Raw genomic sequence first — 144,179 nt, forward strand, 5'->3', positions numbered from 1 at the left:
TATACTTTATTGGATACTAAACATAAGAAGAATGTAACACACCCATACAAAGTACAACTACTTGTTCATAATTGATTGCTTCCTGGTTCAAAGCCAGGGTCCCTTTGGGAGACTAATTTTACGGAGCAGTTACTCAGTGTCTCGAATAGTAATATGAAGAATATGTTAGTGGTCCACTGATAGATTTGTTTTCACTACATAAATGACTTTACTCAAAGTTAGTTTGAGCAAATCATTTCATTGGGAGTTGTAAAGTATTATTTATTATTTTAATTATTATTATGATCATTTGATTATATGTGTAAGAAAATATTTTTTTTTTTGGGGTTCTTAAGCTTGATATCAATATAAAATGCATGTATTTCACGTTGGATTGGCTTTTTGGCATATGTTTTTCTGTATTCAGAGTTTAAGGTGGTGGGTGTGTGTTGAGACTGCTGCGCGATCCAAAATGTGTTATTGTAATTAAAATGAATGTTGCTGAAAGTTTTAATGGCATTGGTATAGCAAAGTATTTTATAATATTATAAATAGATTTTCTCCTGAATTTTTATATTATATACAGGTATGTCAAAAGACTTTACTTTTTTATTAAAACTCCAACTTGACAATAAAGCGATATATGCAGCCAGTTGTACCTCTGGGTTCTAGGGCAGTCCACCAAAAACACCTTTAAAACGGAATCACTGAAAATCTGGCACCAGTAAGATAGCTAAAAGATTTAGAAGATGAATCAACTAAGCAATGAGCAGGCTAATTCTACAACAATTACTGCCATGCAAACAATTGGAACATGCAGCTCTCTATGAATAATGCAGCCAGCCTTAGGGCCAATTAGTAGGTGTGCATCATCATTTAACATGGGCTGTCCCAGGTGAAAACTTAGACACCACCAACCTGATGTTGACAAAGGCTGAAGGGATAATGCCGTTTTTTCAAAGGGTCCGGTGTGGGCTAACTCTATAGGGATTTTGTTAATTTGCATCTGCTTGTTCCAGTTCCTTAGAACAGTGTATTATCTCATGTACAGTTCAGTACGTGGTCTATCCTTTTCCAGTGGATCTACATTGCCATATGGTCCACAGCAAATTCCCATCTTTCTTCTCCCATGGCACAATGTTGCATGCTGTATCCATTATATGCTGTGCCATGCCATATTCATGTGTACTCCCATAGCATCCTCACAGCAGTAGGTTACTGTGTTGACCTGCAATACCATTCCCTGTGCACAACTGAGCTGTGTCAACGATACCATGAAGTGATTGTCTAAACATGCGTGTCCATGCAGACAACTATAGAAAAAGGTCTCACTATGTTCAGCCTTAGTTTTGTCCAATAGTTTCTGTATAACTTGGGATAACTGCAAGTATGTTTCTTAATATAATCAGCTGCACACATGTTAACAATCACATCTATGGCAAAACTGCAACAACAACAAAAATGTGTGGGTCAATTGCTGTAAAGATTAGCAAAGAATAAAAAATGTAACAAAAAAGAATTTCCCTTATGTGAGCTGGTTACTCATTGAGATGCATTTAACAGTAGCTTATTTATTGTTTTGTATCTGAAAACAAACGTGGTTCAATTACACATTTCCCGTTTGTCCACTACACAACATGCACTAGATCCAACCACTGATGCCTTCTTCCCACTACATAATGTCCACTTCAAATGTTGCTATGTATAGAGGACTACTACCAATAACACAAATCCATACTTGCAGACACATGGTATATTCAGTGCATGCTGCCATAGGACCGGCTAACTATAACCGCTTGGGATAGATCTAAATTGGTGCTATCATTTGATAACATTTGATGCAGCAAGGGAGTCAATCCCTTCCTTCTGGTGTCCACTTCTTCTCATTGTAAGCCAGTTTGGTAAACCCCTCCTAATTGGCAAAGACTTTGTTCCAGCTGTAATCATAATCCATGGAGGAGATGCAGATATTAATTTGCCCTCCATGTGGGGCCCCGCTCTGCCGGCCATGTAATGCTATCAGCTTTGAAGAAATCTTGTCTGGTTAAGCTTTTTACAAACGTTCCCTTTGACGTCTCTCTTCTTGCTCAGATTTTTTTTTACGCTGATGATCCTTTTAAGAAAAAAACAACACATTGCAGTTGAGAGCTTGTAGCCTATCTATTCAGTTTACATGCCTCGGTTAGTGTCATCATCTGAAATGTGTTCAGCTCTTTTGATTTATGTTCAGTAATAAATTAGTAGGTTCATTTTACATTTTTCATTATGTGCTGTTTTGACTGTACTGCACATCAAATAGCAATGCCCTGATTCCCAGACAAATAGTTGTTTTACATTATAAATTGACAGATTTATATTCCTACAATTCTTGGGTTAATACATACACTCAACAAAAATATAAATGCAACACTTTTGTTTTTGCTCCCATTTTTTATGAGATGGACTTAAAGATCTAAAATTCATTCCAGATACACAATTGTACCATTTCTCTCAAACATTGTTCACAAATCTGTCTAAATGTGTGATAGTGAGCACTTCTGCTTTGCTGAGATAATCCATCCCACCTCACAGGTGTGCCACATCAAGATGCTGATCTGACATCATGATTAGTGCACAGGTGTGCCTTAGACTGTCCACAATAAAAGGCCACCCTGAAATGTGCAGTTTTGTCTCACAGCAAAATGCCACAGATGCCACAAGCATTGAGGGAGCGTGCAATTGGCATGCTGACAGCAGGAATGTCAACCAGATCTGTTGCTCGTGCATTGAATGTTCATTTCTCCACCATAAGCCGTCTCCAGCAACTTCGCACAGCCATTGAAGAGGAGTGGACCAACATTCCACAGGCCACAATTGACAATCTGATAAACTCTATGCGAAGAAGATGTGTTGCACTGCATGAGGCAAATGGTGGTCACACCAGATACTGACTGGTTCTGAGTCCCCAGACCCCCAATAAAGCAAAAAAATGCACATTTCAGAGTGGCCTTTTATTGTGGACAGTCTAAGGCACACCTGTGCACTAATCATGATGTCAGATCAGCATCTTGATGTGGCACACCTGTGAGGTGGGATGGATTATCTCAGCAAAGCAGAAGTGCTCACTATCACACATTTAGACAGATTTGTGAACAATGTTTGAGAGAAAGGGTACAATTGTGTATCTGGAATGAATTTTAGATCTTTAAGTCCATCTCATGAAAAATGGGAGCAAAAACAAAAGTGTTGCGTTTATATTTTTGTTGAGTGTAGTTGAATTTCAAACCCAGTATGACCCTCTGGGTAAGCAACATTAATTGTACTGCTTTTTTTCTCTCTTTTGTCTTTAGCTAACATTGACTTTTTTCCCCTCGCTCATGGCCCTAGATCTTACAGTGTATCTTATCCACGGAACCACTGCTAATGATGTGATTGTTTTTCTTCCTTGTTTATTTAGTGATGATGTTGAAACTGCATTAGCAGAGAATAGCATGAGCCCAACAGAGTTCTCCCTTCTCACATATGGTATTAGCAACCTCAACTATACCACAGAAGAACACTTGTTTTTATCTTCAAAGTTAATAGTGTATTTTGCTTAATAACTTGAGTCCCACTAATGAATATTTACAATTAAGAAAGTAGTAAAATGTTACTTTCTCAATTGTAAATATAAACCAGTATCAACGTTTGTCATTGAAAAGGTAACCAGAATGTCTGGTATCGTTATTGCAGGTTTGCAATCTGAACTCAGCAGGCACTGAGCTGCAACCAGTGCAACGAGTCCTGGGGTGATGCATTGTGCACACGTGGTGAGTGCTAGAGAAGGTTTTGCTCTTCACTAGGAATCCCTGATGAACTTTGACAGATTTCACCTATAAGGCAGATACCTTATCCCTGGCTAAAAAGCTACTTCCCAGTTTTCCTTTCATTTTGGCTGTATTGACTCGTATGCAGATGTACAGCGGTTTGGTGTTCTGTGTCCCTAATTGTAAGAGTCACACTGATTTACATGATTATTTCATTTATCTGATACAATCTCCTCCTTCAGCCAGCGTAACGAATATTATTGCAGGGACAATTGCCTCATTACAGTATGGAAACATATTAGTGGTGTTTTTTCTCAGTTACACTCATCCTATTTGAATTCACCGATTGTGACCTTTCAATTATTATTGGCAGATATTCTGTGAATAATGTTTTCTATAAAATGCATTTTTTATTTTTATTATAAATCAGGTTTATTGTGTCCACGCAGTTTATTGAGCTCTGTTGGCATTAGTGCCTGGGAACACACTCCGGTCAATTCTGTATTGTATACTTAACAGATTTGATAAATGGATATCAAATATTGTGGATTCAGCGAATTGCCCCGCTGTGCTCTGTGTGTGCAAACACACTCAACTGGGTAAGCATTATAGATCTTACTTATTAGCAACTTGACAGGTGAGAACAGTTCATGACTTATAGAAATATTGATTCAGGTTGTTAGTCGAATCAGCTTTATTCAAACTGCTGGGTCCATCTGACAATCCAATCCACTTTTACATGTGAAAAAGGAGGGAAAAGTTGTCTTGAAAACAATCATACAGGCCAGGGCGCTGTCTTTTATGAGGTTGTTCCTAAGCACCAAGCCATCATCATTTTATTGAAGCAGAGTGGCATGTCGGGGGGGTTTAAACATTACAGTACCTGTGAGGAACACAGGAATGTTCTCTTCCCTACAGTTTATGTTACTGTTGTATCACTGGTCTGCTGCTGCACAGTCTTGAAGGGAGCTTTAAGCCCCTGAAAGCATTGCCCTGTCATGTACAGGGTTTTTCCTGCATTCAAAAAATGTTGGCGCCCGCCAAAGGAATTTTAGCGCCCGCCAAAGGAAAATCCTCAGCGCCAAAGTGTTTTCTTTATTTTTTTATATAGCCTAGATAAATAAATAAAAATCTACTTAAAACGGCTCCAAATGTGTCTCCATTTCCGCGCCATTCCAGTCATATTACTTGCAATCTCAGTTGTAAAAAAAGAAATCAGGTCGGGGATAATCGTTATTAAACTATCATTGTTCCGCTCGCCGGGGCATGCAGGCTTATAAATGCAGCAAACCCTTTCAGCCGTGAGCTCCGCTCGGCCCCTCCCTCACCTGATAGTTTCGCTAACGGCTAGTCCAGAGAGTAGCTACGAGGGAGATGTTGCGCATTGCCGGGTGTTTTGAAAAACTTCTAGATGACGAGAATAAAAGGTAAAACTAATTGTGTTGTCTGAAAACACTTCAGGCTCACTACAAACTAAAATAATGTGCAAGATTTGTCACGCGCGGACACGCGAGTAACATGACATACGCGACCGAGAGACAGAGAGAGAGAAAGAAAAGTGATATACGACCTGAACTGCACCTTTAAACATCCCGACCAATTTGTTTATTCACTTTAAGTCGAGTCATAGTGGTCTATGACCAAGCAATCAATGAATAAAAACACAGGAAGTTTAAAGCTCCTTAACTCCTGCCACCACAACTGTCAACACTACAATGCAACTGCCTATCCAGTCAGCTCCATGACATAAATAAATCATGCCCTTACATTCAATGCTAGCAAAAGACGTGCCCTATCAACACCATTTACAACTGGTTATTTTTATTTTGACATATTTTTATTAAATTATTAAAAATATGTTTCACTTATTTAGCCTATTTCTATTCTCCCTGTTTTCAGTTCAATTAGGCCTTTGTTTAAAGTCCAAAGTCATGGTGTTTTTAGAAAAAAACCTTGTTAAAAGTAAAATAAATGCATAATGTTCTTAAATCAATGATTAACTGTCTTTAATAATTGTGATAACACAATGTGATTACTCAAAATAATCATGATTATGATTTTTTCATAATTGAGCAGCCCTACCTTCTTCCATGGTTTAGATCAATTAGAAACAATTAAAGTATTAAACAGTTAGGCCTAGTCATTATTAGTATTTTGACTTCATATCTACAGGTTGTTTATTGTGATTTCATTAGCGTCAGTGAGCTCCATGGTAACGCAGTGATTGACAGGCTGACTGATATGCTCTTGAGCTGGACAGAAACTCCCCTCTCCCAACCCAACACCCCTCTTAAAATACACAAACCGTTTGCCTTTACTGTCGCGACCCCAAAAAAAGTCGGTCGCGTACTGACCCCCCCCAAAGGCCCATTCTGAGCCAGGAAAAACCCTGCATGTATGATATTCACTGTCACACATGCACTGCATTGTCACCAGCTAGCCTACATTCTTGTGCTTGCGGTTTACATTTTATTTTCTAAAAAGGTTTGAGCTCCCTCTGAAAATCAAATCACAACTGTTTAAGGGCTGTGACAGTGTTTTGCTTTTATCCATTTTGGCCTAATTTTTTGAACCAGATTTATTTTTTTCGCCTCTCTACTGTCATGTGAATGCACCCACATGAAAAGTCCAAATTTAAAAATAACTCCATCTGGTGTATTATTTTTTAAATTAATATCTTTATGCTAATAAAAGGACTCCAGTACATTTTAGGATGTTAATGTGAAGTCAACTGAGAGAAAGCATTTTCAACATAGACCTTGGCAAAACCAGCAAGTGAGAGACCTTATTCCCTAGATTCCTGCCAAGTGTAACACTAAGGAAAAAAAATTATCAAGTCGCTTCACCTTGAATTTAGAGGAGGCACATATTTTTAGCTTTGATTAAACTGGAGTATCCAGGCAACTTGGGCTGTTTTTATTCTACAGTTGTACAGGTCTGTTCAGCAACTGCAAACACTATCCTATCCAGCCAAACTGTGTCACAGCGAGATGAAATCAACAGCATGAAATTGATATTTCTTCTGGCCTAACAAAGCGCAAAGTCTTATATTGATGTGGTGCTGTGTTCAAAATGGATCTACTGTACCCTCATTACATGTATGTGAGGTACAAACCAAAAGCTTGACAAATTATCACTGGGGTACATGATAATGATGAGGCTGAGTAGAAATAGTATTTGCCTCGCAGCCCTATGCATTGATCATTTGGCGGTGACGAGGCCTAATGATGGTAATAACGCTTGTGCCCACAGTCCCAAAACAGAGAGAAAAATGGTCCTCACTCATCAGATGCACCTGCAGGGCCGGCGGTAGCCAGGGGCCAGGGTGGGCCGTGCCCACCCAAATGTGGGCTGTGGCCACCCAATCAAAAAAATAAAAATAAAAAGTCCAGACCCACTATCGGACGGACTTGTTCATTCGCTGTCCAAGAAAATGTCAAATAAAATTCAGACAATTAATTAATAGTAAAGAATATACCATTACCATGCATTGCTTCTAATTGTATTATTGGGTGGGCAGGACAGCCTGCCTCCAAGTTACCCACCCGCTTAGTGGTCACTGGTCAGCAGAGCCGGCCCGAGGCATAAGCGAAATGAGCGGTTGCTTTGCTCGTTTTTTTTTAGTTTGTGTGTTTGATACCAACATCATATTGTGTAAATGTAAATTATCATACAATAAAAGAAATACAATGTTTTGGTAGATAGTTAATAGCTTAATAATTGAATCAGTTCATCTGGGAGGTAATCCGAGGTCAACTGATCACGTCACGTTCAAGTCCATGGCATGCACAGTGTGTATTGAGTTTATTTAAAAATATTTGAAAATGGGGCTGCCCTCAGTTGCCCATGTACTGTGTATAGTCTATAGCCTATTTCAGCCTCGTCTGTGGAAAAAAAGATAACTGGACAACAGAGTTCTTCTGCTTCGTTCCTCTCACTGCATTTAAATGAATTCATTATATTACAGAAAAATATGTCCCGTAAAAGAAAAAGAGCACCAATGGACATCGGAGCCAATAGTGGAAAGACTATACATCTATATAATGTGTATAGTATAAAGCTCTGGACTACCACCATCCAGGTTGCCCAGTCCCAAAGCTTTTCTTCAATTAGCTCAGGCTGCCTACAGTTAATACTGCGATTAAAAATAAAGATACATTATGTTGTATATAATGTATATTATAAGCTTTTTGGAGAAAAAAAACATGCAAGAATCACATCTCCCACACAGCAACACTCAAAGCTTATTTGCATATTGTGTTCTGCGCGCGCTCGCATGGTCGGTCTCTCTGCCCAGTGTGCCCACCTAAAATTTCTACAGGCCCACCCTAATCTAACTGTCTAGAACCAGGCCTGTGCACCTGCGCTTCCTGTACAGAGCATCATCTATGGTGGTTCCCAACGTTTTTTCGCCACTGACATATGAAACCAAGTACCCATTCATCAACACCACCCTCCATGTTCAAACCTGTAATGGTAATTAAAATAGATTTTTTTAACTGGATGCTATTGAACCCTCTCACTTTCTACCATTTATCCACCTAATCATTTACCCTAATTGCTTTCAGCTTACTATTGTGTCTAGTTATCCATTAGTTGTAGCTTCACCATCTTTTAATTGTTTTTAGCTTATATTTCAACAGTTTATTTGTATTACTTTATGCTAGCTATTCAGTGTTGTTGTTACTTTTAGCTTACTATTTCTATTTCAGCTAGTAGTCATTGCTAATTATTTGACCATTAAGCCTTTCAAACTCCTTTCAAAGTACAACTATTTTTCCATTAGCATTGCTTTAAGCTTCTGATCACTGATTTTTTTAACTGAATTCCTGCCTTTGTAAGTATTTTTGTTTTCTATATTCTCTACTTTAATACAGTGTTTTGGACGAAACAATAAAACTAATGATTCCTTTTGCTTCAATATGGCATGCTGGGAAAACCTTTTTCTCTTAAGTTATCTTACTGCAGAAATGATGAACATATACTGAATAGAATCATGATTTATTTCTATCAAAAACCACAATGGCTGCAGATAGAAACTATTTTAACATGTGGTTAACTTTAAGATAAAGAAGTTCATTGGTACTCTCAGTGCATGACAAGTCACGTAAACCATATGTGACAGGATTTACGTCTATTTTTAGTTAGCAACCATTTGGATTACACGCCTATAGAACTGTGCTCTCAATTCAACAATTACTGCAGTCGACTGGGTTAATTGAAGTCCAAAGTTTTTTGGGGATATTAGCTGTGCCTTGACATCCTGTGCAAAAAATTGTTTTGTTGTTGCGTAGAACACATATTTGTGAGGACTGGGGGGGGGGGGGGGGGTTTGGGACACAGGTGCGGACCAAGGGGTGTCTGAAAGTTATCCCCGGAGGGATAACCACTAAATCGCAAAGCGACTACAGGGAAGGGGAGAAAACAAACATGCACAAAGCTGTAAAGGGCCACACAGGCTACCTTTTAATAATACAAACTAAAGCGACAACAAAACCACCGCTGCCAAGCAGCTGAAGACATACACAAGTAAAGCAGTTGACTTTGCAACACTTAACACAGAGAGCACTCAGAGACAACCTCTCACTACCTCTGAAGGTGAGACAATGAGCAGCACAGAGCAGTGGGGTCTCAGGGCATATATAATCTCTTCACACCTGGGTTCAATCAGCCAATCAGTGCACACACACCTGATTGCAGTGAGGAAATCAGTCACCATTCTCACGGAGGCGAAAGATTCCGTGGACTCACAGGGCTGAAATCTACCGTTTCCTCACAATATTATCAACTTTATAATATTACTGTTTTAATAATCATGTCCTGAAGGTCATGAATGACAGCCAAACTATAAAAAATAATTGAAAAGGTTAATTGTGTGCGACTGACATCTTTCTTGGAAGAAAGTAGACTGACACTTATTATTTGACCACTTATTTTCTTTATTGTTAAACAGATCATACATCCTCAAAGTCATCCAGTCAAATTATTCAGCTCATTTCCATTGGAGGCATTTATAGCCTTTTAATTCTGTCAAATGTGATTACATTATTCAATGCATAATGAATGCGTGAGTTTTCCTTGGAAAGAACATCTGACTGTAGAATTGAAAACAAATGTTTGAAGACTGGGAAATGGCTGTACTGTCACCTTAGGCAAGCTATTTTTAATTTGCCAAACAAAAGCACTGCGCCTTGTATTCCCTTCCTACGTATTCTCTGTTTCAAGCCCAATCTGAGCCCCAGGGACCACTGAGCCGCTCATTTGCATGACAGGTATTGGTAAATCGGGTGCAGGATTTTAGACGGCAGCCTGCAGGCACTCGTTTAATGCTTGTTTGTCTTATTCTTATGGAAGGAGTTTGTTGGCACTTCTGGGAGTGCTGTCTGTCTGCTGACTTTTCACTGCAACACTAATCGGTGCTGGTGTTGCGATATGAATGGAGGGAAAAAAAAGACCTGATCAGAGATCCAATAAGAAACATTGTAGGTTTGGACTGACTAATGAGAATAATTAAATCTCTACCGTCTTTATCTTCACTGTTGTTTCCAGAGCAGATTATAAGAGTCTACCGGTATCTGGGCTGCCTTTCTCTAATGAGGACTTACCCTCTCTTTCAACTATTGCAAACTATAATGACTTTCAGTCGTGAAACTACAAGGCCTAGAGGAAATAACGTGTTTCCCAAAGATGTATTCATCCAGGACATTTAGAGCCTGTAAAAATGACACATACGCAAAGATGATCCACATGTTAGTGGAAGTGACTTGAATAGGTGTTAATATGTGTCGGAAAATTAGCATACCAATTTTCAAACTGACATTAGAGGACAAGGAAATGATATCGCTGATGGGGAACATAAAATCTTTAATGGATAACGATCCATAATTAGTTTAACCATACATCCGGATTGCAAAATATACAGAGAGAACAGAAGGGGAAGAGAGGAACAAAAGAAAGCTTGAAAACATAGATGCCTAATATGATATGTGCCAAAAACAATATTAATGATCTTGGAACTCAGCTGTGCGCAGTTTCCTGTTTACACAGACACACAGAATTTGTCAAGCGACACACGATTAGTTAAATTCGACACAGTCTGGGTCTTGGCCTGCCCTTGAGCTTGACATCTGTTGATAGGGAGAAGAAGACTGAAATTATGAAAAATAACATTTTGACTAATTGGCATTAACTGTGCCCGGTGTAATTGGCTAAATTTACAATTGAATTCGTAATGTGGCTATTAATAATGCATACAATAACCTGGATTCCCTCATATTTAATTTATGGACTTGACTTGACTTGGCAGGAAAATATTCAGATCCCAGCCGAAGAAAGTGTTGAATGACAAGAGGAATCAATGGATGGATGGATGGATGGATGCATTATTTATGACAACAAGGACTCAGTTAATAAAGATGACTGTAAATATCTTTACATCAATAACATGTCATGGCTCTCTGAGTCGTTAAGCAGAATGACAACGTGTATTGATTCTCATCAAATTACCGTTAAGTCCATCGATTAAAGTTGTCAACATGTTTCATAAATTATTTGACAGGAAGGCAATGGAATAAATTAAGCCTGGTCAATCATTCTAAGTGATAGAATATGTTTTACCAGAATGTATCTGAGCCATGCCTGTATGACTGCATACACGACCCAGAGGCCATCTCTCCATCAGGAACAATAGAGGAAACCTGTTTTTATTTAGTTCTCCATATCATCAGGTTATTTTCAGAGCGTGGTATTTCTTGGTAAAACGGAATTTGGCTCAAATGCATCACTGCCAGCATAAAGACGTATTAGACCTCCATTCAAACTGTTGCTCAGAAACAATCAATATCAAGCCGGCTCTTTTAAAGTGGTTTCACCTCAGAGGCATCACAAGCGCAGTGTTTTGAGCATAACAACTGCAGCCTCCTTTTTGATCAGTAACCTGTATCAAAATGTCCATTCATTTTGTTTGCTCATTCTGCAATGATCAGTGTTCCGCAGTTACACAGAAGACGTTGATTCACCAACAACCCCCCCCCCCCCTCGAAACACACACACACACACACACACAATTCGGCAAAAGGTTTGATCTTCCTCCGTACGGTGGCAATAAAAGGAGGCTTGAATCTGACAAAAGCACAATGAGAGCCTTTTAAGTACGACACAGCTGCTCCACATGTGCATGCTGCTCAAGTGGCCGTATAGCTTCAGCACCTCATTCACTGGCTTCCTTTTTGTCTCATCTTCCTGGTGTTTTTTATGCTGCAATCAATGGCGGACACAGCTATTTCCGAGCACATGCATTTTTAAAGAGAGGTACTTTAGTCTTTGTGTAATTTGCCATGCTGTTACCCCCTCGTTAAAAATACCAGGAACTCGGTAGTATGCAGCCAGTCGCTATGCAACATCCATAAAGTGCACTGTGTGTTTGCTGTGTTCATTCCTGGGTTTTATGTGACATATTATCATTGACGTGTTTTGTTGATGTGTGTAGGAGCTTATAAACTACAGCATCTCTTATGGTTACTGAGGGTGCGGTAAGTGTAAGCGCAGACGCAAGCACTCAGAATGAATGTATGAATGAATGTAACAGAGCATATGGGTTCAGTTTAATGTGGTTCTTATTAACATGTAGGTGGATTATTTAACATTGTATGTCTTCAATTAAGGACTGTACAAAAACATTGGTGTAGGGAGGGGGTGTACTGTACATTATACTGTGTTATCATTTAGTTTTGCCTTCCCTAAGACTTCCAGAAAAATAAAACATCGCATTATACCATAAAAGAATACATAGTACAACTCCTTGAACTGAAAAACAAAAATAGGAAAATTATAAAGAATACATTCAAAATGATGCACCCAAACACCAGAATTTAATATAGTCATGTAAGGTCCAATAAAATTTGACAAACATTATAAAATGATTTCCAAATATTCGTGCCAATCCGTGCCATCTGCAAAATAAGAGGAATAGGAATACATAGGAATTACATCTGGTTACTTTCCCGATGTGAGATGAGCTGTGGAGCTCACTATTCATCACAAATAAACCTATTAAAAGATTCTGAGTCACAAGATAAGCAGGTGTGTTTTGGAGCTAGAGACTGCTGGGGAGACTGTGTCCTCCAGACAGGTGTGCCAAACAGCTCACTGGTAAAATATAATTACCCAAGCTTATAATTGTCCACCGCTCACTGATGTGCAGGAGAGAGTATTGCAGCTGTGTGTGCTCCTACCCCAAGTAGGCTCTTGTTTTATGCATATTAATTCTAGTTACATGTGAAAAGTATATTGGTTGTTCATGTGTTTGTTAAACTGTTGAAAGACAGATTACATTGTGTGTGTGTGTGTGTGTGTGTGTGTGTGTGTGTGTGTGTGTGTGTGTGTGTGTGTGTGTGTGTGTGTGTGTGTGTGTGTGTGTGTGTGTGTGTGTGTGTGTGTGTGTGTGTGTGTGTGTGTGTGTGTTCAACCTTTCTCTTTTGACTGGACTGATTAGAAAGCTAAGAGCAAGATGTGATGCTCAACTTTCTAACAGATGAGTGGTTAGTTTGTGTCACTAAATCAAAAGACTTAATTTGATGTGGGACAGCCAAATGCTCCTTGGGATAATACTTAGTGTATCTGCTTGGTGTTACCAAGCAGACTTTCAGTCAGATAAATCAGGAATGTAAACCAGTCAAACCCAGGGTGGCATGCTATCATTTTAAATTAAATATTAAAAAGTAATGTAGCAAGTTGATGCCCATCACTTATTAATTTGGCTCTTGAGCAACATTTTGACATTTTCCTAAAATCACTTCTAAGCCGTTTGCCAGTCTTGGCTTCAGCATGACGCCATCTCCTTCTCTCCTATCTCTCTTCTGTCCTTTCTGCAGGAGTCTTGTGTTTAATCTGATATGGCTGCTGCACTTTGGAAGCCTAAATCACTGGACTCGGGCTTGTGGATCTTCCTCCTGCTCCTCAATCTCTTTCCTGAAGCCAGGTACAACAGCATACTGCATTTCACCTCTCATCCTTCCTCTTTTTGTATTTCCTGCAGTGATGTGTTTTGAATATTAACTGATGTATTAATTAGGCTCCCTGCCGCAGGAGACATTGTAATCTAACCCACCGTATTAGAAGAAAATGGTAATTTAAACTGAAAAAAACATATTTTTTTGTTGTTAGTGTGTGTGAGATGGTCTCAGCTGTGACCATCAGTTTGGCAAATGAAATAGCCAGAACTCCTTCATAGTGCGCAGGACTGCCTGGGAAAACCTTGAGTTTTGAATGATCGAGAAAAGCAGAGTATTTGTTTTTTTCTCCTTCATCCTCAGTAGATACTTTTGCACTCTAGTACATCCTGCGACTTTCAAATTTCAAATTTGACAAGGATTAAAATAGGACCCACGCCATCTTGTCCTAAATTGGGCCGATAGAAGAGCAAACATAAAGTGAGCTTACTGTGTCATCTAAATGTAGCTTGTGCTTCTACCCTGCTCCGGTCTAAATTTCACTGACTGGTGAATTAATTTGTATTGTGTAGCCCACCACAGCTGTGATTGTCCATTCACAGCATTTTCACTCCTGCATCCCGTGCATATTTTTTCACTTTTCATGTAAGAGTCTGCGAAAAAATTAATTAATAAAGAAGCTCCAGGATGTCTACGGGTCATTCTCATCACGATCCTTGTACTTTCAAAACGAATATATCGTGCAGTTTGCCATGTTAGCATTGTTGATAAGGTTGGATGCCAAGGTAGGGAGATGCGACGGAGTGTAAATCACTTTTAAGATTTTGCACGCTGGGAAAGGCTCACCGAACCTGGAAGAAAGCAGGCTGGGGAGAGAAATCAGAAAAGTGTTACAGGGATTAACCCAGTTTGCTTTGTCATTGTGCCACTTGGCTCCCCTTGCTTATAAGGAGCATACATCATTATTACATATATAAAATAGAAATGTGAGGCCAAGCTGCTGGCCAAACCTGAAAGTCTTAAACTTATTATACAAGAATATGTGCTTTGGCATTGCTGTAATACATGTTGTATGTTGTTCCCATAAACTTTTTTACTGAGATCTTGTTTGACCCCCCTGTCTACATTCAATAATCTTGTGTAGCCTACCTTTGATCTGGGGACTGTTTTTCAGGGTTTGGCTGGACCCTTTTGCTTTCCCCTAAAGCTAATTAGTGTGTTAGCTTCATTCATAGTTTGCTTCCACCTTTGTTGCAACAGTTTGAGTACGCCACATTCTGACAATGACCCCGTGGTGTTTGGCGTGAAAGCACCAATGACTTCAACCCCATCCGACACCTTTGGGATGAATTGAAACGCTGATCCCGAGTCAGGCCTTATCGCCCAACATCAGTTGTCGACCTCAGTAATGCTCTTTGTGCTGAATGGGAGCTCATCCCTGAAGCCAGTTCCCAAAATTGATTGTGCAAGAGGGGAATCTGTTGTAGCAGCAGATTAATGCCCATGGTTTTTGTAATGCAGTGGGGTGTCCAGGTGCCCACATCGGTCAGGATCAGAGGTTTTCCAACTTTGCAGGGGGGCACAGGAAAGCTTTAGGGGGAGCGCAAAGGGAGAGACGTTTTGGGACATTTTACATCATAATGACTCCTCTCTCTTTGAGTCATAACTCATAAGTGAAGTCTAAACACACATACATACTTTTAGGTTCAGTGTGTCGTACAACTTCCAAGGATATCATTATCTCTGCCTCATCCAAATCAAATCAGGTTTTGCTTTAGTAACAAAGTTATAAAGTGAAAGTTGTCCGTACTCCATGTTTTCCTTACAAACAGTAGCTGCTAATAGCTAATTCAGCATACTTTTTGAATGAGTCTATTTGTCAAAATGTAAACAAAATTGTATAAATACAAAATGGGGCTCAAGTTGTAATCAAGCTGAATCCATTATGTCTGCGGGGGGCCAAATGTTTCAGAAAAGGCCTGATTTGGATTAATTGGGGCTAAAAACCATAAAGACCAAGCTAAGATTCACACTAAGTATAGAAGCAAAGGTCTTAATGGTCATAATTGACAAACTACTGTCCCCTTCACCTTATTGGCTAAAAAATAACAAATAGTTAATAGATACTTCAAATATTCATAGTATTAGGTATGACCTTGGATTGATTATGCATCATGAGGACAGAAAACCAGATATAAGATTAAGATAAATGATTGGCATTATCATTTAGCATGTTAAAAACACAAACAAATGAAAAATCATTTAATGTAATGGGAGCATAAGGTTAATAAAGGAAAAGTATGACATTTTGACATATTCAGGGACAGAACATTTCCAGCAGGGCCCAAAAAGTCAATGCAATTCATTATGCATAGACCTAACATGGAATGACAGGGATTTTCACAAATGTTAATCTTTCTGCAATTACTTGGGACATGATGTTGTGCACATATGCAAAGCCCTTGCACAGCAGTCTTTACGTCACACATTTTATTCAGTTCAACCCGCACTAAAAGAGGCTTTACCTCAGTTACTTTGAGGAAGGATATTATTAGATGTTGCCTCTTGAGAAAATCCAAACGTGAACTAAAAGTGGAATTTCTCTCGAAATGTGCATCTGAGAGTGAAAGTGCATATTAATTGTCCATCAAATTCGAATTTAGAAATAATCCTCAGAACACCATTGCACACGTCCTCTCAGAATATCTGCATATGAGTAGAGCTGTCTCTCTGAGAGCTGCCACCCCCCTGATGCCCACTGATGCTATCTACAGGCTCCAAATCGGCTTTACGACAGTTGAGGCAGGAGTCTTTCCTAATGGATTAAGGTGTAACAGACAAATCCTCTATAGAAGGGTCCGTCACTTTGCACATCCAAAAGATTCTTAATTTCCTGCGCATAGAAAGTCAGGTGCTGATTAAGCCAATATTTCCATGAATCCATGTATAACATGAATGAGAAGGCTGTGTTCATTTCCATTCAGCAGTGGTCTTTCAATCCAGGGGCTCGGCTAACTTCTAACCCCCATCAACAGTCATCACTTAAACAAAATGGACAACAAGATGGCCTGAGTGTCCACACTTGTTATCTGTTGCACAGCTGCCAGCTAACGTGGCACATAATCAATAGCTTTAAGGATGAGAGTGCTATATACATTTTGCCTATGGATTGGCTCTGAAGTTGCTCAGCCTCAAATGGCTTTTTCACATGAATTATTCACAACATGGCAGAGTAGGATGATCACATTGAGATGCGACCTGGTCAACAGATAACATTATGTTTCGGTAGTGTTGTCAAGGTTAATGTGTCACAGGTCTAGATGAGGAGTAATGTATTCATTGCTGGGCCACTACACTGATTGAATGACCAGGCAAATAGTTTCTGTTTGGACTCAAAAGAAAAGAAAGTCAAATGTTTACTGGTCATTAATGTAAATTCAGAAATAATCAATGAATATGTGCTTCATGCTTTACTAGCCAACTAACAAACACTTATATATTTCCCATTTTTATTAAATAAAGACTATTTTTTTAACAGCATTAATTAATTGTATTAGTCAGCCTGGCGGGTATTGTATAATCGAGTATCAGTCAGTCTGTTGGCGTAGAGCAGCGAGACAGGTCAAGTGTCTGGAAGATTCAGCGATGATAGTGAAGCATTGCATGCAAACACAATCGGTGCAAAAGTTCAGTAAGTCAAAAGGGTACCATCAACTATCCCTGTAAGATATAATGGATGGTCGGGGTAATCAATTCAACCTTCACCTTTGTTTTCACCTATTAATAAGTATTGGAATAAAAGGGGTAACATTTTTTCTTTTTTAGGGCAGAGTGTCTGCTGAAACCCTATCAATATATTAAACCTGTGAGCGAAATAACTTATGGGAATGGTAGTAGCAGAAACCTTTACAATGAAAACATGTTTTTTGTTTTTAGGTTCAGTCTGTTCGCTTTTTCCAGTGTTGCCTATTATTTTAAAGTTATATTTATCTGTTTTTCTATGCTCCTGACAATATTCTATTTGAATTGTAACTGATGAGCCAAGTAACCAACATCGAAAAGCTTGATTTTTGAGAGAATGTGCTAGTAGTAAACAGCAATAATGCTTACTGTAACAGTTTGTCATCAGAAACTGTCTTTCCAACAACCCAAACTATTTTAAAACTGCATTTATCTGTGTCTTGTGCTTTTTGATTTCAGTCAAGTATTTATTGATACAGTAAGCATCTGAACAATGAAATTAAAAAGTGACCAATTAGTGGACAACCCTAGAAGGCATGAATAAAGCCAAAACTCAAAGGGATTTTTTCACAATGTGACTGCACAGCTGCACATTGATCTCAAGACCACTCAGTCCTGGAAATACACAAAGACTGAGGCGTCTGGTGACGGAAAAGAGCCTCAATATATATACATCAATGAAACTGTTCGATAAAAATGTATGTTTGCATCTTTAGCATTTTGTTTTTATGGCGTTTATTTGCTTTTTCAGTCTTATTTCCTTGTGGACTCCCATTCTTTTCCAATGTCTATGAAACCAAATTACTTCAGTACATCTCATTCCCTCGCCAACCAGCAACATCCACCCCCGACTTCTTCTGAAGTTGAATCTGTGTCTGAGGTAATACAATGGATAAACAGCCGATTCAGTACAGATTAAAATCCTTGCCTCTAACTGTGCCTTTGGAAATGTTACACAGACTCACTAAAAGTGTTTGAACAAAGGGTTTGTAATGGAAAGTGTAGGTGTACAATTAAACAAGGAAATAAATCTGTCTGATTTATAGGGGCATTTGGGTTTTAAATTTCACAGAGATATACATATAAATGACTGCATTGGCTGACTGCATGAACATATTCTGCTGCTCAAGGCTACATGGCTTGTTTTTTGGTCAAAATCTAGCAAGAAGATTCCTTCCCCGTCATGGACTAAAAACCAACCGACAGTTGACAGAAGTTATATCATAAAATGCAAAGACAGACACTATGCAGTAATAATGAAGACAGTCAAGACAATATCACACATACCGGCTGTATCACATATTTGAACGACTCAATAAATGCGTCAGACTTCTTTGGCAGTTTATCAAATAGCTTTTTTGGGGATCAGACTTATTCATTGTTTCTTATAGGGTTGATAGTTATTATTCTCTGGCCTGTGCTTCTTGAAATATTTTTTTTTGGCAGATTCAAGATAGACAGTTCTGATTAGTAAAATAAATTACAGAATCAAGAATTTTTTTTTCAAAATTATTTAATCAGATGAGGTCTTTAAGATAGTGGATCATTTTAAATTGACTGCTTGAAAGTGTATAGCTGTGGATCTGCTCACAGATTAAAAACCTACAGAGCCAATGGCGTTAAACTGGTAATAAGTGACTATTAATGACCTTCTGTTGGCTCTGTTAATATGTGTAGTTGTAGACACAGCTTATCCTTTCTATTAACAAATGTTTGGTCTGGTGCTCATGATCTGAAGTATTTATGCCGCTCACTTGCAGCTTGTTCTAACAGTGCTTAAAGAGGTAATTGTAGAACAAAGTCTGGAACAAGATGGACACATAGGCTTTACAACTATGCTTTGTGATAACGCCAGACAGTGTGGTTTGGAATAAACTGGAAATATGTGTCCAAGTAGTCAGATGGTGTCTTGCTTTTGCAATTCGGTCTTTGGACTACACTCAGTCTGGTTTTCACAAATGTGTTTTTGGCAGGTGGTCGGACCAAATGTAGAGTAAAGCTGTGTTTTGTTACAACTATGATACACAGACAAACACTTTAGAACGAGGACCTGTATTGATATTAAAATACTAAATTATAAGTGTGTTGAATGACAACACAGAGAGAATAGACAATTATTGCTCAACCTTTGTATCCAACCAGTTACAGCACAAATTGTTCCGTGTACTTCTATACTGAAAATAACTTGGAGCATTATTAACAATGGCTCTTCCTTTCCTATGCACTTAGCAGAAAAGGTAAGCATTATTTCAAGGCAAAATTTATCTATATACAAGGAACTTGTATTCAAACATACAGGGAGCTATTGTTCCCCAGACAGGTACCAGCAGTGTTGCTGTTAGGAGAACCTATGATAGCACTACCTATTCAGCTTGTGTTGTACCTGTAGCTATCACTTTCCATCGCAAATTGAGATTTGATTGTGCGCGACCGGGTTGTCATGTAGGTGTCTTTCTGAAAGTGGCAAGGCATTAAAGGGATGCTTCAGTATTTTTAAAGTGGGGTTGTATGGGGTACGGAGGCATAGTTAGTGTGTTAACAAATGGAGATGGGGACCAGCGCAGTCATTTCGACAGATTCATCGATAATGAAAATAATTAAGTCGCAGCCCCAATGTAGATACTGTACATGCACACATGCGTAGGTCACTTCAGCATCAAACGCTTATCCATTTGTCCCACCAATTATCAAATATGTTAAATATTTTCAAATATACCGATTTTCGGCAAACATTACAGACCACATTTTTAATAACTCATAAAACCAAGATTCCTTTGTGTAATATGTTTTCCCTTTTAACTTGGTCCAAGTCCTGTCATGTGACTGTGTGTAAGGAAGGTCATCTAAATGTACTTAGTATGCTGAATGGACTGCTGTGACTTACTGACTGACATGGGTAACCACATGAAGGCTTTAAAGGCAAAGGCTATTCTGACATCATCCCGCTGTGAACGAATTACGAAACATGTTATGCAAACTAGAAAATATCTACTACGAAAGGCTGGGTGTTTAACCTCCTATTTACTATGCATTGAGAAAACCACATCCCCTGTGCCCCTGTTCTATGGAGTGGGTAACTAATGGGTCGGAAATATAGTCACTTTCTGCTGCTGTAAGCATATAAAAGGAAGAAAAAGAAATTGAGTTGAAATGAGAATAGGAGATGAGGCAAGCGTGCATGTGTTACAGAAAGTTTAAACAATGAAAGAATAACAATGCTGTCAAGGATGCTAGCAATGAGAAAGAGGGGCACCAATAATATCAGCCTTTTGTTTCACTTAGGGCCACACTCTAAGGCATCCGCTGCCTAGCCAGATGGGGGATGCATATGTTGGCTGTAAAACCTGTAAGACACTGTTGTGTCCTTTACCTGTGGCTCCAGCGTCACTAAATCAAGGCAACATTGAGAGAAATATACGCACTCTACCTGGTTGGGAATCACATGGGCCCTCATTTATCAAACTTGCGTGGAAACTGGTGCAGATCCTGGCGCAAATACCTCCCTACGCCAGGTATCACGTGGGATTTATCAAACAGTCGTATCTTGCCAATCTCAGCGTACGCCAGGCCATTATTGATAAATGCGGCGGCTGAAAACAATCGTATCACGCCCCTATATTTTCTCAGTTTAGAGGCCTCGCCCAGAGGTTTTACGACATGGATATGCGCATTACGGCACAGAAGAGGAACTTCTCTGAAGTAGAAATTGACAAAATAACAGCGAAAGAAGAAAAAAAAAGAGTTTCATTTCGGAGCATTACAAGCGGCATCAAAGAACGACAGAAGGCAGCAGTTAGGAAGGAAATAACTCCTGCGGTCAACAGCGTTGGTGTTGACAACAAACAATCTCCAGCGCTCAAATGCTATAAAACAGCATATACAATTATATGTCGCCATTTCTTTACATAGATGAAGAAAAAGTGGTCTGACTCAAAAATCGCCACTAAAAAAAGCGTGTTGCTGTTCTGAAATGCAACCAACGTGCGGGCATAATATAAGTGGTAGAGGAGAAAAAGACGTACCAACTGTCCGATAATGGTCCCCATAAAATAAATACACGTCTGCAGAGATTTGAATGATTAAAATGTATTGGCCCTTTTAGATAGCACTACTCAAAAGGGGTTTAAAAACTAAAAATACCACATTTTGCATTTTACTGTATGACAGCATGCGCTTGGCACCATGGACATATAAAGAAAGCTTGGCAAGCGTGGTCAGCCCGGCCGTCAGCTGCACAAGCCGACCCGGCAACGATCAGCTGTGAGAGCGCCCACTGTCCTGCTGAGCTGCTCCACTAGCAGATCGGAAAAACGTGCCGGTTAACGGTGGAAATAAATCGCTCGCTTAAGCGATCAATGACACATTAAAAGAGGAACTAACATCTAAAAAGTGTGTCAAATAAATAAAATGTTAAGTTGAATGTTATGCCGTGTATTTTTTATCATAAAGAGCAGTGTAGGCCTACTACATATTTAATAGGCTACTTAGGCTAACATTTTGAATGAATGCAGCCCCCGTGCCTCAGTGTCCCCCCAGCTGCTCCAAGTCGAAGATAACTGCCCTTACGCAGTCCCATGCAGTGCTCCTAAGTGGCCGGTGTGCGCACTATTGAATCAGCTCTCCTACTCAGTTGCACACCATAAGCTGCACAATTTTAAGTGATTAATATCTTTATTTTGGTCTGAGCAAACACTGCATTTGTATTACCTTCTAATAATTGTCCAACAAAGTCATCGGCTACCCGGCACAGCCTGCACTGCGAGTCCATGCTGTTTACAAACTTGCGTACACGAGCTGAGAGCTGGCGTGGGATTTGAGCGTATCCTACGCTCACGTCCATATTGATAAATGCCGAGATTTGCGTGAAAATGTACGTACACCCATTTTTCTGGTCTACGCACGGTTGATAAATGAGGGCCATGGAGTGTAGTATTGCTTGTGTAGCCAGGATTCATGTGTTGGCTTGTTACAATAAACTCAGCACGAACCTATTTGATATATTGGACTCTGTTTGCCCGCCCCCCCCCCCGCCCCCCTAGGTGTAAATTGTAATGAGATTTGGAATAAAAAAAGGGGGGGGATGTCAGCCTCAAGAATCGCTCGAGTTTCTCTTGAACCTTTTGAGTCGTTTTAATCTGGCTTTCCTAAGGCTTTGTAGAAAATGATTCACAATATGAAGTCATTTGGTGGTCCTTTTCTATAATAAAGAAAAAACACATCTTTTAAAGCCATAAAGGTTTTACAGCCATAGAATAGCATGGAGTTCTATGGAGCATGCGTATAGTTCTAAATTATCTTTTCATTGCTGCCGATGCAGGTGAGTGGGCTTCCCTAATCCCTGCAGATATCAGTGCTGCATGTGACAACCGAGGGGCCTGGTTTACTTCCTGAAGCGCCTCTGAAAGTAGGTTGGTGTCACAAACGTTGATATCACACGTTTCAGATCATATCTTTATGTTAGATCAGTTCCCGCTGCTGTAGGGAGGGTGTTGTCTTACCCAGCGTATTTCAATTGTGCTGCTGTATATCTTTTGTCTTGCAAAATATACATCCCCCATCACATTACAAGATTTTTTTAAATAGATTAGCTTCTTTTAATAGAAAAACCAGTATAAACGTTGCTGTGGATCTCCACATTGAGCCTTGACTGCATTTTCAAATCTGATTAGGTTGAAATACTGTAATTGTTTGCAATGTTATGATGTGGATTACTAAAATTAGCTGATCCAGCCCACGTTTTATAAGAAATAACCAATCTCCTGTTTTTCTTTTTGTATATGCCGCCTTAAAGCCTTTGAGAAAACAGATCCACTTTTTTAGTTTTGCAGTGTGAACAGAATAAAGGGTATTTGCCCTTCCTCTGACCTTGGTCAGCAGAGCATTGAAATAAAGCTAGTTAAAGGCCAAGGACAATAAGAGAGGTGAAACACGTTAAAATCTGAGATCAAGTAAGGCAGAGGCTATTACAGGGATGGACTCGGGCTTTGAGACTGTGTGCGGGAGGAGCATGAATGTGTATTGAATGGAAAAGGGGAGCACCGTGCTACAAAGGATAGACCAGTGTTGTATAGCTAAAACAGTAATATGCACCAAATGATACAGTATATTTTAAGAAGAGCTCGACTTTTGAGTGAAATTATCTGTGTCATGATAGAATCATTTTAAATCACTGAGTCCTCAGTGGATGACAAATGTCATTATACACACACTATAGTGTAAACACACATTTCTGTAAACGTCACCAAATCAAGCTGCCATACAGAGCTGAGACTGCAGAAATTATGGAACCAACTTCCACAAAAAGTCACAGACAACATTTTGTGTTTCCAACACCATCAAGAACATGGTATTGAACCGCAGTGTTAGAAGATTTGTTGGTAGTACCAGCTGGAAATGAAAATTTCTCAATTGATTTTCCTGCTCTTGTTCCACTGTCTGAACAAACTGCCTGTTAAACATATACTCCAACTTTTGGCTGTTAAAGTGATCAATGGGCCAAGGAGGCCCAGAATAAGCCTCCACCTCTTGCATTAGCTGGAAGTCTTAAACAGATTCCTAAATTGAAGTCGTTTCATCAGTTCTGTGCTACAGGCAGGACACTGCAACTCTCTTGGTACTCTCTGAAATGTGTAACAGTTTCTTCCTATTAGTCAATATAATTGAGAAAAGTAGTCATCACAAAGAAGAAATTAACTTGGCATCTAGTGTAACCCAGGTTCATGCCTTACCCTATAAACCTGAACCATGAAATAAATGACAAATGACATTCTGACAAAATCAGAAGAATAAATATTAAATTGCAATTTGCACAATATATGAGTTTTAATTTGTGTCATACAAACAATAACATATCAAACGCATCATTGTTAACCCATTCAACAATGAGTTACTTTTAAAAACCTTTTTGAGTATTTAATACATGGAAAATACCAGTTTTAAGGGAGTATGACAACATTATACATACAGAATACAGGATTTGCATCCTCTATAATGAAGCTATCACGCAGCAATAAAAAAAACACCAATGGAACCAGTATGTTGGAAGAGGATTTCAGTAAGTTTGGCAACTTTTTTTTATCACAACCACTTTACTTTGCAATTTAGGCATATGTAAAAATAAAACACAGGTTATAAATATCTCAATTTCTACTCTAAATATACCTAATTTTGTAATTTCCACCTTTAATTGTTTTACTTCATTGATACAAACACTGTTTGCTGCTTTTTGATATGCATAATGTATGAAATGCATGAAGTGTCAGTTAAAATGTTGATGTTTTTATTACATTAACTTTTTAAACATTGGCAAAGATATCCATGAAAAAACACTTTTGGATCACTGCATGAAGTCATCCATCTTGGATGTCTGAATTGAAGGCTTTATGGAGACTGAATGATTATACGTGCAATGCATGTATTTGATTGTATACATCAGGTTTTTCTGGAAAAAAAAATATCACACTGATGATGGAGAGGTCTCAAAAATCATGTATCAAATATCATGTATCAAATATGATGCGCAGGGCGCTACCGGGTTAAGAAGTCTGCCAGGCATGGCCAACAAGGAAAAGGCCCAGGGTCTAATCCAGAACATGCTGGAGGGACTCCAGCCAAGCCGTCTGGAGGAAGCTACTGGGCAAAGATGGATGGATGGATTGAATTGTTCAGCTACAACTTTAAACTCCTGAACTGGATATTAAAGTTGGAAATTAGATTTTTAACAAAAATCCTTACTTTGAGCGTACTGCTACAAAGGGGGGACAAGAATGTGTACAAACTTCATGCCAATCCATCCAATAGCTACTGATTAAGATTTATAGCCATCAATGTCTGTCTCTCCACTGCTTTGTTGACATTTTCTTGAACAAAATCAAATCTTCTCTGTTGTTAAGATATGTTAAAACTACTCTGTGTATCTAAAAAACAGCAAACCACTTGAGAGGGTAGAAAAATGTACCTACCTGGGAAGTCTTGTGAGCACTGATAATGCAGCCAGCAAAGACATCGACGCAAAAGACGTCTTGGAAAAGCTCTTAGCGCTTTTGCCATACTTCGGCCTATCTGGAAGTCCAAGCAATACAGCCTACAGACTAAGATCCGACTGTATAACAGCAACGTAAAGGCAGTACTATTATATGGCTCGGAGTGCTGGCGAGTTGTTCAAAGCTAAATGTCTTTCACAACAACTGTCTTAGAAGAATTTGCCGCATTTTCTGGCCAGTGAAAATCTCCAACCAAGACCTATACAGATAAACCGGAGGAACCAGCGTGGTGGACGACATCAAACGTTGACGTCTGAAATGGCTTGGACATGTTCAAGAATGGACAGTCAGCGTATCCCCAAGGTTGCCTTGAGATGGACACCAACAGGAAAGAGAACACGTGAAAGACCAAAACACACTTGGAGGAGAACAATTACAGCTGAGCTGGCTGAAATTAACCTTACCTGGGGCGAGGCACAACATGTTGCGAAAAACAGAAACAAATGGAGACACATTGTATCGGCCTAATTTCCCACGGGGGAAGAAGAGGCATAAGTAAAGTAAGTAAGTATCTAATTTTTAATATCTAAAGTGCTTTCACATATTATTGCACAAGTTCCAGTTTCCACAAATTCTAAAATAAATTCTTAGGGAAGCTCCTCTTAAAAACCAGAACCAAAGTGGATGAAAGAAGTAACATGGGAAATGCTCAAGATCAACAAACATATACGTATGTGGCAGTTGTCCCTGGAGTAAGCCAAAGCTACTCTTTTAGGAGCTATTACATCCGCCTTAAGTTTCTCTCCTGGGAATATTATCTATTCAAAACAGGCTAGTGGAAGACACAAGAAAGAAAAAAAAATCACTCATATTTTAAAAGGCTTTGAATGCTACAAGGCATCCATTGGTAAGAGACAATATGCTGCATAATTCCCTGCTGCATAACATTATCAATATATTGTTGCTAGACTTGGAGAGAATGTGAGTGGGAGGATCTGGTGAGGAAGATAAGTTGTGCTGTAAAGGTTAACTCATGCATGAATTCAAGCTTGGAATTTACTATGTATTAATAAGAATGTGCTAATTAGACATCCCCACCTCCACGCCTCTCTCCTCCATTGTGGGATTTAGTTGACAGGAAGATGGAATTAAAATTGTGTTGCCACATATAATAGATAAACCAGTGCCCCCATAACCGCAGTCAAGAAAAGTCATCAGCTTCCAATATATCTTCTTCCACAAAGCTCCGAGCAGCCTCACTAATCCCTCCTTTGGATTTCAGTCACCCCCCAGCGCTCAGCAGCAAGACATTTCAGTGAGGTCGTCGTCTCGGCACTTTAGTGGTGGATGGAATATCAGGATTCTGGTCAGTCATCTGAGGCTCACCTGCACTCAAGAGGATGTGACATACACTTAAGAGAGAGACAATGTAGGTGGGCGAGGATGCTGAGACAATAACTAAAGGTTCTCACTTTGAATTCAAGACGCATCAGAAGCAACATACAAATGTTTTTCCGCGTTTTTCAGAGAGACTGATCGTTTCTTTCCATCTCTCACGTACTTTCATCAGATCTCAGTAACAGTAATGGTTCCAAGTTACATTTAAATAGTACACCCTTGCATTCCTATAACAGTCAGACTCAAGTTGAACAGTCTAAAAAGAAATGTCAGAAGGAGCAGAAGTTTTTATTCAGTCTTTCATTCAATGCATTTCAGGACTGGTGGTATGGGAGGTTTGAAACGACAGATGTGTCAACAAAATAAGGTATTGCATAAGGCCTGCCGTGATGCAGTCGCCACATTGTGAGGGCACTGTGCTGTAAAAAATGTCATTACACAGTGCCTTGTTAAATAAATGGTGTCTATAAAGACCTTAACCAAAGACATGAAATTCCTTCCTGCATGTACTTCATCCAAGCTGTCATCCCAGAACAGTATGCAGAATGCAGAAGAAGAAAGAAAATTTCTGACGGAGTGGAAAAATCGGGAGTATAACGCCACCATAACTGATTTGTGGTCAAGCAGGACAAACAAGCCGTACATGAGTGTCACTGGACGTTGCATAAACAAGGACCGTCAGTTACAGAGTTGCTGCCGGCAATGGTTTGCCCACACATAAAAAGATGTGTTTGTCCAACTGGTGTCTAAAAGGATAGGGCCAGACGTGCATCACCACTGATATTGGATCAAACGTTATCAAAGCTGTGGATCTAAATCCATGGACCAGGCTTCATTGTTTTGGCCCCAGGCTGTTTCCTGCAATAGGTAAGTCTCTTGTCTGTGTGTGGTGTGTGTGTGTGTGTGTGTGTGTGTGTGTGTGTGTGTGTGTGTGTGTGTGTGTGTGTGTGTGTGTGTGTGTGTGTGTGTGTGTGTGTGTGTGTGTGTGTGTGTGTGTGTGTGTGTGTGTGTGTGTGTGTGTGTGTGTGTGTGTGTGTGTGTGTGTGTGTGTGTGTTTTAGTAGTAGTAGTTATGGTTGCTTGCTGTCTTCAGTGTGGTTTTTGCCCTTTTGTCTATATGTTAGTATTGTTTGAAAGCACTTTGAGATGCATTGTTTGTATCATAAGTTCTTTACACATGTTTATCATATTGTAATGTATGAATATTATTATTACTATTAATATTAACAATAACCTGCCTTACGATTTACTTGTTTTGCTTAATGTTATTCATTGTTTGCTTTCTCTGAAGCACATTGTGCTTTACCAGTGAAGTTTATCATTATTATCTTTTAATTTATGTATTTTCTTTTCAGAAATGCTGTGCAATTGAAGAGTAAATTGGACAGTCGGGACTTTGTAAACTGTTGGCAATTTTTCACACATAAAGCTGCACTGAGTGAGGCAAACACTGAAATCTGCCAGACAACTCCTTGATTACAGAGTGTCATACAAGATAAGGTGTTCAAGGCAGAGGACGATTGAGAGGTTGTTGGAGCAGAACAAGGTCCAGTGTTAGGTTATGTGTGAAGACATGAAGACGGGTCACCTGGTAACCACTTCGCAGGACACAAAGGTCCTCGAGTCAATCAACAACGCCCTGCATCCTGTCCAGTAGTGGACAGATGCCCCCTCTAGTGAAGCATATGTAAGCAATGGCAAACCTAATCTCCTGAGAAACATCAGTTCTGGCTGAAAATGGACACAGACCATACATAAATAGATGAACAAAGCAACCTACACTCAACAAAAATATAAACGCAACACTTTTGTTTTTGCTCCCATTTTTCATGAGATGGACTTAAAGATCTAAAATTCATTCCAGATACACAATATTACCATTTCTCTCAAACATTGTTAGTGAGCACTTCTGCTTTGCTGAGATAATCCATCCCACCTCACAGGTGTGCCACATCAAGATGCTGATCTGACATCATGATTAGTGCACAGGTGCGCCTTAGACTGTCCACAATAAAAGGCCACTCTGAAATGTGATTTTTTTTGCTTTATTGGGGGTCTGGGGACTCAGAACCAGTCAGTATCTGGTGTGACCACCATTTGCCTCATGCAGTGCAACACATCTTCTTCGCATAGAGTTTATCAGATTGTCAATTGTGGCCTGTGGAATGTTGGTCCACTCCTCTTCAATGGCTGTGCGAAGTTGCTGGATATTAGTGGGAAGTGGTGCACGTATACGCCGGTCAAGCACATCCCAAACATGCTCAATGGGTGACATGTCCGGTGAGTATGCTGGCCATGCAAGAACTGGGACATTTTCAGCTTCCAAGAATTGTGTACAGATCCTTGCAACATGGGGCCGTGCATTATCTTGCTGAAACGTGAGGTGATATTCATGGATGTATGGCACAACAATGGGCCTCAGGATCTCATCACGGTATCTCTGTGCATTCAAAATGCCATCAATAAAATGCACCTGTGTTCTTCGTCCATAACAGATGCCTGCCCATACCATAACCCCACCACCACCATGGGCCACTTGATCCACAACATTGACATCAGCAAAGCGCTCACCCACACGACGCCACACACGCTGTCTGCCATCTGCCCTGAACAATGTAAACCGAGATTCATCCGTGAAGAGAACACCTCTCCAACGTGCCAGACGCCATCGAATGTGAGCATTTGCCCACTCAAGTCTGTTACGGCGACGAGCTGGAGTCAGGTCAAGACCCCGATGAGGACGACGAGCATGCAGTTGAGCTTCCCTGAGACGGTTTCTGACAGTTTGTGCAGAAATTGTTTGGTTATGCAAACCAATTGTTTCAGCAGCTGTCTCAGTGGCTGGTCTCAGACGATCTTGGAGGTGAACCTGCTGGATGTGGAGGTCCTGGGCTGGTGTGGTTACACGTGGTCTGCGGTTGTGAGGCCGGTTGGATGTACTGCCATATTCTCTGAAACGCCTTTGGAGACGGCTTATGGTGGAGAAATTAACATTCAATGCACGAGCAACAGATCTGGTTGACATTCCTGCTGTCAGCATGCCAATTGCACGCTCCCTCAATGCTTGTGGCATCTGTGGCATTTTGCTGTGAGACAAAACTGCACATTTCAGGGTGGCCTTTTATTGTGGACAGTCTAAGGCACACCTGTGCACTAATCATGATGTCAGATCAGCATCTTGATGTGGCACACCTGTGAGGTGGGATGGATTATCTCAGCAAAGCAGAAATGCTCACTATCACACATTTAGACAGATTTGTGAACAATGTTTGAGAGAAATGGTAATATTGTGTATCTGGAATGAATTTTAGATCTTTAAGTCCATCTCATGAAAAATGGGAGCAAAAACAAAAGTGTTGCGTTTATATTTTTGTTGAGTGTATTTACCACAAAATCAAACCAGGATCTAGTCCTGGGCAGGTGCTAGTTCTAGACCAACAGAGAGTTGGTGCCATTCTGTAACCAGTTTTCCTGGGCGAGAGCTGGTTGTTTAGCTGTGGAAACGCAAGAAACTGGCATGTTATTCGGGCACCAGCTCAGAACGCAGTCTAAAACTGCCTCAGTAAGCCTTTGGGCTTTTTTGTGTTTTTATCCCTGGCTTTTTATGTATTTTAATGTAACAGAGTGCTGTTCTTGTTTTTATATATGAAATGGTCGAATAAAATCAATCAGTGGTAAAGGATAACAGTGGTAACTGTGATGTTGCACAAACTGGAAATGCATGTTTCAGTTGAATGTACTATATTTAGATATTACATTTTGTATACGTTTATATGGCTTTTTTATGACAATATTTAGTGATCACTTTTTTTGATCGTCATCATCTCTGGTTTGTCAATTCATTACCTATATTGGATATCAGTTAATAAGATGCAGGACGATTTAGATCCTGCTCATTAGCAATAGCTATTTCAATGGAGGATTTAAAAAAAGAAAAGTTCCTATTTTTTCATTGGTTTTATTTTTTGTTATTATACATTTACTTAACTTGGAGTTACAGGTTTTGTGATAATTGTTCTATGTTTGATTGTTGTAATTTCTATGTCAAATATAAATAATAATAAATAAATTTTTTAAGCAATATATATATTTTATTTTCTGTCCTTGTGTTAGAATTTCAAGATGTTAATATTTTGAAGGTACTGTATATCATCCTTGTGTTAGAATTTAGATTTCTTAAGGTATCTCATTTGAGGCCTGTTTCAGGAAGCGGGTTTTGAGGCAACTCAGAGTATGTTTGCTCTGAGTTAGTGGAAACTCTGGGTTTTACGTTTCCGGAAGCAGGTTCAGCGCAACTCAGAGTCATTTTCTGCGGCAACATACGCTGGTTTGACCTACTCTGAGTTTGTTTTCACTTTGCGCTGCAGCTCCGACTGAAGTGTCACACCGCGTCCCTGTACAGTTTGAAGCTAAATCACTCCATAGAAATCTCCATCGGGATGTTTTTATTATTTCCTGATGATTTTAAGTTTGATCCATCATTTATCTGATCAGTAGCCTAGTTCTCAGCCCTCGTGTCGTTCATATAGGCAGCCACCTTACACACCGTGAACATGCTCTACTTTCAGATTAATGAACCTATTTGTGTTGCAGCTAATTTTTTTTTATTAACTGGAGTTTTCTAACATCTGTGCCACTGAACAGATTCTATCAAATAAAACTGCAGAAGCCAATTAGCTTACAATTCAGAATGATCCCTCTCTGTCTTGTGTGACTCCAACATTCTCCCTTCAATGGAAATTCCTGACATTGACATTAAGAAAGTAATACCATTCCATGGGAAATTTAAATCAGTAATAGCTACACCGTACAGAGTCGGAGTGCATACACCGGCTTAACCACAGTTTTTCACTCACCTTTTTCATCAACTTTTATTCTGACTTCTCTGTTGCCCCCCTCAGAGCTCTTTTCTTTAGCGTATAATTAAATGTGTTCTCCTGCTGTGCAAATTCTCTCAAACTGTCTCAGATATCCAACATCCTGGAGCTGTAGCATAAGATGGCTGACCTCATGAAACAGGTCATATCAGCCACTGAATGGAACACACGTTTTCACACTTGAACTATATAATTACTCCCACTCACTCAAGTCTATTTGCTATCATGCGCTCAACTCATGTGGCACCTTCTATCTCAGGCTGCCACCATAACAGTTCTAATTACTGCTCTCTTCCCTCCAGCCTCCCCTGTCAATCCACACCTCCCGGCTGGCACCAGGCACCCGTGTGCCCTGAGTGACCACCAGTACATTTCTTACCCGGCCAAGCCTTCAATCCTTCAATCCAACCTGTCAGACATGTTTCAGTGCACCAACCTTGGATCAGATCCAGGCCACTCACTCTCTGCCCACACACATTTGTTCCCAACAGACTACAAAGTCAGTCTTGCCTTGCCACATCGACTTTACAGTAAACCTCCGCAGCAGAAGCTAGACACTTTATCTGAACAGAGAGCAAACAGAGAACAACGAGAACAAAGATACAGACTCAAATAGAACAGGGTCTGTATTACCCCACCATCCCACCCTATATCCTGTACACTTATTAAATGGCGCATACGATGCAAACAAGATAATATTTTACAATTTCTAATATATTTTCTCTCTCTCTTTGAAAGAGAAAAGAGAACGAGTCCCCGTTACTTCAGCTGAAAAACGTTGCAAAATGGGCATGACCATAATTAATTAAAGAGAAGATTTCAACAGAACATGACCAATTAAGAAACTTTATTTTTGCATTTTAATCCAGAATGTCTCTACATCTGAGGGAATGCACTTCCATTCCCAAGTTAAAAGTCTGTTTGCACACACAGTATAACATTTTTCATACATTCCAGGACATAATGTTTAATATGTGTTTCTCTCAACTAATGATGCCATCAGAAAATCTGACTTTTTGTGCTGCGCTTCGTTTTTTTACTGCTACCATGAATGTGATATACTAACAGAATGGTAACTGTAAATGCCCATTTTAAGCTCTTAAATTATTAATAGTGACTCCAATGGAGTAACTGTATTTCATGTGAAAGGTAGGATTGTAAATGTCATTGCAGAGTTTTACTTAAAAAGTTTAGGGTTTAAATATTGGAATATTTGAAAAATCCATTTCTGCTTGTCTAAACAATGTGCACTTTTCTTTCAGTGCTACAGTAGTTCTGAGGTGTTGTTGGATGTGGCAGAGATTCTCTGTGTCAGAAAACACCAAGGCCTACGTTGTCATTTGTGGCAGACCTTTGTCTTTTATCAAGTGTTTCTGGCCCATGAGCAAACAGTCAATCCGCTTTTACTTTAGAAGAAGGTGCAGTGCAGTTATGAAACAAGACATTTAAGAAATGTTAAACGGTGAAAATACTATCAATCATAGACAATAAAACTGCATATTTTCATATATTTCTTGTAGCTCATTGTGCTGTCATTGTCAGTCAGTGTTAAAGACTTGACAGATTTGTCCAACGGTCTCTCAAGTCTGTTAGATTATATGGCTCGGCAACAGATTGACTATCGTATCTTAAAAATACTGGCTAGACTTCCTAGTGGTTTCACAATTCTAATAAACTAGTGCAGTAGTCATAATACACCCGCCAAGTGTGAAGTTAATTGGATGAACTGTTGGCGAGAAACTCAAATAAAACACACACACACACACACACACACACACACACGTCTTCCTCTAGAGTTAGATATGAAACTGAGCAGCTTATTATCTTTCATTTCTAATTAAAATGAATGTGTTATTAAAGTGTAAGGCATGTATTGTATATGTGTGATAGCACATAAATCGACAGGGAATGTTATTGTTATTTACTGACAACCAAAGGGGACTGCACACCCACACAGGTGTTTTCACTTTTTCCGATTCTAATTAAACCTCTGCACAGGCTGAAGTTTGATAGAGCTAAACTTCGTACACTATTAGGACTGTGTTAAAGAATTGATACAAGTGTTGTGGCAAAGTGAAAACAGGTAGCAGCAAGACCAACACAGATGACAAACTAAGAGCTTCCCCTTGTAAATAAAAATCTATCAATATTGTGATGTGTATCATATTGTGAAATGCTTGCCAATACCCAGCACTAACACTCATGTTTACAGCACACATGTTGACATGTCATAGCTGGCAATCAATATGAATAGCACTATTGATTAACAACATATTTACATGTAACTTAAGTGTCTCATTAAGCCTTTCAGTATCATGGAGCCAGCATTGTGCATTCTGGCTCCATGATACTGAAACTGGAACATATAATGGCATACAGTTGTATTGTATTATTCATGTTAGACGTTACACCTGTACTTACTGTAAATACTTGAAAACAGTCTATAGGATCCATAAAAAGCTGGAAGTTTTCCTGCCCGAGTGACTCAAAATCTTCCCGTACCTTTATACAACCACATGTGCTGCAGGATTGCAGTGAATCATTTCAAATAATTAATTGTGATAGAAAAACATTGTCAACTATCAATAATCACCACATTTACCAATGTTGTGTGCTGAGGCACCCATCACTCATTTCATGATCAAATACTCACAATTCACTTTTAACGAATCAAACTTCACCTTCACAGTACCCACAAAGAGTCATGCCTGTCAGGCAGCATGGCAGTTATTAAAGATTAAAATGATTAATATGCATAAACCATGAAAAACATATTTAATTAAATCAAATGTAGCCTTGCATTGAGATTAGAACATAAATACATAAAAGACACTGGAAATGCTTGTCTATTCATCTTCAGTTTATACCTACATTACTTTTACCTTTTGTGCTCCTGACACAACTTGTTCTGCTACAGGCAACATTCAGAAAAATATTCAACTATGTAAATTAGTAAAGCAGAATTTGTTCTCTTTAAATGTGTGTGTGCGTGTGTGTGTGTGTGTGTGTGTGTGTGTGTGTGTGTGTGCGCGCGCGCGTGTGTGTGCGTGTGCGTGTGTGTGTGTGCGCGCGCGCGTGTGTGTGTGTGTGTGTGTTTTCTGGAATATAATAACCGTGCTGTCCTTTTTTCTCTCACTGGGTATTTATATGTGTGTGTTAAGACAGTGTGAATAATGAAGGGGACTGGGGAAGTCAAACAAGCGGATGGCATGAATATAAAGTCTGTGTGTTTTAACCAAAATGATGTCATATTCAGAGGGAATGGCCCATTTCTTTGTCCTCATCAGGGATTTTTAAACAGCTGGCTGATACTGGAAGATGTTTGCATGTGTGTCTATGTCTGTGCATGCGTTGGAGAGGGAGTGTGTGTGCACACAGATGTTACACACCCACAAGTACTTTGTTTTTCTGAAGTGGATATTTAAGTGTTGCCTAAATTGTTAGAACGGTTTCTCTGGGACTGAAGGTTTCTCATTAATTTTTGAGTTTCCACTGGGGCTGTTGGAGAGGCCACAGAGGCTTTTTGTTTTATATATAATTAATGTTAAGTGAGATATTACCTATTGCAGCTAAACCCAGCTAAACTTTCATCTGTGTATTTGGTGGTTTCGGTGCATGATTACATTTTTTTTTCTTTTCATATATCAGTGTGTATAATTTCATATATTTTTTGCAGAGCCTAATTATACAGTTAGGTACACATCTGACAACCAGAATATATCAAACTCTACCTCACTCAATGAGGTGCAAATCGTGAGCTTGGTGTTGAAAGGCTCAGTGTCAGTGGAGTGCACTTTGCAGATAATAAGCTGCAAATATCTGACATCTTCTCACTAATCATTGTATTTTCATTTAAAAGTGAAATATTTATAGATTGAAACTTAACAAAATGTTATGAACAAACATAACCAATGTTGTAATATATTTTTGGGTTGTGTACTAAAACACATTACAAATGTTTCCATCAATTTTCCAAATCAGATAAATAATTAATTTTAATAAAGTAACACACCATATTGTTCACACCTCTACTTCCTGAAAATTCCGGCAAAACCTTGGTGAAACATGGTGAGGATGGGGTATAATGGAGGGAGGGAGTCAATCCACAACCGTGCAAATTGTGAGTTGATCTTGTGCAGCAAACGGCACAAGTAGTTTACCACATAACAGCAGGACACACCAAAGTTTGTTACTGTGCTGAGGAATTATAACAGTAAATTATCCCCCCTATTTATACATTACTGCATTAAACATTTAAAACTAATCAGCTTTTAAAAATAATGCCTGTTGTCTGGTTTTGTTAACCCATTTTTTATTTCTGTGGCCGCTTCATGAAAGCTATGTTTTGTTTTTTGTTTTTATTGTGAAGCAGCTGAAATAAATGTCTTGTTTGCATTACCAGTAACATAATACAGTTTAGAAACATTGTAAAGAGTGAACACTAATCAGTGAGTCCGATATCAATTATTCAAAAAATCGCTGACAATAAAAACTATTAAAAAGAGCAGTAATGAATGATGATAAATGCATTGAATGGCTGTTATAGAGAAAAATGGCCACCATAAAGTAGCAAGTAGGCTAAGAGGTATAAGATTTAATGAAAATCTGAAATAGTGAACTCAAAGAAATCCAGTTTAAAAAAAACTCCACATCAAGGTCAAGTGATAGTCAAAGACACAAATATGATTGATTTGATTTGAATTTCAATTTATAAATTTATAAATGGATGGTAAATCCTTCAGTATCGCTGGCCTTTGCAAGTAAGCAACTGCAAAAAAAACGCTAAATGTTATCAATGCTACTGGAAAAGAAGAATGGCATCTTAGTTACTGGAGTGGCTTCATTCAAAACTCTATAATGTATTACTGGCACAAGTTGCTCTCCCTTCCTCTTCCTTGAAATTAAAACATATTATTTTCTTTCTTTCTTTTGTGCTTCATAAATCTTGACGGCCTGGTTTATTATATTGTGTGCCCCGCTGAAACATGAGGGAGCAGTGATGCCTAATTGATATTTATTTATTGCCCACATATGCCCACGTGATAGCCACTTAGCTAGGCTGAAGTCATTGGCCCAAATGCCTCAAATTGATGATGTATTTGATGTTCAAAGCATGCTAGAATGTCATTTTTAACTCCCAAACTGATAATTGCAGTTGCACACATTTTCAGTAGTGACCTTCACCCTGTTAGTGTTTAAATGGATGAGGATGTTTTATGTGGATATGTTATTAATGGACAGATACCGCTATATAATAAATATAATACAGAAAAGCATTTCCTTTTAAGCAACATACAGGGACAATTTCAGGTTGCTCTTGCTCTAAAAGCACCAACTCTTTTCCACCGTTATCGAGCAGCACAATGCTGTATCTATGCTAGTGCATCAGGACATGGACTGGTTGTTGAGTGGGATTACTTGGATATTATAGGTCAGCTCCTCAGGGGGTTTAAGTTTAATCAAAGACGGTACTCATTAACTCATCAGTGTTCCATCTATAGTGGCCTTTTTATCTCACCATAATATTATTCTGCAGGGAATTGTGGGCCATGTAAATAAATAACTACTGGCTGATAGCGTATGATGTATTCTCGAACAAAATGCTTGAGATTTTTTCCTTTCTGGGAAAGAATTAATTATCATAAATCTGCTGTTTTTGAAAATAAAGAGGTTCCTCAACTAAACATTATTATCCAAATATTGAATGAAGCCTGAGGCTGACATGAGACATGAGCTCACATTTACTATATTTAATTATATTGAATATATATTGTATCAAATGTATTTAAATGTATTTGTTAACCTTCCTTTGGAACATGTTAAAAATGTGAAATAGGTATTTGTCAGATTGTTTATTTACACTAAAAACTAGTATCTGTAATGTAATAATTCATTAATAATTCATGCATCCATGTGTGTGTCAAAACATTAAAACACTTATTTTCTTTAACTGTACAAAGATAGATTGACTCTGCAATAGCTGACACAAACAACAAACAAAAAACTGTTTTTTTACACCACTGCACACTGACAGCATGCCAGCTCAGTGCTTCAGCGGAACAATACATCACTGTTTATTTTTTATTTTTTACAGTTTATATGTTTCCTTCATCCTGCAGGGCAGTAGTTGGACACAGAGAGCCGTTGCCTGACGATAGTAGAGACAATATCACTATCTTCACCAGAATCCTTGACAGGCTGCTGGATGGATATGACAACAGGCTACGTCCTGGGCTGGGAGGTAAGTAACTCTATGTGGAAGATAAATCACGGACTCGTACAGAGAAAAAGATTTCAGATTGCTGCCTGGCTCACTGTTAACGCTCTTGGAAAAATCCATATGGACTGTTGGGAACAGTGCATCAGTCACTACAAGTGTTGATGCACGCTTTATTTTGCATACATGCTGCAGTTAACAATATAAACACAGAGCATTTAGTGCTCAATGTAGACGCCGTGTAGTATAATCATTCACAAGGCTTGTATTGACCTAACTGATCACTAGGCATTTCTGCAGCTGATTAAATTGAGGGAATACATAATAATTCCTCATTTGGATCAATGAATTGCTTTCATAAGGAAAACATACTCATGCAGCAGCTAATTCTTGATGAACTAGTAAATTTGAAAACAGGATTACTTAGGATTACTAAATTTTTTTTAGTCTTTGCTAAATTCTTTATTTCTAGTGGCAGTTTTTGGACCTCAGTCACTAATTCACTTTCCATAAAACTGTTTACTGCAAGTGGACATTATGGGAGATGGTAACTCATACAGACGGCCCACCGACCTGAGGATCATGATGAAGTCAGGTCCCTTTGTGCAGAAAATCTGCTTTCCCTTGCGTGGGAGTCTTTGTTCAATCATGTCCAAATGGCAAATAAGCACATATGTCAGTAGAAATCCCTCTAATTGATGCCATTTCATCCAAATATTCGCCCCCGAAGGACAACAAACTGCATAACAGCAGGCCCACATGCTCAAGCAGGCTTTGCCATTTCTCAGCCAGCCAGCTGGAATGGTCATTTCTGCTCTACTGCTTGCTGCTGAGGCCACAAGCATGGCTACCAGGCAGGAGACCCACCAGGCCAGATGACCTGGCCTTCGATGGCAGCAACCAGCGAGTGGCAGCAGGCACAATACTTTAATGACGTATTCTGCCTCTGTGCGGCGGAGGTTCAAATCTATAGGCCAAGGAACCATGCTGGGTTTACAGTCGAGAGCTTCCTTCGTGGGACTATTATAATCAGTTTGAATACTTGAAGACTTCGATTTTGAAGTTGAACCTATATACAAAAGAGAAGTAGACATGCACTTTGTAGTGAATTTAGTTGAAATGATAGCTACATGCACGACAAGATAGATTTCATGAAATTTTTATTAAGGCTTACATTGTAGACCTATTTGATTTATCCAAATGTTTATTAACTGTATGTTTGTTTAATCTGTTAAGCACCATGGTGGATTGATTTTTCTACTCTATAGTTTTTTAATCAACTTAAAATATGCTGGTGATAGCCCAAGGCCAGAGGCATTATGTTTTCCGGTTGTCCATCTGTCTCTGTCAGGCCCATGTCAGGGGGTATTTTTTTCTGTTATTAGACAGAGGACGCTCTAACCACTCCACCACGAGCGCCCTTGTCCTGGACATTCTTTTGAACGCTATATCTCATGAACACTTTGAGGGATATCCTTCAAACTTTGGAAAAATGTCCAATATAACTCAAGGATGAAATTATTAGATTTTGGAGGTTATATGTCAAAGGTCAAGGTCACTGTGACCTCTTGCCTCTTGGAATTTTTGTCACATATGGCATAAACTCACACTTGGACTCAAAGATCTACTCCTAAGATTTTGAAGGTGAAAGGTCAAGGTTTAAGGGAAGTTTCAATAATGTGAGATCAAGAACAAGACTGCCAATCCTCTTCGCCAGACCCTTTCCCCACCACCTACAGTGACAAACAGTCACGTGGGAGTGCCGCTGACACAAAGACCTGATAGGAACTGGATAATAGCATTTCATTTCATTTTCTGCTGCATCTACTAGCTATGCCTTATGCTCTGGTGCTTTGTTGTAAACTGAAACAGGGAAACTCATTCTGTTCCCCACCTATGCCTGCTGTGCAAACTGCTGACTTTGTATTGTGATAATCACGTCTTTGCAAGAGCTATTTATGTCACAGGAATGATTAATGTGAAGGTGGATCTCCTCTCCCATGGGGGCCCTCAGCAAAAGGATTGGAGACTTCACCTGTGGGTGGTCCCTTAGATCTGGGGCACAGTTAGAGCCTGGGATCTATTCACTTTTGGAGAAAAGCCTCATCACTCTCTAGTTGTTGCACCACTGGGAGCAGCTATTTGTCCAATGGCCCAAAAGCCTGCTTAACACATTTGGCCCAGAGTAGCTGATTCAGCTCAACTGAAGGACACATTTTGATCCATCCTGACTTTCACATCAGGCTCTACTTGATGCTATATTAAAATAGTTTGTGAAATATTTGGAAAACAATTATTACACAGCTCATATATAATACGGCATTAGAAAGTCCTCACTAACTGACTGTTCAATGATTAATGATACAGTGTCAAGCATGTATTAAACATTGTGACAGAACCAAAGCAATAATTTAATTTGTACTGTAATGGTCAATGATACACTGCACAATTTATCAAATTTTTATCACAATGACAATATTTGCTTCCCATGATAAAATATACATGAATGTGCGATATTTTTTGCGTGTTCTCCGCTGCAAAGTAAATCAATCAATCCCCAAACCACTTGCTGATCATGTGTGCCTGTCCATGCAGTTTACAGTACATGAAAACTCCAACATGGCCAACCCCAGGCTCCCCGAGAGCTTTCAGTCAAAGTACAGTGACACCGTCCCCAAAGTGTGATTAACTTTACGCCTGCGTAGAAAGCACTCCACGAGTGAGCGGAAGATGAAAGATGAAGCGCGTGTGAAATCACATACATCCCCTCGTGAGTCTCTTTTTTTTGTGCGCCGGATTTATAACCCAATAATAACTCCATACAGTCAGTGCCTCTGTTTCACCAGAGTACACACGACCTGAAGCGAAGATGAAACCTTGCGTTGCGAGTAAAGGCATGAGGCAGCAACGGTTAACTAACATGGACTGGACTGCTGCTGAGTGTTGCCTGCCACTTCCTGTGTCCGTCCTTACAAATTAAATTCTGGCTATATAAATATTTTAGTTAAACATTTTGGGCACAATTTTATTTAGTTCTAAATCAAGTTTTATACACATCCATCAATCAGGTACAATGAATGGAGTAAAATATTTTATATTTTGCTTCGAGGAGAAGCAATGAGGTCATGTGACTAAACACCTTATTTGTCTGCATAGATGTGTAATGTAAAAGAAATGTAGCACAAGGAAAAGTTAAAGCAGTGCTCTGTTGATTTGATTTTGTGTAAAGTTTTGGTACAATGTTTGTTTGTTTTTTTCTTTGTGGAAATGCATTGAATTCAGGTTAATAATAAGGATAAAAAAATGTATGCAAAGATTTGTACATTAGCAGGAATATTGCATAGTCGATCACATGAATATGAAAGCAGTGTTATGTTTACGTGACAAACCAATAAAAATATTTTTGTCACTAAAATTAATGAATAATCGTGGTAAGATATTGTGATCTCAATATTGATCAAAATAATCATGATAATCATTTTGGCCATAGTCAAGCATCCCTAATGATATGTAACACATTTTTTAAAACTACATTGGCTCTAGATATATACAAATAAAAAAGCCTTGTGCAGTTATGCCAGATTCATACTTCAATAGACTGAATCATGTCTGATGTGATTGTAATGTGTGCAAATAATTGTATAATTGCAGCAAAGTGTTCCCATTTTTTTATTAAAAAAATAAACACCGACTTGCATCCTTAATGCTGAGCAGATGTATTTTACTCCTGAGCCAGTAGTCCCTCAGGGACTGTTAAATGTTTTTGGGGTCGGCTAAGTAAAATAATTTTAGGTCAATAGAGATGTCTCCTCTCCAAAGATAAGTCTTCATGTTAGCCCAAAGCTGATTTTATGCTGTAGTGGACTACACTAGTTTGAGTCACACACATAGTAGTTTTACAGGAGACGGAATACTTAAAAAGCGTGTTAAAAGTTAATCAAGAGCCCATTTTTGAATTGTAGTTAAAAAAAACTCCTGGGCCAAAAATTTACTAGGCCCCTAACGAATGCTGCAGAGAAATTATTGAAGTCTACATTTTAGGAAATGTCTAACACCATTGGCACAGCTTTGTGTTCTTGAACCTGCAATCTGTGGCACAACAAAGTTGGTCTGGCCAAAATGATTCACAAAGGCGGTAGGAATCCTGTTATTAAGCTGTTATTAAGTGGGTAAAAAGTATTCACTGAGCGTGCATTGATTAACTGTTTCCTCAGTGCTCACTTGACCTTTGATTTGAGCTGAATTTTAGTTTGAAGCGGCTCAGTGAAATGCCAACAGGCAGACTTCACCGTCATGTCCCCAAACAATCGGCTTAACAAAGACTGAGCTGCAGAAAAGCTTTCTGTACACTGTCTGCACTGTAATGTTTCCTTGTTGTCTCTTTCTTCAGAGAGCGTGACAGAAGTGAGGACGAACATCTACGTGACGAGTTTTGGGCCGGTGTCGGATACAGACATGGTGAGTATTTTTTCTCTTCTCCTTCCTCCTGGCTTTCTTCAACACTATGAGTCATCATAGCGGAGCAGCAGATCGACAAAAGCACTTGGAGAACATTTGTCATTCTCCACATTTGAACCTGCTTTGCAGAATAATAGAATTCAAATTCAGCTACGATCGCACACATTTTGTAAGTTATCAATCTTTGCTGTGACTAATAGTAGTGATTTACCCACCTCCTCATTTGAAGTTTAGATTATAGGGTTCCTTTGATGTTACCGCTTTCTTATGGTAAAATATCCCCATGAGTATTTTCAATAGATACATTTGATATTTTAACACCCTATTACTCAAGACTTTTCTCACTTATTTACTGTTTCTAGCTCTGCCGCTAAAATAGTCTTTTTTCAATTCAGACAAATACCGGGAATAAAAGGGTATATTTATTATACCGAATATTGGACAAAGTTGTTCTTAGTCTTTTTAAACTGCACTTTGCTTTATAACATTCCATTGTGAGCCCTGAGTGACCTCCCTTAAAATAGCTGAAGCTGGACATGGTTCATGCTTTGTCTTGGGACTTTATGCAGCATTTGACATATTTGATCATGCAGCTTAATTGACCGCCTTGAGCACTGGGTTGTTTCTCTGGCTCAGCACTGAGCTGGCTCGACGGCCTGTATGATGTAACAAGATATAGTGGGTTTTGAAGAACTCAGGTTTCTTGCTGTCACTAGAGGGTATTCTCCATGCCTACACACAGACCTCTCCGGAGCAGTTTATGTTCAGACTACTAAAACTTTACCTGAGTCTGTGTGGATATCATGTTCTTATGTTAAGATAATTACAGAGGCTGGGGGGAAGTCAAAAGCCTGTAGAAAAAAAAACTCTTTATCTTCATAAATGGTGTAAAAGGGACGTTTTAGGTACACTACTAGGTTCAAAAGTTAGATTTTTTTCTTCTTTACTTCAATAAAGATTATTTTAACATTAATAACAACATTATAATTCAGACACCAAAATTATTATTTTCACTTTAATTCTATTTTTTTAATAAAATAAATGTTAGAAATGCCAATTTAGTCATCAACCAACCTTCTGTTAATATTTAGACGTTTTAAGAATAGCTTTGCTTATGTATGTTAATTCCTCCTCATTTTAGGCATTAGTTTGAAGTTGAAACTGAAACTATAGAAACAAGTATACAGTATGTACATAACAAGTATATTTATCTTTCAGCCCTGTCAATTGTCTGGTTGAACCAGTGTAGCATTTTCTTCTCAAAACATTACTTGTTTTTTGCAAACCATTCATAGCTACTAGGCAACTTCTATTTGTAAAGAATGGTAGTGTGTATGACCACCAGCCCATATTGCCTTATGTCCAAAACCACTAAGTTCATAACTGTGGCAGAGCCCGTATTTAACATTTGTCAATAGCTGTACAACTGTAATCAATGAGTTTGTACCATTTCCCAGCTACTCAAAAGTAGTCAGCTTACAATATTCAGCAATAGTTATCCATACTTTATGACATTTAGCTTTGAAAAGTAACTACACTTAAATTCTTGAGAGCGATTGATTTAGAAACCTACAAATATTCAATCAGTGCAGCTCTGGGTTATGGCCAACTATGAATTAAAAATATATCACTCAGCCTCAAGGTGCAGCAACTGATGCTCATAACTTTCTTTGTATTTACTGATTATATATCTCATCTTTACCTTATTGAGATCATTTCTGCCATTCTGAAGGTACAGTACATTGACCAAGGGCATTTTGAACTGGTATTGTGAGATTGAGTTTGCCCCTTTACTATATTACAATAGACAGTGCTTTATCTTTTTCAGCAGATATCACCTTCAGTGTCTCCCAGGGCTCAATTCTCCCTCAATCTTCTATTCTCTTCACATACTCCACTTAGCAATATCATGAATCAGCGAGTACAGTCAGTGGCCCATGGGTGGCTGCACAAGACATGTTAACCCACTTGTGGTTAGGGAGGTCACAGCAGGTGTTCGTCCATACGCAATCACACCTTCATTTTGTAAGTAACGTATGTGCAGTAGTTGCCAAGGTTTTGAATGCTCCCAGATGTGGAAAATATTGCATTTTAAATACATATCTGCATAAGCCTCAGTCAGCGCTGTTTTTTTCCATCTCTATAAGCACATGAAGACTGCACAGGCTTCAAGCACTTCTTTCAAGATTTTCCACAGTCCTGCCCCGAGAGATGATCAGGTTTTAGCTTTCAGGATGCATCACACTATGAAACCGACAACTCAATATTGTCTCGCAAAACATATTGCAAGTCTATAAAACTATGCAGTTCAATATGTGAAGTTTACTTTTTACGGCTTGATGTTTTTTTTCTTTTTCTGTGTAACATTTTAATGTTTGTTGTTTTAGTTCTTGGCAGTTAGTTCTGTGCATTTTGGTTCAGTTTTATTTTTTAGAAAATTGCATAAGTGGTCAAATGTAATTGTGTACTTGGCATTTAAAAACAAACACTACAAAATCGTCCTCCTGCTGTATGTGCTAAATAAGGGAGACTATGGTGAAAAACTTTTGGATTTCGTGATAACCACAGGAGTAAAACACAGGTTTTTGTGGTAATAAGGCCAACTATTATACCGAACAGTGACCTAATGTGGATAGTGTGCTGCGCCAGACTTTAATAATGAGTGGTCTGAATTGCTGAAATGGGTTCTTTGTTCTGAAAGGGAGGGCACCCTGGGGAGTAAGTGGGTGGGTTGGATGGTGGCAGCATAGTTCTCTTCAGTTAAGAAAATAACGAGGACTGTTGCGCAACTTGGTTTACAGATCAGGTGAATGGTGTGATGTTCTGTGAAGGCCGAGTAATTTTCATTGTTTAAGAAAAAGAAAAAATAGATATGGGCTTTGAAGACAATGAGTTCTCAGAGCCAATGTAGGCAATTTACAGTAGGCCAGGGTTGTGCAATCATGTTTTCTGGTTCGTGAGATTTCAGGCTTCTGAGTTCAGAATGACTCGGATTATTTAAATTTTAGTGTGGAGCGGGACAGCTCAGCGTATTGAGCACTCCAGTAAACAGTTCTGGGAAACAAAAGCATGGACCAGTTTTCTAGGTCAGTTAAAAGAAGAGGCAATGGCTTATCCTGGAGGTATTTCAGAGGTGGAAATAAGTTTTTTAAGACACTTCCTTGATGTGCTGCTCACCAAAGAAACGTTTTGTTTCAGAGATTGTATACCAGAGTTTCACAGATTCCTCATGACATTACTGAGTGATTTACTTGTCAAAGGTAGTTGTTTCCCTCCATATTCCTTTAATGAGTATTTCAATGAACTTTATTAACTCTTTAATAACCTCTAAGCAAAAAGTGCTTCCTCTCAATAAGCTAATATACCACTCTATTTGTGCTATCATTGATTTTGATACAAGGCAGGAAATTCAACCCAGATTAACCCCCTGATGGTTAATCATCTTTGAATGAACACAGTCAAAGGAAAAAAAAAACATCAGAGACACATGTCGATGTGGGAATGAAAGAAACCGGTAAAAACAGGTTACCCATGCTGATTTTCGCCATTAATTAGTCACCTTGAAGCTGTTCAAAGAAATAAAGGAATTCATTTAGGGCTTGCGTTTTAGATTGAATTGGACAGCATTGAAGGATTAGAGGATAAAGATAAGCATATTGCTTTGTGGGAGGGGAGGGCTAGAAGAAGCGCATGCACAATGAGATAGCACTGGATTGTGCTTGGCATTTAATACGAAATCACTCAAGTCAGGGAGTTCTTCAGAGGCTCTTGATGAAGTCTTAAACAGTGCTCTTTTTCTAAATCGTTTGGAGCAACTTCTCCACATTCACAGCAAGTGACCTTCAAGTCGATATCTGAACATTTGTTGAAATACTGCTTCAGATGAAAGGGATTTTTCTTTTTACAAATGACCAACAAGAATGAGAATCTACGGCCATGCTAGCCGTTCTGTGCGACTGTACCTAGGCAGAGCAGTACTTAGCTGAATGCTAATGTCAACAGGCTAACATATCTACCTTGATAATGGTAACTTGCTGATGTTTAACATGTTCACTATCTTAGTATTTAGTATTTTAGGATGGTAATATTTGTTATTCAGCAATAAACATAAATGACAGTACAGGACGCTGGGAATGCCACTCATTTTTGTGTTGTCTGCTAAATATCTGTTTTTTCATCTATGCCCCTTTCCCACCAACGCAAAATTTAATTTGTATTTTATTTATTGGTTCCCTTCAGGGACATTGCACACTAATCATCAACAGTTAAACTGTAAGTGAGCCAGAGTTAGCCTAAAACGCCAGTTTACATCCGTTGTCCCTGGCCAGATATTCAAAAGGCAACCTAAAATGACAGAAATAAAATGCAAAATCGTGGCCAGTTCGGAGCTAGAGCCCAGTTTGAACCAGTTTTTTGGTATCCCACCGCCAGAGAGCCGGCTCAAGGCTGGAAAAACTGGTGCCAGAGCAGCCCCAGGTTAGCCTGGTCCTACCAGCCCATCGTACTTCCTTTCATTTGTACAGAAGGTCTGGAATCGCTCAATTGACAAACATAAATTCACTTGAAGGCGGGTGTTTAAAACTATTGGATCTTCACAGTGCCACTCTGGATCTGCCGACCAATCACATAACGTTTGGTCGAGACGTATGTCATGCGCCGGCTTCTGCAACTGAAACTGACGCACCTCATTGTTCTCAGCCACTCCCTCTGTTCGCTGATTGGTCAGGTAAAAAATCTGCAGGAGAAAACCTGCAAATATACCGCTGCCCCAGACTGACTACTGAAGGGAAATTAAAATTGAGCGGAAGTAGGTAGGCGGGCGGTGCCAAGCTAGCCCCAGGTTTCAGCTGGACTGGAAATAAGAACCGCATAGGTCAGGGGCCAGGGGAGGGATTATCCCGACCAACCAGACCAACAAAAACCTCATGCCCTCCATATTTAAAAACACAGCTACTGCGAGACGTAAACATAATTACGGAACGTAACGATTAAATCGACTGGCAAATATACGCTGTATGGGTCCTGTTTGGTTTACAAAGCAAAGCGAGAGGCAACACGTGTAAAAATAAGGTGTATCCACCGCTGTTGTTGTGTTTAAAGCTAGAGCTAGCTTTAGCGTTGGCCACAAAAGCAGCGATATTCACAGACATTTACAGTGACGGCATGACGTTGCTCTCTTGCCAGCTCTGGTCTGTGGGAAACTAAACGGTTCATAACTTGTGCCAGGGTGACACCAGTTGTTGACTGGCCCCAGCACCAGCCCGGAGCTGGCACTTGGTTCCCGATGGTGGGTAAGGGGTACTAGTCCCATTATCGGGTCAACATTTCAATTTGTTCAATGCTTTGGTTTTTGACATCAATCATTCATTTCATCCTGAAGACACAATAATGAGTGTTTCAAAATCCATCCAATAGTTGGTATATTTTACTCAAAGCAACAAATCTCATCCTTTTAGTGGTGCTAAAAGAAAAGTCAGGGGATCACAACAGTCGGTGCGATATATCGTCAGGGAAAAATTAAGTACAAAGTATTGTGCCAATCCATCTTGTGGATGTACATATATTTCACTGGATGAATTACAATTCTGGCATGCCCGTGGTTCTAGATGAGAAGTCAGGGGGTCACCAACGTTATTAGGCGTCATCCTCTGGATTTGGTGGCAATCCATCCACCATTGTTAAGATATTAAAGTCTGGGCCAAAGTTGTGAGTGATCCGATCGCCATTGCCATCCCTAGGGCCATCCCGCTTGCATGGCTTAAAATGTGGAGCATAAATGCTGGGAGAAACTGTTAAAACTGAGTTCTTAGACAGGGCACACTCTTTACCCTAGGCATCCCTTACTTTATGTTGTGTATATCCAGTGTTCCAATTACCCATCTTTGTAACATCAAGTGTCCCAGAAATGTCTGCTACTCGCTCACCCTAAGGGCCACTCGTTCAGTCTTCACTTGGGCCCCAATACGCCACATCTGCCTTTAGTGTTCCACTATCGCAACAGGAGGCAAGCTAAGTGCATAATCAGAGTGAAACTGGAATATAAGGCCTATAACAAGATGCGATGTTCAGAGTTGTGTCTGACCACGGCAGATATCTGCAGTGTGTCACACCAAGACCCAGAATGCGGGTTTACGATCTTGATGCTGATCTCTGGTAAGTAGGTGGGTGTGTTTTACCAAGTCTGGCCTCCTCCCTCATTAACTCCTGGTGATTTTTCTTCTGTCCATTTCTCTGTCTATGGAGTCACATCTCATTCACATGTATGCATTGTCAAAGCAGATTTAACCGTTTTATGGTGGGGTTTGACAGATCTGCTCTGATGAAATGGGAAACGATTGAGGCTGTCACAGTTACTGTGCTGAAGCTTGCTTTGACAAAGCTGTCAGCGTTGTCTTGATTTTACCAGGATGTCACAATCTCTGAGAGTTAACAGTTTAGGAATATCTGCTAATTCAGGAAACTCAAACTCCAAAATGCCCAAGCAGTTCAAGGTCCTTGGGACAGATGGGAGGTTTGTGTAACTAAAACTAGATCTACTCGATTCTGCATCAATCATGTTGACCTTGTACCAAAACCTGCAAGCCCAATTGAGCACCTTCTCATGAAATTAGAGCTTGATTCTTTTCTTCACTCATCATTCATGTAATCCTTTTCCCATGCCTCAGCAGCAAGATGGGAAAGAGTCAAAGTCATGGCAGGAACTGTATTTTCACACCCTTTCATTTTGTGTGAATTTGCGCTAATGTGAAACTTGTGTTGTTAGACTGACAGGAACTCATGTACAAATATTCACAGAAATGTGTGTTGTGTAGTGAATAATAGGTCTCCTTCCAGAAGACAATCGTCACAAAACTATTTGCGTATAGTACACTAAATTCCAACTCACTGCTCTGTAATTTCTTTAATTGTCCTTTTGCAGTGGTGCAGTCTCTGTATGAAGGCTATCTTGTGAAAAAAATTGTGTTATAGTAAAAAAAAGGGTTTATTTTACCAGTCCGTTGGATATCATTAGTTTTTTAGCAACGGATTTCCCTGTCTTTCCTGCTATTATTTTGTGTTTTGAAAAAACATCATTGATCAAACAACTACAGAGAGGATCATTTTCTAGTTATTACCTACACTGTCCAGGATAAGTCCCAATTTTAACCCAAAATGTATCAACATACAAATTTCAGGCCAAGGTTCTGTAAGATGAGGGTGTTGTGTATTTGTGTTTGCTTCAGCCCGTATAGAAAGCTGGATGGATTAAAATAGGAGTGCTTCTGTTCATTCAGATCTGTATAAGACAGAATTGACAAATGTGGCTAAAACAACTTCTGTGTGGACATGCCATAAGATTAACTACACACAGGATAAGACACCCAAACCTTGGTCTTTGCTATAAAGTCATACCCCGGTTATCAACCCCGATCAAATACCTACTTAAGTGCAGTACAAGAACATTGCACTTCATGGACACTACCATTGAACATAATACAAAACTGCAATTTGAAGTTATAAAAGAAACAACCATTTGGTAGTATTTAAGTAGTACATTAACATCAATTTTAGGAGGTGGGATTGCACATGCTAGACATTGTTTTCTTATCATTTGTTTTTCTTTTCTCTCCTATTTACATTTTGAATATGAGTCCTGCACACAATAACCATAATTAAATAATGTGTCTAATATTTTAAACATGCATGTTGTTTTTTCTGGCAAAAACATCTTCACTGCTACAGATCCTTAAATTGTTTACTGCTTTCTTATTCTAGGCTGAGTATACTTGTAGAAAAGAATGTACAAATCAGGTGTGGCACAATGAAGGGCTTATACATGTTTATGTCTCAGAGCTGCAGAGGCTGGCGAACACTGAAGATAATTGGAGTTGGTGTGGGATTCACAGCTCATTGCAAGTCTCACACAGGTTACAGTTTCACAGGGAAAAGGTGAACAGCACATGAGAAGCAAAGCAGTGGAAAATAATCGACAACCCGAGAGCAAGAAGGACTAGTAATTAAGACATTAATCAAATCTTTGACTGATTATTACAATGCCCGGATTGTGAAGGTCAGGAGAGCCAGGTCGAATGGATACACTGCCTCCAGCAAGCCGCCTAAATCATCACCCCAACATCTTATCGGAGTGTTACCTTTGGTTTGCTGTTTACTGTCAAAAACAAGACATCATCACATATATCAGATGTTTCTTGTCTGCACAATAAATTAGGGCACTATAAATCTTGTCAGGGGCACTAAATCAAACCAGTCGCCTAATGTAGAAACACAAAAATGTGCACATCAAATTGTAGTCATTAAGAGGACAGGGGCCTGTTTCAGAAATCAGGGTTAACAAATACTGAGTTTATTCCTGAACTCTGAGTTGACAAACCCTGACATGAGAAAATCAAGAGTTTTCTGTTTCAGAACAGCTTATTAGGGTTAATTGTATTTCATAGCCTATATGAAGATATATAGATATATTTGACAATGGAAAATTATTTTGCTTTTGATTAAGCAGGTAAATTACAAAGAAAAATCATGCACACCGGCTGTAAAACCACAAGAGCCTGACTAAAATGTCCTGATATGTTGAGTAAAACCTAATGAAAATGTGATGATTTCATTAAAATGAACACTGTCTAATAACTAAATGTTTAGAATTTAATGAACTCATTCATTTAAAATAAAAAGCTACATTATTATTCAATCAGATATTACACACAACCTTCCTGCCATTATCAGAGAACCAGACACTGTCGTTTTTTTAAACGTCTAGACTCATTAAGCCCAGTCTGACATACACCCTACCTTAACTGCACACTTATCAGCCTTTCCTATCATTTTCCTCATTTCCTTTGTTTCTCATCATTTTCCCACTACTTCAGCAGCCTTGCAATCGTTTGCCTCACTTCGCCGCTCCCTCTTCCACTGAGACTCACACATAAGCAGACGAGATATGTTTGCATGTGCTTGACATGCTTGTTCCCTCTTTTGTTTTATAATTCCTATTTGTATACATGTTTGTTAGTCCTTTCCCACCAAAGTACCACTGTGACAATCATACAGTATTTACACAAAGTGTTCAGTAATGAACCTTGACTTATGAACATTAGTGACACATTAATAGTTATAGGTCGTTAAAAACACAGACTTCATGCAGTGTGTTGGGCTATGCCCTGCACAGGGTATAAAAGACTTGGTATAAGTATCATGTAAGAATATTAATTAGTGTTAAAGGGACCTCCATTAACTGTAACCTGATTTCACTCTGTTTAAACTTCCCCACCTCAGGGATACGGTACATGCTGGAATAGGCAGAAGCGTAACTGTGTACTTTGAAGCTTACAATAGGTGAAGGTATAGTGGACGTGTCCCTGCTGAGATCATAAGAAACTGCACCAGGCAAAGAAAAACACATCACTGACTTCGGATGTCTCTTCATGTTTCCTGTGTGTCTCTTACACTGTCCAACAAATGCAGAAAAAGTATAAAAAGTATCTAGTCGGCCTAGTTTCTGAGTGCCGCAATGAAACAGTGGGGTAAACCAAATTTGAAACTAGTTATGTGGGGCATGTGAAACCTCCACAGCAGGCAGTTAGTCCATCGGCAGAATAGCATCCAATAAGAAAAATTACAAGCAAACAGTTGCTTTGGTATTGAGCAGATACAGACCAAAATCATCTGCATGGCTTTTTAAAAAAATATCAAAAATATGTTCATCAGCTAGTCGCTAACTTTGTCCATCTGTCTGTGTCTGAGCAGGTAATGAGCCGTGGGTTTATCTGAGAGTATTGGCTGAAACTCTGTTGCCGATCAGAGCCATTCACCCAAACAAAAACAGTGAAGCTGTAGGCCACACAATCTAAACAATGAGCTGAAAGATTTTGAAAAAACTGAAAGAAACTGCAGAGCAAGCTTATGTATCTCTATTGGTTTGTCACTATGAGTGGCTTCTTTCACAATACGCACATTTTCTTGATTCGTTGTTAATCTAAAAATATTGATCGGCGCAGCATTGGGTCATTCATCATCGAAATCAAAGCTGTTTTGTATTGCTGGGAATTTTCTTATGTTGGGTTTTTGACAGTTCAGACAAAACAAGCTATATCAAGACATCACCTTGGGCTCTATAAAAACTAGTGATGGGCCTTTTTGCACTATTTCATTTTTATATTTTAAACATATAAACAGATTCATGATTAAAGTGATCATTATCAGTTACTTTAAATGCTTTTTGTTATGTATACACTGTATAGTTTTAGGATTGTTGAATCTGTATTAAGCTGTGTCTTGGTGCTTTAAGACACATACGCCTTATCTCCAATATTCCACTTGTTATCCACCCAGGGACCATGGAATGGGGTGTTCTCTCTTTCTCTCTTCCTTCATATGTTCTCCAAAATGCTTTCTAAAAAAGGCAGGATGCCAAAATATGTATGCGAGCATATAAAAGGCATTTGTATTGTATTTTGTGAAGAGTGATTCGGTATTCATGAATCTATTTGTAACACTGTCATTCAAGTGCCATGAATGTGTTTAAAGTGTCATTTAAATGGCAGTTGTTTGCTACAGTGAATCTATTCATGATCCTGCCTGCCAGAAAAGACAAAAAGACATTTTAAAATGACTGTTGGGTAGAAACTCTGCTCTGTCTCCTCTGTAAGGGAGAAAATCAATCATTCAGTCCCTGGAGGAACCCCAGCTGGCATTTGAACTGATTGCACCATTTGGCCTTGTGTGGAGATGCTTTTCCTCATTCCTGTCTTTCAATCTTCAAATTAATCCCTGTGTTTACAGGATATTTCCGTCCAAAAGGAAACAAACAAATGATGGTTCTGCCCAGCTTGGCTGAGCTCAATTGTGTCTGCTTATTCATCATTGGATGTTTAACACTGATTATGATGAGATTTGGCAATGTTGACCAATCTCACAGACAAAAGAAGAATGAAAGGGCATAACATGATCATAATAGGAATTAAAATAAATCCAGGGTCTTTTAGTGCCAGGGTACAACAAACTCTCTTTTTCTTTTGCTGGATAGTTTTGGTCCAAGATGCAGCAGCACACAACAATAAATCACTGTGTGTGTGTGTGTGTGTGTGTGTGTGTGTGTGTGTGTGTGTGTGTGTGTGTGTGTGTGTGTGTGTGTGTGTGTGTGTGTGTGTGTGTGTGTGTGTGTGTGTGTGTGTGTGTGTGTGTGTGTGTGTGTGTGTGTGTGTGTGTGTGTGTGTGTGTGTGTGTGTTAATCTGTTCTGTTTATGACCTCGAGCACTGAGCAACTAAATCATGACCAAACTCATAGTGGTACAATTAGTGTTAAAGTAGATCGATTACTTTTATAGAGATAATAGACACCTCAAACATTGCCCAAAATGTAATGGGGAACATCAGTCAAAAAGTGGGAGGAGAAACCGAAGTTGTCGAGGGGAAACATTTGTGTGTCACACTGCTGCTTTTATCTGTCTGTGAAGCTCTCTGCGGGCTTTGTTAAGAGAGCTGTTGTGAGGACAGATGCTGCGGAATTGTTTGTGGCACTGTAAGCGTGCGGGCAGCCAGGAGGTCAATCACATCAGTTAACAGGCGTCCATCCTGCCCTGTTTAGAGGAGCCGTGTGATGTGCTGAGTGGAAGCTGTACGCCTCTCCTGCTGAGGATGATGGCTTCCTCTTGTTAGAGCCACAGTGAAATATGACATTCAGTTTTTTCACTGAGGTAGAGGACAGTTACCGATCAATGGTGAGTGTGTGACAGTACGCCCTTTCACCAAATGAGAAAAAAACCCAAAGAGAAAAAGAGAGAAACACATCCCCTGTGATTTTATCGATCGCCAATAATGTGTGCCGTTGTGCAAGATGAGGACGACTTACTTCTATCTCAGTCTGTTAAGGCGGCTGCATTCAGTCTGCACAGTCGCTGTGGGCACAGCAGATGAAGGAAGTCTGTTGCTAGGACACTGAGAATGAATAATGTGAAATAAATTCCTTTTGACTGGCTATTTCCTGCATTCCTTTAATTGTATTTACTTCCCAGCAAATTATTTAAACGTGAAACAAGGTGTATCGCCGACACTCCTTTGTATCTCAGTCCATGGTTATGGATTTGAAATATAAACACTAGATTGTTAACAGAGGAGTGATTAGAAGATGCCTGAATAGGCCCTGGATATGGCTCACATACATGGAATGCATGTATGTAATTGTTATTTATGATTAAGGTGAAAATGTTTGCCATAAAAAAAATTTCTATTGAATGTTAAAAGGTTTACATATAAATAGTATACGTATATTAGATATATAAATATTAACAATTAAATGGTTTACCTCAGCGTAACCAGCTCCGTGTCATAAATCTGTTAACTGCTATCTTGCCATTTAATCCTTTGCCATGCTCTTCCCCCTCAGGAGTACACCATCGATGTGTTCTTCCGTCAGAGTTGGAGGGACGAGAGGCTGAAGTTTGACGGGCCCATGCAGGTTTTACCGCTCAACAACCTTCTGGCCAGTAAGATCTGGACTCCTGATACCTTTTTTCACAACGGGAAGAAGTCTGTGGCCCACAACATGACAACTCCTAACAAACTGCTGCGACTAGTTGACAACGGAACACTTCTCTACACGATGAGGTGAGCCACATGTGAAATGACTCCCAGTCAACACCTCCACTTTTTTTTCTAATTGTACTTTAACAACAGTAAGGAGTCAATACAGCCATGTTAGGAGTTTTGTGAGCATGTACTTACAAACTTAAGTGAACAAACTGCACAGACAGTTTGACTTGCTGATGTTGCTGGATTAAGAGTCGGAGGATAACCAAAGTAATTTCACTTCATCATGACAGGGACATGAAAGTCTTTACCAAATGTAAGGGCAATTCATCAAATAGTTGTTGAGACATTTCACTTAAAGCCACATATGTCAACCTCATGCTGGATGAAAAGTCAGGGGATTAATCATAAACTTGTGGGGAGCTGATGCAGCAGCTACCTGGATCATTTCATCTGTCCGTGTCAGATTACTGACTTGCAGCCACAGAGAGCGAACAGACGACTCAAAGGATTTTCACTTCATTAAGGATTGTAAGTGTGGATATGTTGCTCCTAAAATGCACTGTATATCAGCAACCACGTCGGTCACAATTGGTGTTTAGTCCTCCCAACGGAGCCTCCAAGGCAGCTGCCTGGAAGGCACTGTTGAGAGGACCACTGTTAAGGTTAGGATTAGGGTTATGGTTAGGGTTAGAGTTAGGGCCTTCCAGGCAGCTCCACCCGTCTAATCTGTCAATCAACCAGCCTTCCCTGCAGCCCTGCAACACTTGAACATTAATATATTTATGATGCTTGTCCACTAGGTCAGGATTGATTTGCAAGGGTGAAAATAAGACAGTGAAACAATTTTATTTTGTAGTCCCACATGAGCAGATTTGATGCATTGGCAATTCTGCCAAGGCCAGCAAAGAAATCTGGGCTCTAATGGAGTATTACAAGGGCTAATATGTTTACATAACCTAGTAAACGTATGGTAAGATGATAAAGGTGTATGATGAAGCAAAGCATGATGAGCCTCTGCCTTGTAAAAGCCAAAAGCTTTGTTTAAACCAGTTCATCACATATCTATTTTATTTAAAGCTACATTTCTTGACTAAACAACTGCTCAAATCCTTTTAATCAGCATGCCGACAGCATCTGCTGTCGACATGCTGCAAAGGCCACAGCAGGATTGCTTCTTTTTGGTAAATTGAGGAAGCTGGTAGTGTCTGCCACTGCTGCTACACTCTTGTTTTTGTGTGCAAGAATTTATCACTCTCTCAGTTCACCCCATTTTCATTCAAGCTCTCTGTGTTTACTGAAGCAATTCTGTTTCCCTGATAGAGAATATTAAATCACATAAAGCTTTGAATGTAGTCTACTTATCAAAGGCAGTGGTGTAAAGTTTTTGTTGAAAGCTTTAGCTTAATTTATTTTTTCTTAAATCCACAAAATAGACTCAGGAGCTTATGAACCACTAAAAACAAATACAAAAGACACTACCATATTTGGGGATATCCAGTGCAGAGTGATGGAACCACTGGACCAATGATGCATGACCAAACACTCACTGCTGTGCAACTAGAGTTGGAGCAATGCTGCCTTGAATTACACACTTAAAATGTTGGATTTTGAAAATGTGTTATTTTCAGTACGGTATATGGAAAACTAATATGCTGAACTAATATATAGCCTATATATAACATTAGTGGCATGACTACAGGGAATGCAGTTTGGGTCGTCCCACCACTTTGGTCCTGACTGAAGTATCTCAATAACTTGGATGGATTTTCAATAAAAAAAATTCTGACATTTATGGTCCCCATACCATGAATATTAGGCGATTTGGTGATCCCATAACATTTCATCTAGCTGCACCATGAGATTGACACTTCTATTTTCTGCTATTCCAACATTATCAAATGCCATGAAATTTTGTAAAGACATTAATGTCTCCGATGGACTGTAAGAATTTACGGATCCTGTCAGTTTTTATCCAGCGTCACTAACACGTCAACATTTCAATATCATATTTTGGTTAATGGATCAAACCTGCAAAATGAATTACATCTGCATCAGCCTCAACTGTTCTTTATATTAAGTGGTTATTAAGAAATGTTAGCATGCTATCATGCTTAACTAAAATGTAATCTGCTTAACATAATAATTTGAGGTTAGCACAGCTAGTGTTATCATGTTAGCATGTTGCTTAAAGCACTGATATGCATGGTTGTAATCTTAGCCTTGTTTTCTTAATATTTAATGTGACGTTTTGCCATTGCACAAAGACAGCTTGCTTTGTTGTCTTTGATCAAAGTCATTCTAATTGTGTTATCTGTAATCTTTAAATGTAAGAACTTTTTTTTTGCATTTGTTTCCGTCAGAATGTCAGTACAGTTTAAGAATGAGATTAATTTTGTTGCCAGTTTAAGCACTGTATGATATGCAGCGGTGTGCTTCTCACATTTGATGTATGTGTATTGTATTCATTTGAGAAGTTACTGAGCCACTTATCAGTAACGAGGCAGCACCAGAGAGCAGCCAAGAGAGTGTAAAGTGCATCATAAGGAGGTAATTAGAAACAATAAGTCATTAGAAGTCAGCAGAAGCGGCCCACATACGTTACTAGGTTTAATACTGTGGCTGAAACAAACATTGAGCATCATGGAACAGTGTTTACGATAGTGAGAAAAACTAGATCTACTCATGAAATACGTTTTTTTCCCAATATGCTCTTCATATAAAGTTTACATAAACATTATTACAATAACTAATAAAGGATTAACCTGAAGAAGTGATAAAACTATGTTCTTTTTCACTGACATGTTCCACATAGGAGCATTACATTTACACTAACTGTATTTACTTGCCCGTATATTTTGTTTCTATCCTGGTCGCTCAAATAAAACATTTTCGATTAATGCATGGACTGTAAATGTAGTAATTAAGTTACTTCAACCCAGTTTGTGTTTCATTAATGAGCAACTCAGTTTTTTTTTAACTCAGAAAATGTAATCCTCATGTTGATTGAACATGAATTAGTGAGAAACTATGCACCACTTCAGCCACCTGACCAAAGGAAATAAACTCTGGTACTCTGTGGAGAATTTTTCTTTGTTGTCAGTCAGCTGAACAATCATTTTACCACTGGTGGCAAGAGGGAAATGGACTGAGAACACATATTTTTCCCAAACATACACACAGTGGCTTAATAATGAGCATAGTACTAAGCTGTTGAAGTAATTACTGTGTCACATAAAAAACAACAAAAATAGAGACATTGATTTCCTTCAAGATACAATGATATCAAGCCTGACTACAAATTTTGGTCAATGATAATGCACTCATGTTTCTGGTGTCCGTACTGCAGCCTGACTGGTGTAGTATTGTCTCTCCCTGTCTCTCCCTCTGCCCCCCTCAGGTTGACCATTCATGCTGAGTGCCCAATGCACCTGGAGGATTTCCCAATGGATGCGCACGCCTGTCCTCTGAAATTTGGAAGTTGTAAGTCAGCCCAAATGGTCACAATAAAACAAGAGTTTAAATGAAGAGTTTGATATGAAATCGCACTGCAGAAACAGTGGTGCTTGTTCTCTGAAGGTGTCAGGCGCCTTAATGGTCCCGGAAAAACTTCAGAGGACTAAAACTACACTTAACTATCATGAGAAGTTTTAATTTTTTGCAAAAAAATCCCTTCTTACCCTAGAGTCTACGGCCGTGCTAGCAGCTCTGTGAGCCTGTACCAAGTACCATACAGTGGTGCTTTGAGCTAAATTCTAACATCAATTTGCCAATATGCTCTAAATCACAATGATAACATGCTGATGTTTGCTGGTCGAAAATTCCTTTGCAATGCATTCAATATTCTATATATTTCAGTTATCAACAACTAAAAGAAAAAACTTACACACACTCAGTGCATTTCCATGGGACAACTAGATTGGATTAAGCCATATACCGATTTTGCCACTCGAACGGACCGAGTCACTTGTCTGAGTATACATGGCCTTTCAGAGAATCGGATAAATGGCCGTAGCATAGCTGACTCTGCTATTCTAGATGGCGCTGTAGCCCTTTCAATAAAAAAATTAAAAGTACTTAGCTCAACAATTTACTTTACTGCAGCCCCTTTTTGTCACAAAGAATGTTGATCATCTTTACAAAAACATACAATAGAAGCCTCACACGTCGGTTCCTGTTCTTTCACCCTCTCTCCGTTGCCCAGATGCTTACACCAAACATGAGGTGATCTACCTATGGACCCAGGGAGACGAGAGGTCTGTTGCCGTCGCAGAGGATGGCTCCAGGCTGAACCAGTATGACTTACTTGGGCACGTTATTGGCAAAGAAACCATCAGCTCCAGCACAGGTACACAATATGCCATCCTCAGCCCAGACAGCAGAATACAGCAGAATTTCAATAAAATCAAATTTGGTGTGTTAAGTGAAAAGTGATAGTTCAGTATTTTTCTCAAGATTTCATAGCAGTTTGACAGTGTTTGCCAAAATCTATTCTGCTTAAGGAACTCCTACCTTTGAAACATACAGTAAACTCTTATTTATGCACTTGTTTGTGTGTTTTCATAAAGTAACAGTCCGCACCTTTTTCGAATTTCGATTCCGCTTGTATTATTTGTCCATCGAGAAAATTATGACTTATCAGTTTTCGGGGGAAACCATTCAGCATATTTACAAACATAATATGAAGAGGTGTGGTATATTACCATTATTCTGTTTTTGGCTACAGCCCAGAGTCAACTTTAATAAGCAGAAAATTAAAAGAAAATATGCCAGCCCATGTAGTTGATTTTATATTCATTTGATCTGAAACTCTCGGCGTCAACACTGCTGCAGAATCCTTTTATCTGTCACACACAATCGAATCACTTTCTTTGTTTCCCCACGGAGTGGCTTTAACCTTACGGTAGCATTTCAGCATAAAGGGATGAAATAACAAGGTTTGGGCTGGGTATTGACATTCACTAACAACAAAATTCATGGAAATTAACTGATAATATATCATAGTTCACCACCTCAGGCAAAGTGCTGTGTTTAATAGCAGTTGCAATTTACAGGAAATGGAAAAAGCTATAGATAAAAGGTTGCTTCAGTGGGACAGATGCTAGTTACTGAAGTGAAACTACAGTACATAGCTCACAACTGAGCCACACTGGTCATCCGGTTTAGGACATTTAAGAAACCCCTTAGAAAAGAACTTTCCACCACTAGGATTATTCAGGACTTTTACTATGTTATTAGTTACATATTCATCAGACAAAAACAGTTGAAATAGTTTCTGTTGTAATTTTTGGGAGGTCCATGCCTATTTTCTCACAAAATGCGTGGACTACTAGCCGGTTTTCCTGTGAGCAAACAGTGTGTTGAAAGCTTTTGTGTAACAAAGGACGCTTCGGTGGTGTAACAATAATTCAAGCGAACTGCAGGGGTATTTTGAGGTACAAACCAAGGTCTGGCTACAAGTAATACAATTCAAGGTGGAGTCAACACAGTTGCTTTCATAAACTTGTTCAGCTTGTGGATGAATAAAAAACGTATTTCTTTAAACTTTAAATCTAATGGACTACAGCGAGCCGAGGGATGGGAGGAAATGGATTTGAGACAGTTCAGCTCTGGTTAGGATCTGCTCAGAAAAAAACACCTCAGGGAGGAAGAGACTGTTTTCCTCATATCTTTGCAACACAGATTACAGACATGGCAATGAGAGCTGGTGCTTAAGGGAGATGTGAATTTGTCCATTTGCTGCCGTCAGAGCTGAAGGAAATGCTCAGCATCAAGGGTTAGAAGGACTCAGGCAGATGTTCTTCACATCCACAGTAGGGCAAACTAGAAGAACATATAAATATGTTTTTTAAGGAATAGTCCACTGAAAATCTATATTTAGAGAATCAATGGCTTAGTATTACCTAACTATCTCTAAAATAATAATCACACAAATTAAATGATACGTTTGTTGCTGTTTAATATGTATTACAAACATATTTTGTAGTGGTATTTTCTACCTCATTTAATTTTCTTTTGATACCTTAAAAGGAGCGACTTTGGAGAAACTCAACTCCCAGACCTGCAGTACCTTATTGTGTTATCATTTGAACCTCAACTCAAGATTTTCTCCATCATGCTTTCCCATGACCTCCCGCTCCTCTCATTCAGAGGACAATTGTACCATCAAATTCACTTCAAAAAACTCAAGTCAGTGATGGCCTCTGTGATTTCATTTATTTCCACTCTTTCAAAAAAAATTGTATGGGGGGGGGGGGGGGGTTTAATGGGGGGGTTGCAGTAACTGTCCATCGCATTTGTTTTGGTTATTACGTGTGTATTTTGCCTTTGTTGGCAACCGGATATTTTAGATATTTCTAAGCACATGGCGATTCAAATCTTATCTATAGGACTGAAGACAATTCTTTGAGCTACTTTGATGGTGCCAGTGCATGTTAATGTTATATACAGGTCCTTCTCATATAATTAGCATATTGTGATAAAGTTCAATATTTTCTGTAATGTACTGATAAACATTAGACTTTCATATATTTTAGATTCATTACACACAACTGAAGTAGTTCAAGCCTTTTATTGTTTTAATATTGATGATTTTGGCAAAAAAGTTAAGAAAAACCAAAAATCCTTATCTCAAAAAATTAGCATATTTCATCCGACCAATAAAAGAAAAGTGTTTTTAATACAAAAAAGTCAACCTTCAAATAATTATGTTCAGTTATGCACTCAATACTTGTTCGGGAAATGATTGCTTCAATGCGGCGTGGCATGGAGGCAATCAGCCTGTGGCACTGCTGAGGTGTTATGGAGGCCCAGGATGCTTCGATAGCGGCCTTAAGCTCATCCACAGTGTTGGGTCTGGTGTCTCTCAACTTCCTCTTCACAATATCCCACAGATTCTCTATGGGGTTCAGGTCAGGAGAGTTGGCAGGCCAATTGAGCACAGTAATACCATGGTCAGTAAACCATTTACCAGTGGTTTTGGCACTGTGAGCAGGTGCCAGGTCTTGTTGAAAAATGAAATCTTCATCTCCATAAAGCTTTTCAGCAGATGGAAGTATGAAGTGCTCCAAAATCTCCTGATAGCTAGCTGCATTGACCCTGCCTTTGATAAAACACAGTGGACCAACACCAGCAGCTGACATGGCACCCCAGACCATCACTGACTGTGGGTACTTGACACTGGACTTCAGGCATTTTGGCATTTCCTTCTCCCCAGTCTTCCTCCAGACTCTGGCACCTTGATTTCCGAATGACATGCAACATTTGCTTTCATCTGAAAAAAGTACTTTGGACCACTGAGCAACAGTCCAGTGCTGCTTCTCTGTAGCCCAGGTCAGGCGCTTCTGCCGCTGTTTCTGGTTCAAAAGTGGCTTGACCTGGGGAATGCGGCACCTGTAGCCCATTTCCTGCACACGCCTGTGCACGGTGGCTCTGGATGTTTCTACTCCAGACTCAGTCCACTGCTTCCGCAGGTCCCCCAAGGTCTGGAATCGGCCCTTCTCCACAATCCTCCTCAGGGTCCGGTCACCTCTTCTGGTTGTGCAGCGTTTTCTGCCACACTTTTTCCTTCCCACAGACTTCCCACTGAGGTGCCTTGATACAGCACTCTGGGAACAGCCTATTCGCTCAGAAATGTCTTACCCTCTTGCTTGAGGGTGTCAATGATGGCCTTCTGGACAGCAGTCAGGTCGGCAGTCTTACCCATGATTGCGGTTTTGAGTAATGAACCAGGCTGGGAGTTTTTAAAAGCCTCAGGAATCTTTTGCAGGTGTTTAGAGTTAATTAGTTGATTCAGATGATTAGGTTAAGAGCTCGTTTAGAGTACCTTTTCATGATATGCAAATTTTTTGAGATAGGAATTTGGGGTTTTCATGAGCTGTATGCCAAAATCATCAGTATTAAAACAACAAAAGACCTGAAATATTTCAGTTGGTGTGCAATGAATCTAAAATATATGAAAGTTCAATTATTATCATTACATTATGGAAAATAATCAACTTTATCACAATATGCTAATTATATGAGAAGGACCTGTATGTGATAAATCTTACCTTTGAATATTTCAGCTTATGTTGCTCCCAACTGGGCATAGCTGTGTTTATAACTATGACGTGTTTTTCTCTCCCTATCTCTTTCTGTTTTTCTCTCTGTCCCACAGGAGAATATGTAGTGATGACAACATATTTCCATTTGAAAAGGAAAATTGGCTATTTTGTGATTCAAACCTACCTCCCGTGCATCATGACTGTCATACTGTCTCAAGTCTCCTTCTGGCTAAACAGAGAATCGGTTCCAGCTCGCACTGTATTTGGTGAGTGCCATCCTGGGTTTTTATAACACAACTCACAAAAATGCACTACATGACTAATTAAACAGCTTAGATCCTTTGGAGAAGCATTTGGAAGTATGAGGTAAAAGCAAAGCAAATATGCAGAGCTGCAGTTGTTCTCAGATGATTCAGCAAACTGCAAAATAGTTCAATGCAAAACGAGGGCCAAAAAAGGTTCCAGTTTAAAAGTAACAGAACAATGCACAAGACATAGCTTGGTGCATTTGAGGTGCACATGGATGAATGAATGAGTACTGCCATGAAGCTTTTATGGCAGTATTGACTTTCCCCAACCTGCAAATACTAATAAATCAAAGAGAGGTGGAAGCAAAGTTGGAAAGTATAAAATTGGGAAAGTGCGGCAGGTGATAGACGAGGTGTTGTATCTCTTGACGAGGATGTTGGACTGCTTTGTCAACTATATTAACAGCCAGACTGCTTTGACGTGATGTGACTCACATAACATGTGCTGATTTAGAAAGAACCAGACATTTTTTAAATATAGGTACTCTCAACAAGGCAACATTGACTCTGAATTAGGGTCAGATCAGTATGCCATAGTAGCAAGTTTCGGGGGGAAATGGCAATGGGTCGAATCACAAATTCTGTATCAGAAAACAGTGTCACTGTTAATAAAGATGATGTAAAACTGTGAAACGAATCCAAGCGTGTAAAGGAGTATCTTATATTTAACAAACACAAATATGATATATGGCTATTAATTGAAAAGGACTGAACTGCATACGTTGGCTGTGTTATCTTCCCTCTGAATTTTGAATAATAGATTCACTGTGTCTAGCACCATTCATGTTGACAACAGTGTGTCTGTTTATATCACCACACACTAAAGATTAGATGCTTGTTTTTAACATTTTGAATTGGAAATTAAGAACACTGTGTAGATGCAGATGCACATGATAATATATGTTGAATAGCATGCAAAAGCAAGGGAAATTGTCATGGCTTCCTATTTCCATGCACACCTCTTAATAATCAGCTCCTTCAGTTTCACTGACAAACAAACATAACAAGAAGAACATTTTCAATTGAAGATACACCTGAAAAACAGACAAACAATAAATAAAACGTTTAGAGACCAATTTCCATCACATGAGGAGGGAAGCTGTAAAGCACAACAAAAGCGGTGGATACGTCTTATTTTTACATGTGTTGCCTCTCGCTTTGCTTTGTTAACCAAACAGGACCCATACAGCGTATTTTCGCCAGTCGATTTGATCGCTACGTTCGGTAATTATGTTGTGTTTACGTCTCATAGTAGCAGTGTTTTTAAATATGGCGGGCATGAGGTTTGAGTTGGTCTAGTTGGTCAGGATAATCCCTCCCCTGGCCCCCTGACGTAGGCGGTTCACATTTTCTAGCCCAGCTCAAACCTGGAGCTGGGCTGGCACCAGTTTTTCCAGCCCAGAGCCGGCTTTCTGGCGGTGTGATACCTAAAAACTGTCTCTAACTGGGCTCTAGCTCCGAACTAGCTCAGATTTTGCGTTGGTGTGAAAGCGCCAATATGTCCTTAAATTATCCAAAAGCAATTCATCAGTAACCCTTTAATTAACAATGTGCTAATAACTTTCCCTCTGTAAGGAGTAATACCACAATCAAAAAGAAAAAATGGCACAGTTAAAATGAGTGAATATAGTTATGAAAATGTAGTATTAGAAAATAAATCAATCTCTGTCTTTTTGTCACAAATTCTAATTTCTCACCCATGACTTAATGAGTTGACCTCCCTGTGATGTAAGATTGGAACAGATGAAGTGATTGCTTTTTTTGTGGTTGGATGGGCGACCATTGTCTGACCCACATTTCATTCCCAGCAGCACTGAATGGAAAGGCCAGGATGGGAAACTATTTGCAAAAAAGATTGAAAGATTATATGCCAAATTACACTTTTACAGATTAATTAATTTTAGTAGAGGGAGGCTGCTGCACATTATCTTATACATCCACACGCAAAACCGTTGTTTAAATCTACTGCCTCTAACTTGTTTGATCAAATGCAAAACGCTCACAACCATTTGTTTTTTATTGTAGAGATTTTGGACATCGTAGAATCTTTAGACACAGCTTTGCAAGGGCATCTACGTTAAAATTGAAGCAGCACGAGGATTGGACCCAAGTACAGACATATGCCTCGTTTCCACCGAGCAGAGCGGATCGGGTCGGAGCGGCTCAGAGCGGGACAGCTCACTTTTAAAAATCTGGGTTGTGTTTCCAACGCCGACCCTTATGGTAGAATATGGGTCAAAAGTATCGGGCTGCGGAACGAATGCGGTCAAGCCAGCGTTCTCTCATTTTTGCTTGCCCACACCAGCCGCTTCTATATTTATTCCCCGTGTTGTGAGCGTATTACGCCAGTAAATGCACAGAGACTGCTCGTGCAAGCCGACAGAGACAGTGAGCGTACAGCGCTCGCCTCGGCAGCTACGTGAGATTGCAGCAGTGGGACACAGTGTAGCCCACTGATTATTTAATGAAGCGGAAAAACACCAAACAATAAACAGAGTGCCGCGCCGACATTTTACTTCAAAACACAAGACTCTTTTCACTTTTGCCGATGTGAATTTGTCCATTTGCTGCCGTCAGCGACAGAATGAGAGCTGAAGGAAATGCTCAGTATCAAGGGTTAGAAGGACTCAGGCAGATGTTCTTCACATCCACAGTAGGGCAAACTCGAAAACACCAAACAATAAACAGAGTGCTGCGCCGACATTTTACTCCAAAACACAAGACTCTTTTCACTCACACGGCGGTTTAATGCGGACATGATTCTTTCGACCAATCAACAGACAGCAGTGTGTAGCTCCACCTTTTCGGCACCCTTTCAAACGACCGGTACCCCAATGGAGGAGTACAGAAAAGCTCATAGTTCACCCTACCCAACTTTTGCCAAATGAAAAGCCAAAATAAAGTCCGCTCTGCTCGGTGGAAACGAGGCAATACATGAGACGGGCAAGTTTACATGTGGCCTGGGAACTTCCTAATAGATTCAAGAAAATCAGGCAGGGAATCAGGATTGTGCAAGGGACAGGCGGCTGCTGGCAGGGACCCCCGACAGGATTGCCTGGGGATTACCAGCGGAGGCACACGGAGGCAGTGTAACTGGGGAGCTATGTTGCTCAGTCACTGGTGAGCTTGGAGAATCAGTGACTGTGGGACGCAGGAAATCAGTCACTGTGTGACCCAGAGAATCAGTCACTATGGGACAAGAGGATAAGTCACAATGGACCCGGAGGCACTGAATAGTGCCGCAAAAAATGTTATACACATCCCTGTCTGAATTCACTCCCACGGTGACTGCCAGATGTCAGGGGACCTGCTAGCCACAACCTAGCTAGCATGTGGACCCACAATTTCTAGGCTTACCAACCACATGGCAAGCAGATTTTTAGTGGGCTGTAAGGTAGTTAAAAAAAAGTTTTCTGATATCATGCTTGCCGGCTGAGCTGCAGGCTGGCATGCTAGCAGGCTAATAGATGGAGACCGGGGACTGAGAGGCTTAAGCCTGTCTAAAGGTTCTCCTGAACGGTTTTAAAGAGGCACACAACTTCCTGTTTCCATAACCACTAAACTGTTTTCACCACTTATGGCCTTGATGGCAAAACCTATGCACAATTTGACCCATATTGAAAAAAAAAAAAAAAAAAAGAACAGTCTATCTATCAACTAATCAACCAACCAATTAACTGATCTTTACATTCTATCCTCAGGGGTCACCACTGTCCTTACCATGACCACCCTGAGCATCAGTGCTAGAAACTCCCTTCCTAAGGTGGCCTATGCTACCGCCATGGACTGGTTCATGGCTGTGTGCTATGCCTTTGTCTTCTCTGCCTTGATTGAGTTTGCCACAGTCAACTACTTCACCAAGCGCAGCTGGGCATGGGATGGCAAAAAAGAGGGCATGGAAATAAGGGTGAGTTATTTTTATAATTTTTTCAATTGAAGGATATGGCATGCCTGTATTTTCACGCTGCAACACTCACAAATATGTTATTCGAAAGAACTAAATGCAACAAAAAAGAGAAATTTCATATTAGTTCCCTTTTTTCGATTTGATCACCTTGTTAAAAGAATTTCTCCAAGTTGCTCAGTAAGTCCTCATTTAACAATGGAGGAGCGGTGATAGCAAATTGCACTTTGGAAACATTGATAGAAAGTCCCCTCCTTAAAGCACCAAAGTACTCTATAAAGACTATAAAGAGGGATTTTATTTATTCATTAACAGCCAAATGGATCAGGGAGAGCTAGGGCGGAACAGTGAGAGCAGAAGCTGGGGTAAACTCCCACAGATGCTGGCCCTGATTTATGTTGGCAGCATATGTTCAAGTCTCATCCTAAAGTCAGGGTAGGCTCATTTTAACCATAAAAGTTGGCATCCTTACATATTGTCTTCACATTATATATACACTGATTAAAGTGTGTGTGCATTATTTCAGATGTATCACCTGAGGCTGACATTTTTATTTAAAAATAAAATCTAATTAATCACAGTTTAAAGATATCCAGGCCGTCAATAGTCTGGGCTGTTGTTTTATGAGAATATAAGACACTGTAGAAATATAGATGGTTAATAAGCATTTGGAGGAATCAGGGGTTTGAATTAGGGCTGTCAAACGATTAAAATTTGGAATCAGATTAATCACAGGATTCTGTGGATTAATCACGATTAATCACGATTAATTCTACCATTCGAATTAGGCCCAAATAATTACCATTTTCTCTGTATATTGTTGTATGAATTGAAAGATAAAGGACGGAAGGTGAATATATACATGTAAATGTAGTTTTTTGCACTTTCCTCCGCTACAGTGTGTGTGTGTGTGTGTGTGCGTGCGTGCGTGCGTGCGTGTGTGTGTGCGCGTTTGCACGCGTGACCACGTTCTATGGGACTGTTAATTTGTAACAGAAAGCCGATGTTATTTTGATGTCACGTTAATGACACACACCTCTGAAAACTGCTGACGTTAGTTTCCTCTCGTTAACGGAGCAGAATATTTCTCCTGTTGCTTCCGAGAGCAACTACCAGCCGCGACACAGAAGTAGCCGTTAGCAGCAGTTATAGGTCCGTGGTTAGCAGCTTTAGTTTAAAACACAGACTAGCGTGCTGCTATTTTTGGCCGCACGCAGCTACTGATCCTGGGTCAGCCACAACGTTAGAGTGACTGTAGTACAGAGCGGGTGGGATGCACGGGGCGGATCATTCTGCACATGCGTTAATTGCGTTAAAAAAATCAACGCATTAATTCCAGAAATGAATCACCCTGCGTTAACGCGTTAATTTTGACAGCCCTAGTTTAAATACAATGTTATTTCTTTGAAGCTATAATCACGTAAATAAAATGTTCCTCATGAAAACTTACTTTTGCCATTATGTCTATCATATTGTATAACTAACCACACCAAATAAAATAGTTAGAGGCATGAGACAGTATCAGAGCTGACACAGGGAAGTAATGAGGGAAATTAAAGCACTTGATCTATGAAATAACCTAAATTAATTTTTCATAATGGATCACAATTGACAGAATCAGGTGTTATTCTGTGGTTTGACCGTGCTGAGAAGTTTGAAATATGTTTAAGATTCATATTTACAGCTATAAAATAATAATCAATGGTTTGCCCCAATATTTTTTTTGCAGGTCTTTGCATGGTGTCCCGAAGATGTGAAGAATACAATACAATATGATTTTGTGTACACATTCCTGAGCCAGTAGCGTTGGAAAACACCAGCATAGATTTGCATTTCTGATGTTAAAAACTGCAAGAAAATGTATACCTTAATTATTTTTGCTTTATGTTACATTCGTTTTATTTATTTTTCCCAATTTAAACCAAACTTTCATTGAGCCTAATAACTAATTTAAGATGCAATATGTTTCTTAAAACAAACAAAAAACAATACTTGTAATTGTACACCTAGTGTAATTGATTTATTCCTGAGAGATATTCATAACCTTAATGGTTTGAAACATCATGAAACTGCCCGATTGGTAAATAATGGTTAGGTAAACCTTCTGTGGCTGCTAGTGCATAACATGTTGGAATACTTCAGTCGTCCACCAACACAACATGGGAGACACATTTCTTCTGCTGTGACAGACATAACCACAAATCTATTTTCTGCTGCTAATGTACAAACTGTTTGACACAATCAGTACAGCCTTTTCAGTTTTTTGTAGCTTGACATTTGGTTCTATGAGTGATTGGCAGAAATGCACATTGCTGCCACAGAAATTTTCAGTCGGTGTGGATAATTTGCAGCGTAACATTTTAAGAGAGTGGAGTTTTCTTTATTTTTTTCCCCTTTTCCTCAGCTTTTGATGCCTCGTCTTAATGGCAACAGCCTGGGCTGCATTCTTGGGGGCTGTGCTGAGCATGCAGTTGTCATGATAGATAAAAAGGAATGGGGTCATAGATGGAGACAATACACTCCCATAACACTCCCTGCTTGAATGAGCTACTAAAGCAAGGGAGATCATTCAAGATGTGCATTTCTGCCTTTTGAACAAACATTTACGATAAAATGAAGGGGAATCTGTAGGAAGGGACCGTATGAGGGTAGAGTGTCTATCAGGAGATACGTTTTATCAGAAGCGATATCAGCCACAACTTTTACCAGAACCAATCAATGATTTCACTGATGTGTGCTTATAACAGAAATTAGTCAGCAGGGAGTTAGGTTGTAATGAAAGCCTGCGTATTCTAGGCGCACCCAATGACAAATTATTGGACTCTACTGTTTTAGATATAATGTGATGGTTTCATCGGCAGAGGCATGAGCACTGACATTGTGCAGTGGGCTTCACTGCTGGTGCAAAAGTGAATACATTTACTGACACTTTTAACACAAGTTAAAAATGCCTGAAATATATAACTTTTTGTCTAATGAATCCAGAGTATATGTAATTTTAACGTTTTGAATGAAATTACAGCAAAAGAATTTGCTTTTCCATGATATTCTAATAATATGAGATGCACCTGTATAGACAAAGTCAATAGATTAATTGTATTCGGGGGTATTGTGCAAAAAATCTTAAGCCACAAGGAAATCATGTGCTGGCTCATGAAAACATGCACAAAGCCCATTGCCATGTGTGGTTTCCCTGATAATCACTCCATATGAATTAAAGCAGAGGACAATATTTGCTTGGCTCATTTGTCAGGTCCCTGAGCTAAAAAAAACCAAGCCTGATACCAAGGACTGAAGAGTTTAGGGGCTATGATTAAGGTCATATGACACGTTATAACAGTCATTGGCTTTTCCTGCTGATGTAAGCCATTCGCTGTGATAGAGGAGGCTCATGCTGGTGTTAGATGCGAAGGAATGATATCCTGGGAGAGTATCTGGATATCCAGGGGCAACAGTGCGACTCTTTCTCTCCCTGCACTAATTGACTTGAGATAGACCCCTTCAGGCAGCGCCTCACCATTTCTCGGTTTAATTCAATCAGCTGTCAGTGAGCTCTGTTAGCTCTCCACAACCCTCCCTGTTTCTGCTGTCTTTAGCCTGAAGGATTGTCCTTCTAGTGATGTCCCGCTTGCTTAAGGAGGAAACGCTGATCACACTGGGCCACCATCACCTTGGACAGCTAGCCTGAAGCTTATCAACGACTTATGAAACATCTTAGGGGGGCGCTCTGTGGTGTAGTGGCTAGAGCATGTACAATAGTGGCTCAGATTTATAATGCTAAGTTGGGTGTCTCAATAAGCTTTTACAAAAATCTGATTGAAAAATAAATGTTCATAAATATTATAAAACTTTAAGAAATTAACGCTTTTTTACTGTCTTAGACCATTTGACAGGACTTGTGGGAATAATATCAAATGGTTTCTGTGGCAACAGTCGTTGTTTTTATATTACATTCGACAGAGAACTGCTGGGATTGGGTCAAAATACTTATGGCGCTTTTCCACTGCATGGTATCAGCTCAACTCGGCTCGACTCAACTCGCATTTTTGGCGTTTCCACCACAATTTCATGGTACCTGGTCCCTGCTAGCGGCTGTTTTTTTGGTATCGCCTCGCTCTAGGTTCCAAGCGAGCTGAGCCGATGCTAAAAGGTGACGTCAGCAGACTGCAAACAAACACAAAACAGATAACTTTATTACGAGCATAGGGATGTGGCGTATGTGACGCATCCCAGATTCCCTCCTGCTGACTGAGTGGCCGAGTCACTCACCGGGACACCAATCCTCCCTTTTAATGGCCCGTCGCAATATTCTTCTACTTCTTTTAGAAAACAGATACATGGGGGGTATTACTTAAACATTTTCCAACCTTATTTTTGGCGGTTGGTGCAGTTAATAGTACAACAACTTATTGTAATTTCTGCTTTGCTACTTGACTCCGGAGTCGGCTTTCTGCCCCTTTGAATGACGACCCCACCCACGTTCAGGAGGTACTATTTGCGGTGGAAAATGACCTGTGCTGCTACCAAACCAAGTTGAGTTAAGTAGAGTTGGTCGAGTAGAGCTACATGTGCGGTGGAAAAGCGCCATTAATGTGTCGCCTCGTATAAACCGAATTTCTGTAAAGTTTATTAAACTTAAATTACAATATCATTCATTTGGATTGATAAATATGCCTCACTCTTTTCAGATGCTTACTATCGTGCAATTAACTCCCCAAATGATACAGTTAGAATTATTTTGTGGATTTGGGTTTATCGGGGGTAAACCCAAATCCACAAAATAATTCTTTAAGAAGTAGCCTCTGTTCAGTTCAGACGCTCACATGCAATGCCATTTTTCTGCCTCCGTTGGTGAATGTATGTGAATATTAGTGATAAGACCAAATAAAACCTTTGGTGATGAGCTGTGTGCAGAAAGTGAGCCTTTTGAAGGAGGGTTAGGAGAGGACATGCTAATAATAAAAAAGGATGGAGTCAAAGAAAGGAAGGAAATTAAATGAAGCTGATAAAGTAGAGCAACATTTAAAGCTGGGCTCAAAACAAAAGGGAAAGCAGGGAAAACTGAAAGTGAAATTCAATGTTGCACGAGACATACTGCATTAATTTTGATGCAGATAAAGTGGAAGTGGACACAGTGGGGATGAGTGGTGTGAAGAAAATGACCTCAGTACAGACTCACACACTCCATGGCACACAGGAAACTAAAACTATGCCCGGTGATCAATCTCGGTGCCCTACTTGTTCTCACATTTACCATGTGCACCGCATTGTGCTTTGTTAGGTTGACAGGTTCTTCTGGTGAGGCAAGTTCTGCTATCCGAGTACAAATTTAGCAAATAAAATCTGTCTCCCTCTGTGATTTCAGTATAAAAGACAGTCTAATGAGTTTTCTCTAGTGGTAGGAAGAAGGCAGTTTCTCCAGCCAGCTTCATTACACGCAGCCTTTGTCATGTTTGTTTTATCGCAAGCTGTTTGCCTGAAGAGGTCTGGCTGCTCTCATTGATACTGTCTGGCAGACATGTTTTCAGGCCCTGTTACTTTGCTTTGTTTCTAATCCTGCCTGTGCTGCTACTGTGACTATTAGAAGTATCAGACACCAGTTCAGCTAGGTTCTGCAATGATGCAAAATATAATTGTTCCCATTTCTGCAAGTTTAATTTTTAACAGCCTGATCATTTCGTCATGAACTCTCATCATGCCGTTTTTCTGCAATCCAGATCTGTATGATGCAGATCTCAGTTGATAATATTGATGGTGTAAAATGTTCAAAAGTACTTTCAGGTGAATACTGATGTAACTGGGGAACTTTTAATATAATTGGTAAACTTTTTTTCTTTTCTACTTTTCTTTTCAGGAACCGTTTCAGGCTAACATGGCCAGGATTAACGATATGGTTAGGCTTTTGTTTTGTTCTTGTGTGTGTCGTGTCTCGTGGTGTTGCTTCTATTTCCTCTTTATGAGTTCAAATGGAAGTATTGTTGAGTCCGTTGCTTCCGTCCTGACAATCTTTACTTTACTGCTTTCTTCCTTTTCAGAGAAGAGAATCCTCGACTTTGTCCAAAAAGACAAACAACACCTTCAACATTGTTGGAACCACCTACGCCATCAATGTAGCTAAAGACCAAGGTTTAACAACCATTTCCAAGAGTGCCACGGGAGCATCAGCCAAACACCCCTATCTGCATAAAATGGAAGACCCCTACATGGAAGCCACAAAGTCCTACAACCGTGTCAGCAGAGTGGACAAGATATCACGCATCATTTTTCCAGTTCTGTTCTTCATCTTCAACTTAGGCTACTGGGCCACATATGTCAACAGAAAGCCTGCTATCATGAAGGCAAACAACCTAAACTGAATTCGACCAAATGCTAGGCTGATTGGTTTGGAGGGTAGACAGGTTTGCAGGAGGCCAATTCCATTACATCTCATCGTGAGTGTGTATGTGTGTGTGCGCGCGCGTGTTTGGTGTGTCTGTTTTTTTCTTGGGAATTTGATATTTTGCACGTGTGTCTATATGGAAGGCCAATTTAAACATACAGTAGATTTGCATAATATAGACGTGGAGGGAACACATTCTCACATCTGACTGTGTTTGTGTAACATTGATTTTCCCACCTCCACACTTAGCTCTGGCCCTGTGTTCCCTGTTGTGAGTAACCAGGTGTTCCTTTCCTGTATCTTGATTGCTTGCTGTTTTGTAGAGTAGTCATATTGTGTCTTCACTATGTTTTGTCATGTTTGCGCTTTGCTTATAATGAGTTAGAGCCAGCATGCCTTTGAAGTTTTCATTTTAGCTCATTTCCAATGATAAGGTTTTGACACATCGAGTTAAACACATGCGTGCACGTACGCACACACAGGGATGCATCAGAAAACCAGAAGAGACGTTCATTGGTTGCTTTATTGTGCCGTGTTAGCTGTGCAGCCTGTATAGTTGCAAAGGAACATCATTAATAATCGTCAGTGTCTGGCCTTCAGCTTCATGTTGAATCTCAACAGACCTAATGCAGTATCACCTGGAATTGCTTTTGCCTCCCATGAGGCTGACTGTACATTTTCTAGTCCAGTGGCTCTTATTGTTTTAACTGGCTGAGTATGTTCAATGACAGAGAAGCTATGTGCCTTGGTGAATACACACAAAATAAAGAAAAAGGCTTTTACACACTCCCAAGTATTTACAGCACAACCGTCTGTGTGTATACAAACTGGTGTGCACAGGCTCCGTACAATGCAGTATGTTACTGGGCCCAACTCACCCACCCACTAACCCACGGCCCATGGACATTGGTAGAGTGTAGAATTGCCCATTAGTCTGGAAGGTTAACAGACCTATGCCTGTGAAAAGATGAAGCAAAGAGATTAAACGATCGAGCATAGTCCAGAACTATTATCATGTGCATTTATGTTTCGGCTCATGGTGCAGTGTCTCCATGAGCAGTCGAAACAAACTACCACCATTACCTCAGGCTTGAGTTGAATTCTGAGTCGCAGTTTATTATGCGTTTTTTCTTAGAAATTAAAACAACACTTGTTGTTTTGTATATTTAAATCATACAGACACTCTCTTTAAGTATTTTTTTTTTCTCAACATCAGTCACTGTAGCTGTTTTTGGCTCCATTATGATTTTTCTGCCTCGTCATGAGCAAGATTTTGATTCATGTTGTATTTTTGCCTTTTTATACTTGATGGTGTAAAGTATATTGGTGATGATTTGATTGTCTACATATGCTGTACTGTTTTTATGTTTTGAAGTAGACAACAAAGGCCAATATGTCACAGTCATACAATATTTCTAAACAAATTCCGCAGACACTCATCACTGGAGAATTGCGGAAAGCTGTCAAATCAGTCAAATGAAAAATAGATTGATAAGCTTGATAATAAAAAGAAATAAATTGAAATGGTATGATAACACTTGAGAGGAAACTAATGGCCACACTGATTATTTTTTATCAAGTGAGTGATGGTTTCAATTGTGCAAAGGAGATGTGTCTCCAGCTGTGGTGACTGTCTTGAACTTTGTTTTGTTTTTTTAAGTATCATACATTTCTGTTATGTGTTGAATTTACTGTGCATTTATACAGAGTATATGATTCAATAGGAATTTCTCTTGCTTTTTTACTAGCAAGAGAAATTTTCACACTGGATATTTTTCATAGACTCTGATGACCACTTTACTTTAGCCCACAACATTCAGTGGATCTGTTCAAACTATATCTTGCAGCAAGCATATTAGAATCAGTGAACTCTGTTGTGGCCTCTTTAGAAAAATCTTGTTAATAACACAAACCATGTACAACGTTTCAGTCATAGGTTAATGCCATAGATAGTGGTTAATGCATGACAATCTGTACATTTATGTCTGCAATCTCCAATAATAATGTTTGTCACACTGGAATAGGTACGTACTTAGTATCAATGTGTCTGTAGTTCATCTTGGTTACTCATCAATTACCTGCTGGCCGCAATTATTTGTGCATATTGATGTGATCCTAATAATTAACGGCTGGCACAGAGTTCTAAAAGTGCTTTTAACTTAATCTGCTAACAAGCAGAATTGAGGATTGATTCAGTTACACGCATTAATATACAATATGAGGAAAAGGGAGGTCAGTTTGCGTAAAAGTATGAAGAGGAATGGCCAAACTAACAGCCCTTGAATAGAGAAATACATTGTAGAGGACAGATCAATGAAAGCACGCCATAAGTTTTCATCCCATGTGCGTACGTCATAGAGAATTTAGACAGCATATTGTTCACTTCAGCCAGCCAGAGACTCGGAAGCCAATTGAACAGCATGAATGTGTCCTGGTAAACCGCACACAATACAAACATAACAAACTCAAACAATTAAGAAAATGAAGTTATATAATCCAGACATTACAAACTCTGAGTGATATTTGTGAGGAAGTCATCCAATTTTTATAGTCACACCACTTTCAATATTATAACCCAGGTGAACATGTCCCTGTTTCATAGCAGTTTTGAAGACATCTGCATATTTTTAACCCCATACAATCAACGATCAGATGAATATATTCAGGAGTCAGTACAGCTTGTTGAATCAAAACTATTTCAAGCGTTGAGGACTGGGATGATTACTGTGATGCATTTCATATATAATTTTGTCCCATGAAACATATCTCTTGAGGCCGTTTTAAGCCTGCCTGCTGCAGCTAATTCAGGATCTGATGACACATAGCGCTAACTGTGGTAACTTCTGCCCAATACAGGCGGGCGGCCGGGTTGTAAAAGGAAGAATACTTGAGGCGTAGTGACCATTAATAACTTTATAGGTATGGCACATATCTCGGCATACATCTACTGGTCATAGCAGGAAATCAAGCTCGAACTACGGAAGCCCCGAGGAGCTTATACTCATACAAACAGGAATGCACTTATCTTGCGATGCAAGTTAATGTTACAACACTAATGTTTATGCATTATTGCTGGGAGTAATGTAAATGAGTTACTGTGGGTACGTAGTTATGAGAGGCGGCACCGTATTTGAACTGAATTTGTGAAATAACCAGCCAATAACTTGTCATTTTGGGTAACTCAAGAAATGAATCAATACTGATACATACATTTATGAACTGATTGACAGGAGCAATGTGCCCCTTCAAAGTTATTTCACCAAAATATTTTTAGAAATGAACGACAGCGGACATAACCTTCAGGGGAATTTTGTCAATAGTTGTACTGCTGTATATTTATTCTTCTATCAAATGCTAATGATCAAAAGTGGTTTACCAGGAGATTTTTTTAGAGTTTGGTCCATTTAATTTGTTACTTATTACTATAATGTATGCTTAATCATTATAGTGAATTAAACTAGTGTCTTTGCTGGTTGGTTGTAAGTGTAAAAATGTCTCTACAGGTGGCAAATTAGGGATAACACACTGCCAGAGCTTCATAATCACAACCTCTGCACTCTGCAGCTGTCAACTATATAGTAGATTTCATTCAAATTGCTCAGACTTATGGCCATATCAAACAAAACATATAATATTGCTAAATTAAAATCATTGATCAACTTAAAAAGGACACGTGAACTCTCTGAATTGTTGGTTATGATTGTTTTATTCATGTGGTAAATATTTTCCTCACAGGGCCAGAGTTAAATTCAGCAGAAACAGATCATCCTATAAAATAGATTATATTAAGAGTATATTACTATTTATGCTATTCAGTACAGCATTAAATATTATATGTTTTATATATTACGTAACCTCTACAGCGTTGATGCAAATCTTTTGATGGATAGAAAGCCGTAGGAAAATAGATAAACTAAACAAATTATTATAAACTAAATGGCAACAATTCTAAATGCTCAGAATAGTGTTACCATGTTGTGAATTTGTAGATATTGTGAAATGAACAGCATCAGTTTTTGTGAAAATTGATTGTCATATGTTATTCTTTTCTTTTTTACATCTAATAAGTATCACTGTCTTACATTGAGCTCTGTAGTGCGGTAAGATAATACTCATCGAGCTACTTACGAGATCAGTACCTTGTGTGCACTTTTCAAACCTAACTGTGAATTAGCAGCTGTCTGCAAGCAGAGTTGTACCCACTGTGTTCTCTCTCCAGCAATTCCACTGCATGTCCCTACGCATTGAGAGATCAAAGACTTCCTCCACCAAGACAGCTCCGGGAACATAGTGGACTTTGTGTTTTGGTTGGGAAGTTGCTCTCTACAGCATATGCTCATTGACTGGATTCTGTCTGTTTCCCTCTCTTTTTTATGTTCCTTCTGTATGAGATGTAAAGAATGGAAAAGGGGATTAAATTACATCTGATTTTGTTTGGAGTTATAAGGCCCTTCTTGGTCACACTCAAGAACCTACAAGGGGGGGAATTCTTCAACACGGTGGACTCATCTGATGTTCTTTTAGAGGCTCACTTGAAAAGTGTTTTTATCTGATTATTTGTGTCATTATGATGGCTGTGCATGCGAGCCATTTTGTTTGTGGTGTCTACACTGATTTGTTAGGGATTAAATCAAGCAGTGTGGTGTGAGGACATCCTACAAGAAACAAAACTTTCAAATATCCTTTGAAGTGTTCAGCAACAGTCACTACCACTATTGTACATTAACACACAACACAGGTAAAATGACAACACAGCTTAAGATGTAAACATTTTCATAAACTCACCATTTGATTAACTCATGTTGGGCCTACATATTACTTATCACATCCTTCCTGTTCACTGGTAATTAATTGTCCAAATAGGTTTCTAAATGGCAGAGAAAATGTTTCCAAGACACATTTTAAGGATAAGAATATAATGAAATGGAGTTTTCCTATGAAAACTACTAGTAGAAATATCAAAAGGCCCAATTGCTCTAACTAGTTAGAGAGTAATGTTTTACTTTTGCTGAGCGTAACATGGAAACATGTTTTAAGGCTGCACTGGTGAACATTGGCCAAGAGACGATGCAAAACAATTCAGCCATTTGACTTGATAAATGACTCAGCACTATGAGTTAAAACTGCAAATCCTCAAATCCTTCCTTTGTGTGAGAAAACTGCAAAATATTCCCAACAAGCTTTGCTTTCTGCAGCATCAATAATATCACACAAACCAAACCTGAGATTTGCATTTCCATATAGAGATTTTTTTTATCATAAAATGAAGTCAACTAAAATCTTTGCGAAGCAATAGACAAAGGCGAGGGGTTTCAATGTGAACATTTCTGAGTATTTTCAATAAACAACGCTGTGCTGCAGTCTACAGACTGTGAAGGTTACTGTTGTGGTATGGCTCCGGTCCAGTCCTTACTGCCCCAAAGGTGCCTTCAACTGCACAGGAACGCTATCATGTCTAAAGCTAAAACACCTCATTTATCTCAGCACACCATGGGGAAATCAGCTCTCCAAAGCCCCACACATGGACATATAAGATTGTTTGCTTGCTTATGCTCACTTTGATAAATGAAACAATCCATTAAACATGTACTGCCTTGTATTCTCCTCCAGGAACACATACTGTAGTGCTTTGTGCTTGTGAGCTGTTAATTAGCTGCACATTATCTTTCTGATCTCAAACTATGAAAAAGCAGACAAATGTGATCATTTGAAAAACACATTTTTAAAAAAGACCGGTGCACGTGCATTTTTAGTCATCAGATAATAGCTCTATTTAAAGAACAGGCCAGATTTAAATAGAGAATACTGACACTAATCACACAAGTAAATGGTAATTGACATGCATAACAAGAAAGGCGGTACCAGCAAAATTGTAACGATACTAATTATACTACAACATTATGGGAGTTACTGTCATTCTGGTTAATGCTTGTTGTCAAAATCACTTTTTGTAAAAATCAGCAAATATCTCCCAAATCCAGTGATTATTCACAGCTTAGGCTCTGTAAATGGGCATGTTGCTCGCTATGGTGGTCCCCCTTTTCTTTTTTTATACATAAATACATTTAGATAATTAACATACCAATTTACAGAGCCTAGGCTTTTTGATTTTGACAACAAGCGTTCTCCAGAAATGCCTTTAAAGTGTATTGATTATGAGGGATTTGCCAATTGTAAAACAATAAATCACATTACGCCTAAAATATAATGCCCATAAAAGACGCAATAGTCATGTTAGTCATTCTTGCATGCATAATGCAATCGTGTATAATTTGTACAATTGTACAAACTAATGACCTCAGTTATTATGGTAAGCCAATGGATGCCAACACTTAAGCAAATAGGGCTAATGTGCTTCTCTTCCTGAAGTGAGGTTGGTATTGTGAAGTGAAAAAATCATTTCTGTGCAAAACAGGATGGGAAGGAAGAAGGTGATCTGCTCTCCACTGACTTAAGACGGTGGTGCTGGAGCAATCCTGCCAGACATAAAAGATGCTTCTCCCTTTGTTCCTAACCTCTGTTAGCCATTGTTTCAAAAGGTGTCCACCTTTATTACTGAGGTTTATTTGTGGAACTACTGACAAACTGTTTTCATCATTTTGTCTAGGAATTGTTGTTCTCGACGGTGAATAAAGACTAAGTTAACACGTGTCTGAGTGTGACTGAGTGTTTGGCAAATTACACGACAAAAGATCATGAAATAGCGGCAGCCCAAAGACCTCCCTGTCCTCTGGTCCACCAAGGGGAACTCGGAGGGTCTTCAATCTTTCGGAAAGGATGACACTGTTCCACTGCAGCAAGCTTGGGGGCAGTTGTGATAGTGATGTAATTTTTATTTTTTTTAAAGTTGCATAAAAACCTCTTAGCATTTTTAGTCAGCCAGCTCACATGATACGGATTTATATTTGTACAAGGATGGTATTTTACAGGAATGCCTGTCCTTGTCTTTTCCTGCCAGCGAGTCAAGCCCTTGGTGTCACTAGCTAGGAATAACAGAGTGATGATAATAAACTCCAACCCACCACAATTATATTAGACAACCTGATGCCAGATCATGTAGAATACACCTCCAACCATTGCAGAGAATAACCTGTCTATTCAACAGACATGCAATCTAGCTGATGTGCAGCCAAAGGCAAATGTCATCTGAGCAGCAAATTCTAATTAACTGAAGCATGTTAAACTGGCATCAAGCAGACAGTCACTACTTCTGTAATGTAAGTATGCAGTGTTGTAGGGCAGCATGTGACCTTAAGTACGTGGATATGAGCTTAAGTCTGCAATAAGTGCAGCTAAATGTAGCGACAGACTATAAAAGAGAGGCTTGGCACATTGAGTGCAATGAAAAGCCAAAGAAGAGGTCACATTAACCAATTTCTTTGGGCAGAAAAATGTATCCAATGCTCAGGAGAATAATATATTTGCAGAGAAAATGGGAATGTGATGGCCTACCTTGTACAGAGTTTCCCATAAAGGTGATATTGTAAGGAAATAATGGTAACGCTTTACAATAATAATTAACTGTTAGTAAATGGTTGGGATAACTAAAATGCAAACAACACGAGTTTCACCAAATGCTGCTTTCCATTAGCTCAGAATAGTAGTCACACAAACAATACACTTTCTCTCAAGAGTCAAGAGTCAGGATACACATTTAGAAAAAATTAAAATTTACAATCACTTACCATTAACAGTGTAGATGACAAAACCCAATTATTTGACTGTGGCAAGTTCTGGAAAGACATCCACCTCTATGCCCAGCTCATCTCTGACTTTTATCTCTCTGCTGCCCTAAGGAATAAGAACAAAAAACAAGTTTTATATTCAAGATTTGACATAGTATTCAAAAAATATATTTCACAATTGCACCGTTGTATTTATAAAAGAGCTGGTCATATGTCGCAAGGCTTTTTTTTTAATAAAAACATTTATTTTATTACTTTTCACTAATTTAAACGATACAGGAGAGACAAATAGATTTGATTATTAGTTTCAAAGTCATATGAAATCATACAGAAGGCTTTTAAAAAAAATGCTATGTGACATATCAGGGATACAGTATGCATAATGATATGCATTACAGTTGAATTGACCTCAAAAGCTTATCTTCTTATCTAGCCAAATTTGCCATTACATTTTCATTACCTTGTCCACATTTCCTCATTGTAGGTCCCGTGTCGTGTTGCCGACTGAGCCGTCCAGTCCACCATCTACAGTATCTAAGGACACCAGAGCAGATTCAGTTAATATGTTAAAGGTGAAGTAAGCAGTTTATTTATGTTAATATAAGTGTTAAATCGCTCTTTATTCATACAGTGATCGCTCATATAGTGTGCGCGTTTCATAAAGCCGATCTCTCTGTCAGCTGCTCTGCATGTAATCGGCAAATAAATTTATTGGAGGATCCCAACATTTTTATCCAATCACAAGAGAGAACGCTACAAACCGACACCCGTCTCACTGCCGGTGCACGCCAGAACAACAGTTGGGTGAATGTGTATGCGCCTACAATGGCGGAGCAGGTAAAAATCCTTCCCAAAGTCTGTTTTGATAGTTTTTATCATGTTTTATCACACTATGGATCTGATATGATGCTAGATAACTCGCTGCTTGAAGACCACAGTGCATTAATGTGGTGACGTAGGGACGAGCGAGGGGACTGCTAACTGCAGTCAATGACAAGAAGTTAGCTAAAAGAACCATTCCACTTACAGCACCTTTAATATGTTGATGGAACTAGAAACATTGTAAGCTAACATTAGCCATCTTACATACACGTACAAAAAAATGCGGGAAGCTGTCAAGCTAGGCCTAATGCACACAATTAACAGCAATGCAGCAACATACCAAACATATTTACAGCAGCATTGTGTGCACGGCGGTACACAATAAAGGCAAGTAGCCTACATTCCCCTACCTGGCTGTGACATAAACACCGGTGCTTCGCTGGACTTGTCGTGAAAGTTCCCCGGACTTGGCCGTCATGAAGTGAAATGAAAATTTAACGGAAGTAGGGCTGTGCCAGGCTAGCACACAACTGGGTGAGTTTACTAATGCTATCCAGCGCTAAATTGGTTTATCCGCTAAAGCACAGCCGCACATATCCACTGAAATAACCAGGAAGCCCATTCTCCTGGCTCACTTTCCCCACGTCTTGTAGAACCCCGAGCGGCTGTCATACAGCACCGGCCGCCCGCAAATACATTTTCCTCCTCTGTGTTTCTCAGCCTCTGTGTACACTGCCCTCCGACCGTGCCGATATCCGTGACGTCGGGTCATTCTCCAAGCTGATTGGCTATCGCGGTTAAGCGCCACGCGTTGGAGCGTGAAAAGTTCAATATTTTCAACTTCACGCGTTAGGTGCGTAGGCGCGCTAAAACGTGGCTAACGCCCTGCTTTAGCATCTACACACCTAAACCAATGGTTTCCTATGCAAAAATGCAGATTTTCTACGCCTCTAGCGCAAAGCGGTGGTGTGGGCGCACCTTTACATCATTTAAATGCAGATATACAATAATAAAATTCCATTTAGGCTGAATGACAATGCAGATCTGTAATGAAAAGCCCTATAGGCCTACACATGAATATGGAAAAATGGTGTCATATCTCAGAGGAATAATGATGTTTTGCATATATCCGAGGGACATCCCTATGTTCCCACAGCTCTATGCTCCCAAATTTTTTCAAATTAGATCCCTGTGTTCCCACAGCCCTTATGTTCCTGAAATTGGCGAATAGGTTCACGCATCACAGCTGGGTGGTTAGGGTAAGTCATTGGGTCATTATGGCTACAAATAATTTAATTAAGGCTATATGTTAGCTAATACATATCCACACAACCTATTACCTGTTACAATGGCTTGCCACGATAGACTGCCACAATAGAGACACGTCAGACAACACTCCACCATGCAAGCACAGCACTTACCTAGCCTGTTGAAATGGAACAGCTGTCCTCGGCAAGTAGAAATGGATGAAAGAGCTTCCAGCTTCAAGTGTACTTTAGCAGGTTGCAGTTGAGCGACCCACCCAATGATGGTAGCAGTGGGTGTTTGTACTGTTTTCAGCACAATTGGCAAATTATAGCTAGCCTACATTCGCAGCAGTAACCAAGATTAACATCGGGTCCGGTAGGCGACTGAAAGTTTAAATTTGGCGCCTTTGTTTCAAAGGTGCGTTAGATTTATGTTACAATGATTTATGTCGGGTGGGGACGGGGCATGTTCAGTAGATGTAAACAACAATTATTCCATGTGCAAATTGAGGTGATGCCATCGTTTATAAAAAAAACTTTGATTTCCCTGTCCCTTCGAATGCAAAAATAAGGAGTTAAAAAAATAGTTACTTTGGCAGGAGGCTAGGTTTCAAAACGCTCCGGTTTTTGGGTCAGGTTATTTGCATCTGAACAAAAGACCAAACTGCACAGAAGAAGATAAAGATATGCCTACGAAAAAACCTGTGTAGGCCTACTTGTGGACATGGCCTGAGTCACTGAGTGTCAGACAAAGTAGCCAAAGTTGCAATAGGCCTACCCTTTTTTAAATGGATTTATCTCTTTTGATTAGGATAACTAGGCGGTAGTCATAGCCTATGTATAACTAACTATATTCTCATGATAAAAAACGTATCTTGGGATCAATGCTGATAGCTTACTTGTGTAGCCTTATAGTTTGACTTTGGATAGGCCTAAGTACATTTGCAAATGCAGGATATAGCGTAAGATTATTTTTAAATTGTGGTAGGCCTATTGCTGCTTATAGGCTACTTACATAAAATTATCTTAATATGTCTACCAGAGCTATTGTGGAGTCCCATAAAGGCAAATCCTAATTTACTTTCCCAGCTATCTCTCTGAAGTCTAATTGGACTAATTTCACTGATCTCATTTGACAGGCCTCCATTGCATCAACCACTCCTAAATATGGCTAAACGCATGAAAATCAGCCATTAATTGATGATTCGGAACGTGTGACATTTAATGTGTTCCTATTATAAGTTGTGAAAAAAATATGAATATGTGAATGTGAAAAAAAATGTGAATGTCCACATTTTCTAACACAATTTCCTCTGTGCACCACATTTTGTATTAAATCATCCATTTACAAAACCTTTCAGACACCAATCAGGCAATGTACCGTTCATACAAAATGAATGCAAGAAAGGCCATACAAGTTTGCTACATTTTTCTTACCATGTCAGAAAATTGACAGTTTAGTGGCATTGACCAAAAATCTAGGACTGTAGCTGTTACTACAAAATGGAAAGCTTTTCTTGTGACTAATTTATCAAATCTCGCCATGAAAGGAACATTTTCTAATAATTGTTAAACGGATTGGTAGCAGTTTTTGGCTTTTTAGAGACACCACAGGTATTTAGGCAACGTAATCTGGCATTTAACGAGTCAACCATCTTTCAACGTCTTTCAGCTTCTGAACGCTCAACCTTTATTCCCACAGATGTCTCTGACAATTGCATAAGGCAGGGTCATTATCTTTAATCAAAGCCATGTCACAGCCAGGCCATGTGCACTGCCTTGTTTTCTTTGCCCATTTGGAGTGGTTTCTCTTGAGTGTCAACACCAACTGTTGGCCATACTGCCTGCTTTTTTTCTGCTGCACAATTTCAATCAGGTGATTATTATTCCATCCAAGCACAATGTGATCACACATATTCGTACATGGTCCTTTCAACAATAGAGCCTACACTGTGCACATAATGCCCTGCACAACTTTATATTATTCTTTCGGCCACTTGTCATTTGGACGAGTGAAATGTGGAAAAATGTGCTTGTATCTGTGTGATAGTGTCCCATAGTGCTTTTATGATGGTTTGTAGAAAACAGTTAGTTATCACTTTGTGTTACACATCAGAACTTACTTAATCATTCCTATCTAGTTATACATACTGTACATACAAAGTAGTTCATCATTATAATATAGAATTAATTTCAATAGAAAGACTATCCAACACTTATAACAAAACATTTCCCTGCATTTACTTTGTACCATGTACAATGTGCCAATTACAGTGCTAACAGTACAAGTCATTGTCAGGACTTGTGTGATTTATAATGTACTTTTGAATGGCAGTGCTGTCAACATAGGCACTAATGTGTGGGGCAAACCTGGACCATCCAGTCTTTCTTTACTTTGATTGCTTCCCTTCTTTGATGACACTTTGTCATATTATAGATGCCTCGTTTGCTGAACCTCGGCACGGTATGGCGGTTGGCTGGCCCCTGGTGTTTGCTGCTTTTCAGCGATTAGTTCAGGTGCTGGAGCCCAGCAGGCAGACACCTTGCTTGAGGGGTTTGTCTGGGTAAGCTTTTGTAGGCTTTGTTGTTAATTAAGTTTGCTTGTTTTGTGTTGCAGTGAAAATAATTGGATTGTCTCCGTCCATTTCATACATCCAAATACTCTCATTCTACCAAATACACAAGTGTTAGAGGGGTTCTGTTCACTGGGGAAGTAAAAAATATTAACCAAATCAATCAATTTGCCAGATTGAGGTTCACTCAATTCTAGAAAAGGCTATTAGCACACTGTGAAAAGGTTTGATCCATTTAGTAGCACAGACTGGATTCACCCAACAAAGAAAAGACTCAAACTTTCCAACAATACAGTGTAGTTGCCAGGGTAAAATTGTAGCAGTCAAGTACATAGATACTATGTCATAAACAGCAGCTAAGATTTGGTAACCTTTAGGTTTGCAAGTCAGATCCCAATATGTTATTTGCCAAAAACCAACACAAACAAAGTATTCTTCAGGCTGCCTTTGTGGATGAATTTTAAACAGTTGAATTTGCTAACGTTACAGTTCCCTGCAGCTGACACAAGGTCTCACTAAAAAGTAAATTTTTACTGAATTGCCATGTCTTGTTTCACAATACACTTTGCATGAACACAATAACTTGAGTTAAATAAAACTATACTTCTATTTTTCTTTTAGTAACCTTTCTCTCAGAGCAGTACAATGAGGCTTTTCGTTTGCCTTTCAGATGTGATGCTGCACTCTGCTGCCGGGACAAGTGAAGACCCCATGGCTTCAGACTATGACTAACAAAATGGGTTTGTATATCCAAAGGATAGGATCCAAAGAAAAATGTCCTTGAAGAAAAGTTTAACTTGAAAACATACACAGTATGGTTTTCTGTACCATACATTGTAAAATCACCACGGGTGAAACTCAGATCCAATCATAGCAGCACAGCTTAGTTAGTTCCAAATCTGCCTCCTCTCAGCCCAACTGTATCTGCAGTAGTTTAATTTGAAACTCCCCCCTTAGGATATGCCATCGATTTAAAGAAAGTTAAAATTGACCATGTTGGCACGTTTCTGTGGCTGTTAGCGCACTTGACAGTTGTGGTGCACAAGATTAACCGTGGACTGGAAAGCTCAGATGCCCTGCAGTCGGTATGCAGTATCCTCGTGGAGGAAACAACTCGACAGCTGTACTTGTCCTGGGGAAGATAACCCAGCACAAGCAGTAGAGAAAGAGAAGCAGAGCAGACATTTTATAACGCTGTTGATGGGATGAAATTAAATGCAGCATATTGCAGGAAATAAGAAACTAGACTTGTCCTGATTTTTTATTCTAGCTACTTGTGTGGTTTATTGGCTGGAGGATTAGATCGCAGTAAGATGTATTACATGGACATACAACTCTGCAATATGGCTTTCTACTTTTCCCACACAGGAGGTATATATTGTTCTTTGCTGGTCACTGTTTGGGTAGACTACAATGTGCTCCTACCTCTTTGGGTTTTCCATTGTGTGTTAGCCCAGAGTCAGCCCACATCACATCTCCTGAGATGATACCCTAACATCCTAACATACTTTCCCATTCTACTCCCTTCCTCAAAGCCCCCTTACCTCCCCCAGGAGATGCATGGATGAGCAAGCTTATTCTCCTTGTGGGGTGTTCCCCATGCATGACTGATGTTTAGATTAATATCCTTGACTGATTCCTGCTCTGCGGTGTAGAGAGGGGTAGGCCTATCAGAGCACAGCCGCCCCCTCAGGAGTCCATTGATTTTCGCACCGTTCTGACACAAACATAAACCTCCTAGACCCACAAAATACTTTATTTGTTGTCCATTTAGATGCTTTCTCCTCAGGCTCCTCAGGCCCAGCTGTCCCCATCAGTTTTTTTGAAATAGCTCTGATTTTCCTCTGCTTTTGTCAGCAAAATGGAGTCTGCTGGCAGATATCTATTGTTGATCATAACCACTTTTGAATATTCTACTTAGATGTAGGTAATACGTAAAGATATACAGTATGTGCATACAAAATATACACAAATATAAGTGATTGTATTGTATTATTTGGAGCCCCAATGGCTTATGTTGTAACACCCCTTATCTTCCTGCAGTCCACACAGTAAAAGGATTATATCAATATTTAATAAACTAAACGGCATTGCTCAGACGATCAAAATGAAGTCAAAGCAACCAAAGCATCGAGAGAAACCTTAATGAAATAAATCATTAACAAAATATTCAGCATCAAAATGTATCTTGAACTATAATGACTTGCACTGATTAATGTAGCCTATAATATAAGCTTCAAATGTGGCCTGGCAACTGCACAGTGTTGACTTGCCTTCATTGTAAAAATGACACCAACGCTGGCTGGCAATAAGTAATGCTGTTTGCAGTCCTTAATATTACAGCACAATGGAGCTGGAAACATATTAAAACCGTCAGTCTGTAACTGGACTGCATTTAAAAAGGTTCTGATTTGCAGTGAACCCCATGGAGAATGAATGCTGAAATCCACTATGGATGGAAAAAGGTTACATCGCCCCCTGGTGACTGCAACAACACTGAGAAAAAGCTTGGCCGTCTAAAAGAGGTTCAAACAATAGTGCAGTATGATTTGAATATAAAATTAAAATTCATTTTACAAAGGTTATTGATATTGGATGTTTAGCATGTCCATGCATGAGCTAACGGCCTGCAGCACAGCCAGGTACAGACAGCAAGGCGTGTATGATACAGGATTTTGTTAGTCTCTCTTCGTGTGCGTTTGTGTAAGACATAATCCATTTCATATTTGAACAAGCGGTTGATTCAGTTGTGACAACACTTGACTCATAATTTCTGCAGTATGGAGAGCTGGAGAGTCAAACCAGCTTTGAATCCTAATGCTTCTGGGTAGAGTCAAAGATTAAAAACTGTCATGCCGCCCAGAGTGAGCTCAAAGACTGACACTTTTTCTCATGGACAATTTGTCTCTATAATAAATGAAAATGATGTAATCGACAGTCAATGACCCAACCCAAATATTATTACATCACATTACATTGGAAGAGCAAGAGGATAAATGGCACTCAAATAGACATCGCTATGTACACATTTGAAACAAAATGTGCGTAGTGCAACACAGTCAAACTAATCCCATCATGTGTTTCAGACATATGGTTACTGTTTTTTTAGAGAATGAATATCAAATTAATTTATTCCTGACTGGACAAAGTTGAGGCCAATGTCAAACAATATTGCATTCATATTTCTCCTTAGGCAGTGATCTTATGTTTTCTCTGCATCCTGACAAACAGTGCTGCCTTGTGCTGACAAAAAGCCTGAAAAACTGCATTTTTTTCTGGGTAACTGAAACTGTGCGGCTGTTTCCTCTCCCTATGCAGCTGTGCTTGCTCAATCTTCGCCTAATTGGCCTTTCTCCACCAGACCCACGGGGTCTTGATTTCACTATGCTGCTGCTATCCGACAGCTTAGCACTTGAGGAGTTCCGGAGAGCGACTCCGCTCTTCTGTCCCTCAGGATCAATCGCCGGGAGGCCGGTTGATCTTTAGCCTTCTTTCTGCTCCTCTCAACATCCTAAAGCGAGGCCTGGACTTTATAGCCCATTTGGCTGTTAGACTGAGTCAGAGTCTTTTCCCTTGTGGGACTGAGGGAACATGCTGTATTACCCTCTTAGGGAGGTTGAAAATGGGCAGGATTTGTATTTCCCTTTGCAGAAAAGTGATGGGAAAGAGTCTGCTGATGAGTTTCCTTATCAAGTGGCTGCAGGCCCCTCGGGCTCCTGCATGGAGGCCTGAATAACCCCAGCAACCTGTTTGGAATCTTCCAGGATAACTCAGTTAATGTCTTAATATAAGCCTCAACCAGAAATGCAATTGAAAGAGATCTCATGGGATTGATCAGCTCAAGTCACAGCAGCAACATCTATGGTGATACTTGTCCATGTGTGTTTTAAATAGAACCCCATCGTAATATTAGTCACATGAAGATTCCAATAATTAGTCATACACTAAACAGGAATGAACAAACCTCTTGTTCACACTGTAGATATAGCCAATGGGATATTTTCCCTGACAGGAGTGGGACTAATACTGTTTGTAATGGAGTCCACTGATTTAATTCACCTGCCTTCATCCGTGTACACTACATCATTAAGAAATTATCTTTCAATAAATAAATAAAAATCTTCTTGTTCATGCAATCATTTCCTATACTAGATACTGAACACACAACCAGGCCCAGTTCCTCTACCATACCACCAGTGCAACTAAATATACCATATATTCCCCCGCTGTGCATAGTCAAGCAGTTCTGGCCACAATTAAAACCTTCTCAAAAACACACAGTCATTTGCAATCAGAGTGCTGGACCTGCTTTATAGGAGGCCGTGCGCTACACTGAGTGCTACACGCACACCTCTGCACTAATGGAATCATGTCAGCGTGTGGTTATTTCAAAAAGCCGAGCGTTGGCCAACCAAGGCGGGCATTGTGGGAGAGACATTAGATTCGTCCCAGCGCTTCTTCACTTCTCCTCTGTTCCCTACCTCGTAATGTCCATGTCTGTGCATTCCCCGTGCCCTTGTTCAGTCCACTCCATCTCCCCTTGTTTGTGAAAAATATTTGCCAAATTGAAGTGAATCCTATAAACCAATCGTGCAGAGAGCGCATACGTCACTAGTGACCCCCTACTACAAAGGAAACACAATGCCAAATAAGCAATGAGGACACCAGCGTACAAATGAGTTCTCTGTGGAAATTGGCCCTTATGCATATTGTGAAACACTTCAATCAGATTTTCCGGTCTTTTGCTCGCACTCAATGAAGTGTATCAAAGGGAATATCACAATCCAAAGCACACAACACAACCTCCCTGTATTGTGGTCCTTGATCATGTTTGTCCATATAGGAGGACACAGGTGATGTGTTTACCTACACTTGTGGCCTGGTGTCATACATTTGAAAGGACAGTCGAAAAGAAGAAAAAACAAATAAACAACTGAGTGACGGTTCATTGGATAACCATGGTGATGATGGCTCCTTTCTTCCAACAGTAATGAATGTGTTGTCCAGTTGTCAGTTTTTTGTATTACCTATTGCTCAATAAGGTGTACTCTTCTATACGAATGACACCTTACCAAAACTACAGCATGTCAGGTTATATAAATAATGTAAAATCCTGCCTACTACTTACCATTATCATTGATACATACCATTAACATATAGGCCTACCTTTTTCTCAAAGGAACTGCTAAGACATTATTTGAGGTCCTTATTTAAAGGTTCAGTAAGCGGAATGGTCAGTTTAGCTAACTTCCTGTCACTGACTGCAGTTAGCAGTCCCCTCCCTCGTCCCCACGTCACCACATTAATGCACTGCGGTCTTCAAACAGTGAGTTATCTAGCGCCATCTCAGATAAGTAAGTGTGATAAACATGATAAAAACCATCAAAACAGACATTGGGATGGATTTTTACCTGCTCCGCCATTGTAGGCGCATAGGCCTACACATTCACCCGTCTGTTGCTCTACATGCACCGGCAGTGAGACGGGTGTCGGTTTGTAGCGTTCTCTCTTGTGATTGGATATTAAGTTTGGGATCCCCGAAAAGTTTATTTGCCGATTACATGCAGAGCAGCTGACTGAGAGATCAGCTTTATGAAACGTGCACACTATGTAAGTGATCACTGTATGAATAAAGAGCGATTTAACACTTATATTTAAATAAATAAATCGCTTACTTCACCTTTAAATCTGAATCCCATTAATCCCTGAAACATCAGGGACTGGTAGAATACACCGTACTGTCATTCTCAGAGATGGATTTAGGCATATTTAATTTATTTATTTGGTTTTATTTTCCCTCATGCCTAATGCATTATGGGTTAATAGCGTAACTGTCTTGAACCATACATGTTTCCCTGAAGGAAACCTTGACAATGTAATTATTCAGTTTATCTCATACTCATTTGGCTGATGAGCCCCTACGCTGATGAAGCAATGGGGGTTTATATTAGAAAATAGAATAGAAACATCACTGTCTGCCATTCACTGGTAATGTAGCCCTCGAATGCAACAAGAAGACGTGGCGTTTACGGATTTTCTATGAACGCACCACCCGCTAGCGTCACGTGTGTCTTCGTTTCACTATTCTTTTGTGCCCTCAGACTTAACTCACAGGCAGAATACGATTTAACGGCACTGGGTTCAATAAATCTATTATCATTAAGTTGCATTTGAACATTCGATAAAAGTCGATTTGTACAAGTATATATGTCCCTAGTTGTAATATGTTCACATAATACAATTATACGTAATCGAAATTGTATGGGTTATAACTTTATTGTAACTAGTTGGGTCTGCTGCTGTAGACAAATGAGAGTTGTTCTTAGCCTGAGTGGCAAAACTCGGGGTACAATAATTCCATTACTACTTCAGTTTAGCAGTTAGGCTTGTTAGCTAAAATAGCTATCCGGTATCTGTCTGTGCTGTGGCTAACTAAACCTCCAGCAAACTGCTCTCTGGCTCGGTTTGACTGAGAACACGCAGCCGGCCCGACTGAACGCTTCACATGAGATGCCGGTGCCTGTTTGACTGTCCACGTTACCAAGTTTAGCTTCTAATTGCGGGAGGGAAGTGATTGAGAGGAGAGGGGGTCTGACTGGCCCTGCCCACTACCACCACCACTAGCAACAGCTATTACGGGTAGTCCTGACTACAGTTGCCGCCTCCTCCTCCTTCTACTGCTGCTAGCTGAAGTTCCTCATCCCTCTGCGGGTAATTTGGGGCGATTTAGCTCGCCCAGCACACATCAAGGCGGTGGATGCATGTCTACCTCCCAACCGCGAGACGAGCTACGAAAGGGAACGCTTGCAGTTCATGTTTCGCCAAGAAGTCAGTGCGTCGTCTTTTATTCCATCTTGTTCGTATCTTTTCCAACACGAGAAGAGGAATATGTCCAGATATAACATTTACAGCCTGTTGGACTGGATCTATGGCGGGGTAGACCCCAAGTTCGAGGGCAACGGGGGCCCCGAGTGTGCCGCCTTCCTCGCGCCGCAGCAGCGCATCAGTGAGAGTCTGGTCGTCCTCCTCGTCACCCTGGTGGAGGTCGGCGTGGCGCTGAAGAACATCAACCTCTCCAAGGAGTTCAAAGTGGTTGGAAAAGACTGCACGAGATCAAAGGAGGACAGCCTGGGCAAGAACCTGTTGCTGGTTTCCCTTTGCATGACTTTTGGAGTTGAGGTTGGCTTCAAATTCGCCACCAAGACTGTAATCTACCTGCTTAATCCCTGCCATGTCATGACCATGGTTCAGGTAAGGATAACCTGGGGATAGAGGTGTGTGTCCGTGTGTGCGTGTTGATGCATGTATACACACTTGTATTCATCTTTTTCTTCCAGACACAGTTGGCCTATGTTTTGTATTACGTTAGTTGACTTTGGTTGCACTACTTTCAACAGACTGGACCTCTCCATCTTCATAATGGTGAAACTACTACCCAACTACTTTTTTGCTTCCTTTGGAGAAATGTGTACATGTACTTTTCATTTGAGCTCTACAGAAGTTGAAACTGTAGTACAAAAAGTTGTTTCTAGAGCTTTTACTTTACATAGGGGGTTCAGTACTATTGTTCTGAGTCCCTTTACCTTCTTTCACCTCTACTTGACCTACTTGGACAGCAGGTAGGTCTAATTACAACCTGTCAGCACTACTATTATTAAAAAGGAGAGGAAGGGAAAGGTTGCATTTTATTTCTATCGATCGTGTAAAGGTACTCAAAAACACAACATAATCACAAATAATAATCACAGACATTTGAATTTATTTTATTTCAGACATATCAAAAACAAAATGAAAAGCATAAAAATACAATAAACAAAATGTATGTTTAAGACTTGAAAAAAAGAAAACAAATTACCTATATTGATGAGATATGCCTGAAAAGGAGCAGGAAGAAGTATACACTTATTTAATCCTACCCCTTTTGAAGTAGGGGAGAGTGGCCTAAGTTGTGCATTTTGGAAGTTGTGCCACCCCTTGTTTCTAGAAAACCGTGGAAGAAATTGGAAATGTGACCACATATTTAAGAAGACTCATCCTGTAAAGAAGGGAGACACAAGGAATAAGATATAAGCACATTTAAGCTCAAAAAACGGTGTTTTGCCTTTCAAAGTAAAATTTCCATGATCAAGGTTTTTGGATTATTGTGTCTGAACAATTATAAGTTTGAAAACATTTGACACATGTTTTAGTGCTTTGGTATGCTACACTTTGAGTCTATACAGTTAGCACGATGTCAGCCCTAAATTGCTGCATCATGCCTATTATCCAAAATTCTGGGGATGGGGTGATTTGTGTCAAAGGGCCTAGGTGAGTTATAAGTAAGTAAGTAAAATGTATTTATAAAAGCACATTTATGACAGTTTGCACTGTCCAAAGTGCTGTACATAGTGCATTCAGTAGATAAACAATGAAGGTAAAATAACAATAACCAAAATAAAAGACGTAAAGCCCATACATCCACATAAACACAGATAGTAGTGCAGAGGTAAGATAGTTAATGGGGAGGAAACACCAGGGTGTACGGGTTTTGAGCCTTGATTTAAAGGCAGAAATGTAGGGGGAAATACATTTGTCAGGTGGCAGTTGGTTCCACAAGCACGGAGCAACTAGTGCAAAGTACATTTCTGAGAGTTGTGCCAGTGGCATGGCTGTATACGCTGGTCACCAAAAGAAAGTGATTGTCTACAGTAGCTCAGAAGAGAGTGACATCTCAATTCCACTTAACGACACCACTGATGAGAGTTCAGATGGCCAGACAGATGATGATGGTGACTTTGTCATTGTGAGCTTTGCAGGCAAAACCACCTAGATCTGCTAGGCCTTGTTTAAGAAAATTGTCTAATGGATTTGTCTTGCATTACAGTTTATGAGATATATATCAATGGCACAATTCACCACATGGTATTCTCTCCAACCGCACAACTTACACCACACACCGGGGGCAAGTTGTGCAACAAGACAACTTTTTTTCCAAAAGCTATATTTCTTCTACAGTTTATTCCAGATCCAAAGTTTTTATTGCCAGGGATGCACAACACCCTGAAATATATGTACATATTTGAGTTGGAGACTTTACTGTCTAGGCCTTATTTTAAAGTCACTTTGAGTGAAAAGTTGCACAACTTAGGCCACTCTCCCCTACAAAAGGGAAGGCACAATAATAATATAAAAAAAATTGTTTGTGTGTCTTTTGGACACTTGTTGGGACATTCACCTCATCTGTGTGGGAGTGGCCCCTGTTCAGACAGTGCTGCCATGATGAAAGACCTGTTGTCTCAATATCAGCCCTTCAGCTATGCAGAAGAAGCTGAGCGTTATCTGATTTGAACCCACGTGATTGTTCATGCCTGGAAGAGGCAACGTTATGAACAGCTATATAGAGCTGCTAATACAGTACTGTAGTTTGGTCTGGGCTGACTTTTTTTCACCACACAGGTAGTTGATTCATATATTGCAGGACATTGGGTGGGGTTGTATTTCACCACATTTGAATTGGAGGTTACTGTTCAAAACACAACAAAAAGGCTCTTTGTTCTCACTTCTGCCCTGCCACAGCACCTGCATGTTTTCTGTCCCGCCTCCCGCTAGGCTGACCTTCACAGTACATGATTGAGCACCCGCGTGGGTCACGGTAACAGGTCACATCCAGCGGTGCATTAATGCATGGACCATGAAATATGGAGAAGGCGTAATATTGATGCACTCTTGATTCTTTCAGATTACGTGGCGGGGTAGCAAGTAGACATTGATGAACGACTTTGCTGTGATGAGGAATTGACTGATGGAAGCAAAGTGTATGAGGACCAGGCCAGGGTTGAGGTCATCCATCGTTGGTATTCCTCCTGCCTGACACTGGGGTGTGACCGGCAGAGCAAATCAAAGAACAGGGTGCATTGAAAGAAGGTGGACATTGTCAGTTATTTGTTACATTTCCATTTTAGCTTTGAAACAGGAAGGAGTTGTTTCTATGAACTGGAGGGCTCTGCTGGGATTTGCCCCCAGGAGTTAATCTGTTGCAGGAACTAAGACTAGAGGCCTGCCTTTATGATAATAAAGACCAGGGAACAGGAAGTGTGTTGAAGCTAACGTGCGTGGGCTCAACAGGGCACTGTTAGTGTAGTCGCCCCACAGAGGATTTCCCTGGAAGGAGATTTAATGTTTGTTGCATATTATGTGACAGCTTAGCGGCGGTAATAGGATGCTTCTGCGTTTTTTTGCTTAAGTGTGTTGTATTGACTTATCTTATTAGAGCTTGTGGATTATCAATAAACCCGGAGAAAGTAAGAACATGACTCATAAGAATCTCATAAAGATGGTGACTGGCCTTCTTCCTGTCTCTTTTTAGCTTGTTAACTCAGCAACTGTGCATAGAAAAACAGTGTAGTGCACGCACGGGTGTAAAGCTCACATGTTGCCTACGCCTATGAAGATGAGCAAATTCAAATGTTGCTGCAGTTGAAGTTGCCACGGCCCTTGAGTAATCAGCACGGGCATCCACTTCAACCGTCCACTTCAACAAAAGTGTTGTTAAACAAACACACTCGATTGTGTTGCTTCCCCTATACAGCAGCCTGTTTGCTGAAGTGTTTCCTTAACGTCAGCTAAGTTCTGCGTATGATATATTGGTTTAAGGATCAGTAATATCAATATAACTTATAACAACGTTCTTAGGGGAGTGTAACCCTTACTAGGCTTGCTGTATAGATTGGAATTGTCATAGACGACACTACTGTCATTTTGGGAAACATGACAGTTTGATGGAATACTACATTTGACCCACAGGATGCCACTTGGGTACAAAAGGTGGTGTAACACTGTGATTTCAGGGCTCCTGTTAGGAAGCTAAAAGTTGTCTTCATATGCCAGGAATCCGGCATTTTTTAATGCGACAAATCCTGTTCTTGACGGCTGCAATAATCACAATCATGGTTCCAATATCTTGACTGATTGATTTTGCCATTACTGTGGTAACACGCCGTCCAACACTGTGGATGTGGATGTAACGGGATGAATAGGTTAAGGAAATAGAATTCTCAGTGACTCATTACCTCCAACAGGATTCTCCAGTGAGCTGGGACTTTTCAAAACACACACACACACACACACACACACACAACCCCCTTTTCAAGTGAACTTTCCTCCCTTGTGGTTCCTGCTAAGAGTCAGCTGTGACTGAACATACAGATCAATTAAAACAATGACAGATGTACAATGTTGATGACACAGTAACTCAGCCACCGTCTTCCAAAGCATTGCTTCAGCAGTTTTGAATTGGTTTGATAGGAGTTTAAAATACTGCTGCTCTGTGGCACACTGCAGCAATAAACATAAAGACGTGTGCATTGTTTCTGCTCCATAGTTTGAGAGCTTGCTTGTAAATTGAAGGACCATGCTGTTAATCTGGGTGCGACATACCTTCACTATCAGCGCAGCAGACTACAGCATCAGCGTTATCTTTTAAATATGGCCACATTTATCAGCTGAAGTCCATAATAACACATGCAGATTGTTGACTTCATCGTTTAGTCTTCACTGAGAGCACTATACTGTATAGTTTAATGACCGCACTTCTAAAAAAGGAAATATGGCGTATAAGTAATGCTTTCTGTCAATCCATAAAGAGGCCATTTATCTTTTGTTTTTTTCTTCTTTTTGTCCAGCTGTTTTTCTTCACAGCCTTAAATATTATTTTAAAGTCACTGCTGTGATTTTACTTTGACATTGCTATGCAACAATGCAGAGAAAGTGTTTTTAAAATATTGTTCAAATTGGACCACACGGGGACATATTGTGAAGCTAGTCTTTTATTGGTTTGGCTTCCAGTATTTTGTATAGGCTTTTGAAGTTCTGTGTGATTGCGCCATCTGTTTTTTCAGTAAGATGAATGTCTCGACTTTGAAAGGCTGCTCATTTCGCAACTCACTGTCATCACCTGTATGATTATGAAATAGAGGTCTTCTTGTATTTTCCTGGCCAACTGTATGCAAATCAGCGTCAGGATAAGGGAAAGATAATGGCATTATGCCTATTGCCTAGTAGTGCATAGTGTACTGTAATTTAACAGTAATACACCTTGTAAGGGATTTCAAAAGGAGCATGCTCTCTTGATCCATGTAAATATATGTTTCAGTCGTAGAATTTATAAGTAAAAGCGGCCATTAAAGTTAATGGTGGCTTTTGTGTTGTGCCAAGGCTGGTTTGACTCTCATAACTGTGATCGTACTTGAGGATAATCTGCTTTGGTTTGTTTATTGGAGCTTTAGAAGATTTGGAATGGTGAATCCTCCCGTCATTTACACGTTTCAATTAATGTTTTTTTTATGTGTGTTTTAATTCTGTTTTAAGTGAACAGTTAACTATCCAGATAGTTTAAAGGTGAAGTAAACAATTTATTTTTGTTAATATAAGTGTTAAATCGCTCTTTATTCATACAGCGATCACTTATATAGTGTGCGCGTTTCATAAAGCCGATCTCGCTGTCACCCGCTCTGCATGTAATCGGCAAATAAACTTTTCGGGGATCCCACTTCTGATAACCAATCAGAAGAGAGAACGCTACAAACCGGCATCCGTCTCACTGCCGGTGCACGTGCAGAGTTACAGAGGGGTAAATGTGTATGCGCCTACAATGGCGGAGCAGGTAAAAATCCTTCCCAATGTCTGTTTTGATGGTTTTTATCATGTTTTATCACACTTATGGATCTGAGATGATGCTAGATAACTCGCTGCTTGAAGACCGCAGTGCATTAATGTGAGGACGAGGGAGGGGACTGCTAACTGCAGTCACTGACAGGAAGTTAGCTAAACTGACCATTCCGCTTACTGAACCTTTAAATAACTCTCATATACTTATGTCTGCGGCATCGATTTGAGTTTATAAAGTATCACAACACTTGATTTAGAACCAAGTTTGTTGCTTTCTGTTTGTAGGAATACATGTTACAAGTTAGAGAAAACAAAAAACAGCTATAATTTAGTACGATTCCTCTCAACCAAATCCAGGAGCCGAGACTGCTCAATAAATTCGTCTGAAGCCTTTCAAAATTTGAAACTGTCTGAAGCAGTTGACTATTGGCTTATTGATATTTGGGAAACCACTGCCAGACACAATCACTTTCTTTTGCACCCTCCAAAGCACACTGATAATCAGAGAAGTAATGAACATAGTTATAAAGACCAGATGAACATGCAAGAGGAAAACGGCAAGTTATGTACAGTGGCGACATGCAGTCACTCTTTAAGTTTTAACTTAAAACTGCACAGTTTTTTTTCTACAGAAGCCTTCACAAGTGCTTGCTGTAGATTGTTCCACCCTGCCCATTACAGTTTGGTAGATCAGTGGCAACTCCTGCATGGACTATGGCTTGGCTCGGCCTTGCAGAAGTATGCAGTGCGCACACACCGACATGCAGAAAATAGCATGCTCAAGATTATTATTATATTTAATAATAAGAGGGCCATGAAAATGGAAAACAACAAAACCAGAGTACAGGTACAGGCAGCTTCGCCAAGTTCAACCTACCGAGAAACCTAAGCTTTTGGCTGAACACTTGTGTAGTGTGTTTACCGTACACCTGAGGAATATACTGGAGAACAACTCCAAGAACAACAAAACAGGTTCTCTTATTAATAATGAAAAACTTACCTGTTGCTGTCCTTCAAAAGGCATTACGCTGCACTGAATAGTTTACCAGGTAGTTTGGTCTTGTGTTCAGTTAAAATTCATGGAGACAAATATCTCTTTTTTCTTTTGCCACCTTCTGTGGAAGTTTATGAAAAATTAACCAAATGTTTGACCTGCAGTTGTCATACACTTTTCAACACTCTTCAGAGGACATGAAGTCAATTCCTGTCAACACTTACAAGCTTAAAGACTGACATATGTAAAGAGACGGGCGGGTGAGAACGGTACTAACAAATATCTGACCTAGAAAAAACTAATCTGACATTTAAGTATGTCAAGAAACAACATTGGAGTAATTCATCTTTGTTGATGATGGCATTTTTAAGAGAGCTGATGGCAAGCTTGATTTAGAAGATCAAATTTGTTTCAAAATAAAGACTCAACCCATTTAGACGGATTTTGACGGATGACAATGAAAACACCCACAGGGAAAGGCCTGCCCTTTCTAAAAGACTCGCACATGGTTTTTCATAATACCAGATGTCTCATTCATCTTTAGCACGCAAGCTCCACGTCTTCCACCAGATTGAGCCAGTTAGCATTTGTTAGCTAGAGCAAAAACTATGTCAAAGTCAATCAACAATCTAGTCAAAGTTTTAAATAACACAGACACGGAAACTCCTTTTTTTCATTGTATTAAGACTAAAGAGACTATAAGAAACTCTGTTTATAAAACAGTGTAATTTTCCCGTTGATGATCATAAATGACCTGTAGAGACCATCAGCAAAAAAGAAAAGAAGATCATAATAAGTTGGTTCATTAATATATTTACTCATTCGTTTGTGTTTTATGTCTTTTTTTTATGTATTTGAATAATTATTGAACACTTTTGGCTTCCATATTATTGAGCTGTATGTAATTGCTTTCATCTCTAATGACAGTTTTATCACAAGCCCAACGGTGCCTGACGGTAATAATCCTTCTCATGAATCTCTAAGGGGGCCATGCCTCTTTGGTCTTTGCAAATTGCAAAACACGGGGTTGATTCTTCTATTCTTTATTCATAAAAAGCTTCTTTTTTTGTACTATTTCATTCATTAAAGAAACATCTGTTACTCTGATTATTCATATTCACAAGGTAAAATAAGATAATTGGCTGATTTAAGAATCAGTATTATCCAATGTCACATAGGAGTAAACATGTTAAATTGATACTGCAGAAAAGCTTTTGTATGCAGCGGATAGTGTCTGCGAAACGTACCAGACCAAACAAGGTTCTGTTTTGTTCACTGTGCGGGTTGATATGAGTTGACAGGTGCACAGCAGATCAATCCCTTAGACGTATTCCCCTGGCCAGCGCGGGCTTGTAGAACAGAAAGTAAATTCAAGTAAATTGCTTTCCTGTAATGCTGTTTCCCGCCTTTGTCCTTCAGGCAAACCAGCTCTTTCTTGTGTGTTGTGTCAGATGGTGTTTTCAACCAATTCATGTTCGCAGTATCCTCCAGGCCCCAACAGCACGGTCACTGAGCACAGATGAGGTGTATAACAGGGATACACATTGTAAACTATAATCTCATCCCATTATAAAGCCAGCATATGGAAGACATGTTCATTATTTTGACGGAGGAAACGGAGGAGTTTTTCTCCCATGTTTTTAAAATACTTGTTCAACAAAATAGTTAGCAGCAGCCTTTACTTGAAGCTGTCAATGTAGGGTATTGGTCAATCATTTGTGATTCTGCTGTGGGTTTTAATCTGGACTCATGTGTCAAAGGTTTGTTTGTGTCACACTGTCATTATCACATAGGTTTGAAAAGTCAGTTAGCACTGAGCTGTTGAGGACTAAACAGTCCAGAGTTTATTCACGTCCATTGCCCTGCTGCACAGAAATCAATCATCTTCCCTCTCCCTGTTCCGTGAGCAATGTGTTGTTTCAATCAACAGTCCTGTTTGAAACCAGGCAATAAAATACATTCATGCAGCCACTTTTATGCTTTCAAATTCCACACTTATTGTTTGACCAGCCCTCAAGGTCCCATTTAAACTCACTGCATTTTCTTTTCTTATTTGAAGCAAGTGGCACTTCACAGTTGCCCTGTGGGCTGCTGAGTTCTGTTCAAGGCTCCATGCTCTTATTGTTTTAATAACTTTGTTCATTTCTTTACCTACTACACTGAGCGCTGGAACCTCTTGAGGCAGTAAAGCTGTTTTTATAATGACTGTGACTTTAATACGATTTCTCGATCTCTCTCTGATTTCCTCGACAGATCTTCCTGCTGGCCTGCCCGCCATGTAAAACCGCAATGGTCGTATTTAGGTGAGTATATATTTTTCCGGTCTTGTCATGTCCGCCTGTATTTTGGCATTACAGTTTGCGCTATGGCCTCGACTCACAGTTCCTTGCATCATGTAGTCAACTGGCCCTAGGAGGTTCCTGTTATGAATGCGAAGCTTGAATGCAATATAAGATATAATGTTAAGGCAGACGGTACCAAATTAAATCTTTTATTTTCAAATAAAAGCGATTGCCACATTAATTTCCTTTGGGCTTCTAGAGCGTAAATGAGGTGTTCAGTGTTTTTATTGCAATGAACTTGTTTATGGAGGTTTATAGTCTTCTCTCCTTAACAACTGCTCTGGTCAGGCATGCAAATTATTCAGGAGAATCAATGGTGCTTTTGCCAGTGGGGACACAAAGTTGGATATGCTCAGAAATAAGTGCAAGCTGGGTCACTGTCTGTTGTCTTAGCCCATGGGAGTGACACTGAACAGCTGCAGTGAGGTGGTGGTAGCAGTTTTAATTAAGGCTAGGTGTGTCTTAACCGAAAGTAGCACACTCACAACTAGAACTCTAAAAGTCATCATCTCATAAAAATAATAATTCTAATAATAATTCAGTAAGCTAGTTCCGAAAAAATATTTATCCATCAGGCCGAGCTGTACTTTCAAGTAGTATAATAGTTTATACAACACTGTGAAAAAAGGTCGTCAGTAGCTGGGATGAAAGAATGAAAAATAAGATAACGCACCCGTAGATTTGAATACCGAATGGTCGTATCCTGGTTGATTTGGCAGCACCCCCCGGTTACCATAGTAGCACCAAGTGTGGTTGACTACTACAGCAAACACTCCTCGAGCAGCTGCTTGGGCCAAAACACAGCAGAAGGGCAGCTGGTGTATATTGTTTACTGTTTACAATCACACAATCTCTGTTTTCCTCTCTTCTCTCATGCTATGAGAAACTGTGTTTTCCTCACAACAGTAAAAAGAGATGGTTTCTTGCAGCCAGTCCCCCACAGTTTTCCATCTAGCTGCTGCACCTTGTTCTGTTACTCCCTGCCATATGAAAACTGATCCACTGTCCAAAAAAATGCCAAAAATGACGTTGCTTTGCCTTGCCTTGTAGTCGCCCTCGGCGCAAACCTCTGTGGGAAATATGTTTTCCGTGACTGCTTCAGCCCTTGTTTGTTTCAATAGTTGAACATTTTCAAAGTGCAGCAGCAGCGGTAGAAAAGGTTTGGCTTGCATTAGCTGTAAGTTGATTAGGAGCTTGAACATTACGTAAGTAAGTACGTACAGTAGGAGGTCCATATGAGTCCATCACATTGGTGGACCCTTCTGAAATAATGAAAACTACTATAGAGTCAAGGTCATCACATAACTTACAGACCATGAATAGCATACAAATTAGGTTTTGTGAAGTTGTGGGAATCTTCAGCATTATAAATTTAAAAACACACTTTCCCATCAAAAGCAAAGGCATCAAACCACTATGATATTGATCAGGATCTAATCGCTATCTGCCTTGTTCAGAACTCCTTTGACGATCAAAGCTCTGTGGAAAATGTGACAGACTGTGAATATTTTTGTAGAAGATGAAACAATGTTTCGTTTTGCTATTTGAGTTAATAATCTCTGCCTCCTCTTCATGCGGCTACAACTTTTTCAATTGGTATGATCCTATCGCAGACGTCAGCAGCTTGTTTAGAACAAACATACAGTGCCAGGCAGCCTCTGTATTCAAGAGCGCTAGACCACCTCTGTCTTTAATACCAAACGAGCCTCTCCTTTCTGCTGGCTCTCGGCTCCTTTTGTTTATTAGGCAGACGTAGCGTTGCGTGAGAAGCAAACATGCACTCCTGCCTGCAGAATCACACAGGAGAGTTGATGTAGTTTAAGATGCATACAATCAAGTTCAAAAGTATGTCTGACTAGAACTCTCAAAAGTAATGATGTGTCATAATGAATAGATAGTGATTCATTCATGAAGGTACATTTCTCCCACATCATTACCGTATTGCCTGACAGAGAGGCATTAGTAATGTACCAAAGCTTTTCTTCTAAATAGGTTTGCTAAGGTTCATGTGTGGAACTTGAATTTGAATGAAGCTGGCCGTTTTCTCAAGAAGGTCCGGAGGCCCACAGACTGACAGCCGGGCTCATTTAAAGTGACTCTCCTACAGCGCCGCTGTTTTCCCAGTGACCTTGGCTGTCACAACAGTTATTTTGTCTCATTTGACAAAAAGAGCAGTCGGAAGGAGATGGAACCAGGTCCACAGTCTGACACAAAAGCTCCTGGGCTTCTTCTGTACTCTGGCTCGTTGAATAATTGTGGGTCATAAGAAACAAAATGCTCCTCTTGTTGGATGTTGAAGACGTTAAGTGAGCATGGGTCACACAGGCCGGGTTGGCACCGAAGGGTGAAATGAGACGGAAGCAACCAGGGAATGTGCGCTAACTAAAGACTGGCCTGTATCTAAACGTGTATACTCATTCTGGATGAACAGCTAGGGTTACTGTTTGTCAGAATCATGACTTTCTTAAAGGTGGAGTCAGCCATTCTGGAGAATTCTTGTTGTCAAAATCACTTTACTGACAAAATCAGTGAATATCTCCTCACGATCTGATACCTGTCCGTACCATGTGTGCACTGAAAAAAAAGTCCAGTTAATACACGGCCTTAGGCTCTGTAAAGGGTCAATATGCTCGCTACGCCGGGCCCCTTTTATTTACACATACCAGTTTACAGAGCCTATGCTGTGTATTAACGGGATTTCTCTTTTCTCAGCGCACACAAAGTACAGGCAGGTAGCTGATCCTGGGGAGATATTCACTGATTTTGAGAACAACATGTTTTTGTCAACAAGCGTTCTCCGGGATATCGCTGACTCCACCTTTTATTGACCCAAGTTTTAGAAGAGAGTGAAAGGTTCCAATTAACAAGAAGCATCGGTGACCTGACTCCCCACCTGGGCCTGACCCTGCCAACGAATGAGAGCCGGATGCTGCTAACAGCATCAGGGAGGACTCTGATTGGTTTTCAGCAGCACAGAACATAATCTACGCTGCCCTCCACCTGTTCCCCTTGAGCTCAAATCGTCGCTAATAGATTCAAACCATAACGTCAATAATGCAATGATGCGTGTGGTAATGATGGGCTACACTTTTCCTGGGAGGCTCAGGGCAGATGTGATGGAAGACATTAGGTCTATCACATTTCTTAGATATTTGAATGTTGTTGTTATTGATGTTGTCACTATTATTATTGGCTGATTTTATTTCCTTTTTCTCTCTCCATGTGTTTACAGGCTGCAGGTCCACATGTTGAACGGTGCCTTACTGGCTCTAATGTTCCCTGTAGTCAACACTAGACTGGTAAGTAAGCAGTAGTGCAGGAAAATCAGTCTCAAAGTCATCCCGAAAGGCTCCTGATCTTGTTCTGTCTCTATGGGTTTAACATGGATGGGAGTCTTGTTCCTAGCCCTTAGATGTAATGTTCCGTGACAGCTCAAAAGAAGAGCAAGTTGTATCCCTACGCCGTGATGTGTGTAGAAGGACTACTTTTATCACTTTTTCTCCTCCTTGTCAAAAATGTGACATTTGAATAAACGCAGCTCCTCTGCTCGAGCCTGAATCTGAAGGGGGGGAAAAAACCCAACAAGCAGCAAGACAAAATGTAAGAAATCCAAGTATCAGAAAAGCATGAGCTTGATTGATGATAGAAATCTGCCGTTTCAGTAAAGGAAATCCAGCCTCAGTGCCTACTTGAAGGAGCTGCACGACGAGCACCAGATACAATAGATAATGCCCTGATTTCAAATTCTGTTTGCTTAAAGGAATTCAAGTTTGAATTCAAAAAGCTCTCCAGTTCTGACGTGATCCAATTGAAGATCGAATGCTCCTTGCAACTGAAAATGTCTTCCCAAAATACAGCAAAGCTGATCTGCCATAACTTTCTTCCCTATTGTGCGTTTTTCTCAAACAAGGGAAGTATCCCTCTACAGCCCCATTGAGGTGTAATGGTGGGGCCTATTTTTAGCATCCAAATACACCCTCTCATTGGTCAGCTTGCCCTTCAAAATAGTTCACACCAGATATACAGTATCTAACAGAAGTGTGAGGAACCAACGCTTGACAGTTTCAACTTTAATTGGACTGAATTAAGTCAACGGTTATTTGACCTGATTTTGGGCAGCTTTACTAGTAAAAGTTCCGTACATCATCATTGTGTGTTGTAAAGAATTGAAATGCTTCCTTTTTCTTTGCAGCTACCTTTCGAGAAGGAGATCTATTACATTCAGCACTCCATGCTGTACCTCGTGCCTCTGTACCTTTTGAGAAAAGGAGGTAAGCGTTTCACACTGATACGTGCAATGCCACATGCCAACCACGCAGGGTTATATTGCCACAATGCCTTTCATGCTTGAATGGTTTCTAATTCTGTTGATGACATCTGAGCCGCTGTAGCTACCTGCTCTTTCTCTGTCTCTTCTGACACGGTGGCTGTGTGTGCTCACGTAGGCCACACAAATCTCTGTTTATGCTAAACAAACGTCTCTGCTTCTTGTGCTCTGCCTACATTCTTCCCCACCCTCTGCCACAAAGATTGACATGCCGCTGAAGAGCGAATGTGAAACATTCTTAAACTGCGAGGAAAACTGTCTTCCCAAGGTCAAAAGATCCCGTTTCAGTGTGGAATTCAGGCTGCTGGTTCGTGTGACAACAGGAAGACATATCTGCATGCAGCTAGGAGATGCACTTACAGTGTTTCCCCCCAGAAACTGTTGTCAAGGTCACCTCATATCACTTATTAGCACATGCCGAAAGACAGAAGTTGTACGGGTCAGCTCCCAGGTGAAATATGGAGCAGGACATTTGTGGAAAAGATAACACTTGCTCAATTGACTTGTCATGAAAGATTAAAGGTTAAAAAGACTAGAACTATAAACCCAGGGTAGACTCCAAGCTTTAAAAGTATAATCAATTGGTGGAGGCCAGGTAAATGTCAGCTAAATGTACTTAAGGTGTAGCACGGTAACCTCTCCCTGTCACTGTTCATTAGTACGGTGAGAATTCCGCCACACAAAAGAGGATGTTCAACGCTATTGTTGAAGCAATATAATCGGTGCACTGTTAATGCCTTCCACTGGTACTTCTCTAGAAAATGCCAGTAGTGTGAAAACAGGAAAAGCCAGTTTGACACCACATCCTCATCCTGTATGTGGTTATGCTATGGTGGCAGGATGTCCTCCTTTCTGTAACATATTATGTGTGTATATGTAACATATACACACAAATGCATCAACTAGGAGGTGCATGTAAATGGCATTTAGTCCTTTTTAGTATTTTATCTTGTTTTCCAGGTGAACTGGTGGGGAGAGTTAGCAGCATAGTGCAAAGTGTTTTCTCTCTTGAAGCTGCAAACTGATCCAGATGTTTTGTGTTTTTCCTTTGCAGGCGTGTACAAGCCTGAACCCCTGGGGGACATGTGGTGGGCACTGCTTTCAAACGGCATCCTCTTCCTCTACCACTTCCTCTTCTTGCAGATCCTCGGCCTGGTAAGATGGAGCCCCCTGCTGGGAATTGTGTGGTATTACACTGTGCAAAGTATACGCAATAAGCAATTTATTCAAGCCTTAGACATGTGGCCAATAGGGATACATTAAAATATAATGCACAGCAATACTTATGTGCCTCGAAAAATACTATTTGCTTATATTAAAGAGTTGTTGTTTTTAAAATTCTGTTAGAGAGCTGTAATCACTGATATTTTATTATAACAACTAAATAATAAAGGGAAGAGGCATGTGTTTATACACATTTCATAGATTTATCCCCTGAAACTCATCTATTCTAGAACTTTCAATACATGTGTAATGTTTTAATAATCATACTTAAGGTGGTAGGTACATATTCCCCACCTTTTGCTGGTATTAAACAATCATAAAAACATTGCACCTTAGACTTCTATATACAGTATGTTCAACCATCAGTGATACACTGAGGTCAATCATTCAAAGTAATTTATGCCGGCAAATAATTATGTAGGATTTACAGGCTGTGAACTCATTCTTGAAGTCAAACATTTGCCATAAAGTTATTCTTCTTCTAGCTATAAGCTTACAATTACCATTATTGGGACTGGTGCTTATACTCAACATGTCTGCTCCCCCCCCCCCACACTCCAGGTGACTGAGGTCAACCTTAACAACATGCTGTGCCCGGCCGTGTCCGATCCCTTCTACGGGCCCTGGTACCGGGTGTGGGCGACGGGCCACCAGACCCTGCTGACTCTGCTTCACGGGAAAGTCCTCACACTCCTCTCCCAACACACGGGCCCCGCCTGCAGACACATGCTGGACACACTGCGACTGCGGAGCAAGAAAGTCGACTAAACGCCCACGACAAAAAAATAAACACACGCAGCCTTTCATTCTAAATGCCTGTTCTCCACATAGAGATTTATTTTTTAAAATGACATTTTAATCCATCTTTTAATACTCACCATCTGTTTCACCCCCAAACAATTGAGCATTTCAGGGCCAGTGAATCAATGTGTCATTATTTTAGTGTTGTTGTCGGCTTGCATACAAACATGCATTAAAAAAAAACCATAATAGGCATTGTAAGGCTAGTAGTTAGCATTGTGGAGTTGGAGCCCTTTTTTTTCTTCTTCTTCTTTTGGATTTCTAGAAATAAGTGAATTTGCGGGATATTTCTCAAGCTGCCTTTTTTTGTAAATGTAAAAGTTGTTAAGCACGAAAATGGTAACTACTGTTCTGCTGTTGTTACCACGTTCAGTTCTTTCGGCTTCCGGTGCGTTTTTTGAAAAAGATTGTGAATGTGAGCTGTTGTTAAAGTTGTTGCTTGTTTAAAGTGCTAAAGACTCACGATGTCACGAGTGAAAAATAGAAACCTATTTATGGCGTCCCTCTGTCCCCATTTCACAACACAGATCTAGATCGTTATGAAAGGATCTCTGTAAGTGGCGTTTTTCTGTGTCGTCCTCAGCCCTTTTCAGACCATTCCAGTTGTGATAATCAAGGGATGTGAGGATGTAACACTGTGCTGAGATTCAAAGTGCTGAATGAGGTTTCATGGCTGTTCCTGTAGTGTTACGATTACCTTTGCCAGGGAGGTTATGTGTGTGTCTGTCCTCTGTCTATTTTGTTATATTGGAGCATATTCAGTTAAGTTCAGTTAGTTAGTTCAGAACGTTCGTTGGGATGAATGTGATGTTTTGCCAAAATAGAGTAGGGAGATAGAGAAATATGTCTCTGGGCTGGAGTCATGCATTGTGACACTTGAATAGAATGGGTTAGATGATCCTTTTTAGATTCATCCGACAAAGCATTCTGGATTTACTACACAGTGACAATTGTAACAAAACACAGGCAGGGTTTTGTATTTAAAAAAAAAAAAAAAAAATCCACCAGATGATCCGCATGAAGTCACTTTGGGTCATTTATTGACTACCCAATGGAAAAAGAAGGATTAGCTGGCAGGTCATGGTTTATATCATTTCAAGTGTGAAAGGTGTGTGTGTGTGTATATTCCTGTAGCATATACTGTGCTTCACTGTAAAGAAGGGATAAGACCAAATTTTGTATTTCTATGGGTCTGAGTGTATGTTCTGTATTGACAATAAAAGTGATTAAGGTCTCATTGTTTTTGTTAAGCATTTTGCCTTTAAAGAGGACCTATGATGCTTTTTGACTTTTATGACCTATAAACGTTGTTATGATGATTCATAGTCATGCTTAACCATACTAAATTATCAAATAATGACTTACTGTACATGCATTTCGACGTATTCCCTGCTGACCGTCTGGGGTGTCTGTGCAGAGCACTAAACACTATTCTAGCCAGTCGAGAAGTCACGTGTTCAGAGCGGTTCAGAGCGGTCAACCCTTCCGTAACTTCGTGACGTCGCATGTAACTTCGTGACGTCACCACGCGGATGTTTCCATGTATGGTAATGCTGTCACTTCCCTGTTCGCGTCTGCCTCGCGCCCTTATAGGTCCATGCTCGCGCTTCCCGCCACTGAAAGTGTTCCGGAAGGAAGGTAACCAATCACAACGGAGTGGGGTTTGCAGGAGGGGGGGGAGGGGAGCGGAGATCCCCGAAGCACAGGCGGAGATTGCCGAAGCACACACACTCAAGTGTTGACAGGACTTGCTGGATCGCCAAAATAAGAGAAAGAGCTTCCCGAAAATCTACATAGTTTTTTGTGATGTGATTCGTGTCAGGTTGCTCTATAGCAGTGTAAAACAAGAAATTAAGACCAGAAAAGTAGTATAATAGGATCTCTTTAATGATCATGTTCAGGATATATTTCTCAAATGTTACCATTTTACTACAGCCACCATTCTTAGAGTGGACAATACTCTTCGACTTAGAAAATTAGATGATACCACTCATCTTTGTTCATTCAACTGGAGCTAGCAGTTAGCTTAGTACTAGCATAGAGACTGAAGTTAGAGGAAAACAGCTATCCTAGCTCTGTCTTTATGACGAAGCTTACCTACCAGTACCTCTACGCTCACTCATTTAGGTTTATTATTTAAGTTCTACAGAGATCATATTTCTTAGCCGGGGGCAGTGACTCTGTGGTTTTTACACTTTGTTTGTATACAGATTAAACTAAATTACTACATGTTAATTACAGTGATCTTTAGCAATGCTGCTAGGTGGATTGTGTAACCTTTTTGGCTAAGCTAACCAGCTGCTGGTTCCAGCTTCACAGACAGATATGAGAGTGGTATTGATTTCCCTCATCTATCTCCCAGCAAGAAAGCAGACTATGTCTTTTTCCCATAATTTGGAAATATTCAGCCTCTCTCAGCACACGATAACCCAATGATGCCGAGCTAGTGTGTGGCTCATTAAAACTCAAACTTTCGTTCTGTATTTTGGTTAACTTTTTCTCTATGAGGGCCAGACAGCATAAAAAAAAGCCCCCAACGCAGGTTATCGACTGAAGTGGGCTGCAGAGGGTTTTCACAGGCTCGTGACACTTAATCATTTCAGACAATCGAGAGAGCAGGTCCATCTAACACTACCACAGTAGCTGCAGAGATGCATAGAGTCGGACTGTGGATTTGGAGGAAGGATGTTAAAATATGCTGCTCCTCTTTCTCATTGGGTTGTAGATGCATAAACAAACATGATTTTATTTTTGTGTCCTGCACACAAAGTGCACAACCCCCACGAGTTTGTAAGACCCAATATTTAGTTGCAGAATTTCAAATCATTCATTACATTTCAATTTGTTACAAATAATACAAATTATTTTACAGCCTGGTCTTAACCAAAATATTCTGCCTTCCTTCCCAGGCTTGACTTTTTGAAAATTGGCTACAAAAAAGGTTCCCTTCTTAATGCACAACTCAAATATTCCATCCTTATCCAACCACAAGAAATTAGCATAAATTGAAGACATTTTAGTAAAAAGCAGCCTACATCCCTCATATAAACGCAACAAAACATCAAATGAATCTATTCTTTAAACCTGTGTATCTCTTGGGTGTTAGAGTAATCTGTTCTGGAAACCAAATTACACATTTTTCATATTGAACAAGGACACCATTGTAGGAAAGCTGACGAGTTCCACTTCTTAATATAAGAGAAAGGCGAACGAAAAGCAACATAAGATACACAATCTCTGCTACGGTAATGGAATCGATATGCTTGACCCACTTTGTAACATAAAATACATACAATGTAAATACTTGGTGAAATAAAGTGAATTTAATGGAAATTTACTTGAGTATGCTCTTTCAACAGAAGTTGTACGTCCAGTAACTCGTGAGTATCCCTTATATTCAGACAGATGGAGGCCCAGAGGCAGGCTCAGGAGAGAGAGAAAGTGCTTGTTGGTTTTTGACCCTAGGCTAGTTCTGGGTCAATGCTTTGGTTACAAACGGGCAGCACACTTAACCATTCAAACGTCTCTTGAGCCCTGAATATCATGTGTCAAGCACAAAAAGTATTTTCAGATACACCTGCCCGCCCCGGACTTCTCCTGACTTTGTGGTGCTGAGTGGTTTTTGGTGGAGGAACTGGCAGAGAGGCAGGACAAGTACAGGAGGATCCTTTTCATCCAGCCAATAGTGCCACAGGCCGCTAATAGCTTGGCTAAAATTTACCAAGTGAACATAAGAACATTGGTAGGCCTACATACATACGGTATAAAACAGTCCAATACGATCACAATTATGTCTACCTTTGTGAAGTTTACAACGTCATAAAGTGAGTTGTATTTCATAAATGTTTAATAAACGTTGCATTTGCTGTGAGGCTAATGGAATGGAGTATCTGAGACACAGATACAGTATACCTGAATGTGTCAAAATATGGCCTGTCAAAAAGGAAACCATGTGAATTTCTTCAATGCAGTATAAAGACAAGTGAGAAATGATGTGGCCCCTTTAAATGTGAGGAAGTGGTTACAGTCCTTGTGGCACCGTCTGATACAGAGCATTGATGTGAGAGTGCTCTCTCTAAAAATGACCACAGGCTCAATTTTGTAGCTGTTCTAGAGATTTAGACCATATGAAATGATCTTTATCAGCAGATGGGAGTTTGCCCAGCTGTCATGACAAGGCAAAATATCATATTGCTTCATTATTTTTTCGGGAACTATGTGCATCCTTTTTTTAGTTAATGCCATAGGTTTTATAGCTTGAATTTGGGTTGAGAGCTCAGTGCCACAAAATGATCTTATAGCATGCATGAATTCACAGCCACAGCAGGACCCCATGCATGCTCTGCAAGACCTGTTACAAAAACATAACTGTAAGAAAAAGCACTGGTACATCAATGCACACTATCAGCAGCACCAGAACAACTTTATTTAATTTAAAGGCTCAGTCCACACATTATGAGATTTTTTTAAAATGAAGCCAAAAGTCAGTATGTTTGAGTGATATTTGGTCGCTCCAGAAAGAGTATAGATTAGCGAGGACAATCCACAGACCTCACTGTGCAGTTTTCATGGGGACGGATTATTTAGTGGAAAATCCAGTAGTTGCAATGAAAACAGTTGACAGCAGGGTTTGTATTACATAAAACAAAACTAAAACAGTCAAGAACATCTGCTAGGGTCGAACCTTCCAACCAACCCAATCCAATCCAATCAAACACTTCACTTTTCTATCATTGGAGGCCATTCAGTTTAACTGAAATCGTTTCCAGCCAGCATTCAACAGCACCCAGACCACTAGGAGCAGTTTGACTGACTGTCATGGATCAAACTCAGCAAAGCTACAAAATGTCAAAACACGACCTGAGCTTTGGTCTTGAGCTGTAACCAACCAAATAACACAATCCATAGACCTTTGGTCCAGCTGGATGTATCACTAATCAATCGGATTTATTGATTGAGTGTTTAAAGGTGCCAAGAGGAACTTTTAGATATTTCACAAACTGTCACATTTTTCCTCTGCTGATCATAAATTACATGTAACAGCAAACGATCAGTGCAATGAACGCTATTACATAGTTTTTCTTAATGCCTTTGTCATGGGTACGCTCACCCAGGAACTACAGTTGGCATAGTAAAAACACTACCGCTTTTGTCCAAAGAGGGTGTGACAATCAACAAAAACTGAAAGTTCCTCGGAGCACCTTTAAGTTCTCTGTGCACAGGTCATTCACACTAGTTTTAAATGTTAAAATGACAAACTAAAAATATAGATCAAATACTGTATGTGTGGGTGTGCGTGCTGAAATAAAAAGGAACGGACACACATTTTCTCTTTTCAGTTGATTTTGTATTTTTTTATTGAATAAATGATTTTAAAAGGTAATAACAATGTTTAAAACTACATTATCTTCACAGCCATTGCTTACATATCCCGATAACCCATCTATATATATTCTTTCAACCCTCCCCATTTCTTTTTTTTTTTTGCTAATTTCCTTTTTCTTCAGTTTTTTTTTCCTGTTTTTTTTTCTTTTGGAGTCATACTATCATAATAAATGCCAATTTCAAGTTGCGTCACACTAACAGCAATTCAATAGGAAAGGAGGAAGGGTCTATCTCTACAGGGGATGGATTTGGAGTTCCCAGTTCATATTTTTCCATCAACATTTTTCAAGTTACTAAAGCAGAGGAGAGAAAAAAAAAGATCCAAAAATCTGCAAGGAAATGAAATAAAAGTTGGTATGAGGAGTTACACCAGGCAACCCTCCCAGCCCATCAGGCCACTGCAACAGAAAAAAGTCATTTTGTACAGTGACACGTCTTAGAAGTCAGTGTCTCAAAATTCAGAACATAGAAAACCACTAAAATAATTTTGAAACTAGATCCAAAATATTCTTTTGAAAAGAATTTATTTTGATGTACAAAAACAGTCATTTTCTTTTTTATTTGCTTTTTTAAATAGTTTTTTTTAATAAAAGTTTCAAACACAATTTTATTGTAGTTCTTATTTCCTTTGTCATTATCATTATTATTATTGATTCATTTATTCTTTTTTTCCTTTTTCTTTTTTTTTCTTTTTTATTATTCTATCAGTGCGATTGTATACCAGTGCAGCTACTGGGTCCAGAGTAAAGAAAACAGGCTTTTTCATCTTTAATGGCATAAAAAATAAGGAAAAATCCATCTTTTATACAAAGTATAACTGCTGGTCTTTAGGGAAAAAAACATTTATAAACCCATAAAGCTAGGAGGCACAACATGGGATTTTCATTTTTGTAAATTATAGCAATAATAATAATTATAATAATCCTAGTAATAATAATAATAATAAACAAAACAAGTAACAACAATTTGCAACCATTTTGACCATCGTTGAAGCCACGTACGGCTTCAGAGATAGACAAATTGGTTCGCTTCATAAGTCTAGACAGTCGAGTTCTCGCACACAAAAAATAGACATAAAGAACATTTTGTCAAATGCAGGGGTGTCATTTGAAAGGACAGGAAGCCAGGCCTTTTAGAGCAGCATTTGGGCATGGCCGCTGGCATCTTTGGTTCAGTCAAACATACGAAGGTAACATGAGCTTGAGCATTCCACGAAATATGAGAATGACCACAGGAATGCTGAGGCTGAACTCTAACCCTGGTATGGAACCAAAACACAATCTGCTACAACAAACTGCACAGGTCGTTCCTTAATATCCCATGAGGTATCAATGCTTTAAAACAGTTTATCAGTACAGAAGCAGGACTGTAATCTGCGTGTTCTACGATTAACATTAACTCTTTGTCCGGTTAAAGGAGATGCTTACATGCTATATAGTTTAAAGGGAGGGCTGTAAAAGCCCTCGACAACAGGACCGTCACAGATGATGTCAAACCATTCAGCAGCTAAAGGAAAAACGGAGGATGTGCTCGGAAAGAGCAGCATCCAATCTTCCGGGAGACGACCACTATTACTGCCAATGTCTAGCGAACGACACACATCACACCTTGACAAACTAGGCCATGAGGTTGGGCCACAGTGTGGGGAGTAATCGAGGGGAAACGAGGCTATGTGTGACTTCCTGTCCTTTCAAACCTGCAGGGGTGTTGACTTGCACTGGTAAGAAAAAGAAAAAAAAGTACACCTGTTGAACAGATCTGCATATATCAAGGATAGTAAAAGGTAACACATGAGATTTTCTCTTGATATATCGCCGTAAGATTGTAATAACGACCATTGACAGTACATTCTGTAGCCCCTATGACAGGTTTGCTGCAGGGACTTTTCCTTCTTTGTTATGTGTAAGAATATCAGTCTGTTTTTCCCATAGGGAATTGATCCCAAAATCACCCACATTGGACTTCATGAAAGCACAGTTTCTCGGGGCTACTGTTTCTTTCAGTGAGACACATTCCTTCAGAATTAAAAATGTGCCGCCATAACGCATTTCACCACAATACTGAAGAGAAAACCTCACATGCAGCATCTTTAAGTATGATATGATCAATGAGTCCGCATGACCAGTCACGAGCTGTGACCACCCCAATATGAGGTCCGATAGCACCATATTTGTCTTTTAAATCTCTTAATGGTTAATAAAGAGCGTCTAAGCCATAGATCAAGCATATCATGGATAAAACCATAGGTCTCATACTCATACATACATGCAACCAAAATACATTGCATGTGTATACAAAGACATATGTAAAAGAGCATGGTCAATTTGGTTTTGCAGCAGAAAAATTCAGGTTGTGCTGTATTGAATGGGCAAGGAAATGAAGTCCTGACTGTTCCTCTTTTGATGTAGTGTACGAGTCATGAACACCTACACTTTATGAGAATTGAGAAGTGTCTTCCCATGGTTTAAACATGTAGGGTAACACCACAGTGACCGACATTTTTTTAAGATAATGTGAGTGTATGTGGGGCTTTCAAAAATGAAAGAATTAAGGGTCAGCAGCTGGGTAAGACATGAGCAAACAGGAGACCACAGCCATACAAACAAAGTATTAGCGATAGCATTCCAGTTAGAAAAGCATGATCTGAGGCCCTTTCCTTCACTGTGGTGTGAACATGGAGCTGGGTCAGAGGAACACTCAGGAGCATCATCTACTTGCCCACCATTTGTTAAATCATTCATTTAAGGCAACACAACTTAAATATGGGTCATTTAGGGTTACTGTGGATGTGTCAGTGCCAAAAGCCCTTGACGTTTTGCATAAAGAAAAAAATTAACCTGTCAGTTCGTAAAGGCTGTTACGAAGAAAGATGTTGGTCAAGTAACAAGATCCTCTCAAAAATTCCAGTTAGCAAAACAAAAACTAAAAATGAACCCAAAGCAAGCGGATCACACCATGATCTTCAACAGTTCAAACATTCTGAAGAGTAAATCCAACTATGCTAGTGTGTGTGGACGTGACTCACGGCGAGTAATGTTTGGGATGGGAAATGGCTTCTTTAGTCCTTATAAAGCCTTGGCTTAATATTTGTAGACCTTAACTGCAAGCCGTCCGGCCCCATGCGGAGACTCTGTTCTAACTTAAGTCAACTGCGTTTGCTCTAACCTAGTGCCAAACAGCTGACAAAACATACCACAAAGCCGAGCATTTTCCCGTGCTGTGGACACAGATCAACGGGATCTGACAAAACAGCAGTGTTAAGAGGAGTATAGTGCTGGTGCGGTTTCAGCGACTTAACCAACCGGCTGCATTGCTGCGAGTGCTTGACAATCTAAAGAGCACAATGACATGCACTTCTAAATGACACAAACATGTTAATTAGATCAGTTCCTTTGTGCGTCGAGTGTTGTGTCTTCATTCAAAATGACAATTTGAATACATCAAAAGTTTGTGGACGAGTGACAATGGTTAGCTATAATATGAAAAAGGCAAGACAAGGTTTCCACGACGACAATATACAAGACATCCGACGAATAACTGAAACCGCCGGTTTCGACTAGCATTCAGTGAAGCAGCCTTTGCCTGAGGCTTGCCGATGTACATTTGCATTCAGGAGGTTGAACACCCACTATATCAAAGCTTACCAGTTAAGGGGCACCCAAAGCAAACACTTCAAGCCGTACATCGGACCACTCTTGCAAAGAGTGGGATAAAAAGAGAATATGGCTTAAAGTAGTTATAGCATGTCCCCGTTTAGTGGCTCCCTGCCAGTAAACTCAGAAAGCATCACACAGTACATTTAAATGAAATCACTGTTCATGCACAACCTTTTTTTTCCCCCCTAGGGACCCGTTACACGTGCTCCCTTTCTCCAATGCAGGGAAAATCCACTTGCAGTCCATTTTACAAAGATACTTTAATAATCATCTGCGCTGACATGATTATCCTCAGGCAAAATGGCTTCCTCCACAATCGCCTTACATTTGAAACAGAAAGAGGGAACATAGCTGTAAGCTCTAGCCAAACAATTGCAGTTCAAGGTTTACAGGTTCCACCACAAAAACACTACAAATACTTAGGAGGAAGTTTCCAGGTAAAATCCAATTTCTAATGAACTTTTTTTCATCTGGTGGCAAACCAATATCTATATCCACACACAGAAACACACACACGATCGTGAGCTCAAACAATAAACACTAAGGGCACCACAATCCTATTGTATATACTTGGAGTATACAGATCCCAATATATAGTTCCAACTACAACACTACAAGAGTTTACAAGGCTTATCAACCCCAAAAGTCAATCTTTTTATTTCTTTTTTGAGAGGAATCAGAATAGAGACGACACAGCCTTTGGAAACTGCAGTTGCCTTGCTACATGGTTTACATGTCTGGATAGTAAAATAAAGAAAAAGGGAAAAAATAAGACAATTTCTTAGATGTAATAATTGTAGCAAAGCTTAAAAAATAGAAGCGTGAGAAAAATTCACCCAAAGAGATTTCCTTCCATCCACAGAATCAAACACCTGATTAAGTTTGCTGAAAATTTGTGAGATTAATAAAATCTAGTATTTGTTAATTTTTTTCAAAATATGAATGAAGGGGATTATAGATATAGGTTTACGTATGCTGCAAAATCTTAACCACAGGCAAAGAAAAAACAAACGCGTGGATTTCTTGCCATAATCAAATGATGCTTCGTTGCCACCCGTTGCCATGTCAACGTCTGGGAGACGGCCAGCATGGCAACGGAAACTATCATCATAAAATGGTACAGTAGTAGAAATAGCTAGACCAGGAAGGGGCGGGCTCTCCTGGGAAAAGGTCCGCGGAGAGGTCCAGTGATTGGTCATGCGGCTCGCTGTCAGGAATAATGGTTGTAGGGTGGCAGAGGGTGCCCAATGCCGTTCTGGTAGTGATGGTGCTGGCGGTGGGCGATGTACTCGGCATAACCCATTGTCATCTTCTCGCTACGGTACCTGGGAAAGAGAGAGGGTGTGAACCAGCTATGATGACCTCATGTCTTTCTAACTCTACATCTCCAAGCATTTTTAACCCCATTGTCAAACTTGAAGTCTTTAGAGGCCTCAAATGACATAAGTGGAGACTTATTTTTTTTCTTTAACATGGATCTGGAGACACAGGGGCTTTGTATAACTTTTTCCTCTATGCAGTTGTATTCCACCACCCAAGTCCTGGAAACAGTTCCCTTTTACCAACACTGGCTTAGATCCCATACATGACCGTACACTTTTCCGTTTAAAACTCATTATGACTTTCTAATAAAAAAAAGTTCAGGTCTACCAATTCTGCTTGGTTGTCCAAACGTTCAACACTAGTGACATACAAATATAACAGTTTGTCTGTAGGTATTTTTTTACAGTGAGAGTAATCTTACCTGGTTAACTTAATGGTCTTCCTGAAGTCATTTGTGATGGGAGCTTTGTAACCTCCCTTTCGTAGTAAGGAATCTATGGTTTGAATGTGGTCCCAACCTTGATAAAGTAAGAGGGAAATGTCTTCAGATATTGCTTAAAATCCACATGTAGCGCAACATTACAATAGCCTTAAAGGCCAGATTGTTGGGGTCACCTTGCTCCTTTGCAACCTCTGGTAGGTAGGTGGCGGTGCGCTTTGATCCTTTTTCATTGTAAAACTCTATCCTAATACCGTGAACACCCACCTAGAATTCAAGACAGGCAAGACAAAGAAACAAAGTATTTTTAACACCTTCATCACTCGGATTATGGCAGAGGTGTAAACAAAACAACAAGAAATTAAGCCATTATAGAGAGCTGTTACATTTTACAATGTTTCTGCATTTGTTCTAACAGGTTGCCCTTCTAGCTTATGCTGAAGCTAATGGGGATCTAAATAAACAAACAGCATGGTTGGAATTTCAATTCAATTCCAATATCTTTAGTCTTGAAAAAAACTAACTCTGGAGGAGCTGTTCAGCATTACAAGCAGACACCTGTGAACAATAATTTAAGTTTGGAAGCAACAGTTTTTACAAACAGTTTTTAGCAAACCGTCTCTCTTACCTCCCAGTCAAGGTAATCACCAACGTCTTCAAAGTTGGTGAGAAGAGACACTGAGCAGAAGAGACGAGGCAGCTCATCCCTTGTCATAGGGGGGAAGCGGCTGTCTTTAAGGGCACTGCAGACATAACAATCACAAAGAAAAGACCATTACAAAAGGTGATTTATTAGTGATTTAGCAACGTTTAGTATCACAAGGATAGGGTGAAGACAATGTAGGATTTGATAATGCAATGCACATTAAAAAAAAAATATTGAGGGCAAATTTCCAAATAAACTTTTATGTGATGAATGATTGGCATGGCCTTTTCTCCAATGTAGATCACTTATGGACATGCAGAAGCCAGCGTGGTTGCAGCATGGCTCAGTGCTGTTTGTAATGTGCGTCTCTGTACACAAAAGCACTACTCAGCTGTGTGTGTTTAAGAGGTGCTAGTTAGGGATTTCTACATTTGGGTTTTACGGAGGGCCTTGTTCAAATTGAAAGACTTGCTCTTTTCTTCTCTAAATATATTTTTTTTGAATCGATGTCACTGTTTAGTATCAAAATAAAGGCTTGGGTTCAGTTCAATACTCAGAGCTGCCATAGTGCTCCCTTTGAAGACTAGTAATGTAAATATCGGTTAAATTAATATTGAATTTAGATTTCTAAAATCGATAAACTTGCCCACCAAAGCCAAGTGGTGCCCAACCAGCGTTTAACCCACCAGCAGTACGATCCACTCATCCTTTCAGATCAACCAGCAATGTGGTTTTAACCCGCGTCACTCTGTCTGGAAAGACTGCCCGATACAACTACACAAGGACTTTTTATTATGATCACAACTTTACAGTTTGGAATTAAAACATTTTTACAATAGTCCATACATTACAGGTTAAGTAACGTTATCAATACATTTCATTTGTGTCACTGCCTGTCCCTCTTAATGTTAGTTCCTGGTCATCAAGACTGAACTAATGATTTTAGCATCTTACTACATCATCCCTAGTGTTCGTCAGACTGTTTAAGAAAAATGCTGACAGATATACAGTGTAAAAAACCCTGTCCTGTTTATTTTGTTTTATTATAAACTTTAACAGAAGACCTTAATGGAAAAACTGACTTATGGACATTTATCACTTTGGGGCCTGGGATCAAACAGAAACACACAAAGTTACAGCAAGTTACATAAATAAAAGAAAACTTAAATAAATACTATTACAAATAGTTGGCCTGTGCATGACTGCCATGTTTTACTATAATTGGTTAATTGTGGCTCATGTCGTTGTCTCAATCCCAGTACGGGAGAAAACGTTTTCTAAACAATAATGCTCTGTCAAAGGATGTGGTCTACAGCTCTAAAACATTGACAATAACTTTGTGTTGTTGCTTACCTGGTAAGGGTGTACTCCCTGAGTCCTGAGTGCAGATTCATGGCAGAAAATGTACCTATACAACCCCTCAACCGCTTGTCTCTGCCTATTTTCCATGTGACAAACAGCGGGCTGAAAAACAACAACGGAGGACCATGTTAGTGCAGTTGAACGTTAATAACGTGAACACCAGAAGGGTATTTCTGTAGTATGTTAAAGTTGGTGAACAGCACACATTGACAATTAGTTTGGTCTTAGTAAGCCACAGTTGGTATACACATTTGGAAACATTGGCACTATTGATAATTACACCACAATGGATCAGCTTTCATCCAAGGCTGCAGGCTTTTTTTCATAGCATAGAGCCATCTGTCCACTCGAGACTGGATAACCCACTTTTATTTGAAAAAGATTACTTTCTACGCTTCATAGAGTTTTAGGGATTTTCCAACTGTTTTATTGTAAAACAGAGTCTTCGGGTAAACAACGATAGCGTGCAATTTAGTCAGGGAACAAATGGATTACATGGAGAATTTCTGACAAAATCACATATCAAAATCTATCACTCCATTGATAAAAATGTGTTAATGACAATTACTAACCCCAATAGAATACTGCATAACAGAAGCAACAGTCCTTAAGAAGAGCATATGATTAGAACAGTTTAAAAAAGGTACACTATATGGACAAAGTTTTGGGCCACACCTTAATCCTAGAATGTTGGCGTTTCCTTCAGTCCTATTTCCACAGGTGTATAACATCAAACACCTAGCCATGTGTTCTGCCTTTGCAGACATTATTGAAATAATGGGTTGTTCTAAATAGCTCACTGAATACAAGTGGGGTACTGTAATAGAATGCCACTGTTGAAAAAAGTTAGTTTGTGATATTTCTCCCCTTCTCCTTTTTGCATGTGTGAGAGGTTGTGAAAGATATTTTCTGTTCAAGCATGATTGACTGTGCCTCAGTGCACAAGGCAATATCCATTAAGTCCATAGTTGGATGAGGATGGTGTGAAAGAACTAGACTGGCCTGCACAGAGCCCTTGCCTTAACCCTATCCATCACCTTTGGTAAAAACTAGAACTGAAATTGTGAGGCAGGCCTTCTCAGCCAACATCAGTGTCTGACATCACAAATGCTCTTCTGGATGAGTGGCCAAAAGTACCCACAGACACACTCAAATCTTGGAGGATTTTGAATGGGATGACATAAAAGCTCCTGATGGTGTAATGTGTTTAGGTGACCCAATACTTTTGATAATATATTGTATCATCTGGATTAGCATACGTTTATTGAATTAAGCACTCCTGAGACCATTCCTCAATATTGTGACAGTGTAGGGAGATATCACAGTGGATCAAAACCAGGGAGGGAGAAAAAAATAAAAGGGCATGATTACCACAGTTGAATGCAAATAATGATCAAGAGCCTTTCCATACCAGATAACTGTCTTGTTTTCCACTCAGCTGTCTGAACAAATACACATCCGTTTTAATCAATACAGCGGTCTACACTGTGTGGATAACTGATTATATCAAGCTTTACTGCAACCAAGTCTCCCTTTATGCTTCACTGTATTGTCTTCCACAAAACTGCATTTGCCCATCTCACACATGAACTCCTGAACACATGAATCTGACCCAGAGAATGTTCGGATCTACCCATTCAAAATTATCCGTTGGGGACACGTTAAAAATATGCTAAAAATACTCCGGGTAATTTGGCAGAGGGGCTCTGTCTGGACTTGTGAGACTATTTCTGTGTGGGCCTGAACTTCCATATGCTTGTGGATATATTCATCCCTCCAGTTTGTGAAAATTTTCGTTGTCGACGTTTTAAATTACTTTTCTTTTTCATTTTTGGACATTTGTGTTTTCATAGTGCCAGTTGCGCGATAACGATATGCCCCATATTCACAGTGCATGTGTGAGAGGTGCTATAGATTACATTTTGGGTTGTGAACACTGACAAGACACTTTTGAGCACACTGCAGCACACTGCAGCACTGTGAATGAAATGTGTTCATTCACAGGAGCCACTGTGACAATGACGAACTGCTTCTGAACTGGTTGCTCAACAGCAAATAGCAGTTCGCAGTTAAATCCTCACCGTGTAAAAGTAAATCTGATTTCCTGATTTATGGTCACTTTCCAAACAAAGGTCTCTCGAATGCCATGTCACATACCAATGCAGGGTGCCCCACTACTTTACCCCTTAATATGAGCACAAGTTCAATTTTAAGAGATACAATACTACTTTGATAGTATATTACAGTTTACTTGTTTTTTTCCTGACAATCATGACAGAGAGACTTATTTAACTTTACTCTTTTCTTTACCCACATTAATTTACTTTATTTTTTAAATGGACCAGTATAGGAGCTTTTATGTTTTCTCTAGGAACAACAGATACAGCAAAGTTTGGTGATCTTCTCTCACTTTACTCATTAAAACTGAATGTGTGTAAATTAAACTTTGTAAGAAGAAAGAGGAGAAAATGAGTGTTTCCCTTGTGAATACATTTTCAATACCAGAACCAATACTGGTACTTCAACTTTGACACTAGCTCGTACACAATATATATTAAGTCTCAAGTCAGAATTGTATGGAAGAGTATTTGGGCCATGGGAGAGAAAAAATAGGATAGGAAGTTTTTTTTCCCCCATCATGCACTTCAGGAAAAAAATCTAAATGTTGAGAATAAAGACGAAATACAATGCGGAGAGAATAAAGACAAAATACAATTATGAGAATAAACTCGACGGTTCAAGACTGCGGTAAAGTTGGAAAGATGTTGATGGATTCGAACTTCTGGGATCAATAAGTCTTTTAAATGCTATAAAAACACAAACGATGCACCTTTGCTAAGGGAGACTGTGCTACAACCTCATTATTAATGAAACCTGACGACCTCATTGTTTGACTTACAACTGCACTGCACTATATAAGAGTGAATAGATTGTAAAATGTTTGCGTCTGTGTTTCCCTTTGTAGACTCCCTGTTCAGTAAACATGAGTTTGAAGCCTATTGTCTGCCCAACAAAGATGCATCGTTATTGCTGCCTAAAACTTCAAATCTGTCAACACTTTTCCAACTTTCATGAAGTCTTAATCTGTCAAGTTCATTCTCAATGTTGTATTCCGTCTATAACCTCGACATTGTATTTCGTCTTTATTCACAACATTTTTATTTCCACTTTATTCTCGAAGTGCACAATGAAAAAAATAACTTCCACCAGTTTTGCCTCTCCCGTGGTCCACGTTTGTCATCTTCCATAGAATTGCAATACTCCTTGAAGTAAAAAAAAAATAAGTTCAATTTAACAAAAAGAAATATACATGAGACTCTTTGAACAGATCTTACATTTTATTTTTAGCTTCTTTACATATTGAACAACTTTTTTTTTTCTTTTTTTTTTTACAAAATCAAAAACAAAGTTTCAAATTCTGATTCAATGAAGTACCAGTTATTCAAAAAATTAAGTTACAAAAGAACAAACCATTATTGCTACAGCTCATGGGTGCAAAGTGTTGAAGTGGTGTCTAATGTTCACGTGACTTTGAAGTCTTACAGATGTTTCACCCACCGGTTCCTCAGAAAACATTAGCATCCCAACTGTCCTGTGGCTTCATTTTACCTTTCCCACATAATTACCCCCCTTCTTAACCATTGAGGAAAGGCTGGGATCTTCCGGTGTCGTTTTCAAAATCCACCGGGGCAAAAGGAAAGATTGCTCTTGTTCACCATCTGGTAGCACAAACGATAAGAGAACATGCTTCAACAAGATAACATGGTTGTTAGCTAGATGTTACTTTCAAAAGTAGATTTTTACATTTCAGTTGTTTCTTTAGCCGACTGTAGCTACAAAATTAAAGTAGGTTAATAAACACATATATATTAGCTAATATAACATTACTCATAACGTTAACATTACCCCACCAATTAACAATAGCGTCCTTATCAAGTTATACAACCATTCAACTAAAACTTCAACTAAAATTATTTTACAAATTTATGCTGACATACCTGCAGCAGGGCTTACTCATCCATAGGTCTTCTTTCAGTCAAAATGAAGCAAAACGTTTTAAAATGTACCGTATTGTCACAGCTGTCAGCTAGGGGGTAACACACACACATTTTTTAAGGTGATTCACAATTGCTTTGGGTACACCATTATGACTTAAAAAAAAATCCAGATAAGAAATACAGGTAAGTATATTCATTACCACCGTCTCAAAAAAGAAAAAAAAGTCAATGATTTAAGGCACCAAATTGTTAATTGGCTACTTTTGCAGAGAACTGTGTCTATGTCAAATGCTGTGAGTTTTTGTTTTAACATTTCGATTAAATCTGACAATGCCCCCAAGTGAAAGACATGCCCAGGACACCACCTATCATAAGTAGGAGTTTCTCAAAACCTGTGGGAGATTTCAAATTGGTGGACATTGGCCTCCCACATTCCTAGTCTTGATTGGCTGTTTGGGTTGTAAAACTTGGTTACACATGGTGAAGATTAGTCACAATCCCAGTGTGCTCACCCATTAAGACTGACAAGCTAAAAATTAATTTCGAATGGGGTTTATTTCTCTACAGGGTTTTCAAAGTTTAAATATTGCAGGAATATTCCATATGCCAAGCAAAAATAAACAGTCTTTGCTGAAGGAAGTTGCCAACAATTGACAGTGTTCGAAAAATTGGATTGACTAGTTATATAGTTATTTGTTCAATTAACATATGCTGATTAGTTATGATCAATCAACATTACTTACAATATATAAGCCACTATTGTCTTTCAGAATGTCAGCAGCAAACACTCCATTTAATTAAACAACATGTGAAATATGAGCTTCACGCTTGACTAGGAACAGCAATTTCTTTGCCCAGCAGGTACCATGGGATTTGACAAATTGTTGTCCCATTCCTGATTAGACATGTCAGGTCCTCACACCCTCTTGCCATGATGCACTTATCCTGATTAGAGAGGTGACGTCATTTAACGTTTATGAAGGTTTAATGCTTGATGCGGACATTGGGTCTGGGCCTTGGAACATGGGGTTCAGGGTTTTTTTTAAGGTTATCACACAGACCAGACATGATGATTATGATTTGTGTGTGTGTGAGAGTTATCAATGGCAACACTAATCTGTTCTACCAGGCTAGTATGTGGCAACACTGAGATAATACTATAAGAGAGGATCGAGAAAATATTCTATGATCTCACACATTTGCGTAGTGTTCTGTTCAGATGTGGACAAGGAATCAGGAATGTCTGACAAAGAATTCACTCCAAAAGCAACATTTCAAAATATTCATTCATCATTCATTATGGTCTCTCTCTCTAAATGCAAATAGAGCCTTTTAGTAAGAGAAAGGGAATTTGTGAATTAGGGGATGATTTCCATAACTGACATAGAAAACACCGTTGTAGTGTTGAAACCATTTACAGAAATACACAACATTTTCAACAAATGTGCATTTGAAAAGTAAGAGCACTTTATTTTAGTGTCTGCAATGCATGTTGAAGTGCAAGAATACTGCACACTTTAGCTGACAGTAGAAAGGCACATAAACACAATCCAGGGAGTTCCTGAGCTTATTTTTCATGCATTTTAACATGGTCCTTGTCAATAAATCCCTCTAAAGTTTCTTAACCCGTTACAAACCGATACACTGGATAAATCAGCCATGGCTGCAATTCCTAACAAGCCCCCACAGCCTCAAAATGTAGGTTAAACGCCTGCAACGTCAGATGGTGTCACGTTACAATGCTTACATTAGGTGGGGTTAATACGTTCACTGCAGGGCGCATGATCCAAGTTAAAATGTAGAAAATATACATTTAATAATCCTATGGTTGAATAGGTCCACAAATGTAATGTTAAGTAAATGCTTCAAATGTTTGAACATTGTGTTTGAAGCAGTAGTTTAACACTACCAGTGCTGGGTTGTTTTCTTCATTACATATCTTTATAAGAACCTCCTTTTCTTTGTTGGTTGATGCTATCTTTAGGTTGTTCTTGTTAGTTTCCCTTTAATCGTCATATCACTAACCACACAGGAACAGCTATAATACGAGAATACACCTACCTGACCGTGATGCTACAGAGACGTTTTCGCATAATTACCATTGAATTAATTGCTACAAGCTTATTTGTGCCTCGGTGCTAAGCTAATGTAGCTAATGTAGCTTATCGCTGACCAAGCTAACCCTGGTAGGAGGCAACCCAGAGTTCAACGAGGGCAATTTAAGAGATTAAAAATACAAACGTTAGCTTTTGATGTGTTTATGTTCTGGAAGTTAAATTGTCAGCATTGACAAGCAAATCTGCTGCTGTCAAACGAAAAAAATAATCGATGTTCTCTTGCTCGTTCCTCTCTCTTCCTTTTAGCTGAAGTGTCAGCGGCTCTCTGCTATTAGCGGCTAGCTAAAAGGCTTTGCTAACGTTAGCCGGTGATACTCGAGTTGGACAAACTGTACCGCAAAAAAATAAAAATATCCGAAGAGCGACTGGAAATCCAAAAGTGACACCATTCAGTTATATGTAACATAGTTAGATAATATTGTCTCAAATCTTTCATTGTAAAGTTTGTTAGGTCCTTTGCAGCTGGAGGCCGGTGCAGACAGTCTCCCCGACCAGGCCCAAATTCCAAGTTAGACACATTAAGCTGTGATCGCTACGTTTTCTGTTAATTTCACTATGAGATAAATGTTGTTTCGATGTGACAGTTTGCGCCCTTAACAGTTAAAGAGAATCCACGGGGGAACCCGTCAAGAATTTCTCAAAAAAGACATGTGTTTCTAGACTAAAACAATGAGCTTTCACATGCAGCAAAAACAACAAAAGACACCAATACTCACTAGGGATCATTTGTAAACCTGGGTGTTCTCGGAGGTTGGTATCCGTACAGATGGCAATAAAGCACGTCAAAACAGAAGCAGCACATCTCCGCTGAGACGACCATCTTTCTGAGGCCACTTCCCGAACCAGGTCCCGAGCTGAGATTCGGAGAGAGGCCGGACGAAGTGTAACCGGCCGGTGCTGGGGACAGAGCGTTCGTGCCGCCGCCGCTGCTGCTGCTACTACTGCTGCTGCTGCCACTAACGCTACCCCCGGGTCCCCCCAGGCCGTTGACTCTGCTCACGTTTGCCGCTGCTGCCACGGTCGCCGAGGAGCCAATCCCCAACTCCGAGCCACAATGTCCGGTTCCTGCCATCCCGCTTCCCGCCCCCACCCCGCCAGGACCCCCCGAACCGGGCGATCCCGACAGTTTCTGCTTCTTCACCCCGCAGCACCCAGCCGCCATCTTGGAACAATCTGCACCGACACACCGCTTCCGACCCATAACCGTCACCGCGGGAAGGGTGGGGGGGAACGCCGACCAGACGTAGAAATCCCACTGCGTTGATACGTAGGACGGACAAGAACACTCCACTTTCACTCCTTTTTTATTTTTTTGTCGGACGACGAAATAACCGATGTGGTGAGAAGAAGAAGACTGCAATGTCACCCTTGCGTTGCCTTTAAAAACGCGTGACTTTGCTACGCAAAATCCATAGCTGGATAAGCGCTTTTTCCACGGGTAGTCAGCCAGTCCAGCTTTGGACCTCGGTGTTCCAGTGGATCACCGATAACGTTAAAGTCCCAGACCAATATATTCACCCCCTTCTCCCTAACACGACACCGTCTGAGGCGATCTCTGTAAGGTTACCCGTAAACATACAAGTTCAGGGAGTGCACGGTCCAAACAGGCCGCAGATGACAGTTGTGTTCTTGCGGTCCAGATGTGTAGAAGCCGACAGCCAGTGCGCTGTAGTAGCCCCGCAGCACAGCTCTCCGAGTGGAAGCCGGGAGCTTGAGTACGCAGCACCCATATAAGCTTCAGCACAAATTGCGCACAGTGTCTTGGGTAGCGTTGCTCCTCATTGCACAGGCGTTGTTGTTTGCTACTGCCTCACGAACTTCTAATTACAAAACAGGCCCAGTAGCCTATGTTGGAATTCCAGACGCTGGGATAACGCAGAGTAAAATGGCATCTGACAATGCGGGGTTTGGCATGGCACAGTGAAACGCGTCAGAACCACCGAGCAAGTCATTTCAGTAACGTTGGCACACAGTTTGCACCTGCATGATGGCTGTTCTTGGACCGGGTAGTTTTTTTGGGGGGGATCAATCTCAATAACAGCCCCGCGTCAAACGTAGAGCTGAAAGTTTTTCAGTAGCCTACAGGTTTGTTTGGAGGCTGTCATCCGTGTGTGGGGGTACATAAAGCCTATAAGAGCATTCTAGTCCGCGAGCCGTGAGAAATCCTCCGGGTATGGCAACCCCTCGCTCCGCACCAGTCTCTCAGCTGCTACCATTCAGTGCTGTTCGGGTAAAAGCCCTGTGATCAGTCTGTGGGCATCGGTGTCGTAGGCACTCCGGGAGAAACCGGATTCACAGAATGTGGTTGCGCACAGTTCCTACACTTAATGCGTAACTTCTCCTCCGGGCTATCAAATTTGCAATTCAGAAGAAATCAACGGTGCTGTGGAAGCATGCGCGCCCACGACAACGTCCATACGCGTGCATGCGTGCGTTCATGGAGCAAAAAAAGTAGCCTACTGTTATCCCTAGGCTATAAAAGGCAGAGAGCTAGAGTGCTTTTTCTTCTGTTTTCTTTTTCTTTAGATTTGTTCTTAACTTTGAATGCTATAAGATAATTGCCAATGTCATTGTATTTATAGGCTACGTGGTGATAGGGCCTATAGGCTAGGCCTAGCCTATATCTTGGAGTAAGCTTCACTGTGGGTTAACATAGAGCTTACATAAACTAGGTGCTTTATTTTACAACAGATAGGCTTAGGCTACTTCATTAATCCCTGAAGGGAAATACAGATGGTTCCTGAATATTCCCAATGGTATGGCTCACATGAAGTCGTTTAGGCATATCAGCAGTGTTCAGTGCCGCTTGGATCCCTGTCCAACTCCAACACATTCATACACCTCCTACCTAATTAGTCAGACATAAAACCTTCAGTAAAGAGCAGGGGCCACCGTCAAAATGACAGTGATGAATACACACACACACACACACTGCTGAATCAGCTGATTGTGACCATGCACTGACTCATGATGTTCTGACTCTGATGTGCTAGGGGATAAGAAAAAACACTGTATTCCTGACAGAGTGAAGTATTGCCTGCAGTTGCAGGAGACCTTGATCTCTGAAGCTAAATAAACTAGACATTTGAATTATAAAATTAATTTGAGGGTGTATTTTTTTTCATCACCCTCCATGCATGCATTGAAAATGTGAAATCACTACCTGAGCCTATGCTACATTAACCACATTGCACCTAATTAAAGCAATATGTGAAAGACAACAGCGGGATGTATGATAGAGTCAAGTGTAGCCTGGAATAATTATCCTTTGTGCTATTTTGCTTTATGTGTGCTGATTTGATTTTCATAACAGGTCCAGCGCCAATAGAACTGATGTAGACGTCTGCAACATAGCACTGCCAAAAAAAGTGCTTGGCTTATATTAATCTTAAAGGTTAATGTTCTTTCTATTGGTGTCTATTTGCTTTGTCTTTACCCCCGTTTACTGTCAAGTCCAGAGTGTAACCCCTCCCACAAAGTGCCCATGTGGCTGACGCAGCATAAGGCTTCAACCTAAAATGTACTGTTAATCATTCTTGGCTGTTGTTGTGGATATTGACTGAGCATGTGGCCGGTAACAGGCCCACACTTGGCTATGGCCTGAAGTACATCTTAGGCTGAGTAGCTTTAAATTTAACAAAGGGTTTGAGTGCTATCACACTCTGAAATTAATTCCATCCACCATATTTCCTGTTTTACTGTATTTGGAAATAAATCTGAAACCTGTAGGTCTTGGCATGGTAACCGATGCCTGATTGTTTTCGACAAATGTTTGCTTGCATTCAATTTGTATCGTAAATTTAAAAAGTTTCCAGCATAACATTTCTAAACCAATCACAGCACAGCCCTTGAAAATCACTGCACCATGCACACCGTCCCCCATTTGACCGTACAAGCAATATTCATATAAGTGTTGTTGCAATGGAGATGACACTCTTATGACTTTCCTTATTTGTGTGGCAGGATGTTTATGAATAATAATATAATATTCTTAAAAGGGATGCTGTTAATAGTGTCTGTAAAATGTCGTCATTAAAGAAACCGCCAAGTCTTTTAGCATTTAGAATAGAAGTGAACCAAATAATGTAGAAAATATGCTTAGTCATGGTACTATTTAATGCGATAGGCTATAATATATTGTGTTGTTATATTCAGCACTGTAGAGCCATGAGATCTGTAGATTTATCAACTCTAATGGAGCTTCAATGGGGTATTTGATCTCGGTAATATTTCACGGATAACGTTCCGCAGCAAAACTCTCACATTCATACTACTGATTAACTGATTGTCAGCAGACAGAGTGTTATTATTATTTTAGCTGCTTTGCTTCCATTGCCGTTCTTTTGATCATAAATTACATTTTCCATGGTTAAAGGGAAAACTCCCATTCGCCTATAGAAGGTTTAGCAGTTGGGCATCAAGATGGCTTAGTGCAGCTCCATTTATGCAACCACTGGATTTTAGGCTTGGGTGATGTCATTGCAATGCAATCCAACCCACTATGATTATCTTTTGAAACTACAACAGCAAACGGGGAAGCAGATTTCATTTCCTACCATTCCCATTGGGCACTGCCGTTGAAGGTCAAGGTGGCTTTAATAAGGCCAATAGGCTGAGCTGAGTATTTGTCTGCTTTGTAATCTTCCTATTTAAAAAATAATGATCTCATTCTCTCACGATCATCATTTACATAGATGAAAGGAGAGCATGAGCCGGTATTGTTTCCATTCATTCACTGTCTGTTCTATTTTCGGGAGCAGGAACAATCTGGCATGTTGTTATTGGGCCTTGTGGTGGAATTTCCCGCAGGGACAGGACTCTTAGACTACGTGCACAATATGAATCGTGAAGACAGCGAGGGAGCCACAGACACAATAATGAAACAGAAAGTTCAGTAAAACCTCACAGTTGCTTTAAGAAAACAGAAAATACAAATAACACTGTAGGCTACTAAACCCTTGGTTGAATAGAAATGTATCTAAATGGATATTGTTTACTTATATAGCATATAATGGCCATAGTATATGGGGTTTGTTCAATATCAATGACACAATAGTCAATTCTCCAGTCGCTTTCTATAATCTCTGAATATCAAATGAAACACTTGGTTTCGGCAAATCTCACGTTTTGGTCTCCTGAAGTTTTAAGGCAGTCTGAATCTCCCCTAACTTGTATATTGTACCTCTATGATTTCACCTGCTCAGTCATGAAAGATCTGTTATCAGGATGGTTATAGAAGTGTACAACGCAGCATCAAAACATTTTGCAACAGTGCCAGTTGAATATCTGTAGTGGAGTTGACATGCACTTCTATTCACACAGTGAAAATGTGATTTTATTGTTTTGCGTGGTGGAGTTGAGCCAGACATCTTTGTGTTGGACAGGATAAGCCCTTTCAATGGTGCTTTAGTTCCCCGTTGGTGGTGGTCACAAGGTTGATGAAGGTCATGGAGTGCATAGGACCAAATTACAACAGTGCTGCGAGCGCCTGTCTCCTCTGTACATCTAAATAAACCCTCTGATGCATTGGTAGAGCAAAATTGTCATTGCAGGAGAACCATTTTGGGGAGAGTTATGGTGGAAATAATCTTTTGGAGGGATTTCTGGAAATGTGAATGCAGCTTATCCGAAGCAGGCATATGCAGTTGGAGTCCACGCTCCGCCTTCTGGCACCACGTTGCCTTCTTATAGCTCTGGATTCCCTGCAGAAACCTTGTCATCACTTTATCATGAACTCAGCTGTTTCCCCCTCTGGCTCCCAGTGTAATGACCTTTCCCTTCCAGCCAGAACAGAAGAGTCACTCCTCATTTTCCATTGTAGGCTGAAAGCTCATCTCATCAGCAGGGATGTCATGTCACCCACTCAGCCTGCCTTCTGCCATATCGTCCTGCTCTCTGTACTTGCACTCATATCGAAATGAAAAGAAAGCAAAAAAAAAATCCCTCCCGAGGTTTTTATTTCTTAACTTGGCACGACTATCTTTCACAATAATTGAGTCACATGCTGTTGGTTCTGGTGCTTACTCTCTTAATTCTGCCTTAAGGCGAGACACAGCAGTTGAATAGGGTAACAAATGTAAACTTTTATCTATCATCTTGAAACTTGGCCAGCTGATTACTGAAAATTAAAACAATCCTTATTTGTATTACATCTTTTCACAAAATGTCTGAATCAATCTACAAATTTGTCATTATATCTAACTCATTATGTGTAAATATACCATCCCTTTTTGAAACCAATAATATATTGGAGAAAGCCAAAGTTAAAATCTTTATCACATTTTTTACAACAGCTTCTCTACTTACACTCATCTCAAAATGAAAATAAAGTAAAGAATCCCTCCTGAGGTTTTTATTTATTACCTTGGCCTACTATCTTTCATAATAATTGAGTCAGATGCATGCTGTTGTTCCTGATGCATATCTGTCTTCCTAATTTTTTTAAATATTTGTCATGTAGGAATATAGGAGTATGTATTCTGTAATTGCCAGTTGTCAATAACCAAGGGGAACATCAGTGATTCCCCTCCTGAGTTCCCTCTGCCGTAGAATTCAGTTCATTTTTGTTAAGAAGGATATTTTAGCATTCAAGTCACCATAGAGAGTTTAATTAGGTTTGCCCTGCCAGCCTTGATATTCTACAAACACAAAATCACCACAGAAATCCATTTACTTATTTATTGTTTCATTTGATTAACAACATAATATGCACTGAAATTGTATCACTCTCACAGCCATGCAAAGTAGCCTATTGCCACGTTGCTCATGAAACATTCATTGCTATATTATTGGATACGCGCCTATAGCTTATTGATTTGTTTCAAATGTCTAAATTAACTATTTGAGATGTTCAAACTCAATCTCTTGATGTTTCTTTTTTTTACTGTCTGCTCTTTTCAAATATCCAGTAGCCTAGGCTATTCTTCTTTTCTCTAATATAAATGTGGTATCTTTGTATTCAATACCAATGTGCAACACATGAATAAATTAGAAACTGCGAGTGTGCTTCACGTGTTTAAAGGTGAAGGAAGGGGGGAATGTTTTTTTTATTTTATTTTTTTATTTTTTTTACTATATTTCCCGAATGCTGTGCCTTTTCTTTTACCCTGTAGGGGTCAGTGACGCCGCCGAGTTGTGTCGACTCTGCCGTGAAACTACGAGTAGAAGAAGGAGGAGGAGGAGGAGCTGCGTGTTTGAAACTGGCGGGCAGTAACCTAACTACATTCAGCTCAGAGAGAAAGACTATCTACACTGGCAAAGGGAAACAAATTATTCAAGTGAGCTGTAACAAGTGACATTCAACATTTTGCATTTTTATCAAGAGTGTCCGAAATTAGTGTTGTCCTGCCAAAGCCGCTGAATGCAGTTTTAGTGATAATACACTTTGGTACTGGAGGATACGTGAAAAAGGTAACGAGAATATCAGCGTATTGCTAACAACTGCAGCTAGCTAGCTAGTTAACGGTAAACTTCAAAGTGTAATTAATTATTGTACATCAACCGGGTTGATTAGGGTTCGTTTACCCACTGTAATGTTTTCTGTCTAAGGAGATGCACTGTAACAACCGATAAGCATACAGTCGGAAACTTGTTTTGCATCGCGTCCTCGTTGAAACAAACAATATGGTTAACTGTATGAAGGTATGAATAGTGTAGACGGAGTCTGTGACTGACGTTTCTCTTAAATAAACAATCCAGCCTTAAAGAATATTTCTATATTAACTAAAGCTCATTGCTATTCAAGTAAAGTTTATGATGTCATTGTCATCATATCATGGAGCTGCTCCGCACCACACACAGTAAATATTAGGAATGGACACTAACAACACCCATAGTGATTTTACTGAGACACTCCCAAATTAAAATTATTCTTGTGTAAACTCTTAAACTAGAATTTATAATTGTGTTCAGTCACAGTGCACTAACTATACATATTGTTTTGTTGTTGACGTTATTAAATGTTTAGACAGTTAGCCACATGTGTAACTGACTTTACCTTGTGCTTGAAATTGATAGCACAGTGACATTTCTGTTTTAGGGTATTTTTTCTGTTTCATTTCAGTTCTATAAGCATGGCCCCTTTGGTAATGAGTTGGTATACATGGCTCTCAAGTTACATATAGTTTTATTGGGTGTCAAGAGTTTACTATAAACAACAGTGACATACACAAGATATTGGTGTTGTTTTTCATTCCCAGTGTGTTCTCTGAGCACATTTTGATGAGATTACCGAATATTGATGTCAAAGTAATGGACAGATGTCACACCAATGCATGTAAATCTAAACCATTTAACCATAATGTACCAAGTTCAGAAAAACTCAGTAGGGTTTATCATTTCATATTGTGGTGTTATATTGGGAGGGCTCCCATGGTCATGAAATCCCTGGAAAAGTCCTGTTTTCCAGGCCTGGAATGGTTTGGAATGAACTTAATGTTTTGGAAAAGTTTTGAATTATCCCTTATTTTCTCTACATGTTCATAGAAATCCCCAAACATGTCTCACGTTATGTGAAATAGTCTGTGAATTCCTATTGTTAAAAATCTGGTGCGATGGTTTAACGTTGACTACGTACTACATATTAGGATGCAGCTAGTTGGCAGTTTTTCTGAATAGAGCGAGTAAAGTTACAACAATTGAACGACAAATGTAACACATGGCTCAAGAGAAACTCAAGTGGAGCATCATTATTGAGCAATATGATTGTGAAACAGGCCTACATAAAGTTATGGAAATTGGGTAAAATGTCATGAAAGTGTTTTGAAAATTGATGGTTAAAATGAACCCTCACCTTGTATTTAACAGTAAAACACGCATCACGTTTAATACATTTAGTTTGTTTTGTAATAATTCAGCATCAACTACTGTCATCTAGATCATTTCTGAAAAGTGTCTCTTAAGTCCTTCTCCAGTATAGATGCAATGAATCCATGTCATAACGGTTTCACAATGTTTTTATTGCTTTATCATTGCAGCTCAACAAACTGCCACCACAGTTAGCCTCAACTCTGTTTACTTCCTATGTTATCTATCCATGACCTGACATTATCTTGCCATATTAATGGACTGCTGTTAACCTACTCTGTTTGTAGGTGTAAATTGGAGTCTTGCATCATGACACATGAGGATGCTAAGGTGATCCCGGTGCGGGTTGCCTTGCGATGTCGTCCATTGGTACCCAAAGAAATCAACGAAGGATGCCAGGGCTGTCTCACGTTTGTGCCTGGGGAGCAACAGGTTTGTGCTTATCAACCGTTCAGGAAAATGCCCTGTTTTTCCTCCTAATTCCTGTTTTTTTAATGTTTGTTGTACGATTGTAAGCATGTGGATATAATGTGTTTGTGATTTTTAATCTTATGCTGCTGCACTAATTAAGCATTATATGTTTTGAAAAACAATTGTTGTTTGTTTTACAGGTGATTGTTGGCACGGAGAAAGCATTCACCTATGATTATGTATTCGATTCTACTGCTGAACAAGAAGAAGTCTTCAATACGGCGGTGTCCTCCCTATTGAGTGGGCTTTTCAAAGGTAGCTAGCTTTAGCTTTTATTATGAGATGATACATTGACTTCAGCAACAAACAAAAAATGTTTGGGGGGATTTTACCCCTTTCCTGGGAGCTGACAGTGCAGGTTCTGCAACACTAGAACAGTTTGGGATTCATGGTTTTGCTAGAGAACTTCAGAGGACTGTTCTTCAAATGAGTTGCACACAAATGCAAATCACATTAATAGCTACATTGTGATATATCGCATATATTTATAGATTTTCTTAGCTTTTGAATAATTGACATGCTCACTGAATTGCCCTTTGTGTAGGCTACCATGCCACAGTTCTTGCGTACGGACAGACGGGATCAGGGAAGACCTTTTCCATGGGAGGAACATACACATCAGCCCAAGAGAATGATGCTTCAGTGGGAGTTATTCCACGCGTTATCAAACAGATCTTTGAGGAAAGGGAGAAGAAGACCGACTGTGATTTCACTCTGACAGTATCTTACCTGGAGGTCTGTGGACATGTTTACACCTTGTCGATCATTTGTTTATCTCGCAAATGCTACTTTATTGCACGATGGCCTTTTTAAGGTAACGTAGTTAAGCTTTTTCCTTTTCAATTGCAGATTTATAATGAAGATATATTGGACTTGCTGTGTTCAAACAAAGATAAACCTGGCCTCAGCATTCGGGAAGACCCTAAAGAAGGCATCAAGGTGAGTGACTGATGTTTTTAATAGAACGAAGCACATATCGTCATGATTCTTTGGAACTTATATAAAGATAGACCTCTCATCCTTTATTCCTAAGTGACGTTTTTAGAATTTGTTTTGGAAAATGTCCTGTTTTCCAGATTGTGGGTTTAACTGAGAGGCAGGTGTTCTCTGCCATGGAGATGGTGGGATGCCTGGAACTCGGAAATTCAGCTCGCACCGTGGGCTGCACAGCCATGAACGCCGCTTCCTCGCGCTCTCATGCCATCTTCACCATCGCACTGGAGCAGCGCAGAGGGACAGACAAGTCAGTTTGGGCTTTTCTCTCATTATAATTTTAGCTAGTACGTGTCCCCTTCATCCTTAACATGCAACACATAGAAAAACCCTAACAATGGCACACAGTGACAGTGCTTGTTAAAAAGGCTTGAAAGAAATCTGCAGTTAATACACAGCCTAGGCTAAATGGTATGTAAACAAAGGGAGCACAACGTAGCTAGCAACAGGCACATTTACGGAGCCTAGGCTGTGTATTAACACTGATTGCTGTTGTTTTTCATGAATATACCAAACGCTATTGCCATACACATAGCAACATTATGAAGACGTGATCTTCTACAAGCAGAATATTTGTGATTTTCTTTGTCTCTTTTCTTTTTGCAGAGTGGACTCAGTTGTTTCAAAGCTGCACCTTGTGGATCTGGCTGGTTCAGAAAGACAGAAGAAAACCAAAGCGGAGGGAGATCGTTTGAAGGAAGGTAAACAAAACATGTCTGTCTTCAGATCGACTCGGTTAAGAGTTGTCAACCCTCCATTTGTAATTCTCACATGATATCTGGAGTAGAATAACATCTTTGTGTAGCCTCTTTGTATTGTGAAATTGCTAACGGCATGTTCTGTTTTGATGCTTTTCATTTTCACCTCCAGGCATCAGCATCAATCGCGGCCTTTTGTCTTTGGGAAATGTGATCAGTGCTTTGGGGGATGAAAGCAAGAAACACAATTTTGTTCCTTACAGAGACTCCAAGCTCACCCGCCTGCTACAAAGTAAGCTTTGATTGAGTTGTTCAAAAGTGACTCGGCTGTTATTAGGGCAGTTTCAGAAAGTATCCTCAGTTTAGCAAACTTTGCAAGAGCAAATCTTATTGGGAAGGCATACAGTAGGCATCATGCTGCTCTTGATTTTATTATGCCTCTGTGAAGGCCTGGAGGCATTGTGTTTTTGGGTTGTCCGTCTGTCTATCCGGGGCCATTTTGGTGAACGCAATATCTCAAAGGTCACTGTGACCTCATGCCTCCTGAACGTTTTGAGGGATTTTCCTCAAAGTTTACACTCATTTCGACACTGACTCAAAGATAAACTGAATAGAAAGATATTGTGAAATATATTGTGTAGTCACAGTGACCTTGTACCCTATATAAAATTAAAAAAAAGAAGAAAAAAAGCATTGTCTACCACCACTGGTGATGTGCAATGTGTTAGCACATGCTGAACAGGCACTTTACTTTTCATTTGTGTAACCCAAAAATGTCATCACTATTGTTCAATGTCAAAGTCAAAATGCAACAATGCAACATGGTTAATGACGGCCGTTTTCTGTTTGTTTCAACAGATTCCTTGGGAGGCAATAGCCACACTTTGATGATTGCATGTGTCAGTCCTGCAGACTCAAACATGGAGGAGACCATCAACACGCTGCGCTATGCTGACAGAGCTCGCAAGATTAAAAACAAACCTATTGTCAACATTGACCCTAGAGCTGCAGAAACTAACCGGTTGAAGCAACAGGTAGAGAAACAAAATCTCTTTTGTGTAGTTTACCTCACTGTGAGATCACAAACTGCCATTGGCTCGTTACAATGCTGCATAATTGTTCAGTTAATTGTTTACAATTTGGAAGTATTTGTTTGTATAGACTGCTGTTTAGTGTATGATAGTTACTCCTTGCTTCCTCAATCTGTAAAATGTAATAAACATCCCAAATGTCTTGATTCACACACTTGTTTAGGTTCAGGAGCTGCAGGTGATGTTACTTCATGCCCGTGGCGGAGTAGCTCCAGTGCTCTCTGGGTAAGCCATTACATTTCCCAATAAAGCGGTTTGGGACCAGGATGACACATAAATGCAACCCGGAAACATATTGCCCTTGACAAAAGGCCATTGAGGTGATTCAGTGGTTCTGTTACAGGCCAGAGTCGACGGAGAAAGTGACTAAACTGGTGGAAAGGAACCGCGCTCTACAGGACCAGAACAATAAGCTGAGCAAGGAGCTGAGCGAGTCAGCCGGACAGACCGCCTTCATGTTTGAGAGGATCATTATGGTGAGCCCAACCTAAGCGACTTCTACTCATTCTTATTGATTATTCTGCACACAGTCTATGTTGAAAGCTGATGGGTAAACTGTTACTGCCATACTTCCCATGGGTGGATGAGAGCCAACACTATTTACGTTGCCATTCAAATAAAAAATGAAATGGTATAAAATGCCCTCTCGCTGACTTCCAATCATGTTTATTTAATTGTGTTTGTTTTATTTTATAGACAGAACAAGCAAACGAGAGACTCCAAAGCAAACTGGAACAGCTGAGGCACCATGCAGCGTAAGTTGACAAAGACCTGAATCCAGTTACGCCTTGGTTTGGTTTTGAATGTGTTGATGACTTCAGCTGTGTTCAGGCCACAATGATTTAACTTGAGCCTCCATTCTTAATTTCCCTTTTTTTTTAAATTTCAGATGTACAGTGGATCTTGAGAAATTGATGGAGACACTGGAGGACCAGGAGTTAAAGGAGAACGTTGAGGTGATGAGGAACCTGCAAGACGTCATCTTGGAGCTGAAGGTACACAAGTTCCACTTCCAAAATCTGCCAAAACACGACGTGTTCTACATTAGACATTATTTTTGACTTTTTCATTGACAAAATCGATTCATTCTATCTCATGGAGCTAAAGAAGGAGTCTGTGATTCTGGAGTAGAGATAGACCGATAAATCAGTTTGGCCGTTTAATCGGGCCGGTGATTGGCATATTGACAATGACATCAGCTGATATCGGTGCTCACGAGGCTGATTTAAAAAGAAAAAATACACAAATTATGTGAGACACTGTGGACAGCCTCTTCAGATTGGCTGCTGTGGAGCAGTGTTAGCGTTTCTTTAATTTGTAACCCAAATATTTACCTAGTATTCTATCTGTATTTTCTATTTCAATAATCACAGGAGGCTGGAAAGAAACTCAGAAGTCCCTTATGACAATATTTAAGAAATCCAAAAAACAGATCCCATTTTAATTTGCTGTGATGCTGAATCAATATTTTACACAGTGGTACGCGTGGGATAAAATATTACCAACCCAGGCACCAGCTTCTCTCTCTGCTGTTTACCAGTACTTTGGGCTGGACCATTTTGTATTATATTTTGTATATTATCTTAAAGGTGCTGTAAGCGGAATGGTTCTTTTAGCTAACTTCCTGTCAGTTACTGCAGTTAGCAGTCCCCTCGCTCGTCCCTACGTCACCACATTAATGCACTGCGGTCTTCAAGCAGCAAGTTATCTAGCATCATCTCAGATCCGTAAGTGTGATAAAACATGATTAAAAACCATCAAAACAGACATTGGGAAGGATTGTTACCTGCTCCGCCATTGTAGGCGCATACACATTCACCCATCTGTTGCTCTGGCGTGCACCGGCAGTGAGACCAGACCATGGAGTGTATATACTATATATGAGTGAGACGAGTGTCGGTTTGTAGCGTTCTCTCTTCTGATTGGACAAAAATTTCGGGATCATCCAATAAGTGTATTTGCCGATTACATGCAAAGCAGCTGACTGAGAGATCGGCTTTATGAAACGCGCACATTATGTAAGTGATCACTGTATGAATAAAGAGCGATTTAACACTTATATTAACCTAAATAAACTGCTTACTTCACCTTTTAATGTTAACGGTGAAACTGAAGTTTTTAATTTATTTAATAAAGTTAGTTGAAATTAAATTTTTTACTCATTTGTTATTATTCAATTGTTTTATTTTATTAAATGCAACAAAAAAATCACTTTTTGTCAAAATCAGTTAATATCTCCTGACAATCAAGTTCCTGTCCATACTGTGTGTTTTTCCTTAAAAAAATCCAGTGTTATTACAAAGCCTAGGCTCTTTAAGCTGGTTATGTTAACAAAGGGGGCCCACTGTAGCTAGCAAACTGCTTGTTTACAGAGCTTAGGCTGTGTAATAACACAGGATTTCTTTTCAGCGCACACACAGTATGAATAGAAAGTGTATTGTGAGGTAATATTTACTGATCCAAATGACTATCCACCTTTTTAATGTGACAACCCCATAGCAAGTAGAACACATTTAAATAAGGCACTGGTGGATTTTGGAACTGTTGAATTTATTGATGTACTATTTATTGTTTCTAAGAATGAGAGCGCAGGCCTCGCTGCCTCCATCGATGCCATGGCTGCAGGAGAGGATGCTGCCGAGGCGTCTGGAAATGGCAGTAAAAATGCATCCGATGAGTCCACACCAGTACGTTGACAATTTTGTTCTCTTAACGTTAACATTAGATGATTGTTATAATCAAAAGTGTAAAAGATTTTTATTTTTATTTTTTTCATTTATACTACAGTAAACATGCACTAATTGTTGGTCTCAAGGAGTTGATGATACTCTGTTATACTGTGCATTCGTTTGAATCGAACTAGTCAAATATATCTGCTCTTGCACACAATGAACCAAATGTAAATCGAGATGTTTCCCCACCTCCTAAATCATTAAACAGGATGTCTCCGCCATTGGTGGCCAGGAGTCGCCTGAGGGCTTTACCACCCATCATGCACTGCGGCAGGCCCATCTCTCCAAGGAGCTGATTGAGTTGAACAAAGTGTTGAACTTGAAGGAGGCTTTTGTGAGGAAAATGTGCCAGAATGACACCCAGTTGGAGCCGATGCAATTCGAGCACCAGGTATGAAGATTTTATTTCCATTTGATATATTTATAATGATTTAAATGTAATTTTATCTGAAATATTGAATTAATTTTTATTTTTTATTTTTGGTAAAACCTATGATACCTATGATGATAGGTTCCTGTGAGAGTTGAAAGGTTGAGGTTTAAGCATAGTCTCTTTCTGTAATCGGATAACTATATTTTTAAATTGTTGAGTAATGATTGACAAGTTCTCATCTTCTGCTTATTTTGTCCTACAGAAAAATGTAGATACTCTCCAATCGTCGCTTGATGCGCTGGTGAAGGAGAAAGAGGATCTTATTTTGGCTCTTCAGTCTGCAAAGAAAGACACTAACCAGGCCAAGTATGAACACTAAGAGATTTTTTATTTTTTATTTTTATTTATTTTTTAATGTCCAAGACAAAAAGCTGATTTTGTAAAGTAATCTCATCTTAGCCTTCACTCCTCACACTCTCCTGCACCTGACACACACTCCACCTTCTTTTAGACTGAGTGAGCAGCGGAGGAAGAGGCTGCAGGAGCTGGAGGGCCAGCTCATAGACATGAAGAAGAAGCTTCTGGAACAGTCCAAAATGCTGAAACTCAAAGAGTCCTCTGTCCAGAAAGTTGGCAAGCTCATGAGCGAGATACAGGTACCAACAGGCTTCCTTTGCTCTTGTTTATCAGTGTGCCCCAGGGCAGCTGTGGCTACTATTGTAGTTTACCACCACCAGTATGACTGTGTGTGAATGAATGGAACCTGGAACCCTGTAAAGCGCTTTGAGTGCCTTGAAATGTGCTATATAAATCCAATCCATCATTATTTAATTCCATTAATGGTGAGGGGTGCATTTTGTATGTTAAGTGTAAACACATACTACCATTGAGGGTGCAATCCCCTGTTATAACTGTTTTCATACCGTATCATACCTTCATCATTGAATTCAGGTGTTTCGTTCAGTCCCATTGAGATGACAAATCATTAATGTTTACATCACAGTTGGTAAATGTATGTGTACGACATGGAACATGCTCATGAATACACAGTATTTAAGTCTTAACATTTAATGACCAAGTAAGTGTAAGATGCTATTGTATTATAAAATCGAATACAATACATTTTCACTTTTCTAACATAACATCATGTCTCATGAGTTAGCAAAGAGCATTGCTTAATGCTAATATCTATTATCGTACTTGTAACACACGTGAGCCACTGATGCCAAATCCAAGCTGAGTAACGGTGTGTTCTCACAGGGCATGAAGAGTCAGCGCACACAGCTGATGAAGCAGATGAGGGACGACTCTGAGAAATTCCGAACCTGGAAGAGCCAGAAGGACAGAGAGGTGCTGCAGCTAAAAGAGAAGGTGTGCAAAGACCCAGTTCTTCTTGAGACACTACACAACATTTTCTTCAACCAACGTGAACACCACTGTTTATTTTCGATATTGTCTCTTTTTCTACAGGACCGTAAACGCCAGTATGAGCTGCTTAAAATGGGAAGGGATTTCGAGAAGCAAGCCAACGTTCTGCGTCGTAAAACTGAGGAGGTGAGGCCTGTTGTCTGGGCAATTTAATTTACAGGATAATACGAGTAAATATTAAGGTTTACATGTATGAAACTGCAACTACGTACTTATTTTAAAAAATTGTCAGTTGAACTAACCTGCTTGTAAATCTTTGGAGTCACTTAACCCGTTTCTCAAATAAGTCAAGCAGTTCAGTCTGAGTAAAGGGCTTATGTTAGGACGCACTCACGCTAGGACCAGTAGCATGCCGAAAACCATACGATTTTTGTGAGACAATAGTTATATGGAGTCAATATAAATCAATATTTTAATCCAACAACATCGGTACATCCTTGAGCACAGTACAGAGC

At 39.7% G+C, this 144,179-nt stretch overlaps 4 protein-coding genes across 4 annotated transcripts in view; 3 read left to right on the forward strand and 1 right to left on the reverse strand.

Moving 5' to 3' along the window:
• Positions 1–13,657: 13,657 nt before the first annotated feature.
• Positions 13,658–73,524, forward strand: gabra3 (gamma-aminobutyric acid type A receptor subunit alpha3; the record flags this gene model as incomplete). Its single annotated transcript, XM_080041600.1, has 10 exons — positions 13,658–13,743; positions 37,831–37,952; positions 42,319–42,386; positions 54,769–54,989; positions 58,312–58,394; positions 59,116–59,259; positions 63,070–63,222; positions 66,966–67,171; positions 73,023–73,061; positions 73,204–73,524. The coding sequence occupies 10 exons, from the start codon at positions 13,658–13,660 to the stop codon at positions 73,522–73,524; spliced, it is 1,443 nt and encodes a 480-aa protein (XP_079897726.1).
• Positions 73,525–92,292: 18,768 nt separating this feature from the next.
• On the forward strand, positions 92,293–109,435 carry tmem164 (transmembrane protein 164). The gene is made up of 6 exons (XM_080041244.1): positions 92,293–93,125; positions 101,767–101,816; positions 105,088–105,154; positions 106,048–106,126; positions 107,237–107,337; positions 107,968–109,435. Exons 1-6 carry the CDS (start codon positions 92,688–92,690, stop codon positions 108,172–108,174), a joined length of 942 nt encoding a protein of 313 aa, XP_079897370.1. The 5' UTR covers positions 92,293–92,687; the 3' UTR covers positions 108,175–109,435.
• Positions 109,436–113,546: 4,111 nt separating this feature from the next.
• Positions 113,547–128,564, reverse strand: ammecr1 (AMMECR nuclear protein 1). Its single transcript, XM_080041385.1, has 6 exons — positions 127,850–128,564; positions 121,010–121,120; positions 119,639–119,753; positions 119,187–119,277; positions 118,993–119,089; positions 113,547–118,573 (listed from the first exon to the last, which is right to left on the reverse strand). The coding sequence occupies exons 1-6, from the start codon at positions 128,332–128,334 to the stop codon at positions 118,459–118,461; spliced, it is 1,014 nt and encodes a 337-aa protein (XP_079897511.1). The 5' UTR covers positions 128,335–128,564; the 3' UTR covers positions 113,547–118,458.
• A 5,840-nt stretch (positions 128,565–134,404) lies between these two features.
• kif4 (kinesin family member 4) overlaps positions 134,405–144,179 on the forward strand; it is a 15,761-nt gene continuing 5,986 nt past the window's right edge. Inside the window, exons 1-19 of the mRNA XM_080041604.1 lie at positions 134,405–134,543; positions 136,226–136,370; positions 136,550–136,664; positions 136,954–137,144; positions 137,259–137,348; positions 137,486–137,652; positions 138,009–138,103; positions 138,273–138,392; positions 138,959–139,134; positions 139,355–139,416; positions 139,535–139,667; positions 139,888–139,946; positions 140,081–140,186; positions 141,771–141,878; positions 142,132–142,314; positions 142,559–142,662; positions 142,808–142,952; positions 143,557–143,667; positions 143,767–143,850. Of these exons, the coding sequence (XP_079897730.1) occupies positions 136,248–136,370; positions 136,550–136,664; positions 136,954–137,144; positions 137,259–137,348; positions 137,486–137,652; positions 138,009–138,103; positions 138,273–138,392; positions 138,959–139,134; positions 139,355–139,416; positions 139,535–139,667; positions 139,888–139,946; positions 140,081–140,186; positions 141,771–141,878; positions 142,132–142,314; positions 142,559–142,662; positions 142,808–142,952; positions 143,557–143,667; positions 143,767–143,850 (2,172 nt within the window). The 5' untranslated portion in view covers positions 134,405–134,543; positions 136,226–136,247. The remainder of the gene's footprint in view (positions 134,544–136,225; positions 136,371–136,549; positions 136,665–136,953; positions 137,145–137,258; positions 137,349–137,485; positions 137,653–138,008; positions 138,104–138,272; positions 138,393–138,958; positions 139,135–139,354; positions 139,417–139,534; positions 139,668–139,887; positions 139,947–140,080; positions 140,187–141,770; positions 141,879–142,131; positions 142,315–142,558; positions 142,663–142,807; positions 142,953–143,556; positions 143,668–143,766; positions 143,851–144,179) is intronic.

Source organism: Ammodytes marinus (genome assembly GCF_949987685.1).
Source record: "Ammodytes marinus genome assembly, chromosome: 14".
Lineage (NCBI taxonomy): Eukaryota > Metazoa > Chordata > Actinopteri > Uranoscopiformes > Ammodytidae > Ammodytes > Ammodytes marinus.

Coding starts and splice junctions, on each gene's coding strand:
- ammecr1 (XM_080041385.1), bottom strand. CDS start 128,334: ATGGGTCGGAAGCGGTGTGTCGGTGCAGATTGTTCCAAGATGGCGGCT. Junction 121,121..127,849: donor AGGTTTACAAATGATCCCTA/GTGAGTATTGGT, acceptor GTTGTTTTTCAG/CCCGCTGTTTGTCACATGGA. Junction 119,278..119,638: donor GTGATTACCTTGACTGGGAG/GTAAGAGAGACG, acceptor CTTGAATTCTAG/GTGGGTGTTCACGGTATTAG.
- tmem164 (XM_080041244.1), top strand. CDS start 92,688: ATGTTTCGCCAAGAAGTCAGTGCGTCGTCTTTTATTCCATCTTGTTCG. Junction 101,817..105,087: donor ACCGCAATGGTCGTATTTAG/GTGAGTATATAT, acceptor ATGTGTTTACAG/GCTGCAGGTCCACATGTTGA. Junction 107,338..107,967: donor TCTTGCAGATCCTCGGCCTG/GTAAGATGGAGC, acceptor CCCACACTCCAG/GTGACTGAGGTCAACCTTAA.